Below are 144,179 nucleotides of genomic sequence, written 5' to 3' on the forward strand. Positions count from 1 at the left end.
TAAATTGAAAAAAAAATAAAAAAAAAGAATGAGTCTCAAATATTGTATGGGACACACTTAAACTATAATTTGCTCATCTGGAGATTTGACAGGATATCTTTATATTTTATCTGATAATCCTATGAATATGCATAATGATACACATCCAAATAGAAGTACACTCATGTGTGACAGAGATATACCACACAGGTATATCTTTAGGAAATAACCTGTTTTCCAGCTCGGAGTGCAAGGTGTGTAGACAGCCTATACTTACTAGATCATCAGGTCCTTTCTGAGCTTCAGAAAGCTCCTCGTCTAATCAGGCCCTTTCTGGGGCAGCTGATCTCATTGACTGAGGAGAGTGTGTGTAAAGTCTCCACCATCTCAGCCCAAAGCTAGACAGGTTTGAGAAGCAATATTTATTCTAGAACTCCTGCAGCTTGTTCACGGCTTTTGGAAACTGCATCATAGTTTGGAGGCAAATACTAAGAAAAAGAGAACCCAACCTGTGACACCTTATGCACTGCCTTACCACATCTTAGGCAAGAAGAATCTCCTTTGCCCTACAAAAAAACTTAACAGAAAAATAACTTTTATTGTAGCCCTTTTGCTGAAACTAAGACAATATACCTTATACCAGAGTTCCAACAGAAGAAAGATGTACATTCAAAATATCAAGAGTTTAGGGACACTGTTTACAGAGATGTGAACAAAGGTTAAGGAACCAAGAAGAATGTTAATAATAGGAACTTGCTACCAAAAGCGAAAAGTTAACACAAAGACGATAAAAATCCAGGAATGCAGAAAGGCCTCACTTCCTCAGGAAGGCCTGAAGCCATAAGGGATGGTTACTAGAGCAGCTAGCAAACTCTGTAGCTGGACTAGAGACGCTCCCTCACAGACACTGGAAAAGTGCAGCCATGGACCAAGGGGAGCCTGGCATGTCAGGCGAGAGGGACTCAAACCCCTAATTCTCATATCTGGCATCCAGGTATTGCTGGTGCCTTCCCCTGGCTGAAGCCCAACCAGAGAGAGAGGACAGTCTCCATATGCAGGACAGGGCAGGAGCAGAATAAAGAATCTGGCCAGAAAGTTTAAAATCAAAAGTACTAAAGTTATCGCAGGATCTGGCCAGAAAATGGAGACTATCCCAAAATACTAGAGTTCAAGGTCAGGAATGACATGCTCATTCTTGAAATAGACACTGGATGGAGACTGTATCAGAAATCCAAAGGCCTGAGTTCTAGTACGATAAACATCCTGCACCAGCTTTGATATTTCAAGCAAATTTACTGTCTCTAGGCCTCTTTTATCTTCCGTTAAGAGTTCCGTGAACTCAAGGGTTTCTTCAAGCTTTAACAATACATAATTATACGTTATCTATCTCCTATACAAAGTATACGAAGAAAATGACTTTGGGAAATGAGATTCAGACTGATTTAAGAAAGTAGGGTAATTATCAGGTAGCAGTGACCCGCTTAAAGAAAATTAAAGCAGCAGGAAAGGTCATCTTTAGGGTTGACGAGTAACAGTGGATTATTAATAGGACCAAATGTTGGCACAAGAGGCGGCATGAAAATAAAGCAATTAAACAGAGCACAAAGGAAATCCAGATGAATTAATGATTCTTCAGATAAGTCCAGTTTAATATGAACTAATTAAAATCCTACTAACTATAAAGAACATAAAATATTTAGGTATGTGACAATTTCCTTTTTCATTGAAAATAATAGCAGTACAGATTATCAAGAGCAGGTAAATTGAGGATCCAAGTTCATGAGTTCAAATTTTCAGAGTACTTTGGAGGAATAAATGAGATACTTATTTAAAGGTGCTTTGAAAGCTTTAAATTGCCAGACTGTTGACCTTGTGGTGGGGATCAATCTACTGGAATCTTAATGGATATTTTTCTAAACAGAAAAGTACTTGGATTTTTCTTTTTATTTTTTTTGTTTTTAAATTCCAATTAATATACAACATATTAGTTTCATGTGCAATGTAGATTGAGCACTTCTGTACAACATCCAGTGCTTATCACAACAAGCGCATTCCACAATCCCCATCACCTATGATCCCCATCAACCCACCCACCTCCCCTCTGGTAACCATCAATTTGTTCTGTAGAGGTAAGAATTTATTTATTTGCCTTTCTCTTTCTCTCCCATTATAACCATTTGTTTCATTTCTTAAATTCCACAGGAGTGAAAACACCTGGTATTTGTTTTTCTCTAACATATTTTGCTGAGCATCGTACTCTAACTCTGTCCATGTCATTGCAAATAGCAAAATTTAATTCTTTTTATGGCTGAGTAATCTTCCATTCTTTATATACCATTTCTTTATCCATTCATCAGTTGATGGACACTTGGGCACATTTCTGTAGTTTGGCTGTTGTAGATAAAGCTACTAAAAACATCAGGGTGCATGTGCCTCTTTGAATCAGTATTTTTGCATTCTTTGGGTAAATATCTAATAGTGCAGTTACTGGGTCATAGGGTAGCTCTATTTTTAACTTTTTGAGGAACCTCCATACTGTTTTCCAGAGTGGCTGCACCAGCTTGCATTCCCACCAACAGTGGAAGAGGGTTTCCCTTTCTCTACATCTTCACCAACACCTGTTTCTTCTGCTTTTGATGTTAGCCATTCTGGAAGATGTAAGGTGATATCTCCCTGCAGTTTTGATTTACATTGTCCCGATGATGAGTGCTGCTGAGCATCTTTTCATGTGTCTGTTACCACGTGTATGTCTTCTTTGGAAAAATGTTTATCCCGTGTCTTCTGCCCATTTTTTTTTAACTGGATTTTTCATTTTGGGGGTTTTGAGTTAAGTCCTTTATACATTTTGGATACAAACCCTTTAACAGATATCTCCTTCACAAATATCTTCGCCCATTCCACAGGTTGTCTCTTTAGTTTCATTGACTGTTTCCTTTGCTGTGTAGAAGCTTTTTATTTTGATGAAGCCCTGATAGTTTATTTTTGTTTTATTTCCTTTGCCACAGGAGACATCCTAGAAAGAAGTTGCTATAGCCAATGTCAGGTGACTGACTGTGTTCTCCCTTAGAATTTTTATGGCTTCAGGTTCACATTTAGGTTTTTAATCTATTTTGGATGTATTTTTTGTGTTTGGTGTAGGAAAATGGTCCAGGTTCATTCTTTGCATGTTGCTGTCCAATTTTACCAACACTGTTTGTTGAAGAGAATGTCTTCTTTTCCTTTTGGATATTCTTTTCTGCTTTGTCAAAGCTTGACCAAATATAACTGTACATCCCTCTGTGTTTTCCATTGATCTATGTGTCTATTGTTGTGTCGATACCATACTGTTTTGATCCCTGTAGCTTTGTAATAGAGCTTGAAGTCCAGAATTGTGATACCTTTGGCTTTGCTTCTGTTTTTAAAAGTTCCTTTAGTTATTCAGGGTATTTTGTGATTTCATACAAGCTTTAGAGTAGTTTGTTCTAGCTCTGTGAAAAATGATATTTTGATAGGGATTCCATTAAATGTAGAGATTGCTTTGGGTAGTATAGACATTTTAACAATATTCTTCCAGTCTAGGAGCATGGAATGTCTTTCCATGCCCTTGTGTCATCTTCCATTTCTTTCATCTGTGTTTTGTAGTTTTTAGCTTGTTTCTAGGACTTTATGTAGTTGAGGTTGTTCAGTTCGCCAGAATATAGTTTTCCATAGCATTCTTTATGATTGTATTTTTGTGGTTTTGGTTGTTATTTCTCCTCTCTCATCTGTTATTTTATTTATTTGGGTCCTTTCTTTTTGAGAATTCTGGCTAGAGGTTTATCATTTATATGTTTTCAGAGAACTATCTTCTGGTTTCATTGACCTGTTCTATTGTTTTTCAGTTTCTAGATCATTTATTTCTGTCCTAATCTTTATTATTTTGTTCCTTCTGCTGGCTTTTTGTTATTTTTCCCAGCTCCTTTACTAAGGCGGATATTTCTAAGCACGCATTTTAAAACAAGAATGAAGAGTCATGGCAAAATATGACATGGATAAAATGGAGTTTATTAGTATGGTAGATGATGTCACTTTTTTACCAAATAGTGCAATTTCTGTCCCTGCAATGCCTCCTTATGTAAGAGGACAATACTCTGTTGAAACTCATAGTAACCTCAAGACTTGCTTTAACTAATGAGCTATTGGTAGAAGGGATATGTTACTTTGGGACAGACATTCAACAGTTGGCATGATTCTTTACCTTCGGTCACAATAATTAGGAATGTACTGGGTAGAGGCTGCTCTATCAATCTAGGTCCTGAAGTGACTATGACCTGAAACAAAGCCACAGCCCATCCAAGACAGACATAGTGTTAAAAAGAAATAAATCTTTGTTGAGGTGCCTGGGTGGCATGAGTTAGATAAGTATCCAAATCTTGATTTTTGGGTCAGGTCATGATTTCAGGGTTGTGAGGTAGAGCTCAGCTTTTGGCTCTGCACTGGGAGTGGAGTTGGCTTAGGATTCTTTCTCCTTTTCCCTCTGGCCCTCCATCCTCTGCATAGGTGTATGCTTACTCTCCTTCTCTCAAAAATAAAAAAAATAAAATAAAGGAAAATCTTTGTTTTAAATGATTGAGATTTTGCATCAGTTGTTGCTATAGTCAACAGCTGAGGTAACTATGGGTGGGCTCCTCCTGGGTTTCTGAATAAGAACTGTCCACCAGAAAGGCCAAACCATGATTAAAAGCTTGGGTTTTTTTTGGCTTTGTCATCACCCCTGTTCTCTTTAGAAGGGGAAGGGGGCTAAAAATTGTGTTAATGATAAATCATGTCCTTGTGATGAGGCCTCCATTAAAAATTCCCAATAGAATGGAGAATGTCCAGGTCCATGAACATGGTCACATACCAGGAAGGTGACACACCTTCATTTCCACAGGGAGAGAAGTCCTATGCTTGGAACCTCTCACAACCTCACCTGATGTATCTTCATCTAGCTATTCATCTGTATCACTTACCTTTAAAAAATTGCTAAATAGAAACGAACTTTTTACCTGAGTTCTGTGAGCTCCTCTAGCAAATTAATTGAATCTAGGTGGGGAGGATGTCATGGGAACCTCAGATTTGTAGCCAAGTCAGAGAGACATTGTGGGTATCCTGGGGACCTACTACTTGTAACGACATTTAAAGTCAGGGAGACTGTCTCATAGGACCACACTCTCAACCTGCATCATTTATCTCCTGTACATAGTGTCTAAATTGAGTTAAATTTTTGGACACCAAGCTGATGTCAAGAATGGCTTGATGAGGAAAAATTCCCATACATTTCATGTCAGGAGTGAAGTGTTTTGCATAAAAGTAAAGGAGACACATGGGAGGAAACTTTTTTTTTTCCCCTAGTACAAAGCCTGTTAATTCCGAGTGTTATTCTGTAGTACTCTAATCCTGTAAACTGTCATTGCCAAGATTATACCTTAACTGTGATTTTTTTTTAAGATTTTATTCATTTGAGACAGAGATAGCATGAATGGGGGAGAAAGGCAGACACAGAGGGAGAGGGAGAAGCAGACACCCTGCTGTGCCAAGAGTGGACATGAGGCCCAGTCCTAGGACCTGGTGACCATGACCTGAGCCAAAGGCAGATGCTTAACCATCTGAACCACTCAGGCACCTCTAGCTGTGACTTTAAAGAGAATTTCAACAATCTACCCGGATAGCACTCCTGGATTATAGAGTATATGTTAGCAGTAGTGGACACTATGATAATATGTCCATGGTCACACCTCTTTTCTTGTGAAGTGGATGCTTTTCCATTGAACCCCATCAGGATAAATCACTCTAATGCCTATGAAAGTGAGCCTGGTTGGAATGCTGTAAAAATGAATCATTGTCTCCCTCCGATGGAAGGATTCAACGAAATCAACTGCAATACGTGGTTGGATGATTTTCTAGAGGGATGGTATCATCCCTCATATCTAGAGTTTAGCATAGATCTTTGTTACTGAAGGGTCAAGCATTCAGTGGTATTAACCAGATGGGTCTTGATGAGAATGAATCCATGTTGTTGGGTTTATGTATAGCCTTCATCCCTGCAACCATGGCTATGACACCCACTGTGTGGCCAAGCATAAAGATTGGCTGAAGAATATCCTCCCTACCTTCTCAGTGTTCTTTGGTGGGTACTAATGTGGAAAAAAAAAAAAAAGACCCTCCCACTTCATTGCTACTCCTACACATAAATCCTCCAATAACTGCATTCCTGGTCATTTAAGTTTGTTCTTTCCAGGGCCTCAACCAATGAGCAGATCACTTCTCATTGCTCAGGAAAACACACATATTTTTACTTGAGGTAACATTTTAGCTACCATCAACATTTCAAGCCTACGCATCATGAGCCAGGCCATGTATTTATTTATTTTTTATTTTTTATTTTTTTAAATTTTATTTATTTATGATAGGCACACAGTGAGAGAGAGGCAGAGACACAGGCAGAGGGAGAAGCAGGCTCCATGCACCGGGCGCCCGATGTGGGATTCGATCCCGGGTCTCCAGGATCACACCCTGGGCCAAAGGCAGGCGCTAAACCGCTGCGCCACCCAGGGATCCCGAGGCCATGTATTTATATAAATTACATGTGCCCTACAACCTCACATAGAACATTCTCCTAAATGTATTTTTGCCATGATATGATGGATATTTGCTAGTGGTCTGACAATACCCAGCTCATGTGGGAAGTTCTGAACATGAGTTTGATTCCTATAGTTAAGCAGTCCTAGGGCCTAGGAGTATGCTAAAAGCAAGCTCTTCAAGTTCTGAACAGTTCCCTGATGCAGACCACAGACTTTTGTTCCAAAATCTTTAGGACAACTTTCTTATTGAAGCTTCCTAAATATTCTACATGATAATCTTATTTACCCCAAATGTTCTAGCAACATAGGATCACTTGGGTCCTATCACACAAACAGCTGGGCTGCTTAATTTCTGCTGAGGCAGCCTTTCTGATTCTGGTACTTCATCAAAATTGGCAGTTTTTTCAATCGACTGATAAACAAGCTGCAACACTATCCCCAGTTGATGTGCAGCCTCCTTTACATGAAAGGGCCTATAAAGCATTTGATTTTTCTTAGTGGTGAGTTCTGAGGCATAATATATGCCCTTTACTTTGGAGAGGTAACTCCAAATACTCCATTGTAATTAATCTTTTAAAAATTCACTGATTAGCAGGCACCTGGAGCTTTTAAGATTTTATTTTCCATTCTTTGATGCATACGTGTCTTAGTAGGGTATCTAGCATATGATCTGCTTCTTAGTCCCCATGTTCAATTAACAGGATATTATCAATACAGTGGGGCAGTTTAGTATTTCTTAAAATGTCCCAATAATCAAAATCCTTTGTGACAAAGTATGCAAGCATTATATAACCCAGAGGCAGGACGTGAAGATATCTTACACTTTGTCCCACAAATGTATCCTACTGTCTCTTCCATGTAAGTTACTTTAGATTCTTCTCCATAATAGAAATTGAAATGGTCACATTTGCCAGATCAATAGCTTCTAGTGCTTGTTATTAAGCTCTTGATCTGATGGGTGGTTTCTCATCAATTTCTGCCATAAATTGGTATTGTCTATTATCTATTTTATAGATCTGTTATTGTACAGTAGAGACAACCAGAAAAGCAGCCACAGTTGAAGCTGCCAGTTAAGTCTTCGGTAGTCTCCCATGAAAGACCCAATTTTCAAAAAGGCCAAATTGGTGAATTCAACAGGGATGTAAACTTTAAACCACCAGCTCTTCATTCTTTACATTTTTAAAAGTAACACTAATTTCTCCATTATGGCTTCTAAATTATACCCAGGGCTGTGGGGTCATGGTTTCAGGGACTTCCCCTTGGCTTTTCTTACATTGTGGAGCTTATTTCACAGGTGAAATTCTTATTTTGGTAAAATTTTTGATAACAATGATGCTGTAATAGGCCAGGAATACTTACTACCTGTCTTCATAGTTCTAGAGGCAGAGAAGTCCAAGACAAAGGTACCAGCAGAGCTGGTGTTTGGTAAGAGCTAGCTTCTTGGCTTGAAGACCTCCACCTTCTTCCTGTATCCTTAGTAATATGGAGAGATTACCAAGAGAGAGATTACCACTAATCCCAGGCTTCACCCTCATGACCTAATTATTTACCAAAGGGTCTACCTCCAAATACTACTTCACTGGGATTAGGGTTTCAAAATAAGAATTTGCATAGACAAACATAGAGTCCATTGTACCACTTCACTTACTATACAGTCTTTATTCCCACTTATTTGTTTAGTGATCCTGTTCAAGAAACTTCTTTAGGAATTATTTTCTAAAAGCACTTTTGGTTCTGAGGTTGGATTCCTTGAGATGCAGACTCTGAGAAAAAGATTCAGTTTAAGTAGTTGATTTTAAGTGGTTAATTTTGGAGCTGCAGGAAGTATGAATAAGGGAATAGAAATATGCAAAGAAGAGATGTCACTAAACTAGCTACCTCTGGTGACAGAAGCTTAATCACCCTGGGAAACAGTGTAAAATATGTTTTTTGGGTTATAATTGTGTGTTTGTTTATTAATTTCTATCAATCATTGTTTGAGAGCTGCTATCAAGGGGGACTATATCTTACTTCTTGTAGACTCTTGTGTCTGTAGGGTAAAGTGGTCTTCAGTGTTAAAAACAAAACAAACAAATCTTTCAGGGATAGAGATGCACAGTTTCACAGCTGGAAGTTGGTAGTCATCTGGCATATAAGAAAATGTTGAAGTAGAAGCTCTGCTGTGGGTTCACTATTAATAATTCCTCTGAGACAAAAGGCCTGTGCTAGGACTCTCCTGGAAAACTGGAATGTACAGCAACTTTATCTTATGCCAAGTAAGTTGTCTCCCACTGACATTTTCTATACTAAATCTAGTGATCATGTCAAAATATAAATCCAACACTTTGGACTTATATATCAAACACTGGATTTATATTTCAAACACTTTGGTGTTTTATTATTGTAGTTTTTGAATATGGGTGAGATCTGGTTGGGTCCAGAGCTGAGGGTCAAGGAAGAATTCTTGAGATGTCTTTGATGCAAAACGGTGGCTTTATTAAAGCATGGGGACAGGACCCGTGGGCAGAAAGAGCTGCTGCTGCTGCCTGGGATTATGAGGAGAAACTGACTATATACTTTGAGTTTGGGGAAAGTAAAGATCAGGGAAGTTCCAAAAGGATTTTCATATGCTAAAGAAGGCTTACCAGTTACAGGAGGCCTTGTTATTGTCCAACTAGGGTTGCTTTTCCATCTAGCAAGATATTAACATTAAGATAGGAGCTTCCGGGAGGAACATTATACTCTGCCTGCCTCAAGTATTTGTCAATGAGTTGCCGGTTATAAGGACATTTAATTTCATCTACATTTCCTTCTGCCTTTGTGTCCCACATCACTATGACTAGAAGAATGAGGTAAAAATCTCCGTAACATGGTCTATACCTTCTCCGTGATCTGCTCCCACTTGTCATAGGAACATGCTGCTCCCTCTAATTAGAATATATTTAACTCTTTCATATTTCAGTTCACGAAACACTTATTTAGAGGAATACCTGTTGGTGTTTTTGCTTTGGTTAAAACAATCTGATTTATTATGAAGTATTATGGAGCATTTGATAAATTTTGTAGATAACAAAAGGAATGAAGTATATTTAAGGTGTCTGAATAATTATAATACAGAATCTCAAGGTTCAGGGCTAGAAAAAAGGGACTTTCTATCCTAGAAAGAATTCCTAGTTATACCCTTTTTCTATGCAATCTTGATTTTCCCTGATTTCCTTCATCTTGTATTGAATTCTAGCTGAGAAGAACTACAACTCAAAGATTCCACATACCTAAACTAATTGTCACACACTGTGGTAGTGAGACAAACTTGTCTGGATTGCAGCTTGGTGCAGCTATATATATATCTTCAATATCATATATTTGCAGTTTGAATGAGGGCATCTAGAGCTTGGTAAAAATTGTAAAATAATGATGTCATATTTATGTGGCAATGTAGGAAGCCGTCTCCTATGCCACGTTAGGGTTCTGAGGTTCTCACTTCCTCCTTGGTGGCAGTGGGACATTAGAATGCAATTCTGATGTAAACTACCTAGAGTTAGCACAGCCTTCACAAGTTCATGGCAAAGTCCTCCATAAAACTCTCCTCACTTTGGACTTCAGCCTCAGGTTCTAAGCATTCCAAGACCACTCATGTTTTTCATCAACTGACTATAATCTGGGGGTTCCCAGTACCCTTTCAGGTTAGATATTTTACTGGAATAGCTCGTAGTAATGAGAAAAGCACTATACTTACAATTACAGTTTTGTGAAAGACAAAAATCCATGACCAATTGAATAAAGGGAAGCATAGGTGTGGCTGGGTCCCAAATGGAAAGCATCCCCATCTTCAGGACACATCAATGTGTATCACCAACCAGGAAGATCAATCAAATTTAGATGTCCAGAATTCTTAGCAGGCTTTTTTTGCATACATATTACATGATTGATTGAGTTGATTCAGGTATCCAATGATTCAATCTCCAGTCCCTGGAGGTCAGACTGATGTAAGTAGAACAAAGCCGCCCCCCCCCCCCGCCCCAACACACACACATGGTTTAAGCACATGGTTAGTCTTCCTAGTATAGCCATCCCCCATTATTAAATTACCAAGGGACCCACTCTGAGACACTTCATTAGCATAAACTCAGGAATGGGCCCAGGGGTCCATCATGAATAACAAAGACACTTCTATCACTTGGGAAATTCCAAGGGTTTAGAAATTGTCTAAGGAACCTGGCATCAAGACTAGACAAATTCTTTTTTATACAATGAATATTCATACTTGTCTATATCACAGGAGTCAAACGCAGTCTCACAGCTGGAAGTTGGTAGTCATCTGGCATATAAGAAACTGGAAACTGGACCCGGGATCCCTGGGTGGCTCAGTGGTTTAGTGCCTGCCTTCAGCCCAGGGCCTGATCCTGGAGTCCTGGGATTGAGTCTCCTATCCGACTCCCTGCACGGAGCCTGCTTCTCACCTCTGCCTGTGTCTCTGCCTCTCTCTCTCTCTCTGTGTCTCTTATGAATAAATAAATCTTAAAAAAAAAAAAAAAACTGGACCCTCAACAAAGTCTAGTTGAATAAATTTGCTGAAGTCCATGTAAAACCCAAAGATTCCTAAATAATTTCTGAAATAATTGATTATGCAAATATTTCAACTACAAAGAGCAGAAGGATATAAAACTGACTTATTTATCATGCTGAAGATATTTCTCATCTACTGTTCTTTCAATTAATGGGTCATATATACAGATTAATATTTACAGATTATTTTTTTACCTGATAAATTAACTATAAAACAAGTAGGTTTAATCAGAAATAATTTAAGAATATTTTTTTCTACATGGTATGGACCTTGAAAAAAATGTAAAGCATATTTTATATTAAGTGCCACAAATAGGTTGAAAATAAAAGTCCTGCATTTTCTTCCCAGGATAAAATATAGCTCATTGCTTTAAAACAAACAAAAAAACACCCCACATTATTTCTTTAGAGTCATGATAATTTGCTTAACAATATTACCTAACTTGTTAAAATAATCTAGTCCAGTTTCTGATTCTTTGGTAACAAAATTTCCAAAGATCAATCGCACTGAAGGCAGGACACAACCTTAGTCTGAATTCGAGTTTTTTGACTGAAGATGACCTCTGCTATATGGAAAATGAAGTCATGGTAATGCAGGCTGCCTGGATCCAAGGACTCAGAGGAGCTTCACAGGACAACCCAAGCCATCTTTGGCTTCCCATAGGAAATCAGATGCAAAACGAGAGAAAGTGGGAGCAGGATTTATCGAAGACATGGAGAGTGTGGACAGAGCATCTGGGGGACTCAGAAAGGAAAGGGAAGTGAGTTTCATCTTTGCTTGGGGCCTGGGGTTTTTACTGAGGATGGTGGTCTGGTGCTTGTGTCTTCTCAGTAAACCAGTGTGTAGGTATCCTCCATAAATAAATCATTTATGCCCTGGAGCTAGGGGTTTTGATGAGCCAAGGGTCTTGGAAAAGTTCATGATGAGCCCACCCAGTCACTCCTTAGATGTTATCTATTGTGCTGAAAGACTCCAAAGAAGTAATTAAATTCTTGACCTTTACAAAGAGGACATACATTATCGATCTATAGGGTGTATGCAAAGCAGGGGTATAGGTTCAAGCAAGAATGGAAACATTCTTTATTTCCTTTAATAGGTGCTATGAGATCTTAAATTATTAGCATACCGGTTCCCCCATATACTGTCAGTCATGTCACTTAAGTTTTAGAGCTATGGCTTTCGTATTTTACTTAATCATTGAATTTGCATGGACATCAGAATTGCCTGATTTAAGCCTGATTTCTTTGTGTTTTGAAACCTCCCAAATTGCCCAGGGGTAAGGGAGGAAGAGAGATAAAATAAGCTAAAGAGAGGCTGATAACAGCAGGAATAAAACATTGGATCTGTTTTGTTAGAAATATAATTGTATAAGCCTCCACTCATCTACTGAAAGAATGTGGGCCCATTACATTCCCAATGTTATCCTGTTAAATTATTCTCCTCATTTGATATTCTTCACCACACCAAATTATGCTACATAAAATGAGTCTTAACTTTTAAAGTATTAACATGGGATATTCTGAGACTAAATGTTTCCATCAAGTGCATGTGAATCTTTGCTGGCACTCAAGACTCCTACTTCAAGAAATGGATTTGCTCATACAATTAAACATAAGCAATTGCGAGTTAAGCAGATTTCTATTGCCTCTTAGCAGCCAAACTCCAGTGGGGGTAATGTAGGCAGAGCCTTAACCTTTAAAATTGTGGCTTTCTGCCATGACCATATTAAAACATCTATGGTGCGGGGGCTGGGCATGTGCGATAATGAGAATTTCAAATTCCAAACTAAATATACTGAAGGAAATGGTTGTGGAACCTAATTAGCCATATGCAGCCTAAACCACTCAGCTTCTAGGAACAGTGTGAGCACGCACAGTTACTTCAAAGAGAGAGATGGCAGCCTAGAGTGTGAATGTTGCGAAGCTTAAGTGGAATGACTCCATTACCACCCCCACCCCCACCCCCACAGCCATTACCACTCTGGGTTAAACCTTTATCCTCCCTGGGCTATTGTGTTTCAAATAGTGTTAAAGGTTTGACCTGCCTCTGATAATCTGCCAGTTTCTCTAGTCTCTTTCCCTCTCATTTTTCAGATGGCTTCCTATGTGGATGCATTTTCTAAAATTTAGGTTCCATGTATTTAAAAAAAAAAATCTTCACATACACCCCAATGTGTAGCATCCACATAATCCACCCTAAGAAACTACACTTTATGGGCAGACCCTTAACTTACCTGTCCATTTTGATGTTAGACTATGGTGTGGTTGCCTGTGTCCCTGTTTTAGGAAAACCCAAGTGCGGAATCGTACCTCCGTGCATCATTGGGATAAACAAGATGCTTTATCAGGACTCCTATCCCGTATGGAGAGTTTAGTCTTCTTTATTGCCCCTCTGCTTTTGTTATAAGAAGTTGGGTAAGGAGAAGAAGTAATTGAAATATCTCCCACCAGATTGTTCCATCAAGAGTAAGCTCTTCATTTGGTTTTTCTGAGTGTCTTACTGTTCAAAAAATGCTTGTTTAACAAAAACTATAGTAACATTAATCTTTAAAGCTTTTTTTGTGGTCACACTTGCTGACAAGATAAGGTTCTTATGTATGCATTTTTTTTAAATACTTTTTTAGTTTTAGCTTTCACGTTTAGGTCAAAGATCTGTCTTCCTTATTTGAATTTGATGTTCTAATTTTCTCTCAGTTTAATAATCTAGCCACATTAATTAAGAAATTATGGAATTTTGGAGGTGAAAGTGGACTTCAAGATAATCTAGGTGTTGAAGTTTTGAGCTCTTCTGGGTTCAGGATTCTCTATCTCATGTAGTTAAAGGTGGATATTTGGCAGGAATAATGTTTTTAGATGGAGCTCTGGTGGGAGTAGAGTGGGAAATAATATTAGACCAGAAATGATAAAATTTCCAAATCCCTTTCAATTCCATAATCCTAGCCTCATACTCCCTCTTTATAAATATCAGAACATGTAACTGAAGCTCTATGAATTTAAATACTCCAGGTCACATAACCGTGCTGACACAATCTTATTTTTTTAACTCGTGATTTTTTTTTTTTTTTGCTTTTTTACTTTTAATTTTTTTGTCAGAATGATTTATTTTTTGAATTTTTTTTATTCTTTAAATTCAATTTGCCAACATATAGTATAATACCCAGTGCTCACATCACGTGGCCTCCTTAATGCCCGCCACCCATCCCTCCACACCCCTCCTGCAACCCTTTGCTTATTTCCCAGAGTCAGGAGCTCTCATGGTTTGTCTTCCTCTCTAATTTCTCCCCACTTAGTTTTCCTCCCTTCTTTTATGGTCCCTTTCCCTATTTCTTATATTTTACCTATGAGTGAAACCGTATGATGATTGCCTTTCCCCGATTAAATTATTTCACTCAGCATAATACCCTCCAGTTCCATCCACGTCAAAGCAAATGGTGAATATTCATCCTTTCTGATGGCTGAGTAATATTCCATTTTTTATAGACCACATCTTTATCCATTCATCTGTCAAAGGACATTGTGGCTCCTTCCACAGTTTGGCTGTTGTGGACATTGCTGCTATAACCATTGGGGTGCAGGTGTCCCATCGTTTCACTACATCTGTATCTTTAGGGTAAATACCCAGCAGTGCACGCAATCTTATTTTTTACGGCAAATGTCATTTTCTTCATATTCTATGTCTCTCCTAAAAAGAAAAAAAAAAACTGTACCCATTTTGTCTACTGTTCTTTGTTCATTCAGACTTCAATTAAAACCTAGTAGGTGCAAGGTTTTAAGTTATTAAAAATATAAAATATAAACCATATATTTAATTTAAAAAATAATAAGTATTATAATTAAAAAGAGTAAAACAATAATAGTTAACATTGAGTAATTGGGAAAGGGGTGAGTACTAAAGTAGATGCCACAAGGCAGAATGAGAAAATGAAGTGAATCAGTGTTGGCTTCAGTTGAAATAGTGATGCATACAGACGCACGCGCGCGCGCGCACGTGTGTGTGTGTGTGTGTGTGTGTGTGTGTGTGTGTTTTGGTGGGGGAAGAGTGTGAAGTTATTTAATAAGAAAAAAGGATGTTGACGCTCCTAGAGTGGTAGAGTCTAGTGCTCTGATAGAAAGTGCCTTATAAACTTAACTCATATACTACCATTTTTAAACTGTTTTTGTAAAACATTAGCCTATCCTGGATGGTAAAAACTCTAGAAGTAAATAATTTTGAGAAACTTTTAATATCTTATCTTACTTTTTGGAAATTCAAAGCTACATTATATTAAAAGTATTCGTAGCAATGCATCAAAGATATTTAGATGTTATTGATCTTCAAGGTTTGTGCAGAAGCTATTTAATATAAGAACAAGAATTTCTATTTCAAGGACACTAGGTTTTTGTTTTTTAGTCAGTTTTTTCTTTTTAACATTTTTTTTAAAGATTTTATTTATTCGTGAGAGAGAGAGAGAGAGAAAGAGACACAGGCAGAGGGAGGAGTAGGCTCCATGCAGGGAGCCTGATGGGAGACTCCACCTCTGGACCCCAGGGTCATGACCTAAGCTGAAGGCAGATGTTCAACCACTGAGCCACCAGGTGCCTGTTTTTTTTTGTTTGTTTGTTTGTTTGATTGTTTGTTTGTTTGTTTAATAACTCCATTTGAAGAATGATGCTTCAAATAGTAAAGTATCTTATTCTGACCCTCTGATTTCCCTAGCCTTGTTTACTATTTGCTAAATCATTTTATTCTGTCCATTTAAATCTAATTTGTCCAGATAATTCATTCCATTAGAATCACCTAGTTAACTGATGGACTAGGAATATTGAATGGTGTTATTTCCACCAGCCGGGACTCTTAGTCTAGTGGGAAAAAAAGATACAAAAACAGTAAAGTAATTTTCGAGAGAGCATATTTTAAATAACCACACTGAAAGAAAAGAAAAAGGAACTTTAAAAAGATTCTATTCTAATGGCAGAAATTATTTTGAAACTTCCTCTGTAAATAATTTTTTTCCTGAGTCTCAGAATATTTCTAAATAACTTGAAAGCTGAATATAAATTGAAAAGTTCATTTTTTGTGCAGAACTAAATATTCACTGGCTACAATTTTATTTTTTAATAGTTAAACTTTGTAGGTTAGGAGTTTTTAACTTTTCTAGTTTCCTAGGGCTACTGTATGCAACAGTATTTTGCAAGAGCACCAAACTTGAAGTCATTGTAGAACTAGTCCTTATATTAGAACAATGACCTGGTTGTCTTAATTGTCCTATGAATGCATCATAACTTAATATCTAATATGGATGGGTTAAGTATTTTGCTACTATCCCTTACTAGTAGGCAAGATTTAGCAGTTCTATAGTAGGGAGTATGTTGGAAAATTACTTGTATAATTAATCAGAAGCTAGCCCAGGCTTGAAGATTCCTCTGCTGATGGCTAACCCATCTTCTAATTATATCCTCTTTAATTATAGTAAGTTCAAGTTTCTCCTTTTGTTGCTTTTTGAGGGTCATTTTTGAATGTCTTAACACAGAGTTATTAAATGTAGTATTTTAATATGGTTATATCATGGCATAGGTAACACTAATAGGGTATATAATTTATCAAAAGTTAGGTAGAACTGAAATAATTTTGAAGAGCTACAGTTTATTGTACCGTGTTGTAGGGCAATGGACAATCATGATCAGGCCTCCATTTTAATGAACATACAAGTATTTGAACTCTCAAAAATAATAAAATGTAGTTCAGGAAGCTCATGAAGCAAAATCTTATCTAATTTGTTACCTAATAAGAGTTTTGTGAGGTAGGTATTTATATCTTATTGGTCATGTTACCTAAAATCTAAGTTTTAGTTTACTCAGTATAACATGACTGCAAAAAGAAAGCTAAAACTAGAATCTATATCAATATCCAAAAAAATCATTTATAAGGCAACATTTTATAATAATGTCTTCAGTCTTTGAGTCTCATCCGTATGCTATTACCATAGAACAAGTAGGGGCTATTAATGTTATCCTTCCTAGTGGCTCTGTGATGATTAATTTTATGTATCAACTTGACTGGGACAAGGAGGACCAAACATTTGGTTAAATGTTATTCTGTGTGCATTTGTGAGGGTGATTGTGGATGAGATTAATACTTGAACTGGTAGGCTGGGAAAATAGATCACCCTCCCCATATGTGGAGGGATCTCATCCAATCAGTTGGAGGCCTGAATAGAATGAAAAGTGAGTAAGAGAGAGAATTTGCTCTCTCTGCCTGGCCACGTTTAAGTTGGGGCTTTGGTCTCCTGCACTTGAACCAGAATTTACGCCACCCGTTTTCCTGGTTCTGAGGCCTTCGGATTTAGACTGGAACTACATTACAGGTTCTCCTGGGTCTCCAACTGGTAGACAGAGGATTGTGGGACTGCTCAACCTCCATAATCCCATGAGCCAATTTTTTAAATAAATCTTTCATATTATAAATCTTTATATATAAAGGTGTAAGCATATATGTATGTGTGTATACATATACACAAAACCCATCCATATTAGATATTAAGTTATGATACATTCATAAGACAATTAAGACTACCAGACCATTGTTATAATGTAAAAACTAGTTCCACAATGACTTCAAGTTTGGTGCTTTTGCAAAATGCTGTAGCATACAGTGGTCGTAGGAAACTAGAAAAGATAAGAACTCCTAATCTACAGTCAAATTTTAACTATTTAAAAAAAATGTAGTCAGTTAAGTAAGTGAGTTTTCTATTTTAAAAATGATCTCAAAAGATGAAGAGAATTGTGTTTTTCTAAAGGAAAAATTAGAGCCAAAAAAACAACCAATGAAGGTAATAATGCAATTACATGGTCATTCAAGGCTGATATGTTCTGAGTTTTGGAAAAAGAGACTAATAGGGCAAAGTTTCTGGCATGCTTGACTTATTTAGTCCTCCTTATGAGCTATTATTAGTACACTGCAACTTATATTGTGGGAAAGAATAGTAAGGCATTTCTCTATAACTGAAGAAAATAGTATTAATGCAAATTAGTTATGAAAATGGTTAGCAATGCAATTAAAAAGGTGAAATATAGTGCTCAGAATTGACAGAATGATTTTATTGTGATTTTGTAGTGAGACCAGAACTTGTAAAGAGTATGACTTGGACATCCATGGAACATCTGTCCTTGATAAAACTTTTGTATATTGGCAAAAATAGGCACTTCTCTAGAAATGAAGGCTATAACAATAAAATTTATGGAATTAAGTAAGAGAAGGGACTATTTTTATAGGAAATATTTTTGGTCTTTTTATTTGAGTCTAAGTGATACACAATGTAATATCAGCTTCAAGTGCATGACGTAGTAACTCAACGTCCGTGTTATGCTGTGCTCACCACAAGTGTAGCTGCTGTTACCCTACAACATTATTGTAATATAATAATTATTACAATTATAATATCATTGGCGATACTCCCTATGCTGTGTCTTTTATTCCTGTAACTTATTCATTCTATAACAGGTGGCCTAGAATTCTATTCCTTTTCACCCATTTTGTCCAACCTCCACCCCCTCTGGTTCCTTTTGGCAACCATCAGTTCTCTATATAACTAATAAAATGCTTTTATTGATAATAAAATCTTGTGTTAGATCGTAAAGATTTATAACAGATGTTTCACACAGGGAAAGTTCAAAGTGAATTCAGAACAATTAATATGTAATTTTTCATAACAAATAAGAGTTCCTGGATCTTATACAGTATGTACAGAAAGTTTCCTCTTACGGGGAATATTACAGGCTCAGTTAGAATGTCAGCTAGGTTAAGAGTGCAAAGAATTATTATGTCTCAGGGATGCATAGCTTTTGTGTTAGACACTGTTTAGAATGCTTCAATATTTTTGAAGGCAATATGGGAAAATTATTTTGAGAATGACACTTTTGAAATTCACTGGGGAAAAAAAAACTGGGATAATAACTATGGCACAAAGAAGTAAAATTAAAACTGCCAAAATTCAATGCATTTCATAGTTGAAAAAGTACTCCTTTAAAAGCCTATTACTTAATTTTGAAGCAATTGGGATTTCTTAAGGAAGTGAAATAAAAAAAGATCACTTATCCTGGCATTGCAAATTCACTCAAAATTTTGAAGTAGAGTTAAGTAGACAGCAACATTCTAGCTGTTCTTTTATATATTCTGAGTGGCATGCCAGTCATTCTGGTAGAGCTGCTCATCACAAAATATGACCCTGCAAATTCTCAGTAATGGTAAGGTATGTCCTGTTATGACAATATTGACCACCCTAGGAAGAAGGAATGGCACATTTTTATGTGTTGAAATATGGTTGTAAGTGACAAATTTTTTCCATGTTAGATTGCTAATATATTCTACGAAACACTGATGGTTGCTAAAACTGTTTTTCTATCTTCTCTTTGTACTTTAATATTGGATAGTTCCTATCACTATGTACTCAAGTTCAGTGATCTTCATTCCTTAAGTGAAAAACCTGTTGTTAATCCTATATAAAGTATTTTTCATTTCAGATCAAATAGTATTCATTTCCAGAAGTTTGGTCTGAATTTTTTTTTTCTGTCTTCCATTTCTTTCCATCTCATACTCTTGTTTTTCTTTTGGAACATTTTTGAACATTTGAACATGTATATGTTCCCTGGTTATGTGTTATACTTCTTTGCCTCTTTACGTGTTAGTTTAGTTTTTTTTTTTTTTTAATTAGATGCAGTAAATTGTAAAGTTTACATTGAGTGGTACTGGATTTTCTTTGAATATTTTTGGGCTTTATCATGGGATGTAGTTTTATGTTCTTGGAATTAGTTTGTTCATTTGGGGCTTACTTTTCAAGCTTTGAGCCACCCTGGTAGTTGGCCTACTAGTCCCATGACTAAAACAATATCCTTCCAAGGACTCTAATTCCCTGTAAATTAGGAAGTCTTTCTCTCCTGGCTGGTAAGAACATGAAATATTTCTTTGTCTTTAAAAAGTTCCACCTATTTCTTTCTTAAGTTGCCTCATGTTTTCCTCATCACACAAACTGATAAATTCTAAAACAAAGACTTGAAGAAATGCATATATACCTCTGCAGAGCTTTCTTTTTATTTAGCTTCTCTATTTATGATGCTCTATCCCCCCAAATCTAGTCATTCTCTTTTCAGAACTTTGGTGTGTCTCCTCACCTCAGTGGGACTTCTGATTTCTGTTGGGATTGTTCTTCCTCCATTTATCCTAGGAATGCTCACCAGACAGTAAGTGGGACAATCATCTATTTACTTATTTCACTTCTCCTAGATGTCCCTGTCCAGAACTGCCTTCTGCCCAGTGTCTGAAAAGTGTTTTATATATTTTGTCTGATTTTTATAGGTGTTTAAGGGAGGAAGATAAATTCCATGCTTGCCATTTCACCATAGCCAGAAATGAAATTACTGAGTCCTTACTTTGTTTTTTTTTCATTCATTTTGACATTTTATGACCTATGGATATTCCATTACTCCTGGACTATTTGTTGAAAAGACCATCATTTCCAAATTATGTTTAACCCTCTGCTTAAAAAATAAATTAACTGTATATGTGTATTTTACTCTATTCTGTTTCATTGGCCTATGTGAATATTAATATGCCAATATCCTACAAGATTTTGATGATGTGTAGTTAAATTTCCATCAATACCTTGCAGAGTGTTGGCATTAATAGGCAGATGAAGCAACATAGTCTAGACCTGGGGCTAAGGGTACTCTAAACAAGCTGGAAATATGAATTAAATTTTCATGGTCTGGTTAGAATAGGATGTCTGGCGAGGCTGGGGTATCAGATAAATATGGATAGAACATAAAGTAAAAACAAACATGTGAAACCCAGGGAATCATATCTATTACTTGAGGACCTCTATATTTAGAGTTTAACTTAGTCCATTATTGACTCTGGGTCTAAGCAGTCTATTTGGATTTTCTAAATAAATATATTTATGTAGATCCACCTGGAGGTTACTTTAAGCTTATATTCTCTTAGGAAATCATAAAATTTCAAATGTGTATTTCGTTCTTTCCTGAAGACATCAACTACCTCAAGCTAAAATGATGTTATTTTTTTTTTTTTTAGGAAAATTAATAATGATTGAGAAAGGAAAGGAGATTCCAGCACTTCTCTTTGGGTTCAAAATTGTTACTCCATATTATATAAATTACATTTATATTGATTAGGTGAAGAAATTGCCTCAATAAAATAAAGACTGTATATGAAAAGACCTCAGCTAACATTCTACTCAGTGGTGAAAAAATGAGTTTTTCCTCTAAGATTAGAAAATAAGGCAAGCAGCCCTATTCCAACTGCTTCTGTTCAACTCAGAACCAGAAGTCCTAGCTATAACACTTATGCATGAAAAAGAAACAGAAGCATTCTAATCAGAAAAGTATAATTAATGTTTACAGAATATATGACCTTACATGGAAAAACCCAAAAGAGTCCACAAAAACTATTACAGATAATTAATTCAGCAAACTGGGTAGGATACAAAATCAACATACAAAAATCACTCATGTTTCTATATTCTAAGAATGAACCACGCAAAAAGAAAATTCCATTTACTGTGGCATGAAAAAGAATAAAATACTTTATAATAAACATAACCAAGGAGGAGTAACACTTGCACATTGAAACTATAAACAATGCTAAAATAAAGACAACAAAAATAAGATGGAAAGATATCCTGTATTAATGAGTTAGAAGAAATGAATATCGTTAAAATGTCCATACTCCCCAAACTGATCTATAGATTTACTGGAATCCCTGTAAAAATCCTACTGGCATTTTATTTTCACAGAAATAGAATGAAAGTGATGTCTGGGTGGCTCAGTGGTTGAGCGTCTGCCTTTGGTTCAGGTCATGATATTGGGGTCCTGGGACTGTGTCCCACATCAGGCTCCCTGCTGATGCAGGGAGCCTGCTTCTCCCTCTGCCTGTGTCTCTGCCTCTCTCTCTCTCTGTGTGTGTCTCTCATGAATAAATTTTAAAAAAATTAAAATGATGAAGGATCTTAAAATTCCTGTGGAACTATAGAAGATACTCCCTCACCAAAGTAATCTTGAGCAAAATGTACAAAGCTAAAGGCCTCACACTTCCTGACTTCAAACATATTATAAAGCTGCAGTAATCAAACTAGTACAGCCCTGACTTAAAAACAGACCTAACAGACCAATGGAATAGAATAGAGAGGCCAGAAATAAATCATATATGGTCAAATGATCTTCAACAAGACTGCCAAGAATATACACTGGGAAAAGATAATCTTCAACCAGTGGTATTGGGAAAACGTGTTAGGCACATGCAAAATAATGACGAGTAGGACTCTTATCTTTAACCACACCCAAATATCAAAATTGGGTAAAGACTTACATGTAAGACCTTAAGCTATAAGACTTATGGAAAAAAAATATAGGAGCAAAGCTCCCTGACATTCATCTTGGCAATGACATCTGGGATTTGACACGAAAAGCATAAGCAACAAACACAAAAAATAGATAAATAAGACTGTATCAAATTTGAAGGCTTTGGGGCAGCAAAAAAAAAAAAAAAATCCAACAGTATAAAAAAGGAATCTACAAAATGAGAGAAAAATACCTCATACCATACATGTGGTAAGAGGTTGATATCAAAAATATATAAAAAAACTCCTATATTCCAATAATAACAAAAAGTAATAGCACAATTTTAAAATGAGCAAAGAACTTGGATAGACATTTCTTTCATAAAGGCCTATATAGGGCCAACAGCTAGATGAAAAGATGCTCACTACTAATTATCAGGGAAATGCAAACCAAAGCCACATGAGATATTACTTCACATTTGTTAGAATGAATGTTATTTAAAAAACTAAAATTACAAATACTGGTTAGGATGTGCAAAATTTGGAATCTTGGTGCGTTGTTCCTGGGATTCTGAAATGGTCAACTAGTATGCAAAACAGCAGAATGTTTCCTTAGCATATTAAAAATAGAACTACCGTATGATCTAGCAGTCCCACTTCTATGTGCCCAAAAAAACTGAAAATAGGATCTTGAAGTGATATCTGCACTCTCATGTTCACTGCAGCATTAGGCACAATAGCTAAGAGGTTGAAACAAACTAAATATCCATGGAGGGATAAATAATGAAAATGTGATTATATATACAATGTGATATTATTCAGCCTTTTAAAAAGAAGGAAATCCTTCCACATATTACAACGTGAGTAAAACTTGAGAACGTTTTGCTAAGTGAAATAAGCCAATTACAGAAGGAGAAACACTGCATGCCGTAGCTAAGGTAGTCAAACTCAGAGGCGGAGTGTAAAATAGTGGTTGCCAAGGACTGAGGGAAATGGGAATTTTCTGTTCAATGAGCATAGAATTTGAGTCACACAAGATGAAAAAGGTCCTTCTGTACAAGAATGTGCATGCAATTAACAATACCATAATGTATGCTTAAAAGTCTAAGAAGTTTTAAGGTTTCTGTTAGTGGTTTATTATAATAATAATGTTAATGATATTGGAGCAATACAGTAAAAGAGAATGGATGGTCAATAGAGTAATAAGAGTGTGGTATTCAAGAAGTAGATATTAATGAATAATATATTACCTGAGATAAGGACTCCTCGGCTTTAGCAACATGTGAGTCATTGGTGAACTCAAAAGAGCATTTCTACAGAGGATGAGGGCAAAGCCAATAAGGAGAAGATTCAAAAAGAAGAGGAAACTGGGGGGGTAGACGGTAGGGAGAAGAGAGTAAGAAATTGGTTACCATGAGAGTCAAAATAGTAGTGACTCTTAGTATGGAAGAAAGGGTTTGTGATTGAGAGGGTACTCTGGTGCGTTACCAGGTTGGGCAAATGTCTGTCCCCTGACATGTATAAATAGCTGTACGATAGTTTGTACTAAAATGGTTCTTTATACCTTTTTAAAAAAATATGTTTGTGTTGTATTTAAAAATATATAAAATTTAAAATTTTACAAAATAAGAATGGATAGAGAAGGACAGGTTTCATATATATATATATACACATATATTTGAAAAATGTAGTTAAAAATGGGGCAATAACTAGAGAAAATTATAGGGTTAAGAAAGCCTTTTAATATAAATAAAAGATATATATTCTGATAGGATTCATTCAGTTAAAAACAAAATTGATGCAAAAGAAGTGGGAAAATTGCCATAGGTATGTTCTTTTTTTTTCTTTATTTTTATTTATTTTTTTTATTTATGATAGTCACACAGAGAGAGAGAGAGAGGCAGAGACATAGGCAGAGGGAGAAGCAGACTCCATGCACCGGGAGCCCGATGTGGGATTCGATCCCGGGTCTCCAGGATCGCGCCGTGGGCCAAAGGCAGGCGCCAAACCGCTGCGCCACCCAGGGATCCCCCATAGGTATGTTCTTAAAAAGGCATTAAGAGTCTAGTACACATGTGGAGGGGTTGGCTTTCAATAGGAGCAATGACAGTTTATCTCTAATGAGGAATATGGTTGAAGGGTGACCATAAATATAAGTAGGAGGGTAAATATAGATATGAATTTATGGACAATTTATTCTCACTTCTCTTTTGCAACCTAGATAGGCACAAAGTCATCAAATGATTTTGAGGTTTGAGGAAGAGGAGCTGCAGGTTTGATGAAACTGGAGAACTTAAAAAATTGAAGTCTAAAGGGGTGGGAGAAAGATTGAAATAGGAAAATGCAACATGATTGCTTGCATCATTAAAGATCCACTTGAGGTTTGTGGTTATGATTTCAAAGTGAGAACAGTCAGCATAATTATGTTTTTTTTTTTTTTTAGGGTTATGGTTTTGACAGGTGAATAAGAAGTAGCAAAAAAGGGCCAAGGGAACTGAGGTTTTCTAAAAGGAAGTAATTATAATAATTAATCTTGCTTCAAGCTGGGAAGAAGAGAAGTAAAAAGATGAGAGGGTTGGGAGGCAGTTAATAAGGATGTGTGGTGTGAAAGAAATGTGGGAGTTAGCAGTACTTGGGAGAGTAAGCTATTAAGAAGTTATGGCCTGAAATCAGGGGATTTAAAACTGAGATGACCACAAGGGTGAGACTGAGATAACCTCATGGTATGAACAACGGAATGAATTGCTAAAATAGGGAAGTAGACAGGATTGCTGAAGGCCCAAAGATCGAGGTACTCAAAATGTAAAAGTATTGGAAATATAATCTGTGTGAAAATCGGAATTACTGAAGATTAAGTTAAGGGTTAGTGAGAGTGGCTGTGAGCCATCATTCTGAATCTTCAAGGAATCTTTAGAGAATTGCAAAGTAGAACAGGGTGGTTTAGTTTGATGAAAATAATTCAGAATTTTAGGAAGATTGAGGGAGAAAGTTCTGGAAGTGATAGGGATTAAAAAAAAAAAAGTCACCCGTGTTATCTGAGGCCCCGTGGTATGGAGGTCAGGGTGCAGAAAAAGCCAATGGATTTCTGGTAGAGCAGGAAGCCATTGAAGAAGACATTGAGTTGGAAGCATCAAGATTTTATTGCTGATTCATTAAAAATTGCAGAGTACACTGGAAAGATGTCAGTAGTTGAAGAGTGCGGAAAGATGGGGTCAACACCTTTGGAGCTCAGGCAACTGGGAATATGTAGAGCGATTTGATAATCCTGAGTATCTTGATCGGATTGACATAAAGTGTCATCAAAGGACTTAATATTGGATTGACGGTTTTAGAGGTTTAGTTGAGATTGGGGAGGGGATTTGTGTGTACCTCGTTAGAAGCTTGTAGAACTCTACGACTCCGTTTTGACTCATTCCAGTAGCAACGAGGTAACTAAAAAACTGGAGATCTTACCCAAAGCGCCCACATACCTGAAACTCCTTCCTAGCTCCAGGCACGTAGCCGAGCTCCAGCACCCGATGTGTGGATGCCAAATAAGAAGTGGTCCTACTTATAGCACTGGAATTCTGTGGTGGTTTCTTGACTTCTTCTAGTGGAGGCAATGCAATTCTGTTGAATATAACCTATTTATAAGGAAGGAAATTTGCCCACAGTAAAAATTCTGTAAGACACAGAATCCCATGCTAAATTATAGTAAGGCTCTTTTTTCACTTGTATTTCCAACATACAAGTCTATTGGCTCTTTTTAAAAATCTAGTTTTTGGGGCACCAGAGTTGCTCAGTGGTTGGCATCTGCCTTGGGCTCAGATCATGATTCCAGGTTCTGGGATCGAGTTTTGCATCAGGCTCCCTTCTGCCTTTGTCTGTCTGTCTGTCTGTCTCTCTTTCTGCCTCTCATGTATAAATAAATAAAATCTTAAAAAAGAAAATATATTCCCTACTGACACTATATCCTTAACAGATAAAGTTTGTACATAATAGAGAAAAATGGGATATTTTTCTTTCCTTCCATTGATCTTGTAAAAATTCCAATTGAAGCAATCTTTTGTGCACTAGTTCTCCTGAGCTCCTTTGAAGAATACGTTTCATATGTAGAATATTTAAATTTGAAAGGTCTGAGAAAATGCTATTTGTCAGAGCAGCAGGTCAAGTGATGTCTTTTTGAAAAAGTATTTGTTTTTCTTTCATATGCTCTTAAGTGTTTTACCAGACACTAACGCTGAAAGTAAAGAAAGGGAATTGTCTTTACAGGCAAAAATACTTGAATAAGTATTTTGTGCCAAGAATTGTACTAAATTCCGATGACACAGAACAACAATAAATGTAGACTTTACCCTTTAGTCCTTATATTAATAAGCCATAGAGAGACTGACATGATAACAAATGGCAACAAAACATAGCTGTTTTAACTTAGTGGAGATAAAAAAATCATGGTGGAAAAATGTCTGAGTAAAAATACCCTGTTTACTTAATTTATTTACGAATACTTAAGGTAAATAATTTTAAAGCCCATTACCACTAATAAGGACCGTACTGAACAGTTAGAGGTAAGGTGAGCCTATTGTCAGCTTTCTCATTAGCACTCAAAACATGGAAGGTACTTTGTGTATAAGGGAATTTATGTACATGATCCTCCCAATAATCCTACAAAGTAATTACTCTTAATTCCATTGTACTGACTGAATATTAAAAGTTCAGAGAAATTGTGTCATTTGCTAAAACTAACAAGCTACACAAATAAAGTCCTAGCAAAGCCTTATCAAATGCTATGGCTAATAGGATTTCAGCTATGCCATAGTTTATCTAGCGATATTTGTAGATACGTGAGCTGATATAGTTCTTTTTCTTCTTGCTGTGGATCCTCGGTACTTCCCTTGGATGTTTTAAGAAGTGGAAAATACATTAGTCATTTGTAATTACAGATCTGCTCTCTGGAAAATAAGGTAATGATTTAACTTATGCAAATAAGCTCATAAGTTATTTAATACAGCACATTTTCCATATCACCAAAGTCTATGTGCATTTAAAGCGTAACATTCTATTAGGATGTAAGTGAGAGAAACTTTGCACTGAAAATATTTTCTTGTCCAAACGTGTCAGTAAAGCAATTTTGCGCTCCTGCTGAAAACTGTACAAGGCGGTGGCATCTGCATCCCATTATTAAACATCTTCATGCAAAAATCAGTTTACCAGTGTAACACCATGATAGTGCCCGCTTGTATACATAGGTTGCCAAAGAGACCGCACAGCACATGACTTTTACAGTATTTTGCCATAACCTAAATTGTCAACTTGCCAAGGCCGACTTCCTCGTTGCTGTCAGAGCTGAATGCACAACAAAGCTTTGGTATATGTAAAGCTTCGTATGCCTGCAGCTCTTCAAAAACTAATTTTTGAGGTGTCTAAGTGTTGGTATTTAGGTTTAATGAGCTCCAGGCCTTAATATTTTACATGTGTCTCAAATTATTCATAAATGCAAAAACAAACTGTACATAATTTCTTATTATTGGCCAAGAAATTTATTACAATGGAAAGGCGATGAACCATATTGTAAAATGTTGGGTGTTTCTTTTTTTTTTGTATAAATGCAGATAAAAACAGTAGTAGAGTAAAAATTCCATTTAGAGTTGCCATGCTCCTGAACATTGGATTATAGTGCTAGCCAAATCATGTTTCCATGTAGATTTTAAGGCCTAATATAGTTTTCTCATAACACATGAGCCCATTAATATGTATGGAACTCTTATGAAATAAGTATTGTGTGTGATTCATCATAAATATAGTATAACTAATACAGCATTCTGATCTTTGAAAGTAAAGGTATTACTGAGTCATTTATCACGTTAATTTTATCCTCTGGTTTACAACTCTCTTAAAGGAAAACTGGAATATTTATTTTTCATATGAACCAGGTGGGCTTTTTTTGAATGAAGGACTCATCAATTCTAGTTGGAAAATTCAGACAGAAATAGTAAATCAGTTTTCACATAATTGCCCTTGTTTGCTGATCGTTGATGTGCCACTGAGAAAGTCTTAGGTACTGAGGATCAAGAGTGTTCACAAACTATTATTATCTTTTGTCTTTTTGTCCATTGTTTTCAAAACATAATCACAAAAGCAAGAAATAAGGGGAAATCAATAGATTTCATTTAACCAATACTAATTGAGCACTTAATTGATTCTTAAATTCTGGGCCCAGGGATTAAGGGATAAATAAGCAAGGTTTTTAATCTCTAAACCCTTATCGTCTACCAGAACATAGAGACACACATATATATAATAATTCTTTATAAATTGTGGCATTAAAAATTATGGAAAGAACTGAATCACAAAATTAATTTTTCAAAAATGGACTTATAAATTTCCATTTTCATATTCCATTTTGGCAAAATCATGCTTGGAATCTGATAACTTGAGTGAACATGTTAATGTTTGTTAATGCGTTACCATCCCAGATAAAATCACTCCATTATTCCTTTACTCGATACTTTTCTTTTTTATTGTGTATAGATGTTTAGTACAAAATACACCCAAATTACTTAAGATTAAATATATCCCACATCCCAAACCAATGACTCTTTATCGACAGTCTCTGTTGTTGCATTTTTTTTTTCTTTTGCGGGGGGAGCCTAGGATCCTAAATCATCTTTTTGTATTCTAGATTTCTGACACTGTAAATTGCCAGAGAGTCTTAATTTCTACCAAGTCCTATGTGCTGCCAATGCTGATGGTCTTTATACCACACTTTGAGTTTTAAGAGTATGAAATATTATTTCTGGTGACATGGAAAAGATTGGGTTTAAAAAGACCAATAAAATAGCTTATTTAGAAGGATATGGTAGAAATAAGTCAGCTAAGAGGTTCTTCTGAATTATTGAACTGAATTGAAACTAAGTATATAGAGAGAGTTTATAGGACTTGACAACTTAAATGTGTATGGAGCGTGAGAAGAGTCTTGGGAACAAACATTCTAGTTCTCTGAGTGGAATTCCATGTTTATTTATGGTACTATTATACAGATACTGGTATATTACTATTAGTGCACTACTGAATTTGAATTAAAGGATAAAACTAATTCCTATATCAAGGAGGGGGTATCTCATCTGAAAGGTAAAGGTCTTTACTGCACAATTAACTGGAGAAAGAATTATTTCTTTTAAAACAGGAGCCAAATTGAATAAAGAAATTAACATGTAAAGTATTAATTTATCTACCTTGGTATCCTCATAATGTTTGGCTAAAAATGAGAAATTAAAAAGACCTGAATGAGATAGATAAAGTTATATAGAAAAATTTAGGAATGGGGGGAAATTATAGGAATAGCGAGTGGGTATCCCAGGACCGCTGAGCATGTGAAACAAAATAATTATGGTGGGATCAGATGGCTATAATGTATAGGTCAGGCTACATATGTTCAATAAAATCAGACAATATCAACACAAAAGTAGAGAAAGACAGTAAGCATACAATATAGAAGAGATTGGTAACAGCGAGCTCTTACTGTGTAGTAGTTTCTATATTAGTTAATGATATCTGGAGTTGGGCGAGTGAATTTCTGCAGCTCTGGGATTTGAATTTATGGAGTCCACCTTAGTCTCTCTGTTTCCTGAGGGGCAAGCTATCCCCTTTACATGATCATAGGATGGGGAAAAAATTGTGATACTATAATGATGCTGATTTGTGGTGACTTGCACTTGCATCTGACACAGTATTATGAACCTTCACCCACACTAATTAGACAATAAAGTAACACAGAACTCTTTCTTCCTAGGATTTTTAACTTTTTATCAATATATCACTGTATCTACACAGACCTTGAATTGTATAATTTATTTTTGCTTATAGATTGAACTATAATTGATATAAAATAAAGCACATAGTTAAAATGTACACCTTAACATATTTTGGCATATGAGTACAACTGGGAAATTATCATCAAATCAAGAGAGCAACCCAACACACCCAAGGTTGTCCTTTGTAATCCATCTCTGTCCTCTTCCTCCACAGTCCCTAGGCCACTATTTTTATACATTTAAAAATCTCATTGTTTCTCTAGATATTTCTGCCAGTCAAAAAGAATATTTGCTCAGGGCCCTACATATCTTAGAAGTGGTCTTGGGGGAAAAAAAAAAAGTGGTCTTGGATTTTAATGCTATTATTTTTTTCTGGCATCAAAGCATTTTTTCTAATAAATTAATTTTTATTGGTGTTCAATTTACCAACATACAGAATAACACCCAGTGCTCATCCCGTCAAGTGTACCCCTCAGTGCCCGTCACCCATTCACCCCCACCCCCCGCCCTCCTCCCCCTCCACCACCCCTAGTTCGTTTCCCAGAGTTAGGAGTCTTTATGTTCTGTGTCCCTTTCTGATATTTCCCACACATTTCTTCTCCCATCAAAGCATTTTTAATTGTACTATACTGTCTTATGAACTTTGTACTGTGCCCATTTCATTTGTGTTTACTCTTATTCTCAATAAGTATTTAAAAATTTTAGCTTGTCTTATAAGTGAAACAAAGAATAATATGTTGGCCACGTTTCTGCAAGAGTATTAAATATTTAAATCCAAGGTAATAAGGGGAAGAGCATGATTATGGGGATGATAATAAAAGTAAGAAAAAAACTCAAGACCCAGTATAGGGTACCTGGTAGAGAAATAATTCAAATATAAAAATTTCCTTTGCAATAATCAATTTCAGAGAGTCTGAATTTACTTTATTTAAGGTGGAAACATTTATGCAAATTCCAAATTCAAAGTTATTTTAGTATATGTTAGTGGGCTACTCTCAAAAATCCATGCAAAAAAATAAAATAAAATCCATGCTCTTTTCTTTGGAACCATTTATCATAATAGTAAAGATACTGTAATAGTGTCATCTGAATATTCCCTAATAGGTCTTTGATCTTCAAAACCTGTTCTTAATAGTTCTAAAATATCATGAATGCTTCACAGATCATTCCATTCCTACTTTTCACTTGGTAGTTTATTTCCATACTTGCCCATCTGTTAGTGAGAAAGAGTTCATGGTTTTAAGCAGTTGAAAACAACCCTGAAACAAACCCAGAAAATGAATTGAGAAGACACAGGATATTTCACAGAATTAATGGAAGACTAGACATGGAGTCTCAGCAAAAGTTCAGGGACCAAGGAAAGCTAAATCACAGGTATTATAAGTAAAGTTATGTCACAGACACATCCTAAGATGTCATTGCTAGCTCTACAGCCACAGGTGTCAATGGCTGCTGCCACTGCTGGACCATGCCTGTACAGGCATCAGCCCTAGGAGAACATTTACTTGTACGTTATCCCAGTAGGAACATATGATTATTCAAAACTGGGACCTGTACCCTCACCCTTGATGCCAGAGTGTAGGGAGAGAAAATATTTCTCTGGCTGTTCTTTGAATTACAGTCAAAGAGGTTTGGGTTAATTGGAAGCAAAAGTAAACAAGTTAGTCAATGTCCTCTATAACTAGCTTTTTTCTCAACTCCCATTTACCCTCCACAGGGATCTGCATCATCTTTGTAGCACATCCATTGAATCTTGTCACTTCCTCAAGAGCTTTCAATGGATTCCCACATTCCAACTAACGCCTTTTGAGCTTTAGAATGGAATTTTATACACCCAACTGTTTTGTCAGTATTTCTAGCCCTACCACTCTCCAAAATCTGTAAGCAAATCACGCTAAAACAACTAATTTCCTATATAAATACGTTGTATATTTTTATGAATGTGATTTTGTTCATTTTGATTCCATGTATACCTATTCACTTGTAGAAATCAGTTCAACCATGTCTCATTCTAGGTAATTTCCACATATTACCTCTTCTCTGAGACCTTTCTGTGCTTTCTTCCAACTCTGAATTACCTACTCTATTGTCTGTCTCTAAGCACTCTGTTTTTACCGTTATACAACTGTACACATATCTTAATGTTTTTTTGTCTAGACCATGAACTACTGGAGAGGATGAGCTAGGTCATATTTTATTCTGTGATGAATAAAAATACTTATTAATTACTTATATGTCTTTACTTGGTGTTAGAGATGCAGTAGAGATGTTTAAGCAGTAGAGAAACAGTAGAGATCTCCCACTTAAAACAATAACTGACATATAACAGATTCAGTATATATTGAATAAAGACACGAATGACAAGCACTCAAGGAAATTGCTTTGAGACTATTTTCATAAGTTATGGGGAATGAGGATTTATGTATCAGTTGCTTCTGATTATTTCCCAATGCTGAATTTCTATTTGAGACTTGAAACTGAGAGAGGTTGGAACATTTTTATCCAATTTAGGGTTAAGTTGCTTCATTTTTCCATTTTCAATGTAATTATTGGAATAAATACATTTACATAAAATGATACATTTTTCCAATGATATAATTAGATTGGTCTTGGTGGACAGTAGGGTTTTTTTTTAACTTTTTATTTTTTTTCAGTAGTTACTTTAATGGTTTGCTGTTTTCCCAGAACGTCTGTAGCTTCTGCTTTAAATTTCAAACTGGATATATTAGTTGAGGCTTTAATTCATTCCATGCTGTTAAAGATAAGTACTATAACATTTTTACAATTTCACTGTGAATAATTATTTTTAGTAAAACCATTTTTTTCAAATCACAGTAGAAGTCATTTATTCTTCCCAACAAATCCCCACATTTTAAGTGTTCCTATGAAACTATCATTAAATATTTCTGTCACAGTTTAGGTAACAATACCAATTGTGAAAGCTCTGTGATGTCTTGCTGTCAAGACTGGAAATCCAGTCAAGCTCAAAAAATGAACGGTGTCATGATATAATGATATTTAATAAGTGTAAAAGGATTTAAATTCTTCTACTTGTAATAAACACGAATTTATTTCATGGGAGAAGACTTGAGAGTAAAAGTTATGTGGAAGTAAGTATGAAATCTGGCAAGAAAAAAATGTTTCTTTGGAAAGCTGATGCTTTCTATGATAATGGAGGGAAGTTCTAGCTGTAAGTCTCAAAGTTCTTGTAACCTAAGAAGAGCTGATCTAAGGAAATGGACTTGCTCTGAGTCTTTTCTGGGGGCTCTGTAGTGCTCGTTTATTTTGTTTTGCTTAGTTAATTCTATGCCTTGTGTTGTATAATTAAAACATAATCTACAGACCCATGAAGTGTTCTCCCATCTTCTACTACTTTTCATCGAACCCATTACACTTCATTGTAATTACTTGCTTATTAAGTGCTTCCTCATAATTCAGGTTAGACTGCAGTGAGTAATGAATGAGAAGTCATTTCGCATGATAATGAGATATTGTTATCTTAATATCTGTATGCCCATTCCCTCATCTATACACTTATGTGTTCAAGAGCACCATTCATAAACTTTTCTAGGTTGTTTGATATTCCTTTGCCTTAGAAGATATTTAATGTCTGAGTCTGTTCTGGCTGCTATGACAATAACACAGACTCGTGATTTACAAACAGCAGGAATGTATCACTCATAGTTTGAGGCTCCAAGTCTGAGATCTAGGTGCTAGCATGTTTAGTCCTCTCCTGGATCTCTGATATCTCATTGAATCTTCATATGGTGGAAGGGATGAGAGAGTTCTTTAGGATCTCTTTATGAGACCACTAATCCCATTCGTAAAGGCTACACACTCATGACCTAATCACCAAAGTCCCCGCATCTTAATACATCCCCAAGCTTCCGTTTCTTAATACTTCCTAAAGCCTATACCTACCTATAACCATCACCTTTGAGGGTTAAAATTTTCACATAGGAATTTAGGGAGAACACAAATATTCAGAACATAGCATTTAGTTAGAGATCAAAAGTAGGAGTTGTTGCAAGCTTTTTTTTTTCTGTCATAGCTTTAAAAAAAAACTCAGTGAGGGTGGTGCTGGGGAGCTGGCAGCATGCCTGGGTGGCTCAGTCAGTTAAACATCAGACTATTGATTTTGGCTCAGGTCATGATCTCAGGGTTGTGGGACTGAATCTCCTATCAGGGTCTGTGCAACACCATGGAGTCTGCTTATCTCTTTTCTTCTGGTCCTTTCCCCCATTCTCTCTCTCTTTCTCTCTCTCTCTCTCAAATAAGTAAACAAATATTTATTTAAAAACAAAACAAAACAAAACAAAAAAACAGCTCAGGGCACCTGGATGGCTCAAGGTTAGGCATCCAACTCTTGATTTCAGCTCAGGTCATGGGTTAAGGTCAAGCCCTGGGTTGGGCTCCATGCCAGGCACCTGGAGCATACTTAAGATGGTCTCTCTCCCTCTCCTTCTCCTCCCACCCCAACTTGTGTATGCACACAATCTCTTTGAAAAAAATAAAAATAAAACTTCTTCTGAAAACTCAGCTGATGATAGAAATTGTGCTAAGGTACAGAGTGCAAAGAAGTAGTATTTCTAAAACAGTAAGTTGGGAAGTAAAGAATATATATAAAGAATATTAATCAAGGCTAACAAATTGGGAGTTGAAAAGACCTTACTTGGTACTTAAAGTCAAGGACCAAAGGTATAGCTAGACTTTATAGAAGATAGTTCTATAGTAAGCATAAAGTAGGTAGACTGTAGTTATTGAATGAAATATGCAAACCTAATGAAGTTTTCTATATATTATGTGAGACAAAGAACAGTATTATCATCAGGCCCCAAGGAGTCAATCTTCATTCTATCAGTAAGTCCAGATCAGTTCCAATTTTCAGCCAACATCAAGACTGATTCAATTTCTAGAAGCCTCCGCCATAAAAGCCTACTCATATTCAATTTGCACTGAAAAAATAGGCATGGGTATTTATTGCTCAGTCGAATTTTTAAAATAGGACTCATAATGTTTATACATTGAAATTGGGTTAAATGTCCATTTCTGGAATGCATACTTCCTTTTGGTTGGCAAATAACTTGATAAAATTATCCAGTCATGTCAACTTAATGAATTATAACAGTTCAATGAAACAGAATAGGAACCCCGTTAGGAGGCAGCATAAATACTGCAAGTTTATTATTAACCATGAAGAAAAGACATGAAACAATATCATTTGCCAATGACTTTGGCTCTTTGGTCAGTCTCCCGTGATACTCTGGAGACTCAATTCTCTTGGAAGGAGTAGGATTTTGCTATTAGAGAACAGAAGGCTGATTTCATTTTTGCCCTAATGTACCATTTTTTTACAAAAAAAAGGATATTAAATATTATGAATACAAGCTTATAAATATAAAGGGCCAGGAGAAGAAATCGTATCCCTGTGCCAAGATACAAAATTCAAGTGCAAAATTGAACTCCTTCTGTTATCAATTCTCAGGCACCCCTAAGCTAGCCCGTTGAGACATGCCTTCTGTTTTAGAGGCTTTGTACATTTAAATTGGGAAGCTGAATCTTCAAAGCTAACATCAAAAATTGCAGAAGCTACCCATGGCATGTTCCTAAAGGTTTCTATTAGCAACAGAGAAACTGGACTGCATAGTCCTGAACTTCTTATGTTTCAGATTATCTCTGTTTTGGTTAAATCATGAGACAGAAACTCTTTTCATACAACATAAGCAACTTTTTCCTTCATTAAATGTCTCCTCCTCCTCCATTGAACTTTATTCTCTGTTCTCCACCACAGATTATGAAATTTTTTAAAAAGTTTTTTTATTTTTAATTTTAAAAATCAAACCTGCACAACTGTTATTCCCTGGTGATTTAACTGAATTATTAATTTTAAGGAAAGGGGCCAAGTCCTTTATCTCAACGTGAGCTGACTTTTTATGATACTCTTGGAACAAAAAGTAATCATTTTTTTTCCAATAGGGGGTATTCCTAATTTATTGCTAATTTCCTAATTTATTGCTAATCCAAAGGATAATCTATATTATCAAATTATCAATTAAGCCATAAAAATACACAAATGGAGGTATGAACTGATTTCTATAAGGACTAAAATTGGGGAGGATGGAATTCAAACAATATTAAAAATAAACTGTTGATATTCTAGTATAATATGTATAACAGTAGTGTACTGGAGCTAGCTAATACTACCTCTTGAGAGCCAGTTGTTACATTTTCAAGTCCTTTGTGAGTCCTTTGTGGACATCACATTTGTAGCTTGAAATTAGCCATGGTAAAAATAGTTACACCAGAGTACCCAGCAAATGATATAAATCATGTCTCCCCTTTAGCAGGTTGTCAAATATTTATGAACATACCCCTTCATATAAGGTCAATGTTAACATCTTCATTTTGTAGAATAACCAAAAAATAAAATTTTTGTTATGCATATCTCTTTGAATAAAACTATTAAGATTGTCAAAATAACATAAACTAAGGACTTTTTCACAAGACCCTATAATTGATCTTTATTATTTTGTTTCATTTCCTTTGCCAAATTGACTAAAACACAAGAGAGAAAATTAGTTTTTGTCAAAATACTAGCATACCACTTCTTTTTGCTAAGTATTTACTAATGATAATCATATATTCATTATTTTTTGGATTATTTCTTTATTGACTGCCTTATCTTTTCTGGTATATCTAACGTGCGTCAAGTATTCAATTAGACATATCATCTTATGTAATTCTCACAACAATTGATGCCATTTTCTTCATTTTAAACATAGAGAAAATTAGATACTTTAAGATTAGGACCATACAGCTAGTAAATGGAAGAGAGAATCTTATTTTCAAATTTATATCTCTAATGAAGTACCTTTCTATATATATCAAAATCATAAATTACTTTTCTTTACAATAAAAATCTAGAAAACTCTATTAATACTGCCACATGCTCTAGAGTTCCCAGTCAAGCCTCATCAATAAGCACATGTTACATTACTCTTCACACTTGCTTACTGGATATATCTAATATTCCTTTGTTTGAGGGGGGATAGACATGTGTCCACTCATAAGCATTGTTATTTTTCTCCCTCTTCTCCAGCAAAGTAGGATATTCACCTATGATTTAAGCATGAAAACCTAATCTACAGTAATTTATGGATGTAGCTTGTATAATATGAGGCTATTATATTTTACTCAAATGTTCTTTTCATTTTATATATTTACCCATACTGTATGTCTATAATAATACAAATTATGGAATGTAGCTTTTGTGATCTTACCTTGAAAATAAAGTTGTAAACTATATTATTTAACTACAGTTTAAAAGGTTTCTTTTCAGTTTTCTATTGTAAATATGAATTAAGAATAGAATAGGATTGAGGCATTTTGTTGAATTCAGAAACATAAAAATAAGATTTGTTTTGTCAATATCATATCTAGTCTTAAAACACTGATATGAAAATAACCTTAATATGCCATAATACTATGTGATTACTCCAAATACACAATTATTTGACCTTCTTTTAAGATTCCAAGATCATTTTTTAATATTTCAGAATATTTACAAGTTCCTTTTTATTCTTTCTTACCAATATTACTGACTTCCCTCTATATGCAGTCTATTTTATACAGTTTATTTATTTTTTTAAATTTTTATTTATTTATGATAGTCACAGAGAGAGAAAGAGAGAGAGGCAGAGACATAGGCAGAGGGAGAAGCAGGCTCCATGCACCGGGAGCCCGATGTGGGATTCGATCCCGGGTGTCCAGGATCACGCCCAGGGCCAAAGGCAGGTGCCAAACTGCTGCGCCACCCAGGGATCCCTATTTTATACAGTTTAAAACATACCTGATTCTTTTTTGATGTTACCTATTTGTATTTTCTGTGATGCTTGATTGTATCTATATTTTATAGCCCAATAGTGGTTATAACCATGCCTCCATTACTCTTGCACACACACATGCAATCATCAGACTCCTGGTATTTGAACTGGCAAATGGCATCCAGGTAACCTTTGTTTAACAAAGTTTTTGTTTAATTACTTTTTAAACTATATATGTTAAATATACCAAATTTATAGTAGCAAAAATCATCATGATGGTGAGATTTTCTTAGAAAATGATCTACAGGGGCAGGCTGGGTGGGTCAGCAGTTTAGTGCCTGCTTTTGGCCCAGGGCATGAGCCTGGAGTCCTGGGATTGAGTCCCACATTGGGTTCCCTTCAGGGAGCCTGCTTCTCCCTCTGCCTGTGTCTCTGCCCCCCCCCCTTCTCTCTCTCTCTCTCTCATAAATAAATAAAATCTTAAAAAAAAAAAAGGAAATGATCTACAGCCTTGAGGAGAAAGAGGATTTTATGGAATAAATCCCCATGTTGGGATATTCAGAATTATTATAAAAACAGTTTTATTTGAATTAATAGCCATGTTACACAAACTCAGCATTATAGAAAATTCAAGAAATACCGTAAAACTTAGAAGAAATTGAAGAATCAAGAAACCCTTTAAAATTCATAACAGATATAGCAAGATTGAGAGAGTGAGCAAGCTGGAGATTATTAGGCTATTAGGCAGAAAGTTGGCTATTGGATTTCAAGATTTTGAAAGTATGAACATACCATGTGAAAACAAGATTTATGATGTGGCTATGGCTGTGGATTGTCAGAGTATGGAGAGGAACTGAGGAAGCATGAAACCTGGTTATTAGTAAAATCATCTATATGATCATTCAACATTTCCAATGTGCTAGAAGCATGTGATTTAAAGAAAGATTATGATTAATATCTGAAAGGTTCAGCTAAGTTTCCTCAAGTGGCTTAAAACATGCAGTTTAGGGTATAAGTATTGACCTGGAAAAAGGGCTTAGGTTACAAAAACTCTAAGGGTATGTTTTTCCCCTTGGCTGTGATAGACTAGACAAATTACTCAACCAAATACAATAATAAGAGTATGATACAATTTTTTTTTGTAAGTGAATGAAGGCATCCAAAAGCTATCGAGGCTACTGAGATTTTAGGGGCAAAAGTACCAGAGAGAAGCAGACTCAGAGAAGGAAGTCAAACATTGTTTTTCTCCCTCAGGAATTTGCTAACTTGAAAGAAGCAGTAGACTATAAGTGGCAGTTAAGGACAGAGAAGTTAAACAGAATTTCCAACAGTAATAAAGAATTAAGAGTCCAGTGGCAGGTAAGGAAGAGACCCTGGAAAACCCCCAAGCTCTGACTAGGGTCTCCTAAAGAGCTACTCCCTTGGAATAAGTATAAACCAGAAATAGACTTTTTCTCAAAAGCTAGAACTCAGGTTCAATCTAGTCAAACCTGTACTGAATCAGGGTGAATTTATCCTTGTTTTAACAATTTGTCAGAAGCAAAAATAAACCTCTTCTGTAAGACAATATAATTCAGGGTTTTAAAATTGCTTAACATAAAATGTTTAACATTCAATAAAAATTTACCAAATATACCAAAAATAATATATAAACTTTCAAGTAAAGCCATTGACTTACACGTCTGTATAAACTCTAATGGACTATGGTGGCTGAATATTCTTAGTGCAACATTTAGAAAAAACAGAACACTTGCAAATAGTTTTTTAAAAGCATCGAAGAGCTACAGAAGCAATAAAAATTAGTTAAACTAAGGTTTCAGTGAGGAAAAAGCCCTTCCAGTGAGGGAAGTGCTGAAGAGAGCCAGTCATCAGCTTTCTGAAGGGGGTGATGGACAGAGGATTATGCTGACCCCAACCAGTAAGAGTCCACTGAAGGAAAGAGAAACCTATAGAGAATTAGCTGATCCATGGTTTATGACACTAACATGATTGATTGAAAATTAGAAGACCCCAAAATGTCACACCATTTTCATGTGTGAGATTCCTGGTATGGTGTAGGTGGTGGGCAAAAATAAGGACAAAAGATAAAGTAAAATTTTCTGCTTCCTCTTGGTGCTTGAAAACAAAGTCCTGTAGGGAGAGCCCACTACAAATAAACACAGCTGGCCTCAGGACACTAATTACAATGTATACTTGCATAAATTAAGAAGATAAAGAACTAAGCTCTAACCCTCTGAAGCACAGTATTCCAGAGTTGAGGAGTTGGGGACCAGCCGAGGTCTAAATTAAAAATCCAGAAAAGACAGAACCAAACAAGAAATAGACTAGAGATGAAGTGAAGCTACAAGTAAGTCCCAGCTCAACTCAATTCCTGAATGGATTGAGACTATAGAATTCTTGTTATATATTCTGAGAGAGGATATGGGAACCTTCTCTGATGGAAGATAATGCCTGTGGTTTCCATAATCTTTTATATGGGATGCTAAGCATAAAATATAAAATTACCAGATAAGCAAAGAGGAAGGAAGTGTGACAAACAATAGAATCCAACTCGTGTATATTTCAGACATTGAAACCATAAAGCTTTTAAGAGAAAACATGAGACTATGCTCTTACCTTGGAGCTAGGCAAAGGTTTCATAATTAGGAGAAAGCAGTAAAAGAAAAAAATCTGATAAATTAGACTTAAACATTAGTCAAACTTCTCTACGTTAAACACGCTAAGAAAATAAATATTCAAGGCACAAACTGGAAGGAAATATTTGTGAAGTATCAGGCAAAACTATGAACATGTGACCTATAAAGACTCCATTCATACAGCTCAATAATCAATAAAATGGGGAAAAAATGAATTGACAGATAACAAAAGGGTATATATTAATGACCAATAATAGTTCATTAAAAATGTTCAGCATTAAAAAAAAAGTGCTCAACATCATTAGCCCATAAAGGAAATGTGAAAACTAAAACGAGATACTAGCAAATACCCACCACAATGTCTTAAATAAAAAGAATGACATCACCAAATTTTGGTGATGGTTTGAAGCAATGTTGTTGGTAGGGCTGTGAAATTCTACAACTACATTGGAAAAAAGTCTGACAGCTTTTTATATGTTGGCACTGAAACCAGAAGTCTCTCGATTATGTATTATAAAATTAAATGCCCTAAAGCCTGGCACTCTTATGACTAGCTAAGCTTTACCGAGAATGAAACATCTGTCTTAAGAAGAGTAGTGCAAAAATATTTATTACAGTTTGATTGATAATAACCTCAAACTAGAAACACCAGGGATGTCCATCAGCAGCAGAATGAACAAGCTTACATTTATAGAAATACAAATTTAAGAATGAGCAACTAATATGCCAAAAACAGGGATGGGCCTCAGAAACAGCCAAATAAAAGAAGTTTTACACAAAAGGGTACATCCTGCATGATTTTATTTAAAATTCTAGAGCAGGAAAAGTTAAGCTGGGTTTCTAGTTTTTAGTTCTGCATTTAAGAAACTTAGAAGTTGCCACTCCATCCTATTAGCCAGGAAGAAGGTGAACAGACTGAAAAATCAAAAACCCTTTGTGGGTTCATAAGAATGAAGGCACAGGGAAACCTCTGCTCTCAAGATTGGAGACATAGGGAATACAGAGTCATATCTTTCTAGGTTTGAGACTCATGGGCAGAATTGTGATGGGAACCAGGGCTGGGGTAGGAAAACTGAACTGTAATGGACGCATTTTTTGAGAATCAGTGTGGAAAAGTCTGTGGGTTCAAAACTCCAAGGCGATCCAGTGATGAAAGACCATTCCTCAGCAATGTGAAATTTACTTTCAGGAGCTTGACCAGATTCCCACCATAACTGGCCTCCTGCTTCTAGCAGAAGAGGAGAAAGAACCATTTTAAAATATACCAGAGCACTTTGTTCCTTTCAAGACCTCTCCTCAGATGAAACTAACTACTCTCAGTTGACCAGAGCTTAGCCTGCTGGGGTATTATCAGAACCTAACTAACGTGGGGTTGGTTAACGGAGATCCCCAAGTCCAGCCCACTCTAGCCCTGTCCCACATAATGTAGGAAGAGGAGGTAACAAAACTGAGAAATGCTAGTGAAGTTCACAGTCCAGAGGCATAAGTTCATCAAAAGACAGAGACTGAACCATAGGACTGTAGAGTGCTACCCCTCTCCACGCATCACCACCACATTACTAAAGGCATATTTACGAAAGGGCCTTTTACCAAATGCATCATGTTTTACTTTCAAGAAGAAAATTATAAGGCATACCAAAGGAAAAAACACAATTTGAAGAGACCAAGCAAATATCAGAACCAGACATGGCAGGGATGTTGGAATGATCATAATTTAAGTGTGTCTGATTAATAATTTAAAGTGATTTAAATTAAAATTAAAACAATTATGATTAATATGCAAAATATTCTAATAAATAGACAGCATTTTGAGAACAGATGGCCAATGTGGGCAGAGAGATGAAAATGTTAAGAATGAACCAAAAAGAAATGTTAGAGATCAAAAATACTAATATAAGAGAAATAGACTTTGAGGGGCTTATTTGATAGACTGGATATGGTTGAGAAAAAAGTCTGAATTTAAGGATATCTCAATAGAAACTTCCAAAATTGAAAAGTAAGTAAAACAAAGACCAAAACAAAAGAAGAACCAAGGATGGTGGGACACCTACAGAAGGCATGACATATCCATAATGGGATTAATAGAAGAAAGAGAAAATTAACAGAAGGCATAATAGAAAGTAAAATGATCAAGAAAGACCTCTTAGAGCCCACACAAAATTGAAGGGTCAGAACAAGGTTAGAAAATTGTCAGGTAAAATGAAGACTTGTTCTAACAGAGTGCCCAGAAATGGACACAAAAATGTAGTCAACGGATCTTTGAAAAAGGAGCAAAGGCAATGCAGTGGAGTAAAGATGGTCTTTTAAACAAATGTTGCTGGAACAGCCAAACATCCATATGAAAAAAAAAAAATCTAGACAAAGACCTTACACCCTTCCCCAAAAAACTCAAAATGTATCGCAGATCTAAATATAAAACACAAAACTCTAAAACTCCTAGAAGATAGCATTGGAGAATATCTAGTTGATCTTGAGTAAGCTGATGAGTTTTTGAATAGAATTCTAAAGGTGTGATCCACAACAGAAATACCTGAAAAGCTGAACTTCATTAAAATTAAAAACTGCTCCAGGAAAGACAATATCAAAATGAAAAGACAAGCCACAGACCGGGAAAAATGTTTGCAAAAGACACATCTGATAAAGGACTGTTAAACAAAATAAAGAGATCTCTTAAAACTCAACAATAAAGGAAACAGCTCACTTAGAAAATGGGCAAACACCTCACTCAAGAGCATATGCAAAGACAAACATATGAAAAGGTGCTTCCTATCGTATATTTTCAGATTTAATGCAAATTAAAACAATGAAATTCCAGTACATAGGACCGAAATCTAGTACACTGACATTATGCTGATGAGGGTGTGCAGCAATGGGAACTCTCAAGATGGGAATGCAAAGTGTTGCAGCCCCTTTGGAGGACAATTTGGTCACATCTTATGAAATTGGAAATATTACTAGCAACCAGAACCCCTTGGTATTTATACAAAGGAGTTGAGAACTTATGCCCACATAGCTGACCTGCCCATGGATGTTTCTAGCAAGTGTATTGATAGTTGCCAAAACTTGGAAGAAACCAAGATATCTTCCGTTAGGTGAACTGATGAGTAAACTGTGGCACGTCCAAAACAATGGGATATCATTTGGCACTAAAAAGGAAGTGGGCTATGAAGCCATAAGAAGGCATGGGGGAATGTAAATATGTATTATGTGAAAGAAGCCCATCCTAAAAGGCTACATTCTGTATGGTACTGTCTGATACCAAGTATGTAATGTTTCAGAAAAGGCAAAACTATGGAGGCAGTAAAAAGATCAGTTGTCTAAGGATGGGATGGGGACGGAGATGAAGAGAGCACAGGAGATTTGGGGGTAGTGAAGCGACTGTGTATCGTACTATAATGATGGATACATATCATTGTGCCTCTGTCCTCACTTAAACAATGTATGAGTGTGAACAACGTGGATTTTAGGTCATAATGATGTATCTATGAAGGTTCATCAAATCATTATTAGATTTCTAGGAATAACCTTTCTCACCTGCCCTTCATATGTGTATTTTTAAGTGTCAATTTGGTCATAACTATAGGCTTTTAAATAAACTTTCACTAATTCCTTGAACAAATAAACTGAGTGGCGTCTTTGCGATGGACATCTGCTAGATAGTAGAGATACAGTAGTGAAAGGGGAGTCAGTTGTTTTTTTTTAATAAAGGTCAGGGATAAAAATATTAAAATTCCATTTAATTTTAAGTAACCTTATGGTAGAGGATATGTCCCAAACTTACCATAACCTATTGAACACTGTGTTAACTGGTAAATGAATTGCTGTCAAGATGGCTTGAAGTCTACTGGGAGAAAAGAGTTAATTCAGAGGGCTTGGGATCTAGTCCTTTCCTTCAAGTGTTGGAGGAGAGTCACCTGGGTAAATAACCTTTTTTCCTACCTCATTTGATTTGAGAAATCCTCAACTTTAGATACAACAAATTTTTCTAGTACAAAATGGAGATTTCAGCATATAAATTCTCCTACGTGAGTAATCATGTGAACCTCAAAGAGAGGCCATCACTATTCTCAATCAAAGGACTATATGTCATCTACAAAGAACCTGGGAAATTACCCCTTGTCCCCCATGCATTTTTGTGTCCATCTGACCATTCAATTGCCTGAGCCCTTGACAGGATTAAGTTTTTATCCCTTTAAATTACAGTTGACGTGCAATAATAGTTTCAGGTAAACAGCCTAATGATTTCACAATTCCATACATTACTCAATGCTCACCACAATAAGTAGAGTCACCGATACAACGTCATCATGATACTATTGACTATATCCCCTGTGTTGTACTTTTCATCTCTTTGACTTATAACTGGAGGTTTCCTTGTCTTAATCCCCTTTACCTACTTCACCCATCCTAATACCCACCCTCCCCTCTGGCAACTCATTTTCTTTTCTTTTCTTTTCTTTCTTTTCTTTTCTTTTCTTTTCTTTTCTTTTCTTCTTTCTTTTCTTTTCTTTTCTTTCTTTCTTTTCTTTCTTTTCTTTTCTTTCTTTTTTTTTTTAAGATTTTAGTTAGTTATTCATTAGAGACACAGAAAGAGGCAGAGGCAGAGAAGCAGGCTCCCTGGGGAGCTCAATGTGGGACTCGATCCTGGGACTCTGGGATCATGCCGTGAGCCAAAGGCAGACACTCAACCACTGAGCCACTCAGGTGTCCTGAAATCACATTTTCTTATCTATATTTAGGTGTTTATTTTTCTTCAATTTAAAAAAAATTCCACGTATAAGTGAACCATATATTTGTCTGACTTATTTAAACTTATAAGCTCTCTAAGTTAGCCATGTTGTTGAAAATGGTAAGTTGTTATTCCACACAGACATACACACACACACACACACGCATAGATACACACAGTACTTCTTTTTCCATTCATCTGTTGATAGACAGTTGAGCTGTTTCCATATCTTGACCAGTGAAAATGGCGCTACAATAAACTTGGGGGTGCATATGTCTTTTCAGATTGGTGTTTTCATTTTCTTTGAGTATCCAATAGTTGGATTCCTGGGTCCTCCATACTGTTTTCTTCAGCAATTGGTGTTAGCAAATTCTATTCCCAAAAACACTGGCCAAGAGTTCCCTTTTCTCCATATCTTTATCAGTACTTGTTATTTCTTGTCTTTTTGATACTAGGTATCCCAACGGGTGTTTAGTGAAAACTTACCGTGATTTTGATTAGTATTTCCTTGATGAATGAGTAATGATTTTAAATGTCTTTTCATGTGTCTGTTGGTCATCTGCATGTCTTCTTTGGGAAAATGTCTCTTCAGATCATCTGCCAGTTTATTTATTTATTTATTTATTTATTTATTTATTTATTTATATTTTTTAAAAAATTATTTAGAGTGAGAGTGAGTGGGGGTAGAAGCAGAAGGAAAGAATCTTCAAGCAGATTCCCCACTGAGCGTGGACCCTGATGTGGGGCTTGATCTCCTGACACGTAAGATCACGACCTGAGCTAAAGCAGGAGTTAAACACTTAATTGCCTGAGCCACCCAGGGGCTCCAGATCATCTGCTATTTTTTTTTTAATTGAGTTGTTGTTTTCATATTGAGATGTACAACTTTTTATATGTGTTGGTTATTAAACTTTTATCATATGTATGACTTGCAAATATCTTCTCCTATTCAGCAGGTTGTATCTTCATTTTGTTGATGGCTTTCCTTCCTTTTTATATGGTACAGTCCCAAAGTTTATTTTGCTTTTGTTTTTCTTGCCTCAGGGGACATATCCATAAACCTGTTGCTAAGGTCAATATCCAAGAAATGACTGCTTAGGTTTTCTTTTAGTTTTACCATTTCAGGTTACATTTAAGTCTTTATTTTAGGTTTGTTTTTGCATGTGGGGTAAGAAAATAGTCTGTTTCATTCCTTTGCATGTAACTGTTCAGTTTTCCCAACACCATGTATTGAGGAAACTGTCTTTTCCCCATTGTGTATTCTTCCCTCCTTTGTTGTAGACGAATTGACCATATAGGTGTGGGTTTATTCGGGGGCTCTCTATACTATTCCAATTATTTATGTGTCTATTTTTTGGGGGGCCAGTACCACACAGTTTTGATTAGTATAGCTTGTGTAGTATATCTTGGAATCTGGGATTGTGATACCTCCAGGTTTTTTCTTCTTTATCAAGATTGATTTGGCTTAAGTCTTTTGTGGGTCTATATAAAAGTTAGAATTATTTGTTACAGGTCTGTGAAAAATGTAATTGGTATTTGATAGTAATTACATTGAGTCTATAGATTGCTTTGGGTATTAAGGATACTTTAACAATATTCTTCCAATACATGAACATAGTATATTTTTCCATTTGTGTCTTCAGTGTATTTTTTCCATATCTTATATCTTACAAGGTCTAGATCTTTTATTACCTCTTTGGTTAAATTTATTTCTAGGAAAATAAATAAATAAATGAATGAATGAATTAATTAATTTATTTATTTATTTATTCCTAGGGATTTTTGTTTGAGTGAAAGAGTAAATGGCATGATTTTTTTAAATTTCTCTTTTTGCTACTATATTATTAGTGAATATAAATACAACAGATTTCTGTATATTAACTTTGTATATTAGAACTTATTTATTTTTAACTTATTTAAATTTATTTATTATAATGATTTTTTGGTAGAGCCTTTAACATTTTATCTACATAGTATTATGTCATCTACAAATAGTGACAATTTTACTTCTTCCTTACGAATTTGGATTTCTTTCACTTCTTTTCTCTGGCCTGATTGCTACAGCTAGGATGTCTAGTACTATGTTGAATAAAAGTAGTGAGCATGAACATCCTCCCTGTTCCTGATCTTAGAGGAAAAGATACTGATTTTCCACCATTGATTATGATGTTACCTGTGGGTTTTTCCCCCCATATATGGCTTTTATAATATTGAGATGTATTCCTTCTAAACCCAACTTTGTTGACAGTTTTTGTCTTGAACAGATATATTTTTTCATATGCTTTTTCTGCATCTATTGGGATGACCACATGGTTTTATCCTTCCTCTTGTTAATGTGATTTATCACATTAATTGATTCTGGAATATAAAATCTTCCTTGCATCTCTGGAATAAATTCCATTTGATTGTCATGAATGATCTTTTTGCTTTGGTAACTTTTGTTGAGGATTTTTGCATCTATGTTTAGCAGTGTTATTAGCCTGTAGTTTTCTTAGACTGTATTCATCTGGTTTAGTGGTATCAGTAACACTGATCTTGTACACTGAGTTTGGAAGTTGACCCCTTTTATTATTTGGAAAAGTATGAGAAAAGGTATTAACTTTTCTTTAAATAATAGTAGAATTCACATGGGAAGCTATCTGATCCTGGCTTTTTTTTTTTTTTTTTGTTAAGAGGTGTTTTCCCTTTGTTTTGTTTTTTCCTCTGATTCAACTTCATTACTAGTACTTGATCCATTCAAATTTTCTATTTCTGTGTTATTCATCTTTGGAAGATTGGATGTTTCTAGGAATTTATCCATTTCTTCTACATTGTCCAATTTGTTGGCATATAATTTCTCAAACTATTCTCATATTTTTTTTTTTGTTTCTGTAATGTTGATCACTGTTTCTCCTCCTCCTTTTTTATTTTATTTGAGTCCTCTCCTGGTGAGTCTAGCTAAAGGTTTATCAACTTTATCTTTTCAAAGAACCACCTCTTGGTTTAATTGATCTTTTTTTATATTTTTACTTTCTATTTCATTTTCTTTCTCTCTGATCTTTATTATTGTCTTCTTCTACTAACTTAGAGCTTTGTTCTTTGTCTAGTTTTATTAGGTCTGAGGTTAGGCTGTTTGAGATTTTCCTTATTTCTTGAGTTAGGCCTATACCCCTCTAAACTTCCCTTTTTGGACCATCACGTTTCCATTTTCATTTGTCTCCATGTATTTTTTTTTCTTTCCTCGTTGTCTTTTTCACTGACACATTGATTGTTTAATAACATGTTTAGTAGGGTTTTTTTTTCCTATAATGTATTTCTAGTTTCATACTGTTGTTGGAAAAGATGCTTGATATGATTTCAGTTTTCTGAAATTTACTGAGAATTGTTTTATGGGCTAACATGATTTATGCTGGAGAATATTTCATGCACACTTGAAAAGAGTATTCTGTTTTGGATGAAATTTTCTGTATATATCTGTTAAGTCCATCTGGACTATTGTATCATTCATAGCCAATGTTTCTATTTTGATTTTTTTGTCTGGATTATCTATTTATATATAAGTGGGGTGTTGAAATCCCCTACTATTATTGTATTACTGTTAATTTTTCCCTTTATGTCTGTTAATATTTGCTTTATGTGTTTAGATGCTATTGTGTTGGGCACATAAATTTTTATAATTGTTATATCCTCTTGCTGGATTGATCCCTGTATCATTATGTAATGCCCTTCCTTGTCTCTTGCTACAGTGTTTTAAAATCTATTTTGTCTAATATAAGTATTACTAAATTACACCCCCCCCTTTTTGCATGAAATATTTTTCTTCATCCCTCTACATTCAATCTGTGTCTTTAGGTCTTAAGTGAGTCTGTTGTAGTGTTGTAGGCAGCATATAAAAGGCATATAAATTCTTATCTATTTAGTCTCTCTCTCTCTCTCAATTGGAACATTTAGTCCACTTACATTTCAAGTAAATATTTACCATTATGTACTTACTGTCATTTTGTTAATTGCTTTCTGGTTGTTTTTACAGTTCTGTTTCTTCTCTTGCTCTCTTCCTTTGTAGCTTGATGGATTCCTTTTGAGTTTTTCTTAGATTTCTTTCTTAATTTTTTGTATAGCTATGAAAGGTTTTTCATTTGTGGTTACCTTTGGATTTATACCTAATATCCTATATATTATAGTTATCTATATTAAGTTGATGGTTGCTTAGGTTCAAACACACCCTAAAAGCACTATTTTTTAATTCCCCCTCCATAGTTTATGTATGGCATCGTATTTTATATATTTTTGCGTATCCCTTGACTAAGTTTTATAAATATAAATGATTTTACCACTTCTGTGTTTTAATCTCCATACTGGCTTTATATAGATCAATCTACATTACAAGATGTTTGCTTTTATCTGTGAGCTTATTTCCTTTCATAATTTATGGTTCTAATTATGGCCTTTATTTTCCACATAAAGAATTCCCTTTGACATTTTTGGTAAGGCTGGTTTAATAGTGATGAACTCCTCTGGGAAACACATTTTCTCTCCTTCAATTCTGAATGAATACTTTGCTGGGCAGAGTAGTTGTGGTTGAACGTTTTTCTTTTCAATGCTTTGAATACATTGCATCATTCCTTGTGGCCTGGGAAGTTTCCACTGAAATATTTCCTGATAGCCTTTTGGGGTTTCCCTTATATGTAACTGTTTTATCTTATTGATTTTAAGATTCTCTTTTGTATTCCTTTTTTTTTTTTCACTTTAATTATTATGTGTCTTGGTGTAGACCTTCTTGGGTTTATCTTGTTAGGGGCTCTCTTTGCTTCCTGGACCTGGATGCTTATTTCTTTCCCCAGGTTAGGGAAGTTTTCAGCTATTATATCTTCAAATAAATTTTCTTTCTTTTTTTTTTAAGATTTTTTATTTATTCATTCATGAGAGGCAGAAAGAGAGGCAGAGACACAGACAGAGGGAGAAGCAGGCTCCATGCAGGGAGCCCAATGTGGGACTTGATCCCAGGACTCCTGCCTCGGTAGGTTGGATGGGGTGGATCACAGGAGAGCATTGTGGTGGGCTGCTTAGTGCTAAGCAAGGTAGATAAAAAGTTTTAGAACTGGCTCCCATAAGAGTCCCGCTCTCTAGACTGGGGAAGGGGAAGAAAAATGGGTGTTTATCAACATGTTTTTCCCTGGGGATATCTGTACCCTCTGGCACACGTCCGAAGATCAACTGATAAATTTCTTTCATATATACCCCAGGTACCTTTCAAACTGCTGCTTCTGTGCTGTGTCTTTGGCCACATTATTTAGCCTGCTTGAGTTGAGACTCCTGATTTTTAAAGTTTTTGGAGCTGCTGAGATTCAAAGCTGGGTGTTATAGGGACTAGTCTTCCCTTTGCTGGGGGTTCTCAGTGTGTAGTCTCATGCTCTTATTCCTCCATGCTTGTGATGTCCCTTCCCTTCATGGTTAGTCCTGCCAGGGGTTTGGATTCTGGCTGAATCTCTACCACTTTGACCCTCTTTGATGTGGCCTTCTCTCTATGACTAGCTGGGGACATCCTGTTCTTCCACTGTTCAGGTCATTTGCAACGTATGTAGTTGCTTCCTCAATGTCTTCATCAGACCGTGCAAGCTCAGAATCTTCCTGCTTTGCAATCTCCCCACCTTATTTAAGCTTAATGTGGGAGTTCCATTGGACACTCTGATCCTTGGTATACACTCAGCTATATTTACGGGTTAATAGATAAAAAGAAAGTTTAATTTAGATGCCTCTTTGTTCATAAAACAAGGCAATTGTGTGTGTGTGTGTGTGTGTGCGCGTGCACACGCATGTATTTGTTTGATATATGTAGTCACCGCCTTTACTTGTGTCTTTTCATCCCAGTAGTTTGTGTATGCAAGAGTGCTATTAGGATAGGTATTATGTGGAAGGCAAAGTCCAGTAACCTATCTGTAAATGTCTTGAGTATATTTGTTTTAGAGACAAGAAAGAAAATCAGGTATATACGACCTGTACAGAATTCAGAAATCAGAAAATAAAATAACAGTCATCTTGAGAAAAATGTTGGTGTTTTTAAATGAAAAAGAGTAAATGAAGTAGTAGCTATGTATTAAATTGTGTATTTGTTACTTGCCTCTTTTTTGTACTCTAGATACTGACAGTACACCTTGCTAAGGATAATATGGTGGTATGTTACCACATACAGCCAATTTGCACCACAGTTAAGATTTCCTATATTAAAATAAAAGAAGATATAGATAATCTAGAGCTCTTTTCTCTTAATAACTCAAAATATGATAAACCCAGTCTATTCTCTTTAACTTATGATGTTGGGTGATTTTAAGTATATAGCTTCCATTTCCTTGGCATATATTAACCATGAAAGAAAGGATTTTTCTCTTGAATTTTAAATTTGTAAACCAAATACCACTCTAATATTTATATTATACTATTTTCCTTCCTAGAAAACGTAGTTTCTACAAGTATGATGTTTTCTGGGTTTCTTCTATTTTTATGTCATGACCAGTAATAGCTAAGAATGTCAAGATATTAGTATAGGTTTCTAAATATGAACTGTCCCACTTAAGTTATCATGAAAACTATGTAAGGAAAGTGATCTATATTTCTTACCTGTGTATTTTAATCCACTCAATATTTGTAATGCTTGCATAACAACAAACTAGATCCTTGTTAGAATATCTGCAAGAGAACATTTTCTATAAAATGTTCTCTTTGTATTATAAAGTAACTTTTCTTATTAGCTATGGTGAATTAAAGTTATAATTAATTCTTCCTAAAACAATCTTTCTCAATCACTTCAAACTATTTCTCAATTAAAGGTTATAGATTTCCTCCTTTCTGAATTCTCAGCTTGCTTTGCCTTTTGTATGTTGTAAATGGCTGTCGATCTAAGAACTGTCTAATATTATGCCAACTGTTTTAGCACAAAAGGGGTATTTTAAAATGTGAATAGCTTTAGTAAAAATTATATTAAACACACTTATTCATTATTACAATAAATGTACTTTTTCTCAGCATGAATCATTTCAGATACATGAGTAGAATACATCCAATTTTTGTTGGTTGAATTTTTAGTTTCCAGTTTTAAGTCTTACCTGTCTCATATCTCTCCATACCTTGTATTAGAAAAGATTTCATGTCAATGTGAGATCCTATGCAAAGATTGGTTTTATTTGTATGGAAAGGGAAATATAATTTTGCCTTAATTATCTTAAATAGAAGAAACATCTATTGATGTGTTGGTAGTTAATTGATATTCAAAATAATATTCTAATCTTGAAATTAAAATTTTAATTAATATCCAAAGAATATACCATTTTGAGCCTAATTAAAAGGAAAAAAGAGATGTACATACAAAAACTAAGATAATGTTAAAATTAGTAAAAATTACAGCAGAGATTCTGTTATACAAAAAGATTCCTGAAGTTTCATGTATCTGTATAATTGGATGGGGCATGTAAGTTGTCCTTTTATCAGTTTCACTAAACGTTCTCCAGTAAAACTGTTCATTGCAATATTTCTAAATAAAAATTTTATAAAGTATACATGCTACTATAAAAAAGTTTATACTTTATGATCTACCATCAATATACACACACATATAACATATGTGTGTGTGGTTGTGTATTATCTACCAAACCACTCACATTTTTCTTGGCACAAGGGATTAGTCAACAATGGGGTTTTAGATGGATCTTTAAATTATCAATGAATTAATCAACATATAAAATGCAAGGTTGCCATACAAACTTAGCTAGCTAAACATTCTTCAACAGATTTCTTATACTTAAAGTGAGAATGAAAAAAATACAAAAACTAAGAGTATAAGAAAATTAACATGTTAGCCAATATCTGAAGTTATGCCAGCCATAAAATTCTATGATCTCTTTAGTCTAATTACTGTAGACTTAAGGTTGTACAAACTAAACATCAAAGTGTGTACCATATCTTAATAATGGGGGAAAAAACACAAAATCATTAAGGATCCATATGTTCATTTGAAAATTTCTCTAACTTGACACAAATGAAAAATTTAAAAGACGTTAGTTGTAATGTTACTAATCTATTTTAGTGTATTGAATAGCTGAGTGTTTATTAAAAATGAATGTTAGGTCCTGCAAGGGAAAGTGCATTTAGTAAGTAGTTAAGGCAATATCTCTATTGTAAATTTTACTTTCTGTTTTTCAGAACTGAATAGATTTTTTTAAGCAATTGTTTTTCCTTAGTGGTTTGGAATGGGGAGGTGAAAGATGTTATCATTTTCATATTTTTTCATTTACAAAGCCAAGAGTAATTGACTCTGTTTTGTGGAAGATGATGTATTCACAATCTCTTATTTTGTTATCACCATCGTCTGATAGTTTGTTTTGTAAAAAAGGCAAAGTGCAGCTGTCTCCAATGTGAATTACAGTATAGAGGGTCATAGAGACTTCATCTTAGGTAAAAAATGCATTTAATAAAGTTGAATAAGATTTCTTTAGCTTTCCATTTGTGTGCTGATGCCCAGGCAGATAGCATATTTATAATTCTGGATGGTTATTCAATACTTTTTTTCATAGAGTAACTCTGATTCTAACAGTGCAAAAGGTGTATATTGCTTACCTTCGAAGGTGAATAAATTCTTTCAGAATGTCTAAGTTGATTTAATATGATTTTTCTATCACTTTCTCTGTTACTCTTCCTGTTCCCTTAGGGAAGGATAGATATTCTCAAATTTGTTTATTTTCCTATTTATGCTTGCCAGAAAAATAAAATGAAAATGCATTGGGAAAACATAAAAATAACTGAAATAAGAATGGAAATAGCTTATTAACTTCCTGGTTGAGTGACCCTATGAAAGTTAATTAACCACACTGAACTGTAATCTAGGCAATTGAAAATTGATCATTTCTGTTTGTTGCATCTCAATGTATATATTTGTAGATATCTACCTATAGATAAAATTTTATGTGTAGAAATGTAATATAGCCTATTCTTTACACAAATATTTTCATAGATAACATTCTGCAGTGTCGGTAGTCTTGTCACTCATTAATATAGTTTGCAACATCAAAATCAGCATTACTTCATTGGAAGTAACATCCTTAAGGACAAGAACTGCATCATGATAGTGAACATATTTGGAAACAATTGATTCTTACAGATGCTTTCCCTGAACGTAAATTTTCCCTCCTCTGCAACCCAGTGGCCTCTATTCTAGATCTCATCATCTCTCAACTAGACTGATGTCCCACACTTAAACTTTTCCAAAACTTTTTCCACTGATTTTTAAAATGACAGTGAGTTACCATATGATAAACCTAAAAATGTCACTTTCTTGATTACAGACTTTCATTGGCACATAGTCATTTTTAGGATTTAGCTCCAACTCAACAAAGTTGGCAAAGTCTTCCAAATATTTTCCTTTTACTTACATTAACTTTTCAATAAATGTGTTTAATATCTTCCATACCAGGCAATGCGATTATCTTATGCCATTTCCCACATGATAGTAACATAAGCATATGTCACACTATTTCACAATTCCTAGCCTTTTTTTATTGAGATGAAGTTTGTATAACTTTAACATTTTGAAGTACATCATTCGGTGGCTTTTAGTCCATTCAGAATATTGTGCAGTCATAGCATTCTCTACTATCAGAACACTTTCATCACCCCAAAATGAAACTCCATACCCACTAAGTAGTCCCTCTTTATTTACAACTCCCCAGCTCGTGCCAGCTACTCATAGGCTCTCTATCACTATCAATTTGTCCATTCTAGATACTTCATGTGAATGGTACCATGCAATATGTGGCTTTTTGAGGCTGGCTTCTTTCACTAAGCATAATGGGTTCAAGGTTCATCCATGTTGTAGCACATATCAGTACTTTATTTCTTTTATGGTTGAATGATATTTGATTGTAGCTATATGCCACATTTTTGTTTATCCATTAGACGTTGGAGTTGTTTTCACTCTTTCCTTTTCTTAATGCTCAGTTTTCTTCAGGGGGACTTTGCCCAACAATTTTTGGTTAGATAGCTCATACCTTTATAACTATATGGATGTGATTTCCCATGAAATTTGAACTCTACCAATTTTTTTCTCCTGTGTATTATGTTGAGGTTGCATGATTTTCTCTTAAAGTGCATTAGCAACTTGGGAAAATATTTACTTCTATTGTTATTTGCCTAGTATGTGATGCATAGATCTACATTCAAACTGTATATAAACAGAATATAAGTGTATCAATACAATTAACTGTATTGAACTGTACATTCTTGAATGAAACAAAGATACTTGAGTAATTAAGGGACTAAATAGGAAGACATACAAAGAAAAAAAAGAGTTAATGCAAATTTAGAAAATTATATAAACTCAGGTCACAAAATTTATTTAAAATTATTATGATTTCTATAGTAGCCAAAATAGTTGAAGGGGAAGAGTGGGGGGGGGGAATGTGTTCTTACTATGATGTCAAACTCAGTAAATGACGGAGTAATCAAATTTGGATCATTAGAATGCTATAAGTTATCAAAAGAATTTTATATACAAGAAAGCAATAAAATGCAATTTTCTTTTCAGGACAGCAGCAATAAATAGAGATGTCATTTTCCAGGAAGGATCTGAGTAAAAATAAGAGAATGAAGTTGAAACAGCTCATTTCAAGATGCCTTTGCAAATCTAGATAGCCAGTCATTTCAATATGCTGTTAGCAATTAAAAAGGACAGCGAACACTAACTATATATAATTTTAGAAAACATGGAAAAGGCTAAGCATGTGGTTTCTTACTGCAACTTCAGTAGTCATTGCATAAACACATAGCAAATGTAATTACAGCTAAGGAAACATGAGTTAAATAAAATATATAAAGAAATTGATACTGTATAATATTTTAGACTATTCCATAAAATCCTTTTGATCAGTCACCAAACAGTTCCAAAATTGGAGTGTTGCCTTAAACATATTCATAAAGTGCAAAGAATTTGCTTTTAAATGCGTAACATTTGTCTTTCTGGCCATAAATTTATGCTGTTTCCACAGAAATAAGCTCTTTTCTAAAAGTAACTTCTGGTTTACTAACAACAGTCCTAAAACCTGACATACCATATTGCCATCAGTCTGCGGCATATGCAAAACTACTACAAAGGTTAATCGCAAGTATTTGAAGACAAACATACATTATTTATTTCAACTAATATAAGTCCTGTGTTTCCTATAAATAATGTGTTCTACTGTGATAATACTTATTCAGGTAATTCACTGTGTCCTAGGAATTAAATAATACTTAGCCAAATGGAGGAAATTAAACTAATTTCAGATTTTAAAAAGAAAGCAGTAAATTCTGTCAACAAATTTTTACTAAATTGAAGTTTTCTTTCTTAACAGGCTAAGAGTATACACAGAATTTTTCACAAGTTACTTTATTCCCAAAAATAAATTACCAAATGTTGTAATGCATATTATATTGCCATTGAAACAATTTACAAGTGATCATATAGCTCCATTAAAAATAAATGCATCAGTAGCACTACAGCAATTGATATGTGATAATGTAAATTGTCTTTATAAACACCCCGTAAACTCAGAGTGGATCAACAAAGTAAATTCCCAAATGAAACAGGGAAAATGTTAAACTTTAACATTTTAATCTACTTAAGAGAGAATAGGGACTCATGCTATTGGCGATGTAAAATATTGTCACAAAGTATTTGACAAAATTTAAAGTCTATTGAAAGCCAAAACTGGACCTAGAGCCAGATACAAATCCCCTCCATTAAACCAAGATTCATTAAGTACTTGTCACCCATCAGTCAGCTCAGGTGTCCCATAGTCTGTAGGAGCTCTTGTAAGAGTATATGAAGTTAATTCTGGTTCTTTGGAGTATTGCAGAAAGAGGTTTTTTTTTGTTGTTGTTGTTGTTTTGTTTTGCTTGAAATTAATAGCATTTAGTCACTGATTTATTATTCTAGCCCAAGAATTATGAACAAAAACTTAGGTTTTCTTCACTTAATTATCTCTTCAACTTATAGTTAGAAAAATAAGACACCCTAAAAATGTCAGTTAATCAAAGGAAGATTTTCAATTTAGAGATCTTAGTAATATCTTGGTGAATGGATGAACTTTCTTGGAAGGATCCATCTTGATCCAGGTCTAAATCCTGTGATGAATGCAGATAAACCCAGACATCTTTTTTCTGTGTCATAGCAAGTTTCACATCTATGTCCATTAATTTTTGCAAAAATTCTTTTTTTCTTCAATTCTATTACATAATTCATATCTACCTTATATCTTCCCTACCAAGGGAAATGGGGGTTTAGAGATTTTTTAATATCTTGCCTAAAGTTTAGGTTTAAGTAGGCAATTTCAATACATCCCAGTTTACTTGTTTTGGCAAGCTTTATAGCTGCCAGTATAATTATTATATCACACATATTTCAGAAATAAACATATCCAATCTATTTAACAATAGCTATAAGTATTGAGTACATACTATGTAACATATTGTCTACTAAATACTTCTGTATACTTAGACAATATTCTATATACTTGCATAGAATAGCCTTCTAATCTTATATATGTTCTTACATATTTTATATGTATTTATATATTATAGAAGTACATGGATATTATATATAAATTTATATCCTTATAAAAGTCTTATAATTGCTGTGAAATATCAGTTATTAAAATAATGTTTAAGGATTATTAACCTTAGGAATGAAGGGGGATAAATAATTTAAGTTTCTAAGAGGTGGAAAGGAATTCAGGACTATATTAAAATTGTACATATCTAAACTGAATTTAGATTGTTTTATTTTGAGCCATTTTGTTCAATGACGACTACACAATAAGCATTCAAATTAGACCTATTACTCCTCACAGAGTCAAGTAAGTTGCCTAAAACATAAAAAGGGCCCCCAAAGTGGATGAGTTGAATGCTTGCTTCATTCGAAGATCTCAGTTGCAAGATAGTCTGCAGACAGTACACTGAGAGAATTTCTAGCTTGTGATGGGGGCAAACACTTCTTTCAAAAACAGGAATATTTTAATTTTATTTCTAAAAGTAGAAAGGATAATATCCACTTTACCAGATGTCGGATAGTTACCTGACAAAAATGACAGTGATTCTCACACCCACAAAGTGTTGTTAATTTTCAAGATCAAAGGGAGACAATAATTGTACTAAAAAAAAACACAATGTGTTCCACTATATTGCAATATCCATATTGTTATTTTATATGCAGAAGTACAATTGGAAAGATACCTCATTACTTTTATTCTACTCGCCTTAAATTTGGTAAATTTTTTGTATACTATGCTCTATAACCATTCAAATGTTATTAAATATGTCACATTTAATATACACAGCATAAGCTGTGTTAATAATAAAACACATACATATTCTCTTCTGATACTAGATGACTTAGACAATATCCTCCCTAAAAGAAAAAAGAAAATATCCTCCCAATCATTTATCTTAAAGCAGTGGAGCTTTGGTTAGTTAATGCCCTTTTATTCTCTTTCTTCCAGCTTTTTCCTCTCACACAAATACCATAATTTCTTATTAGTGTCTCTCAGTCTCCAAAAGGGAAAGAAAAAAGGCTCCTTCTATCACCTGAAAATTTATATCAGCAGTTAACATGCATAAGATTCAGTCATCTTCATCAGAATGTGCCAAAAAATTAAAAGATTCTTTAGATAATGTTAATAATTCATTCTGTCAAAAAGTTAGTGTTGCCAGGTTCAGAAATGGATGAACCAGGTTAAATTGGCCTAAAATTAGTCTACCTTTCCCGAATCCCAGTATCTGATATTTAATATGTTGATTCCCACTCTGAATGTCCTATACCCTCATCTTTAATGGGATGCAATGCTTGCATAAGACTCTCCGTTGTAATTGGGTGGTCTTGCAGACTGTAAGTAACAATCTGTCCTGCCTCTCCTACTTACTCAATTTTACTCAATTTTCTTCTGAATTTTCCCCATGACAGTTGTCATTTTTCTGGAAATGCATGATTCTCTGGGAATAAAAAAAGATCGTTGCTCCCAGGTTAATACATAACAAGGAAAGATAGATAAAGTTTGGTATAGAAATGATGTGGTGACTTTGTGGTGACAGTGTAACATTGGATTTAAGAGGACCTGCTTAATGCTAGTTTCATATGGTTCTCCCAGAGCATAAAACAGGACCTGGGTCTCCTGGAAACTCAAGAAATATGAAAGTCCAGATATTATTCACAATCTGTAACTGGCTCCGAAACCTTAGGAAAGCAATGTAACCAATGTAATATTACTTATACTCTAATATTAAGACATCAGGCTATATGAGATTCCCAAATGCCATTCATAGGAGAGCTTATTATAACAGAACAACATGGAAGTTTATTATCATAAACCTACTGAATTAAACTCCACACAGTAAAGTCCAAGAATTTCTATTAAAAAATGAACCCCCCCAAAATCTTATGAGCAGCCAGATTTGAGAAATACTGTTTATCTGATGATTTCCTATTTCCTTATTACATTGGTAGAGATCCAACTCTAATGCTATTTATTTTAAACCTCGGATAAGCTGATGGAAATCAGAGCTTAGAGCAGGTGAGCAACTTGGAGTCCCTCCATCCTAGCATATAGGTATTGCATACACCACACGGTGGATAAAGTTGGCTCTGTACAGCAGAAATCTGTGCTCAGGGAGTACCTCCATTCCAGGAAAATGATGCATGAAATAATAAAATGAGTATAAACTTTTGGATCAGGAATGGATTTGAATTCCAGTTTCAGACATGTTTGGAAAGGAGTTCAGATAATAATCCCCTTCTCCTGACCAATCCTCAGATACATAGGATCCAGCCCCCTGCTTTTAAAATGTATAATTTTTCTCAGGCACAAGCAATTAGATACTGATTATATTACTCAAACATTATGACCCTAGCAGTCTTAAGATATATGTTCTAATATCAGTAGGATGGCAGGTCATATATGGAACATCCAGGTAAATTTGAATTCAAGATCAATAAATACAATTCTGCATAAATATGCCAAATTGTGAGTGTATGAGCATCCCCTGAAGTATTAGAGATATGCTAAGAAATTATCAATTTATTCAAACTTAAAATTTAAGTGGATGTCTTGTACTTTTATCTGCTAAATCTGGTAACCCTAACTATGAGGTCTTTTTTTAAAGGAGCCCAACAGTTTCCCGATAGAGATGAAAAATTTCAGACAGATTAAGGAGGTCTGACATTTTAAATGCTTTTTAAAATGGTATATTTTAATACCTATAAAATCAAGAGGTAAAAAACATAAGCTACTGCATAGATCATTTATTCAAATGACCAATTTTTAAACAAATGCTATTCTCTTTGTGTGTTTGTGAGTGTGGGCACATGTATGTTTGTGTGTATGTGTGTGATCTTAACCCACTTTCTGAAAACATCACTATTTACATGGCTAAAAAAGTATTAAGTATTCAGGCTAAAATATTTTTAAACCACAGTTACATCAGAGGATATTAAAAACATCTATATTTTGAGGTTTTTAAATAATAATTCACAGTTTACAATATGGGGAACTATATGTAAATTATATTTCAACAACTGCTTGCAACTTCAACTTTTAAAGCTGTTTTAAAATCTTTTTCCATAAAAAAATATTTTTCCATGAAAACGAATTGTCTATTGATAGCATAATTGCCTTCTGACTGGATATGAAGAAACTTAGACTGAAACAGATGGTTGTCTGCAAAGTAATGCCTACAAAGTACAATTGAAAGTCAGTATTCAAAAATAAAAACTTGGAACTTTTTCTTGATATAATTGTCAAAAGAAATCTGGCTTACAAATGGGGGAAATAAAATTCCCAGTACTTATTTTTCATAAATATTAAATAAACAAAACTATATTTGTTGATATATACTAACACTTTAACATAAACCGTTACAAACTACAATGTCTTAAATGACATATGTGCTATGTCAAATTTATATTTTAACTCTGCCTTTCAATGGTAATCCTCCACGATCTTTATCGGCATTAGAAAACAACAGAATAATCTTTCCATGTAATGTGTTTAATATATTATAATTAGTCAAATGATAAACATTTCTGGAATGGTCTATTATACATATATTTTTATGGGTAGCTTGTGAATTATTTGAAAAAAAATACTTAATAGGTATTATGGATGAGTTTTACTTTGATCCCAAGAGAGAAAGTCTCTACTGAAATTTGAGCAAAAAGTTATTCTATTAGATGTCTGTTTCTTTTATTTTGACCAAGTATTTGAAGGTTAATGGAAAATGAAAAAGCTGTTTATTGTGCAATCTGTGGCATTGGTATTCAATATAACAGCATCTGAAATTCTGATAAATTGGGCCAAATTGACCACTTTCTATCAGGTTATATCTGCTAGGTCTAAGTTCATGTGTTTGTTCTAAAATCCAAATATTTGGATTTTTACTACCACATAGAAAATTCATATTCTCCAAAGAATCCAGAAATAGGGGAAGGCCACACTTCTCTACAAAGTTCAGAATTCCTCTAACAAATTAGTCAGTGCTAAATCACCCAGAAACAGAAGAGGATTTGAGTGAATATCTTTAAGAAATAAAGGCTCATTTTGAAGTTAATTTCATTATTATAATTTTGGCAGCAAATAAGTATCCTCGTGCAGTTGAAATTTAAAAATAGCATTTATCAGTATCTAGTTAATGAAATTCAATTCAACTTGTTTATTAGCAAATTGTTTCTCCTCAAGACGCTCAAGAAAACCAAATTGTAGAATGTTCATATAATAACTTATAACTACAAGTCACTAAGAATTTTGAAGTCATTATTAAAAATTAAAATTACTTTTGCAAATTTTTACTAATTTTTCAGGGTTCTACCAGCATAGCTAATATCACCTGAATTGATTTTTCTTACCTTTCTTTCACCCACTCCCATAGACTTTTCAGCATGGCTATAACATAATGGTAGCAAAACCCAGTTTTTATAGCTGAATTTTGTTTGCAGTTCATCAGTGTGCATTTTCATGTTTTTAATCAGTTCTTAAAGCTAAATATTTCAAGTAAAGGGGGAAAACCTGGCACTATTAACTTCTACCTGAATAATCAAAAGTTAAATGAGAATTCAAAATACATATTTTTAAATGAATACAAAAATGAATGTAAAAATCATCAAAACTTGGGAGATGCACTGAAAGCACTGCTTAGAAATTTATACCATTGGATGCATATATTTTAAAAAATGAGAAAGATCTAAAATCAGTAGTCTAACTCTTTACCATTGAAAACTAGAAAAAGAAGAACAAGCTAAATCCAAAGTAAGCAGAAGAAAATAAATAAGATTTAGAGTAGAAATCCATGAAATCCAAAACAGGAAATCAGTAAGAAAATTGATGGAACCAAATGCAATTTCTTTGAAAAGGTCAATAAAATTGATAAGCCTCTATCCAGGATAAGAAAAAAGAAAAAATGCATTACTAATATCAGAAATGAAAGATAGGATATCACTACAGATCAGATGGGAATTAGAAAAGAATATAGTATGAACAACTGTATGCTCACAGTTGGATAACCTAGATGAATAGATCAGTTCCTTAAAACTTACGATTTGTCAAAATCCACATGAGAAGTAGACAGTATGAATAGGCCTATATCTGTAAAGAAGTTGAATCAATAATTATAATTTTTAAAACAGCAGATGAGTTTACTGATAAATTCTACCAAACATAAGGAAAACATTATCACAATTCTCAGCAATCTCTTTCAGAGGATAGAAGCAAGGGGAATACTTCCTAACTCCTTCTATGGGGTATGCATTACCCTAAAACCAAAGTGAGGCACAGACATTCAAGAAAAAACAAAACTTACAAGTCAGCATCTCTCATAAATAGAGATGTAAATATCCTCAACAAAATATTACCATATTGAATCCAATGATGTATAAAAATAATTATAGTCTACAACCAATGAGATTTATGCCAAGTATACAAAACTGGTTCAACATTTGAAAATCAAATTAGATAATCTGTTGCATCAGTGAGCTAAAGAAGAAAAATTACATGATCATATCAACAAGTGGATACAAACACACACACACACACACACACACACACACACACTTGACAAACACCCAACTATGACAAAACCCATCAGTAAACTAGAAATAATCGGAACCTCCTCAACTAGATAAATAGCTACAAAAACATCACACTTCATGGTGAAAAATTTGAAGACTTTCCCTAAGATTAGGACCCAAGCAAAGATGTCCCCTCTCGCCAACCCTTTTCAACCTTGTCTTAGAAATCTTAGCTAATGAAATACGAAAACGAAACAAAAGGATTGTAGATGGAGAAGGAAGAATTAAAATTTTCTGTTCACATAATCATATGTAGAAAATCTGAAAATAAAAAAAAAGCAAATGAACAAACAAAATCAGAGACAAACTCAGAAATGCATAGAATAAACTGGTGGTTGCTAGAGGGGATGGGGGAATGAGTGAGGTTGGTAAAAAATGATGTAGAGGTATAAACTTGCAGTTATAAAATAAATCAGAGATAAAAGTACAGAATAGGGAATATAGTCAATAATATTGTAATAACATGACACAGTGACAAATGGTGACTATACTCATCCTGCTGAGTGCTGAGCAGTGTGTGGAATTGTCAGATCAGTATGTTGTACATCTGAAGCCAATATAATGCTGTATGCCAACCATGCTTCAACAATAAAATGGAAAATCTATTTTAAAAAAAATCCTCTTAGAACTAATAACTGACTAGAGCGAGTTTGCAGGATACAGTGTTAACATACAGAAGTCAATAACTTTTCTATGTATCAGGAACGAAGAAGGGGAATTTGAAATTAAAAGTACCAAAAAAACCACCCCAATTTGCATTAGTACCCCCCAAAATAAAGTACCTAGATATAAATCTAATGAAATATGTATAAGAAAAACTGCAAAACTCTGATGAACAAAATCAAGGAACTAAATCAACTGAGGGCTATTCATTAGGTGAATGAATAAATAAACTAAGGTACGTATAAACAATATAATATTATTCAGCACCAAATATAAATAAGTTATCAAAATGTGGAAAAAAATGGAAAAAGTCTTAAATGAATGTAAGTTAAAGACCTCAATCTGAGAAGGCTACATACTCCAGGATTCCAGCTACATGATGTTCTGGAAAAGGCAAAACTATGGAGTGAAAAGATCCATGGCTTTAGGAATCAGAGGGGGTGGGGGAGCAAATGAATAGGTGGTGCATAGATGATTCTGAGGACAGTGTGAATCCCGGGTATGATATCTTAATGATAGATATGTGATGCTGTGTATTTGTTCAGACCCATAGGATACAAAGCACCAAGTTTTAATTTTAATGTAGCCGGTGCCCTTTGGGTGGTTTTGATGTGTCGATGTAGGTTCATCAGTTGTAATAAACGCACCACTCTCATGGGTGATACTAATAATAAGGGAAGTTATGAATGTGTAGGGGCAAGAAATCTCTGTACATTTCTCTTAAATTTGCTGTAAATCTAAACTGCTCTAAAGAAATAGTCTTTATTAAAAATTAGCTGGACCAGAATATTCTGTGAACCCTTCACAAATGATTGCTTTTCTTACTATATAGCTCTTAGTCTCAGGTATGTCCAATGAGGGTCATGATTAAAAATGGTGGTTCTGCTAAATGTATGACTTTGACTATATTTTCTAGTCATAAATATAGGTTTCCTCTACTCATTGGGGATAATTTTCCTGACTAGTCATTGATAATTTCCCTGAACGGAAACATAACTTTGAAATGATTAATCCTTAATTGGTACCAGGGAATCAATACATGTATAGTATGTAGTAGTGTGCTTTATGGGATGGGAGTTAGAATTTACGTTTATGATTTTTTTAACTTACAGTGCATTCCCTCTATAAAGTACATTATTCTGGTGACTTTACTTAGTCTTACATTAAATGGTAACTACTACACTCAAGAAATGATTTAAGTATCACAACAACCAGTGTATTTGTAAAATTATGGATTATTGCATAGGAACTAAGATACCTGTTCTTAAATCACAGGCATTGTAAAATATTGATGATTTATAGTAAGACATTAAAAATTAAAACAAAAGCACTTATATTTCAATCAACCACCCATGGTTATCTGATATCTGTATTAACTTTTTGGTGGACATTTTTATGGGCTTAGATATGTTACTGTGTGTGTGTCTGTATCACAAAATACGATGTGCACTATTTATTCTTTTCCTGTAGGATTTTAGGATATAATTGTCAGAGATGATGGTCAAACCAATAACTCAAGGAATTATATTGATTCAATATATTCTGTTTGGCAATGGTGATAGATATATGGGTCTGGAAGTTTGGAAGTTAATTTAAAAATTTTAAATGCATCTTTACTCACATAATGTCCACATTTTAAAGATTTAAAAAACACAACAAAAATTTACTGAAATGATTTGTTAATGAATCATTAATTTGTTAAATATTGAGAACCTGCTGTCAATCCGGCACTGTTCTGAGCACAAGTGTTGCAAGAACACAAGAAGGGAGATAAAAGATCACATTTTTTTGGGAAAGAGATGATCGTAGTAAGGTGTTGACTAGTGATTGGGTTGTGGGCATGTATTTTTTGCTAAAATGCTTAAATATTGCAATAGGATGTATTGTTTTAAAAATTTTACTTATTTATCTGACAGAGCACATGCGCTCGCACAAACAGGGGGGAATGGTAGGGAGAGGGAGAGGCAGGCTCTCCACCCAGCAGGGAGCCTGATGCAGGGGTCTATTCCAGGGCCCTGGGATCATGATCCGAGCTGAAGGTAAACGCTTACCTGACTGAGCCACCCAGGGGCCCCTCAATGAGTCTTTTTCAAATGTGTGCAGTTGTGCAAACAACTCCTTCAAGATATATAACATTTCTATCACCCAGAACCTCCTCTTTTTAATCATTTTCCATGATTACTACTACCACCCATCTCACGGCAATATAAAAAACTGCCATTGTAATTTCTATCATCATCATCAATTAGTACTTTTATACCTAGAAGTCATGTAAATAATAGACTAGGCCCTCTTTTGTATCTGACGGTAGCATCAGTGCATAGTTTTTGACAACCACCCGTATCAGTATGTGTAACGATAGATCGCCTCTTTAACTTCAGAATAGTATCCCATTGTATGAATGCAGTTTACTTTGTTTATTCTCCTCCTGATGAAAAGTTTGGGGCTATTCTGAATCAAACATCTGTGGATTTTGGTGTACAGGTCTTTTATGAGCATATGTTTTCATTTCTCTTGAAGTACAATTGCTAGGTCTTAGTATATACCTATTTCACTGTATAAGAAAGTACCAAATATTTTTTTCACATTCCTTATAAAATGTTTACAATGTATGAGGTCTGTAGTTATTACACATCCTTACCAAAACTTGATATTATCATCAGCCTTTTTATATTTCTCATTCTATTGGTTGTGTATTGGTGTCTATCTCCTTTGGGTTTTATTTGTATTTCCTGAGAGTTCCAATGACGTTGAGCACATGTTCACTTGCTTTCAGAAATTTATAAATATTCTATTGGAATAGTTTAATTCAATCTTTTGTTCATTTTTATTGGATTAATTTTCTCCTTGCTGTTGACTTGTGGAAGTTCACATATTCTGAGTGTAAGTCCTACTCAGATATGTGTTATAAGAATTCTTCCAAGATAATGTTTTACCTTTTTAATAATGTCTTTTGATTAAGTAAAACACATTTTTCAAATTGTTTTAATGCTCACTTTAGGTTTATTTTTTGATAAACCTATTTAAGAATTATTTTATCTTCACACGAAAGTTGTAAAGATAATACAGCAAGTTCCTGAATAACCCTTATCCAGTTAGACACTAATTTTAATGAATTAATGACTGATTGATAATTCCTCATAACCCAGGGATCACAAAAAGTATAGTTCATGCCTTATTCTATAATCATTAATGTTTTAGCTTTTTAATTTAGATCTATGATTTGACCTGAACTCATTTTTGCTTATCATATAAGGTTAATTTTTTCTAAGCACATATCTCATTGTTCCAGCATTACTTTTTTTTTTTTTAAATGACATTCCTTTCTGTATTGAATTGCTTTGGGACCTCTAAGGGATTTTGATAGGGAATTGACTGCATCAATTCAACAATTTAATGAGAATTAACATCTTAGAATTATGGTTTTCCAACCTACAGACATACTAATCTATTTTAACATTTTCTTTATTCTGCAATATTATGCCATTTTCAGTGTTGAGTCTTGCATGTGGTTGGCTAAGTTTATTCCTAAATATTTTATATGTATGGTGCTATTAGAAATGTGTATTGTCTTACTTTTTGAAATACAGTCTATGCACAATAAGCTCTACCTTTTTAAAAGCCTACAGTTCAATGATTTTGATGTATGTCTTAGTCTATTCTGGATGCTTTAAAAAGATACCATAGATTGGGTACAGCAAAGGATACAGTCAACAAAACTAAAAGACAACCTACAGAATGGGGGAAGATATTTGCAAATGACGTATCAGATAAAGGGCTAGTTTCCAAGATCTATAAAGAACTTCTTAAACTCAACACCAAAGAAACAAACAATCCAATCACGAAATGGGCAAAAGACATGAACAGAAATCTCACAGAGGTAGACATAGACATGGCCAACATGCACATGAGAAAATGCTCTGCTTCACTTGCCATCAGGGAAATACAAATCAAAACCACAATGAGATACCACCTCACACCAGTGAGAATGGGGAAAATTAACAAGGCAGGAAACCACAAATGTTGGAGAGGATGTGGAGAAAACGGAACCCTCTTGCACTGTTGGTGGGAATGTGAACTGGTGCAGCCACTCTGGAAAACTGTGTGGAGGTTCCTCAAAGAGTTAAAAATAGACCTGCCCTACGACCCAGCAATTGCACTGCTGGGGATTTACCCCAAAGATTCAGATGCAGTGAAACGCCGGGACACCTGCACCCCGATGTTCCTAGCAGCCATGTCCACAATAGCCAAACTGTGGAAGGAGCCTCGGTGTCCATCGAAAGATGATGGATAGAGAAGATGTGGTTTATGTATACAGTGGAATATTCCTCAGCCATTAGAAACGACAAATACCCACCATTTGCTTCAACGTGGATGGAACTGGAGGGTATTATGCTGAGTGAAACGAGTCAATCGGAGAAGGACAAACGTTATATGGTCTCATTCATTTGGGGAATATAAATAATAGTGAAAGGTAATATGAGGGAAGGGAGAAGAAATGGGTAGGAAATATCAGAAAGGGAGACAGAACATGAAGACTCCTAACTCTGGGAAACGAACTAGGGGTGGTGCAAGGGGAGGAGGGCGGGGGGTGGGGGTGAATGGGTGACGGGCACTGAGGGGGGCTCTTGACGGGATGAGCACTGGGTGTTATTCTGTATGTTGGCAAATTGAACACCAATAAAAAATTAATTTATAAATAAATAAATAAATAAATAAATAAATAAATAAATAAATAATAGCGCTTTATTTCTCACGATTCTGGAGGTTTAGAAATGCTGGTGGATTCAGTGTTTGGTAAAGACATGTTTCCTGGCTTACAGACATCCGTTTTTGTGTTGTAACCTCACATGGGGGGAGGGTCAAGGAAGATGTCTGGGGCCTTCTTCATAAGGTCACAAATTGTATTCATGACTTAATGACCTTTATATGTCCCCACCTCCAAAAAAATCACATTCTGGATTAGGTTTCAAGATATGAAATTTGAGGAGACACAAAATTCAGTGTGCGGTACATGGAAATAGTTCTGTAGTGATCAAAAAGTCAAAATAAGGAACATTTAATAACCCTAACATGTTTCCTGAGCCTCTTCAAGATCAATCTGCTTTCCCCTCTTCCAGGACATAAAAACCACACTGCTTGTTGTCACTAGTTTTATACCTTCTACAGATTCATATAAATACAACAGTAAATTATGTGGTTGTATGTTTGCATACTTTATTATTTTTTATTACTGAGCCATATTCCATTGTCAGTATGCTATAATTTGCTTGTTTGTTGACTAGTTGATGAACATTAGTTTTAAGTATTATGACTAGAGCATATTTGAACACTTATGTTTTTGTGAGACCATATGTTTCTATTATTCTGGGGCAAAATGTAGGAATTGTATTGTTGGATTTTATGGTCAATGTACGCTTTATTAAAAGAATAATAGGATTAATGCTTTCTCAAATCATTGGTATAGTCCATTGCATCATGGTTGATGTTAATTTCATCAGTCATGTTTGAACTTTCCAGAGGTTTGAGCATTTCAGAGCTGTGATTTTACTTACATTTCCGGTATACAATGATGTTGGACATCTTTAAATGTATTGGCTATTCGTATGAAATTTTTGTTTTTTTATGGTGTCAATTCTCTATTTCATTTTTTAAACATTTTTATTGTATTGTGGTTAGAAGACTTAACATGAAACATAACATGTTAGTGATTTTTTAAGTGTACATTATTGTTGCCCCTCATATAGTGTTGTACAGCACACCTCTAGAGATAATTCATCTTTATTTAACTGAAAATGTGTGTCCGTTACAGGAAGTTCCTCATCTCCTTCCCCCTCCAAAGGCCCTGCCAAGCTCTATTCCACTCACTGATTCTATGAATTTGACTATTTTAGATATTTCATATAAGTGGAATCCTGCAGTATTTGTTTCTCTACCACTGGCTTAATTCACTTGGTATAATGTCCTCCGCCTTCATTCATGTTGTTGCATATTGTACAGTTTCCTTTACTTTGAAAGCTAAATATTGTTCTGAATATATCTGATACATGCTGTTAGTATACTCCTGTTCCCAAAGTATGACATAGCCATTGGCCATTTGTCATCTATTTTGTGAAAGACAATTTAGAGGATTAGTAACATACATGTTATATCTCGGTAAGCATATGGAAGAATTTGATAGTGAAGTCATTGGACCTAAAGTATGTTATGTGAAAATATCTTTTCTTTTAAATTGTTAATTTATTTAATAGCTATAAGGACATTCTTAACTGAGGTTGCAACCTCTTGAGGAATATTTCATAAAAATTGTTTAATTTAGTGAAACAGGGGCACCTGGGTGGCTCAGTGGTTGAGCGTCTGCCTTTGGCTCAGAGTGTGAACCCAGGGTCCTGGGATCGAGTCCCTGCATCAGGCTCCCTTTAGCGAGCCTGCTTCTCTCTCTGTCTGTGTCTGTGTCTCTCTCTGTATCTTTCATAAATAAATATCTTTCAAAAAATTTACTGAAACAAAGTTTTGATAATTTTTTATTCTTTCACTGTATTTAAAACTGGTAATTTCCACTCTTTCATTCCTGATTTTTTTATCTTATTTTTTTTTCCTTTTGCTGGCTCTGGGTTTAATTTTGTCTTGTATTTATGAAAGTAGAGTTTATTGATTGGAGACCTTTGTTTACATGTCATATGAGCATCTAATGCTATATTTTTTTCCTCTAGGCACTGTTTTAGTTGTACCCTACAAATTCATACATTGTTTCATCTTCATTTATTTCCAAATATATTCTAAATTCCCTATATTGTTTTATAGTATATTTATAATTGATTTACAGTACATTGGTAGTATATTGACTTCTATAGGATATAATATATTGCATAGTTTATTGATTCATAGTATATTTAGTTGTTAGAGAACATACTTTGTATGATTTCAATATCTTTAAATTTGATGAGACCTGTTACATATCTCAGAGTATAGTCTATCTTGGTAAATGTTACATGTGTACTTGGAAAGAATATGTATCCTACTGTTGTCAAACGAAGTGTTTTAAAAATGTCAATTAGGCCAAGTTTGTTGATAGTGTCATGTAAATCTTTAATATTCAATAATCTTTTGTCTGTAGATTACCGAGAGATGTTGACATCTCCAAATATAATTGTGGCTTTATATATTTCTCCTTTGTCCTTTTCCCTTGAATTGAATACTTTCAATTTATCCATGTTTTTGTGGGTTTCCTTATGGCCAGATGTTAGGCTCTCATTCTTACATCTAATCTGATAAATACTGCCTAGTAATAAAAGGGTTTACTCATTTTTATGGTATTTTGCATGGTTAAGTTTAAGATTACATCTTCTAATTTGTATTTGACTTATCTGTTTTGGGGGTTTTAAACAATATTTATTTTTCTGTCTTACTTTGACTTAATCATCACGAATTGTGTTTAAAAGAACAGTAGAGATTGAGATAAATATTATCTATTTCCCTAAGTAGGTATTCTGCTGCTGCTGCTATTCTGTTAGTATGAGTGTTTACAATTTAGTCAGTAATTAGGCTGAATTTGGATCAGGTTGTTGCTATAGTTACTGTCAATATACCTCTGGCTTCATGTTTCTCCAATCATAGCCTACTGATCCATTCTACTTAGTGTGAGGTCTAGAGTGTCAGCGTTTTTTTGTTTTTTTTTTTTCCATCCTCAGTTTCCTGTGGGCTCTTTACTCCTGCATCATGGGAAAAGGCAATATGGATCTTGTGTCCTGCTTTTTATATCCTAGGGATCTTGGATGTTAGTGAGTTTTTTTCCCCTAGAGAAACATCTTCTGATAGAGGTGGGGAGAGTTAGGGGGAGAGGTAGAGGGAGCAAGAAAGAATCCTAGGCAGACTCCGGCCAAGCGAGGAGCTGATGCGGGGTTACATCTTAGGACTCTGAGGTCAGGACCCCAGCAGAAATCAAGAGTAGGGCGCTTAATGGACTAAGCCACCAAGGTGCCTCTACATTGTTCCAGAGTAGGACCTGGGCATTAAATAGTTTCCTGTCCCTCTACCACCAGCAGATTATATTTTCCTAATTTTGGTGCTGGAGATGGGACATGTTATATAAGGCCTCCAGCAAGGAGAGGAAGCAGACCACTTTTTATTTCAAACCCTTGTGGGGTAGAGGCTGACCTGATCCTTGCCTCGAAGAGGAAGCAGCAAAAGGTTTGTTTTGTTTGTTTGTATTTTTTTCCTATAATTTTGCTGAATTCGTGAATCAGTTCTAGCAATATTTTTGGTGGAATCTTTCAGTTTTTTTTTGTTGTTGTTGTTGTTTGTTTTTTACATAGAGTATCATGTTATCTAGAGTGAAAGTTTAACTTCTTCCTTGCTGATTTGGATGCATTTTCTTTCTTCTGATTTTCTGATTGCTGTGGCTAAGACTTCCAGTACTATTTAAAATAACAGTAGTGAGAGTGGAAATCCCTATCTTGTCACTGACTGTCCCTGACTGTAGGGGAAGTGCTTCAGTTTTTCCCCATTGAGGATGATTTTAGCTGTGGGTCTTTCATATATGGCCTTTATGATGTTGAGGTATGTTCCTTCCATCCCTACTTTCTTGAGGGTTTTTATGAAGAAAGGTGCTGTATTTTGTCAAATGCTTTTTCTGGATCTATTGTGAGAATCATATGGTTTTTATCCTTTCTTTTATTAACATGGTGTATCTCATTGATTGATTTGTGGATGTTGAACTACTCCTGAAGCTCAGGAATAAATCCCACTTGGTTGTGGTGAAGAATCTTTTTAGGGTACTTTTGGATCCTATTGGCTAGTATCTTGATGAGAATTTTTTTTTTGAATTTTCTTATTGGAGTTTGATTTTCCAACTTGAGAATTTTTGCATCCCTGTTCATCAGGCATATTGACCTGTAATTCTCCTTTATAGTGGTGACTGTCTGGTTTGGGGGTCAAGATAATGCTGGCCTCATAGAATGGGTTTTGATGTTTTCTTTCCATTTCTATTTTTTTGGAATAGTTTCAGAAGAATAGGTATTAATTCTTCCTTAAATGTTCAGTAGAATTCCACTGGGAAGCCATGTGGCCCTGGACTCTTGTTTGTTGGGAGAGTTTTGACTGCTGATTCAATTTCTTTGTTCTTATGTTCAAATTTTCTATTTCTTCCTGTTTCAGTTTAAGTCGTTTATATGTCTCTAGGAATTCACCCATTACTTCTAGATTGCCCAATTTCTTGGCATATGATTTCTTATAATAATTCTCTTATAATTTTTTGTACTTCTGTGGTATCGGTTGTGATCTCTCATTTGTGATTTCATTTATTTGGATCCTTTCTCTATTTGATAACTTTGCCTAGAGCTTAATCAATTTTATTAGTTGTTTCAAAGAACCAGTTCCTAGTTTCATTGACCATTCTATTTTTTTAAATTTGTATATCATTTATTACTTATCTAATATTATTTCCCTTCTCTGCTGGTTTTAGGCTTTATTTGCTGATATTTTTCAACCTCCTCTATGTGTAAGGTTAGGTTGTGTATCTGAGACTTTTCTTGCTTCTCGAGGAATGCCTATATTGCTATATGCTTCCCTCTTAGGATCACCTTTGCTGCATTTCAAGGGTTTTAGACTGTTCTGTTTTCATTTGCACTTGCTTCCATGTATTTTTTTTTCATTTCTTCTTCTTCTTCTTCTTCTTCTTCTTCTTCTTCTTCTTCTTCTTCTTCTTCTTCTTCTTCTAAGATTTATTTATTCATGAGAGACACAGAGAGAGAGGCAGAGACATAGGCAGAGGGAGAAGCAGGCTCCATGCTGGAAGTCTGATGTGGGACTAGATGCTGGATCCCAGGATCATACCCTGAGCCTAAGGCAGATGCTCAACCACTGAGCCACACAGGTGTCCCAAAAGTCACCTGTTTTGTGTATTTGTTTTTGTTTTTAATGTTATTTATTTATTCATGAGAGACACAGAGAGAGAGGAAGAGACACAGGCTCATTTCTTCTTTAATTTCCTAGTTAACCCATTCATTCTTTAGTAGGATGTTTTTTAACCTCCATGTATTTGAGATATCTTTCCAATTTTTTTCTTCTGGTTGACTTCAAGTTTCATAGCGTTGTGGTCTGAAAATATTCATGGTAAGATCTCAGTCTTTTTATACCAGTTAATTAAGGCCTTCTTTGTGAACCAATATGTGATGTGTCCTGAAGAATATTCCAGGTGGGCTCAAAAAGAATGTGTATTCTGCTGTTTTAGGATGAAATGCTCTGATTATATCTGTGAAGTCCATCCGGTCCAGTGTGTCATTCAAAGCCTTTGTTCCATTATTACTATTCTGCTTAGATGATCTGTCCATTGCAGGGAGGAGGGTGTTAAAGTCCCCAACTATTACTGTACTATTATCAGTGAGTTCAAGTTTGTTATTAATTAGGGTACCTGGATGGCTCAGTTGATTAGGCACCTGCCTTTAGCTCAGGTCATGATCCCTGGGTCCTGGGATTAAGCTCCACATTGGGCTCCTTGCTCAGTGGGGATCCTACTACTCTTCCCTTCTGCCTACCCCTACTTGTGTTCACTCACTCTTTCTCTCTCAAATAAATAATTTTTTTAAAAGTTTGTTATTAAATGATTTGTATATTTGGCTGTTCCTAAGTTTGGAGTATAATTAGTTTTTAGATATTCTTGTTGGATACACTCCTTTACTATGATATGGTGCCCTTCTTTATTCCTTATTACAGTCTTTGGTTTAAAACCTAGTTTTTCTGACATAAGAATGGCTGCATCGGCTTTCTCTTGATATCCATTAGCATGATAGACAGTTTTCCACCCCTCACTTTCAATTTAGAGGTATCTTTGGGTGTAAAATGAGTCTCTTATAAGCAGAATATTGATGGTTTTTTTGTTTGTTTGTTTTCAGATCCATTCTGTTACTCTGTGTCTTTTGATTAGAGCATTTAGTCCATTTACATTCAGAGTAATTACTGATACATATGAATTTAGTTTCATTGTATTACCTGTAGAGTCACTGTTCCTAAAGACCGTCTCTGTTCCTTTCTAGTCTATGTTGCTTCTGTTTTCTCTTTCCCATTCAAAGGATCCCCTTTAATATTTCTTGTAGAGCTGGCATACTGTTCAGGAACTCCTTTTGTTTTTTTCTTGTCTTGTAAACTCTTTATCACTCCTTGTCTTCTGTATGACATCCTTGCTGGATAAAGTATTCTTGGCAACAATATTTTTCCCATTTAGCATGTTAAATATTTCCTTCCACTCTTTTCTGGCTTGCCGCATCTATGTGGGCCCATCTGCTGCTAATCTCATGTGTCTACCCTTGTAGATTAAGGACCTCTTGTCCCAAGCTGATATCAAAATTTCTCTTTAACTTTGTATATTGCACGCTTCACTGTGATATGTCTTGTTTTTGACCTGTTTTGTTGATTTTGATGGAGTTCTCTGTGCCTCTTGGACTTGAATGCCTGTTTCTTTCCCCAGATTAGGTAAATTTTCAGGCATAATTAGTTCAAAAGACCTTCTACCCCTTTTGTCCTGCTCTTCTTTTGGGACTCCTATGATATGCTTATTGTTGTGCTTTGTGGAATTACTGAGATCCCTAAATCTATATATGTGATCTAGTTTTTTTCCCTCTTCTTTTCAGTTTCATTATTTCCCATAATTTTATCTTCTAAAATGCTTATTCATCCCTTTGAATCTTCTATTCTTGTGGTTATTACATCCAGTCAGTTTTACATCTCAGTTATAGCATTTTTTATTTTGTCCTATTTTTATTTCTTTTATTGCTGCAGGCACGGTTTCTCTGCTATCTTCTCTGCTTCTTTCAAGCCCAGCTAGAATTCTTACGACTGTTGTTCTAAAATTTTGTTCAGATATATTGCTTATTTCTGTTTTTAGAAAATCCCTGGCTGTTATTTCTTCTTGATCTTTCTTTTGGGTAGAATTCCTCTGTCTTGTCATTATGTCTAGGTTTCTGTCTTTCGTTTATTATGAAAGCTTATTATGTTTCCTGTTCCTGAGAGTAATACTATATTGAGAAGCATTCCCAGCACTTCGAGAAATGTTTCTGGTGTATGCTGAGTGCACATTACTGTTGTGATTTGGGTGCTTTTTCCTATAGGTCAGTACACTGCAAAGTTCCTTCTTGCTTGCAGGAGAAGTGTTTGGACCTTTAACTAAGTGCTTTGAATTGTTAAGAAAAACCTGGGAAAGAAAAAAAAAATCCCTATCCCAGAAAAGAGAAAAAGGAAAGGAATAAGAAAACAAACACACAAAGCATAAGCCTGATTCCAAAGAGAAAGAAAGAAGGAAGGAAAAAGAAGAGGAAAAGGAAAAAAGCCTGATCCACAAAATGAGAAAAAGAAACAAATAAGTCAACAAAGAAGCAAAAATTATAAGCCAATTACCAAAGAATATATTTTAATAATTAAAAAATATTAAAAAAGAGAAAAAAAAGAAAAAATAGGGGAAAATTCTGGTCCTATTTCCACCAGAAATGATGCTGATACTTGGAGCACCCTATGATTAGTATCTTTGGTACATGCAGAGGCTCCTGTGATCTTCTGAGGGAGAAGCCCACTATGCTGGCTCAGTCAGACCTGCCCTAATAAATATGTCCCTGCCAGGTGTAAGAGGGGAGGGGTTTGGTGTAAGGGACTCCAGCTTCTGTTAGAGGCACTGTTTTTCTCTCTGAAGTCCAACCATGTTGGTGGGCAAGGAGGTAGAAGATGGCATCACTGCACTCTCGTCCCAGGGAGGAGAACTCATGGCCACCACTGTTCAGGAGGCCCTCAAATAAAAGTGAACAATGTCCTCTTCTGTGTCCCAGGTTTTCTTCAGATCCCTGCCCTCAACCTGTCTGTGTCTAGCAGCTGGCATTTCTGGCAACAAAATTCTCCTGTGTTTTCTCTCTGGTGGGCAGCTGGTTTTCAAAACAACAAATCTTAAAGTACCCAGCAGCATGCAGACCCATTCCTTTCCCCTGGAGGAGAGACTTGAGTTGCTGGGCCCTGGCACTTTTCTGCCCCAGAAATGCGGTTGCATACCTGTGCAAGTGCCTAGCATCTATGTTGAAGCACAGCACGAAGCTGTAACCAGGTTATCTGCTTTCTGTGCATGCCTCTGTCCCCTGTTTTTAAACAGCAGCTCAGCACACCTGGTGGGTCTTTTGTCCTTGGTGATGCAAAGTGTCCTCTTCCAAATGGCTCCAGAATGGGGAATGTTCTCTTCTTTTGTAACCCAGGGGATCCCCAGACCACAGGGGCTTGTGTGAACCCTAGGCATCATTCTCTCCCACTTTCTCCCTGACTTCTTTCCATGAAAAGTGGGGAACCCCTCCTCAGCACCACAGCCTTTTCTCTCCCCCAATTCACGTCTTAGAACCACACATCTGCCATGTTATCTCTCTCCAATTGTGTGGATTGTTCTTAATCCTCAGACTGATGTCCTGGTTGTTAAAAATGATTTGGTGTTGATCAAGCTCTGTTTGAGGGACGAGGCAAGCTAGGGTTCCCCCTACTATTCCAGCATCATAACTCATCCCTGGTCGATCTCTGTATTTAGCCCTTGATGTAAATTTGACCTAAGCTTGAGCTCCTTTTTTTTTTTTTTTAATTTTTATTTGTTGTTATTCATTGATTCATTACAAACAATATCTTGAATAGTATTGCCAGACTCTCTTAAAAAGTCATAAAAATCTTTTTGGGGATATTATCATTAACATTTTATTATTAATGGAATAACTGGAAAACACTGCAATAATTGTTGACTATGTCAGTATTTTTGACAGCGCTCCTAATTTTGTACTCAGGAGAAAAATAATACCTCATGTGTCCCTCTTGCATGATTAATAGACAGAGTCATCCATCATCTTTTGACTGGTAGTGTATGATGAGGTCAAGGAAGTCAATCAATATTCTTATTCTTTAATAATATTTGAACCTGACAACAAGAAGTTCTCGACAAGATGATGAAATTTACCAGTAATGTGAGTGTTTCTTCTATATGGACTACACAATGGTGTTAAGCTCTTGGGATCCAAATTGCTTTTTTGGTATGATGACATTAGGGATATACGTAGACTGAGAGTGATATCCTGAGCATGAATTATTCTGTTCCTTGATCTCCAGTCATCTTGAAATATACTTTAATATTGGCAATCATCAAGACTATTTTTCATAATATCCTTTAGCACATTTCAGTTTCAAAATGCATTTCATTGTGACTGACTGTCCCTGAACTACAAAAGTTTTAGCAAGACAGTTTTGCTTGTCTCCATTGAATTTTAAGACCTGGAGCATCTTCTAACTGTCACTTTCTGTGATTTAGATTTCTTAAAGGTGGGTGGCTACAGCCTGTTTTTATTTTAACTTCTCAACTGAAACTTCATTCAAAAATCTGCTCTTGGCCATAAAGTAACATATTTTTAAGTGACCTGTACTTGAACTATAGTGTCAATATGTATAATAAAAAGAAGATGGACTTGCAGTCTATTCATATCCAACTATAGTCATAGTAACAATGAAGTCTTTAGTACAAATAACTTTCATTTTAGGAAAATAAGAAAAGATATTAGAATCATTAACAATAAAAATGAATTTATTGCGTATTGATTCTTGATATTTCATTCATTATAAAATGATACCTGTTTTTGAAACAATAGTTTCAATAAAAATGGATATCAATTGTTTGTAATGATGACATATACTTAGTTAAGTATGTGTTACAAGAGTATTCATATATTTTTGAGATACCATATGTTTTATCCTCAATGATGCCTTGACATCATTATTGCCTACCTGGAGCTGCCCTTATTTGGTCTAGCATCAGTGTCTCTGGCTCTCTTTCTCTGACCCCCGTTTCCTCCCTGCACCAAAACAAACAAACAAACAAACAAAAAAACCCCAAACCAAACAAAAAACCCACTTCATTGCTATTATTAGCATTGGAGAAACAATACAGTCTGATCTGATGTGTGACATGCCTGTGATTTCAATATTGCGACAGCGGTAAAATAACTAACACAGAACCTTGAAGAAGAAATAAGTTGCATTTTTCTAAAGAGTTCTTAGGCACAATCAGGACATCCAAAGCAGCTTTACATAATGCCCACTTTGTTTTCTTTGCTAAACTACATTTGCTTAGAAATAATTACCATCAATCTGTAGTACTTTCCTTGTTCTCTTACATAGTTTGTATCTGTTACTCTAGTAGGGCTCTCATGATTGCTTTTCCTTTATTATCCCTAGTTAACTAAGGAAAAGATTCCGTGATGAATTTTTATCATTCCTTTGCACACATCATCAACTCCCTTGCCCCTTTTTAGTTTTCTATACTCACCTAGAACTTTTTCTTCATTGACATTTTACTCTGCACTGGCTTCCTTTGATCCATATTTATCACTTCCTCTCTCTCAAAATCCTTTCTTCACTTGGCTCAAAAATAATTTACTCTTAATATGTTCCTTTTGTCTCTCGGGGCCTTTTTCTAAACCCCCTTTTGGTGGTTTTTCAACACTTCCATAATCTCTAAATATTGGAATGCCCTAGGATTAAATGCTTATACCTGCTTGTTTTCTTCCCTTGATGTGTGCTCTTAGCCAACTTTTCATCTGTAAATATCATGTGTACAACTTCTAAATGCATATCCCCAACCCAGTTCTAAAATGGAATCCAACGTCATGCAATGGAAATATAAGCTGAATATTAATGTTCTATACCTATGTTGTCCATTATGGTAGCCATGAGCCCACATCTGATTATTGTGCAATTGAAATGTGGCTATTCAGACTGAAAGCTAAATTTTAATTTATCTAGTTTTAATTAATTAAAAGTCAAATTACCATCTGGCTAGTGGCTATTACACTAGACAGCAAAATTGTAGACTAATAATTTCTAACTATTTAACTAAATTACTTGGGATGCCTACTATGCAACGTGATACAACCATATATCATGGTTGTTTGATACCTGCATCCAATATGTTAAAAATCCTGCCACTTTATTGTAAAAATTGTATATAGAATCTGACTATCAACACTATCTCTACTGGGACCACTCTTGAAAACCATCACTTTACTTCATTTGAAATAGTTGCAGTGACCAGATCATTGATTCCATGCTTCCACCTGTACCATATGTTCAGTTTTTAACAGAGCAGTTTGAGTAGATTTATGAAAAATATTCGGACTACATAACCTCTATACTCAAAGTTTCAGAAGGATACCGATTTGCTCAGTGTAAAACCTGATTTCTTCACAATGACCTACAAAGTCCTATAGTTGTTACTCTCCTTCTCTTGCTTGTCTCATTGAACTCATTGCCTTCTGCTCCTTCCTGCTCTCAATAGTCACACTAATCAACTTGGGGTTGGTTGAACATGTCAGGCTTTGTCCAGCCTCAAATACCTTGCAGAATCTGTCCCCTACAGTCTAGCATTTAGATTTATCTATAAGGCTTCCTAATGCAGTGCTCTCAGGTCTTTAGGCAAATGTCACCTTCTTCATAAAGCTTTTCCTTAGTAACTTCTATAAAATTATAATCTATCCATCATATTCCCTATTTCCTCTTCTATGTTTTATGTTTTTCTTTATAGACATTATAATCTCTAATGTTATATATATATCTTCTATAATTCCATAGTATTTTAACCATTCCTCAAAACAAACCTCTAATCATTAGCAGTTATTCCCCATTTTCCCTTCCCCCAACTTCTTGTCAATCACCAATCTAATTTCTATGTTAATTTATTTTCATATTTTTGATATTTCATATGTCAGATAATAAAACATGGACTTTGGTTTTGTCTTTTCAACTAAAATCATATTTTCAAGTTTCATCCATATTTTAGCATGTATCAGTACTTCTTTCTATAGCTGAGTAATACATTTTATGAATGTATTACATGATGTTTATACATTTGTCCATTGATGGGCATTTGGATTGTTTCCACCTTTTGGCTATTATGAATAGTGCTGCTATGCTATACAAATTCATGTGCAAGTTTTTATTTAAAAACTTGTTAGGGATCCCTGGGTGGCGCAGCGGTTTGGCGCCTGCCTTTGGCTCAGGGCGCGATCCTGGAGACCCGGGATCGAATCCCATATCGGGCTCCCGGTGCATGGAGCCTGCTTCTCCCTCTGCCTGTGTCTCTGCCTCTCTCTCTCTCTCTCTCTCTGTGACTATCATAAATAAATAAATTAAAAAAAAAAATAAAAATAAAAACTTGTTAATTCTTGTTGTAGGGGCACCTGGGTGGATGGCTCAGTGGTTGAGCATCTGCCTTCGGCTCAGGCTGTGATCCCGGGGTCCTGGGATTGAGTCCCACATCGGGCTCCTCAGAGGGAGCCTGCTTCTCCCTCTGCCTGTGTCTCTGCCTCTCTCTGTGTGTTTCTCATGAGTAAATAAATAAAATCTTAAAATAAAAAGGCCTATCTTGGATATATTGTATGTTCAGTTATAAACCATTGCAATAAAGTGAATATTACAATAAAGGAAGTCAAATGACTTTTTGGTTTTCCCAGTGCCTATAAGTTATGTTTATAACATAGTCTATAGGTACATAATGGCCTTGTGTCTTGAAAATGTATGTCCCTTAATTTAAAAATATCTTATTCCTAAAAATGCTAAGGATAATTTGAGCTTTCATTGAGTTATGTGTAATCATCTTGCTGGAACAGGGTCTAGCCCCAATGTCCATGGCTGTTGACTAATCAGGCTGGTGTTCCTGGAGACTGGGGTGGCTGTGGCAATTTCTTAAAATAAGGCAATGAAGTCAGCCACATTAATTTACCCTTCCTTTCACAAATGATTGCCCTGCAGCAAGTGATGTGTTTTCATAGCATTTCATCCACAGTAGAGCTTCTTTCAAAATCGATGTTGTCTCAAATCCTGCTATTGTTTTAACAACTGCTTACGTAATGATCTATGTTGTCATTCAAAAAATTTCACAGCATATTCAAGAGTAGATTCCATCTCAAGAAATCACTCTTTACTCATCTGTAAGCAACAACTCGTCCTCTATTAAAGCTTTATAATGAGATTGCAGTGATTGAATCACATCTTCAGGCTCCATTTCTAATTCTAGTTCTCACGCTCTTTCCACAACATCTGTAATTACTTCTCCTGCTGAAATCTTCAACTGCTAAACTCATCCTGAGGGTTGGAATCTGCTTTTCCTAAACTCTTCTTTTTTTTTTTTTTTTTTTTTTTTTTTTTTTTTTTTAAATTTTTTTTGTTTTTTTTATTTATTTATGATAGGCACACAGTGAGAGAGAGAGAGGCAGAGACATAGGCAGAGGGAGAAGCAGGCTCCATACACCGGGAGCCCGACGTGGGATTCGATCCCGGGTCTCCAGGATCGTGCCCTGGGCCAAAGGCAGGCGCCAAACCGCTGCGCCACCCAGGGATCCCCATTCCTAAACTCTTCTAATGTTGATATTTTGACCTCCTCCCTTGGATTCTGGACGTTCTTAATGTTATCAAGAGTGGTGTATCCTTTCCTGAAGGTTTTCAGTTGATTTTTCCCAGAGCAAACTAGAGACATCACTACCTATGACAGTTACAGCCTTATGAAATGTATTTGTTAAATAATAGTATTTGGAAGTCAAAATGAATCTCTGTTCCACATGCTGGAGAAGAGATGTGTTAGTAGGCATGAAAATAACATGAATCTCATTGTACAAAGTCTCCATTAAAGCCTTTGGGAGGCCAAGGGCACTGTCAAAAAGCAGTTATATATATAATATATATAATATATACAATATATATAATATATATAATATATATAATATTATTTATATATATAAAAATATATACATATATACACATATATATAATTATATATACATATATAAAAGCAGTTATATATATATATATTTTTTTTTTTTCTGAACAGTAGACTTAAAATATTCAGTAAAGTATGTTGTAACCAGCTGTGACATCATCCAGGCTTTGTTTTTTCCCTTTGTAGAGCACAGCAGAGTAGATTTAGCATTATTCTCAAGGACCCTAGGATTTTGTAAAGTTTTATTTTAATTCCTGGTAGTTAACATACAGGGTTATGCTAGTTTCAGGTGTAAATATGGTTTTTCAACACTTTCATACATCAGCCAATGTTCATCCTGACAAGTGCACTTTTTAATCCCCATCTCCTTAGTTCACCCATCTCCATACCCAGTCCCCCTCTGGGAACCATCAGTTTGTTCTTTATAGATAAGAATCTGTTTCTTGGCCTCTTCCCCCCGCCCTTTGCTTGTTTATTTTGTTTCTTAAATTCCAGATATGAGTGAAATCCCGTGGTATTTGTCTTTCTCTGACTTATTTCGCTTAGCATTATATTCTCTCCCAACCTCCATGTTTTTGCAAGTGGCAAAATTTTATTCTTTTGTACGGCTGAATAATATCCCATTTTGTGTGTGTGTGTGTGTGTGTGTGTGTGTGTGTAGACACACACATCTTCTTTATCCAGTTACCAACTGATGGACACTTAGGCTTCCTACATATCTTGGCTACTGTAAATAATGCTGCTATAAACATTGGGATGCATATATCCTTATGAATTAGTGTTTTTTGTATTTTTTGGAGTAAATCCCAAGTGTTGCACTTGCTGAATTATAGGGTAGATCCGTTTTTAACTCTTGAAGAAACTCCATGCTGTTTTCTACAGGGGCCGCACCTGTTGGATTCCCACCAACAGTGCACAAAGGTTCATTTTTCTCCACATCCTCGCCAACACCTGTTGTCTCTTGTGTTGTTGTTTTTAGCCATTCTGACAGGTGTGAGGTGGTATCTCATTGTAGTTTTGATTTGCATTTCCCTGACGATAAATGATAAAAAGCATATTTCCTTTGTTGGCCATTTAGATATCTTCTTTGTAAAAATGTCTGTTTATGTTGACTTTAGTAAGTTCTTTATATATTGTGGATACTAACCCTCTATCAGATATGTCATTTGCAATGTCTTCTCCCATTCAGTAGGTTGCCTTTTAGTTTGTTGATTGTTTCCTGTGCAGTGCAGAGCTTTTTCAATGTCCCAATAGTTTTTCATTTTCTTTCCCTTGCCTCAGGAGATATATCTAGAAAATGTTCCTACAGTAGATGTTAATGAAGTTCTTGCTTGTATTTTCTCCTAGGATTTTTATGATTTCAGGTCTCACATTTAGGTCTTTCATCCCTTTTTAATTTATTTTCGTGTATTTATAAGAAAGTGCTTCAGTTTCATTCTTTTGCATGTAACTGATCAGTTTTCCCAACAGCATTTGTTAAAGAAACAGTCATTCTCCCATTGGATATTCTTTCCTTCTTTGTTGAAGATTAATTGACCAAATAGTTGTGGATTGTCTATTCTGTTATGTGTATGTTTGTGTGCCAGTCCCATACTCTTTTGATTACTGTAGCATTGTGATGTAACTCAAAGTTCAGAATCCTGATGCCTCCAGTTTTTCTTTCCTTTTTTTTTTTTTTTGAGATTGCTTTGGTTATTTGGATTCTTTTGTAGTTGCATACAAATTTAAGGATTCTTTGTTCTAGTTCTGTGAAAAATGCTGTTATTTTGATAGAAATTGCAATATATGTATTGATTGCTTTGGGAAGTATAGATATTTTAATGATAGTTGATATCTGTTCTTCACTGTTTTTCATCAACGTATTATAAATTTCAGAATATAGGTTTTTCACATCTTTAACTTTATTCCTAGGTATTTTATATTTTTGGTGCAATTGTAAGTGGGATTTTTATCTTAATTTCTCTTTCTGCTAGCTACTTCATTATTGGCATAGAGAAATGCAAAGATTACTGTACATTGATTTTGTAACCTGCACCTTTTTACTGAATAAGTTTATCAGTTCTAGCAGTTTTTGGGTGGAGTCTTTTGGGTTTTCGACATACAGTATCATGTCATCTGCAAATAGTGCAAGTTTTACTTCTCCCTTTCTGATTTGGATGTTATTTCTTTTTATTGTCTGATTGCTGTGGCTAGGACTTCAAATACAATGTAAAAGAACATTGTCTTGTTCCCAATGGTAGAGGGAAAGCTCTCAGTTTTCCCCATTGAGGATGATGTTAGATGTGGGTTTTTCATATGTATATATGTTGAGGTAGGTTCCTTTTTAACCTACTTTGCTGAGACTTTATCATGAATGGATGTTGGACTTTGTCAAATGCAGTTTCTTGATCTTTTGAAATAATTATACAGTTCTTTTTTCTCTTATTGATGTATCACATTGATTTTGCAAATATTAAGCCACTCTTGAAACCCACAAATAAATCCCACTTGTTTGTTGTGAATGATTTTTAAAAATTTATTGTTGGATTTGGTTTGCTCATTCCATTAGGTATTTTACAGCTGTGTTCCTCAGGAGTATTGGACAGTAGTTCTATTTTTCAGTGGAGTCTGTTTGGTTTTGGTATTAGGCAATGCTGGCCTCATAGGATGAATTCTGAAGTTTCCTTCTATTTCTATTTTTTTTAATAGTTTGAGAATATTAGGTATTAACTGTTCTTTAAATATTTGGTAGAATTTGCCCGTGAAGCCATCTGGAAGTTTGTTTGTTGGAAGGTTTTTGAATATTGAGTCAAAGAATTTTGTTTGTTGGAGCTTTTTAAATACTGATTCAATATCCTTGCTGGAATTGGTCTGTTCAAGTTTTCTATTTCTCCTTGTTTGAGTTTTGGTACTTTATATGTTTCTAGGACTTATCCATTTCTTCCAGGTTGTCTAATATGTTAGTATATAGTTTTTAATAAAAATCTTATAATTCTTTGTTTTTCTGTGTTGTTGGTTATTTCTCCTAACTTGTGATTTTTAGTCTTTTTTTTCTTTTTTCCTGATAAGTCTTGCTAGAAATTTATCAATTTTATTGATTTTTTTTCCCCCAAAGACCAGCTCCTGGTTTCATTGATCTGTTTTAGTTTCTATATCATTTATTTTTGCTCTGGTCTTTTTTTTTATTTCCTTCTTTCTGCTCATTTCAGATTTTATTATTTCTTTAGTTCTCTAAGGTATAAAGTTATGTTGTTTAGAGACTTTTGTTGATTCCTGAGGTAGGCCTATATTGCTATAAACTTTCCTCTTGTAACCACTGACTGCTGTGTTTTCATCTTCATTTATTTCCATGTAATTCTTGATTTCTTATTTTATTTCTTGGTTGACCCATTCATTATTTAGTACCATGTTATTTGACCTCCATGTATTTGTGGTCTTTCTAGATTTTTTCTTATAGTTGACTTCTAGTTTCATAGTGTTGTTGTCAGAAAAGGTTCATGGTATAACTTTGATTGCTTTGAATTTTTTGAGGCTACTTTTGTGGCCTAATATGTGATCTGCTTTGGAGAATGTTCCGTGTCTACTTGAAAATAATGTGCCTTCTGCTGTTTTTAGTTCGAATGATCTGAATATATCTGTTAAATTCATCTCATCCAGTGTGTCATTTAAAGCCACTGTTTCCTTATTGATTTTTTTGTTTAGGTGATCTGTCCATGATGTAAGTGGGGTGTTAAAGTCTCCTACGATTATTGGATTATTATTGATTAGTTCCTTTATATTTGTTATTATTTTATGTATTTGGGTGTCCCAATATTGGGCACATAATTATTTACAGTTGTTATATCCTATTGGATTGTCCCCTTTATTATTATAGTGTCCTTTGTGTCTTGTTACAGTCTTTTTTTTAAAGTCTAGTTTGTCATATATAAATTTTGCCACTCTGGCTTTCTTCTGACATATATTTTCATGATAGATGTTTCTCTATCCCCTCACTTTGAAACTACAGGTGTCCTTAGTTCTAAAATAAGTTTCTTGTACAAAGTATATAGATGCTTTTCCATTCTGACAACCTGTTTTTAGATTGTTTAGTCCATTTACATTCAATGTAATTATTGATATTTATTACATTTATATTGTTTTGTCATTTTTCTGGAGTTTTTTTCTGATCCTTTTTTGCTTTTGTCACTTTTGATCTTTCATTTGCACAAAGAATTCCCTTTGATATTTCTTGCAGGGCTGGTTTAGTGGTCACAAACTTCTTTAGTTTTTGTCTAGAAAACTCTTTATCATTCCTTCTATTGTGAGTGACAGCCTTGCTGGAGATTATTGGCTGCAGTCCCCCCCCCCCCCATTCAGCACTTTGAGTGTATCATGCCACTCCTTTCTGGCCTGCCAAGTTTCTTTTGAGAAATCTCTAGCTAGCCTTAGGTGTCTTCCTTTGTAAGTTATAGTCTTCTGTTGTTTTGCTGCTTTAACATTTTTTTTTCTTTATCACTATATTTTGCAAATGTAATTACGTCTTGCTATTGACTTTCTTTTGTTGATTTTAATGGGAGTTTTCTGTGCCTCCTGGATTTGAATGTCTATTTTCTTCCTCAGATTAGGGAACATTTCTGCTATTATTTCCTGAAATAGATTTTATGCCCCACTTTCTCTCTGTTCTTCTGGGATGTCTAAAATAACAATGTTATTATGGTTGATGGAGTCACTGAGTTTCCTGAGTCTATTCTTATGTTGCATAATCCTTCTTTCTTCCATTCAACTTTATTAGTATCTGTTATTTTGTCATTTAGGTCACTAATTCATTCCTCTGCTTCTTCCAGCCTACAGTTCATTTTATCAGCTTGTTCCAATCTTGTTTATTGTATTCTTCATGTCTGATGGATTTTTTTAACCCTTTTATCTCTGCGGTAAGGGTCTCACTGATCTTTTTTTTTTTTCCAAACCTAATGAGTATCCTTATGATTGTTGCCTTAAATTCTATATTGCATGTTACTTGTATCTGTTTTGATTAGATCTCTGGCTGTGGCCTTGCTCTTTCATTTGAGATAAATTAATCCATCCTGGCATTTTGTCTAAGTCTGCTTTCTTCTCTGTGTTAGAAAAACCAGGTGTGTTTCCTCCTTCTGAAAGTAATGACTTTATGAAGAAAAGGTATGCAGTGCACAGGGCCTGGTGCTTCAGGGAGTGTCTCTGGTGTGTGCTGCATGCACTCAGCTATTGTGTTTTGGCTGCTCTATCCTGCAGGCTTGTCATCTGCAGAGACTTTCCTTACCTACTTTGGGCTGCATTTGGTTCCTGGCCTGAATGTGGGGAGTTTTAACTAGGTAAGCTCTGGTCTGCTTATAAAATGAGATTTGACACCAACTTCACCAGAACGGAGGCCCTGCAGAGCCCTGGTAGGGAGATGTTGTCTGGGCAGGGGTTTGTGCTTGTCTCCTGGTGAAGAGGGCCACCACACTGACATTGAGGCAGGCTTGATTGTGAAGTGCAGTCATGCCAGGACACAGGGGGACAGGGCTTGGTGTAAGCAAGTCAGGTAGCTAGTTTCCACCCTGAGCTGCTTCCCTTAGGTCGCTCTGTGTTTATGCTGAGGGACAGGGGAGGGAAATGGCTGAGCCAGTTCCTTTGTTCCCAGAGGTATCTCTGTGAATAATCTCCCCTAGTGTGCCCCAGGTGTTTTTTTTTCAGATGCTGTTTCCATACCTTCTGCCCCTCTCCGGGAAGCACTCCTAGAGATGGTTTTAAATTGTGCTTTCCAAATTGAATGCTTCTTATTTAATTTTCAAAACTAATTACCCAAGCGTGAATTTCAAGTACAATCTTAAAATCTGGAGAAGAGGCAAGATGGCGGAAGAGTAGGGTTCCCAAGTCACCTGTCCCCACCAATTTACCTAGATAACTTTCAAATCATCCTGAAAACCTATGAATTTGGTCTGAGATTTAAAGAGAGAATAGCTGGAATGCTACAGTGAGAAGAGTTTGTGCTTCTATCAAGGTAGGAAGACAAAATAAATCTTAAAATCTTATTACTAATTTTATTGGTAAGCATTTAGTTTTTCACCATTAGTATGGTATTAGCCAACAAGCCTTGCCTTTCTTAGAATGAGGAGGTTTGCATCTATTGGTTGTTGAACATTTTCTCTTTTGTTGTTATTGTTGAATGTTTTCATCATGAGTGGATATTGGATTTGTCCAATGTTTTCTCTGTATTGAGATAATCATGTAGTTAGTTGTTTATTCCATTAACAGGGCTGCATTATATTGATTGGTTTTTGTATGTTAAACAAAGTTTACATTACTCAGTTGAATTCTACTTGGTCATGTATAATTTATTTTGCATGTTTTGACCCAGTTGGCTAGTATGTTTTTTGAGAATTTTTATATATATTAATAAAGAATATTAGTCTTTTTTTTTTCTTTTCGTAATGTCTGTCTGTGGTGTTGGTATTAGGATAACACTAGCTTTATAGAGTAAGTTGAGAAATATTCATCTCTCTTCTATTTGGTAGAGTGAGAAATTAATTTTTCTTTAACATTGGTAAAATGAAGCCTAAGTTTTCTTCTATCAGTTTTTTTTGGTTAATAATTCAATTTGTCTAGCTGGTATAAGTATAATCAGATATTTTATTCCTTTTTCAGTTTCTGAATTTTATCTTTCAAGAATTTGTCCATTTCACCTTGATTATTTAATTTTTTGACATATAAACATTCCTTGCATTCCTTATAATCTTTTTCTTTTTTTTTACTATAGGGTCAGTAGTGATATTCTTTTTATTTCTGATTTAGAAATTTGTTTCTTTTCTAAATTTTGAGTTACTTTGGGTTTGTATAGGTTACTAACTTTTTATACTCTATTTAATTCTCTCGTTATGATTTCTTTCTATCTTTCTGTTTTGGGTTTGACAGGCTATCCTTTTTCATTTTTTTTTAAGATGGAAAAGTGGATTATTGATTTGAGTTTTCTTTTAACATAGACATTTCCAGTTATAATTTTTCTCTATATATGCTTTAGTGGCATTCTATAAGTTTGGGTTTTCCACATTTTGATTTTTATTTATCTCAAAATATGTTTTAATAACACTTGTGATTACTTCTTTGACTCATTGATTATTTAGAAGGGGTGTTGTCTAATTTTCACATATTTCTTAAATTTCTGTTGTATTCTAATTTAATTTGATTACGGTTAGAGAAGAAACTGTATTAATTAAATCCTTTAAGATTTACTGAGATTTCTTTTATAGCCTAATATATAATCTATGCCTTTGAATTAGTGTTTTTGTATTTTGGGGATAAATATCTAGTAGTGTGATTACTGAACTGTAGGGTAGTTCTATTTCTAAGTTTTTGAGGAATGTCCATACCATGTTCCAGAGTGGCTGCACCAGTTTGTACGCATACCAACAGTGTAAGAGTGTTCCCTTTTCTCCAAATCTTCATCAACACTTGTCATTTCTTGTGCCTTTGATTTTGGCCATTCAGACTAATCTGAGGTGTTATCTCATTGTAGTTTTGCTTTGTGTTTCCCTGATGATGAGTGATATTGAGCATCTAGATGTTTCCTTTGGAGAAATGTCTGTTACTTTTTCTGCCCATTTTTAAATTGGATTATTTGGGGAGTACTTATTTGTATAAGTTCTTTATATATTTTGGACACTAACCCTTTATTAGATATGTCACTGGCAGATGTCTTCTCCTATTCAGTATGTTGCCCTTAATTTTTATTGATTGTTTCCTTCACTGTGCTGAAACTTTGTATTTTAATGTAGTCCCAATAGTTTATTTTTGTTTTGGTTTCCCTTGCCTCATGGAGATGTATCTGGAAACATGTAAGAATGATGTCAGAGACATTATTGCCTGAGCTCTCTTCTAGGATTTTTGTTTTTGGGTCTTATACTTAGGTCTTTAATCCATTTTGAATTTATTTTTGTGTGTGATATAGAAAAGTGGTCCAGTTTCTTTCTTTTGCATGCGTGGTCCAGTTTTCCTAACACCATTTGTTCAAGAGATTATCTTTTTCTCATTGCATATTCTTTCCTGCTTTGCTAAAGATTAATTGACCTTATAGTTGTGGTGTATTTCTGGATTTTCTGTTCTGTTCTATTGATCTATGTTTCTATTTTTGTGCTAGTACCATATTATTTTGAGTACTATAGCTTTGTGATATAACTTGAAGTCTGGAGTTATAATACCTCCTGCTTTGTTTTTCCTTTCCAAAATTGCTTTGACTTTTCAGGATCTTGTGTGGTTCCACATAAATCTTAGGATTTTTTTGTTCTTGTTTTGTGAAAAAAAAAAAAAAGAAAAAAAAAACTTTTGTTATTTTGATAGGGATTGCATTGCATGCGTAGATCACTTTGGGTATTAAAGACATTTTAACAATATTTATTTTTCCAATCCATGAGAATGGAAGGTCTTACCATTTCTTTGTGTTGTCTTCTGTCTCTTTCATCATTGTTTTATAGTTTTTTTGATTATAGGTCCTTTGTCTCTTTGGAACTATTCCTAGATATATTTTTGGCACAATTATAAATGGGAAGTTTTTTCTTAATTTCTTTCTGGTGCTTCATTATTAGTGTTTAAAAATGCAACCGATTTTGGTATATTGCCGTTGGATCCTATAATTGAATCCATTTATTAGTTCTAGGACTTCTTTGATGCAGTTTTTTGCTTTTTCTTTATATAGTATAATGTTAACTGCAAAAAGTGAAAGTTTTACTACTTATTACCATTTTGGATGTTATTTCTTTATGTTGTCTCACTGCTGTGTCTAGGACTTGTGGTAGTATGTTGAATAAAAGTGGTAAGAATAGATATTCTTTCTTTGCTTTTGACCTTAGGTGGAAAGCTCTGTTTCTCCCCATATGACATTCACTACAGTGTTTTCTTGTGTGGCCTTTATTACATAGAGGGAACATACCTCAAAGCCTACTTTGTTGAAGGCTTTCATCATAAATAATATTTTTCTTTCAGTACTTTAGATATGCAGTTTCACAGCTTTCTAGTTTCCATGGTTTCTGATAAGAAATTAGATATTAATATTATGATTCCTTCATATATGTTAAAACTTCTTCTTTTGTGATTTATTTCTGTCATATTTCTAAAGTTTAAATATGATATGTCTAGGTATATAAATCTCTTTGAGTTTATCCTACTTAGAGTTTTGTAAGCTTCTTGAAGGTACTAATTAAATTATAATATGTTTTCAAAAGTCAAAGACAAATACCATATGATTTCACACATATATAGAATTTAAGGAACAACAATCAAGCAAAGGGAAGAAAAAACAGAGAAGGAAGCAAACCGAGAAACAGATTCTTAATTATAGAGAACTGATGGTTACCAGAGGGGAGGAGAATGGGGAAAGGGTTAAATAAGTGATGGAGATTAAGAGGTACAATTGTTGTGATGAGTACCTTGTACTGTGTGGAAGTTTGGAATCCCTATATTGCACACCTGAAACTAAAATTACACTATATGTTAAGTAACTTGAATTTAAATATTTTAAAAAAATAAAGATAAAATATTTTTAAATGTTACAACATATTTGGAAAGTTTTCAGCCACAACTTTCATTTGTAAATTGGTATTCTTGATGATATACTGCAGGTCTCTAAGGCCCTTTTAGTTTTCTTCATTTATCTTACTTTTTGTTCCTTGCACTGAATAATCTGATTTGACATGTCTTCAGATTTGCTATTTCTTCTCCTGAGGGGCTCTACTGAATTTTCTATTTCCATTATTTTACTTTGCAATTCCAGAATTTCTATTTTTTTTAAATATTTATATTTACCTATTCATACTCTCTACTGCTTGAGACATCTTTTCACACCTAAATTATTTTGTCTGGTTGTTTTTGCTCTTTGAACATATTTACAATAGCTGGTTTAAAGTCTTTGATTAATTTCTTCAATCTGAGGTTTCCTAAGCGACAGTTCTATCAACTACATCTTTCTTTCTTTCTTCTTTCTTTCTTTCTTTCTTTCTTTCTTTCTTTCTTTCTTCTTTCTTTCTTTCTTTCTTTCTTTCTTTCTTCTTTCTTTCTTTCTTCTTTCTTTCTTTTCCTTTTTTTGTGCACAGAGCAAACTTTTCTATATTTTTGGTATAAATTCTTGTTTAACTTTGTTATTTAAGATAATGGAGTAATTCTGTAAATCAAATTGCCTCCCCTTCCTTATAGTGTTTCTTCTTAGCGTTGGTTGTTGTGCTTTGTTTTTGTTTCTGTTACATAAACTTTTTAAAATATTTTATTTATTTATTTATTTATTTATTTATTTATTCATTCATTCATTCATTAGACACACACACATGGAGGGAGGGAGGGAGGAGAGAGAGAGAGAGAGAGAAGCAGAGGGAGAAGCAGGCTCCCTGTGGGGAGCCCAGTGTGGAACCTGATCCCAGGACCCTGGGATCACGACCTGAGCTAAAGGCAGATGCTTAACACCTGAGCCACCCTGGTGCCCTACATTAATTTTTTTTTTTTTTTTTTGGCTAATTTGTAAAGTATTCTTTGTCATGTGTAGTCACTGAAGTCTATGCTTGGTTAGCCTAGTGATCATAAAATGTTTGGAAAATATTATTTATTAATACTTTTAATCATTAAATCTCCTTCCTAGTTTTCTCAGGTGACTTTGAATTTATGTCAGGACAAGTCTTCATTCTCTGAAAGGTAGTTTACAATTCTGCCTCATTCTTTATTCTTACTCATGCCATATCTCAGGGTTTAGAGATTGAAGTCTTCTTGGGTCTTTCTTATTCTATGTACAGCACTGCATATATGCATGTCTTTCTAGATTCCAGGGGATACTTTAGAGTTTTTAAAAATCTATGTATGTTCCATTGTCAAGTTTTTTGTTATGGTTTTTAATTAATTAATTGATTAATTTTTTTGGTCAGCATCTTAGCCTAACTGATAAAAACACCTCATATATGTGCATTGTTAAAAACTTAATGATTATTTTTTCCAATTTCATGGTGATAGGGATAGGCCAGTTGCATAGAGTGAGCTCAAAGGTCAAAGAATGACAAGTCCTGAGACTGGAGCTTTTCTGCAAGATGCCAGGTCAAACAGAGATAATTCTGAAAATGGAGCTTTTGGGAAACTCCAAATCTATCTGTCCTATCCAGGATGCTGATTTTCACAACTACCATATTTGTGACTCTTGACTTTCTAGAGTGTTAGAGAGGAGAAGGGAATAGGATTAGGGCAAGTTAATGAAAATAAAAAACTTACTGTTCTTACTAGTATTCAGCCATTTTTTTTTAAATCCATGCTTTTTGGATTATCATAAGTCTTTAGCTAATAGAGTTCTGAAAAAGTTGATTTTAATTTTTTCAGTGTTATTTATGGTTTTATTAAAGAGCTGCCTTTCAGAGATGTTTATTCCACCATAGTAGTGATGGAATAGTTCCATATTATACTAGTAAAATCTAATAAACAGTGACTATTAGCTGTAATTGGAGAAGAAAACCCCGCTTAGACTAATAATGAAATATCTTAGGATGACTTTTAAAAGTTAGCTATATTAAATATATAATGATTTGTTGCATATTTGGACTCCCATTTTTGCAGTTAAAGAAAATGGAAAGCAGACTTAATCCATGGATTATATTTGGATAATAGTTTCCTTTACTGGATTGCTTACTAGTTGCTGATTGACAGATAGTAGAGTTTTTTTTTTCCTCCATAAATTAACGTGTTTAGTGTTTATAACTATATGATGAAATTGAAGTAGAAAGTCAAATGAGAGACACAGAAAACACAGGTAAGTTGATCAAAGTTTATATCTGCTAAGTGAGTGAGCCAGGGCTTCAAATTAGGTAGTTTTATTCTAGAACCCATGGATATAGCCATCATACTTACTTCATGTTCCTAATATAGAAAAGTAACAAAACCCTAGAAATTTACAGCGCACAGAGAAAGAGGCATTTATAGGTCTCAAGCCATCTGCAAGAATCCCACCAAAAGGATACCACAGGGCTTTTTATAAAGAGCTAATTGGACACAGTCCTTGCCTGTTTCACAATTCTGTCATTAATTAAATCTGATACACACTACAGTTTACATTTCTAGAATTTTAAATGTGTACCAATTTAAGATTTAGGCATAAGGGATTAAGACCATGCATTAATAAAAAAAAAAAAAAAAAAAAAAAAAAAAAAACCTTTAAACCAAGTTAGCGATACGTCCAGACTTGAATAGATTAAATACTTACTACAATAAGGCAGATGCCTCCCTGGCATCTTACCACTTCTTCACATTAACTCCTTGTAATTTCTCTTTAAACAAAATTCCTTGACACCTACTCTGGTACATAAAAGAAAGTAAATAAAAAAAATATTTATTGCATGAATGACTGCAACTGAATTTCACTGTGTTATAAAATGGTAATTGCATGATAAGAATTCTAGCTTCTAGTTTAACCCTGGGACTTTCTTGAAAACTTTTTTTTCACCATTACAAGTCTCAAATTTCTTAATGGAAAATGAGGCTTGGGAAAACCTCCTCTACTATTTGGTCCAGTAGATACAATATGTTGGTCAAATGCAAAGCAATTTTAACATAAATTGCTTCTAAGCAAAAAATAGACTTTTTTCTCTTCCTTCCTTATATATATATGAATACTAACTATTCCAAAATATAAAAGACGGATCCTCCCTTCAAAGATAGATAACAAAATTATAAGATCGAAATATTCATATCTGAACAGATCAAGAATAGTTAGGTGCAGTCTGAAATTTTATCATTAGCTATGTAGAAAGTTCTCACAGTTGATGAAAATGCAGCTGAAGTGGTGTTTAATTGGAAATTTCTTGATTAGCCACTGCAACTTTAATGAATGCAAATTTTAGCACTTTCAAAATTATATCCTACTGTGTGAATCTTTTTTATGCAATCAACAACAAAACGAAGTACTGATTTACTAAAACAATCTTAAAAGTTATTATTTCATTGTTAATTTAATCAAATTTCACTTTCTATCTTTCTAAAAACAAATTTTTCATATGCTCTTGCTTACACGGCATAGTGGGATCCTTTTGGAATCTCAGCTCTAAGCTGGTAAATAAAAAATAAAACAATTAAATATATTCACAATAATTTCTTTCAAGGGAACAAGTTATCAAGAAACAATCTAACTACGCAGGTATCCCTTTTAATTAAGCGGTATCTATCAAGTACAATGCTGAGTAACTTTGATTTAGTTAAGACTCAGCCCCTGTCTTTACACAGGCTCACAATGATAATACCATAATGTGCATAATATCATAATGTATGTCAAGTAAGACTTCTAACCATTTGCAAAAACGGAGGATGATACTTACGTTGTAAGCATCCCTTCCTGGGCGTGGAATAAGAGAGTTGTAATGGGATTTGAATTTTCTTAACTTTTTATTTCACGAGAGAAAATAATACCTCACCTGCCCTGCACAACACATCCTCTTGCAATTCATAATCTGTGTATTTGGTACACAGTCTGGAAGATAAACCAGGTCCTTGATTATCTGTTGAGTGTTTTTTGCTAACTACATTATCTCGTGAATAGTCCATTGATTTTGCCTTGACACAGGATAAACAAAATCTTGCAAAGAGACAAGATATATAGGGGTTCTTCAATGTTAATCAGAACTTTCACTCACTAGTTCACACAGTAACTTGTGCTTCTTTATCAAGCACATTTAAATTCACTGTCCTGAGCTAGGTTACTTAGGGAATACACCATAATCATTGTGTAATAATTGTGAAAATAATAATATTGAAGAAGACTATTGCACATCAATGTGATATTGATTGAAAGTTATGATTCAAGATAATTTACCTGGAAAAATTTTGATTGGCTTTTTTTTTTTTGGAAGATTTTATTTATTCATGCGAGACACAGAGAGAGGCAGAGACATTGGCAGAGTGAGAAGCAGGTTCTATGTGGGGAGCCTGGTATGGGACTTGATTCCAGGACCCCAGAATCACACCCTGAGTCGAAGGCAGATGCTTAACCGCTGAGCCACCCAGGGGTCCTTTGATTGACTCTTAATACAATTTTGAAAGCTGCAGTAGTTGATTTGGATTTTATGGGCATCCATATATTTTCACTTCATCCACTTGTTGAAACTTTCAGGATTTCTACAAAATGTAGACTCTACGTTGATTTCTATCTCTGAGTTTATCTGCAGCCAGACTAGATGATGTTCAGGCTTACAACTTCCCACTGCTTCTCTGCCTAAGGCATTTTTCTGGAAATATTGCACATTGCAAAAAAAAAAAAGGAAAAAAATCAGAGAATTAATACTTGAGATTCCCCTTAACTCGTAAAGGACAAAAGGTGAATATCTCAGATTCTGTACATTATGGTGGGATAATTCTGATGCAATAAAAGACAAAATATCTCACTTATTAATGCATATTATGTTGACTTTTTACCCTTGTGTCTCTTACTTTTCCCACTGTCTCACTTGTACTTCCTGGTGTCATCTTCCAATAACTTTCTTAGGGTTTGTTTTTATAAGAACTCAATAAGACATTGGAAAAGCAAAGTTCTCCATTTTTAAGTATTTAAATTATAAAACCTTTTACATTTCTCATGCTTATAATCATAGAACTTCTACTTTTTTGGCAGAGTGATGAATGTGAATTATACAAAATGTATAAGTAAACTGCTTAAGTACCTATTTTCACTTTATAGAATTTTAAAATGTACGGAACACCTTGGAATATGTAGTGGAACAGCTCAGGCCATTGCCCGTCCCTTCTTCCTTAAGAAACATGAGACTAATTAGAAAGTTGTTGAGGACAAGAGGTGCAGACTGATGAAGGGGGCCTAAATAGATGGCTCGAGATTCTTCACAGATGAGTATTTGTATATCTCAAGGTGATATCCTTTCTATTAAAAGGTTTAAGTGTTTATCTCCGTGTTTTCCTTATTGAAGAAACTCTATATGAGAAATTGTCAGTGGTTTGGGGTCTTGTTATATTAGTTAAACAATAGACTTCCTATGTAAAAATGTAAGGCATTCTATTCTAACAGAATAGATTAGGGAACACACACACACACACACACACACACACTGTATATACATTCACAGACACTCATGCGAATTAAGTTAAAAAGTTAAAATATTAAATACCTTTATGAGGGATATAATTTTCAAGTTGAAGTATGGTCCCTTCAAAAATTAGTTGGGAACTGTTTCCTTTCTTGTATCATGTATAGCTTGTTATGTAAAATTTGTGGACATTTAAAAATTGTTTTTAACATGATACTGAGCTATATGTGTACATATAGTATGTGTATGTATACACGCACCTGTGTGTATATATTTCATACATAATAGTACATTTAGTAGAAAAAAACTTGATTTTATCTGCCAAAAGCTAAAAATGACATTATAATATTATTTACAAAAATCTTCTTTTAAAGATTTTTATTTATTCATGAGAGACACACACAGAGAGAGGCAGAGACACAGACAGAGGGAGAAGCAGCACCATGCAAGGAGCCCAATGTGGGACTCGATCCTGGGACTCCGGGATCACACCCTGAGCCAAAGGAAGATGCTCAACTGCTGAGTCACCCAGGCATCCCACAAAATCTTTAATTAATAAAAGATAGCATGCCCCATATAATGAGAACTATTTGTACATAGGTATTTACAAAGTTAATTTAAGCATACTTGGAAACTCTTAAACACGTGAATGTGTTTTATGTGTCTATATATGAAAATATTTAAAATCTACTTGTTTATACTAATGAAAGCTCTTGCTAGGGAAATGTTTTATTCCAACTATATTTTTCTCTCTCAGATTGTGCCAGTCTTTTGCGTCTTCAATATTCATGCTCTACATCGTTCTGACCTGGAAGCCACTCTCTAATTTTAGGGACCTTACAAGGTAGTAAATAAGACATTATTATGCTTTCTTCTCCACTTCCTATATTTGTAGGCTTTATCAATTTCTTTTTACAGCACACTGCAAAACTGGCTGTATATAGTACACTAGCTTCTTCCTCTTAATTCCCTTAGGGAAGTCTTCTTTCTGTTTGCTTAGTGTTAAAACAATCAACGAATCGCTTGCTTTTCCTTAAGCTATATTTTTTTTCTGTGTCTTTTTCCCTCTAAAGGTAGAATCAGATAGTACCTGGAATACAGTAGTTGCATAATACTTGTTAAAGTAAAGGAGACCAACATTCTGAAGTGATACAAAAAGAAGAGTCTTAATTGAAGCTGAGCTAAAAGCAGCTTTCCCTTTGGGAAAACATAACATCTCCTGGGTTAAACTTGATTAATTGATTGATTGACCAATGTATAATTGATATACAATCTTATATTAGTTTCAGGTGTATAACATTCATTCAACAATTCTACACATTACTCAGTGTTCATCATGATAAGTGTAGTCACCATCTGTTACCATACAACCTTATTACAGTTTCACTGACTATATTCCCTATGCTGTACTTTTCATCTCTGTGACTTAATTATGTTATAAATGGAAGTTTGCACATCTTAATTGCCTTTATTTACTTTGCCTATCCTCTATTCCCCTCCCCTCTGGGTACCACCAGGTCTTTATATTTAAGAGTCTGGATTTCTTTATTCATCCATTTTGGTTTTTTAGATTTGACATCCTTCCATTGCTAGGACAGCAACATGTTTTGCTATTTAACCTCTTAAATTTTGCAGCAAAGTTTCACTATAACTTAAAAAAATAGGGGCTCTCCTAGGTATACCTGAAAGCATCTTTGGTTCAGTGAGACTGTTTTTTCTAATAATGGAATGTTGCTAGATGTTAGATGAGTTTGATAGTTTGATACTGTGGTACTTATTTATAGTAATTATTTTTTTATTCAGCAAACATTTATTTTATATGTACTTGATGTTTTATAATCATTATTTCATTTATTTCCAGCTGCAACCCATGACTATTTAATAGATATCTATTAATTGCCAAATGTGCTAGTTTTTCAGAATAATATACTTTGTATCATTTATATTTGCTTAGGAGTCTTGTAATAGAGGCAGCTTGGGATGGGGCAATTGCAATATTGTATAATAGTATAATGTAAGGCTCAAATTATAGTTTGAGAGTAAATACAGAAATTTTTACCTGCCCTATGCTCAATGAGACAGGAATAGCTTTATCAAAGAGTATTTCATGACCCATCATGTTAAATATACTCAATATTTAGTTAGTTAGCCGGACGACTGATGTAAACACAGGATTGAAGTTAGAAGGGACAAAGAACATCCTAGTGTCAAATAAACAACTTGGACAAAAATTGAAGTGAGGATGGATTTTAACTGGTAGTCTATTCCGGCCGTGAGAAGAGTCCAGTGTGAACTAAAATCAACTTCTATTGTACAGAGGTGGCTGGGCATTTTATAGGGAGAATGAAAACATAGGTGAGTAAGTGGGGGCTCAGTAGAGTCAGGGAAGTAAAAACTGTGCGGGGGAGTAGGTCCATCTGGCTTTGTTAATTGTGCATTTGGAACTTAGACTCTTAAGCTCTTATGCAGGCTGGGAGACACCTATCTTTGGGTGTGGGGTAAAACAGTAAAATCTTTTAGTCAGCTTTGAGTTTTCTCAGAAAGACACTTTAAGGGGAAGTGGGGTCATCCTGGTGACACAGCCTCACACTATGAGAAGCGGTGTATAGTTTTGATCAAGTCTTTGTGGGCCATGGTTGAGGACTAATCAAGAAGAGTGCTCAGAGGAGTCTGGCTAGAGTTTGGTCAGTAAGAGACTGTGTCAAGGATAATGCATATACAATAACACAAAGATAGAAAAAGTAGCTTATTGTAGGTATTAAAAGTGGTTTTATTACTCATAATATACTAGGTTTGTTGCAGAAGCAAAGTATGAAATCTGAATGATTTAACACATCAGTTTTTTTTTTTCTCTCATATATGCCAAGTCAGCTGTGTATCCCACTGCTCTTAATAGCAACTTACTTTTAAGTGGTGACTCAGAGATATGGCTGTGCCTTATCAATAACGGCTTCCAGGTTGCCACAGCTGGGAAAAGAGGACAGGGAAACCATGCAGGGCATGTTCATTGCCTAAACTTTAGAAATCATCCTCATCAGTTATGCTTGTAGTTTTTCAGCCAGAACTAACCACATTGTAAATCAGAAAAATCCAATTTGAACCAGAGTGCACAGATAATGGGCATCAGATAGAAGGAAACTAGCATATCTTTCCAAAAGTGAAATGAAAATTAAACATACATGATTTAGAGAAGGAAGAAATGAGAAATGTATCTGAATCTGTCCATGGCTAAAATCTACAGAACTTCCCTTTATGGCATAAGCATCAATATGACTCGTTTCTTTAGACGTTTCAATGTCCCTTGTCTCAAATTTCACATTCCCAAGAGAAGAAATCTAATTGTTTCTTCTCAGGTCAGTTGTTTACTTATGGGCCAACTATCCATGGCCAGAGAGGCATTATCAGCATAGCCAAATATTGCTACATGACTCACCTCCTTTGTATGGAGAACATTCCGAGGAAGAGGAAATTGCATCAGTTACTGGCTACTACAAAACAATATATTAAAAGAAGTAATAGGAACATTCTTGGTGAAGATAAGACATGAGTAGCAGAAAACTCTATAAAGTAATAATTTATATGAAATTAATAAACTAAAGCATCAACTTGTAAGTTTCATACTGAGGTACAGGACGGACCTCTTTCAGCCACGTGATAGTTACCCTTCTCTTCAGAAATGAAGAACAGACAAGGGACCATCAAAGTTACCAAGTTTGTAACTATTGATTATGATATATAAAGTTTCAGGTATGGCAGAAAGAGGAAATACAGTAACACCACAGCACATTCTACCTCTTTCCCATCACCAAATGGAAAAGTAATTAGACCTAAAAAAATAAGAGAAAGTAGGAAATCAGTTTAGATATAACTTTCTATCATAAATCCTCTAGCCAAGGACAGTGCTGAGTGTCAGCTGAGAGGGGACACGTGGCAGGCACTTTCTAAGGCGAATTAAGAAAATTGGGGGATCCCTGGGTGGCGCAGCGGTTTGGCGCCTGCCTTTGGCCCAGGGCGCGATCCTGGAGACCCGGGATCGAATCCCACGTCGGGCTCCCGGTGCATGGAGCCTGCTTCTCCCTCTGCCTGTGTCTCTGCCTCTCTCCCTCTCTCTCTGTGACTATCATAAATAAAAAATAAACATTAAAAAAAAAAAAAAGAAAATTGGGAATAAACAGGTCTGTACCTTATTCCCTGCCTGAGTCTCAGAGAGAAGGTAGCCACACAAATGCTCTCAGTGTAAATGGAAAAATCCGTGGAAGTGGCCTTGAGATATACTTCAGAAGTAGAAGGCCAAAGAGATGGCAAGAGGGGTTTTAAAGTTGAAAAGAAAACACTCCTAAAAATTGGAGAGGTAATTTGAGGGGATAAGGTCCCCAGGTGTCTCAGCAGGAGAGGAAATGTGGTTCAGAGTAAGCCCTGCCAGTCTCCTAAGGTGGAACAGAGAGGCATGGACGTTTCCCAAGGACAAAGTAAAGTCACCCTAGATAGGTTGATATGTGGGGGATCACAGGCAGGTATGAAATAGGAGATGCAACAGGACATCAGGAGATTGGCTCCAGCAAGAAAATTGAATCAACAGGAGAAAACTGCAAAGCCTTGCTGGAGCAATCACCTCAGATTTTCTGTGCCGAAAAAAATAGATATTTTTATCTGCATAAGCACAGACCAGTTATATCCCTATGCAGTGGTATAAGGTAGACTTCTCCTGAATCTAGACGTAATCCCAATATATAGTGAGCCAAGTGGACCAGCTTCTTGAACTGACTAAATGTTAAATCAAAGTGACTGATAAATCATAGGATTGAGCTAATTCGACTGAATCATCCAGAATTAATGTTTTAGCTTCACACAGACCAGAGCTCAGAGTCAGATGTTTAAATCTGTGCTGGAAATAAATAACTTTATGGAGACTTGTAATATTATCCTATATACAGATATAGGAGATATATATATATATATATATATATATATATATATATATATATCTCCTATATTTCCAATTTGTACTAAAAAACATAATTGGTACTTAATATGTTAAATTTTAAAAGGCATAGTACAAAGACATATTGAGAAGTAAGATTAATAGTTTGTTAGAAAAAGGGAGGTAAAGAGGAGTTGCTCAGTCTCCAGGGCTGAGACTGTAAAATCAACTTTGCTGGGTATAGAATATAGTTTTGTATATGGAACATGGATGTGGATGATAGTTAGCAAAATGCTTAAAATTCCATGTGACCAGAAATGAACATATCAACAGATTATACCAACAGTGAACATGTGATGTAGAATAAGAAAGATGAGTCCATACTCTATGCTAATTAATTAAGCCTAAAGTATTTTATACAGCCAGTGACCGACATTTAACAATTCACAGGGTAGAGGATTTAGAGACAAGTTGGGATTTACTAATTTCTCATCCTGATAACTTGTTCTGAAGGCAAATCTGTAGATTGGAGGAATGATTGAATAAGCGGGGCTTTAAGCTCTTTTCTAGTCTCAAAATCTTTTGATTTTTTTTAAAAAGTTCTTGTCTTTTAGGAATAGACCTTTACTCTTGATTATTGAACTGAAACATTAAATTAATCTCATAATTGTCCAACATATCCAACCACGTGAATAAAGACTTAGGCAGCACTGACTCTGCATTTAAGAGTTAGAAACTTAGAAAAGTGGCTTCCTTGTTTGGCTGTCCTTTACCAGTTCCCCAGTATGCCTATGTTCAGTGTATGACGAGAACAGAGATGTGCAATCGTCTTTATTTTTCATTTAGCTAAAATACAAATTTTGATTTTGCTAAAGTGATTTTCATTAATTATAAACTCCTCAATGACTTTAGGAATATTTAGCATTTAGTTTATCACAATGTTATTTTAGGAACATATCAATGTACCTGAAACTTTTAAATATTTAATTTGCACACTAAATACCAGCTCCACATTTGTGCCAAAAATATAATTCAAAGTATTAACTACTTAGTGAGAAACTTTATACCTTCTTATATGAGCTTTATTTATTTTTTATTAAACAGATTTAATAATATTATACCCACTAGTTGATGGGATAGTAAAATTTACTGAATCTTACAGTATTTTCATTACATATTGAGTATTATTAAATCTCAGTGCTGTGGACAAGTTAAAATGGTGTAATAAGTAAAATATATCAATTTATTCAACAATAAAATAATCCAATCAAATAATTCAGGAATGAAATATAGTGGGCATTTAACCTAATGCCAACCATTTGTTGGAATCTGGATATACCAAAATCATAATGACTGTTGTCAAGGAGTTCCACTGTCTAAAAGGAAAACAATATCATAAACAAGAATTTATACAATGATATTATATTTTGCATACATAAATAAATGGTCAGGGAATTGTTTGGGAAATGATAGGGAGGACAAGAAAAATATGACCAGGGAACAAATATAACATTTCAAATGGATCTAAAACATTTATTTGAATTTTGTCAAGCATATTTTTGGGAGAACACAGTAAGAGAAAACAGTGTGATTAAAAGCATTAAGGTATTGTGGTCTGTACATGTGTATGCAATGTGTACAAATGTTCATGTACTATCTTAATCCATTTGGGCTCTTAGAACAAAATTCCCCTGACTGCGTAACTTAAAAGAAATTTCTCTCAGTTATGGAGGCAGGAAGTCCGAGATCTAGGTACCAGCAAGGCCGAGTGAGGGCCCTCAGTCATATTGCAGGCTTCTCATTGTATCCTCATGTGGGAGAAGAGGCTAGAGAACTCTGTGGGGATTCTTTTATAAGAGCACTTATCCCATTTGAGTCGTCTACCCTCATTACCTAACTACCTCTCAAAGGCCCCACATACTAATACCATTATGTTGAGCATTTGGATTTCAACATAGGAAATTTGGGAGGCTACAAACATTCAAACTACTCTGTGTACTAAAGTGTTGTAAGGAAGAAGTCATCTATTTGAAATGAAACAACTGTAAGAATCATGCTCTGTACAAGAGAAGTTTACTTTTATTTTTTATTTTTGTTAAAAATGTCATTTATTTATATATTTTCACCTGTCTTAATTTTATTTTTTAATTGGTGTTCACGAGAGAAGTTTATAATATAAAAATATTGAGAAGTTGAAATAAAAATACAGACATACCTCAGAAATATCGCAGGTTCCATTCTAGGCTGCTACAATAAGGTGAACTTTGCATAGAGTGAGTCAAATGAATTTTTTGGCTTCGAGTACATATAAAAGTCATACTTACACTATACTGTAGTGTATTAAGTGTGCAACAGCATTACCTCTAAAAAATGTAAATAATTAAAAGTTTATTGGGGAAAACTGCTAACCATCTGCACTTTCAGGGAGTCATAATCACTGATCACAGATCACCATAACTACCAACAATGAAAAAGTCCAAAATAGTGTAAGAATTACCAAAAGGTGACACAGAGACGTGAAGTGAACAAATGCTGTTAGAAAATGACACTGATAGACTGGCTTGATAAGCAGGGTTGCCATACACCTTCAATTTGTAAAAATTGCATTATCTGTTAAGTGCAATAAAGCAAAGCACAATAAAACAATGTATGCCTATATTTGAAAAGATAAGTCAGGTGTATATTCACCAAAATAAATTAAAATACATAAAAATTATAAACTGAAAGTGTCTTTACAAATAGATATGGGTACTGTAATTATAAAGTTTCAATTATTCAGGTAGATATAACACTTTTTCACTTAAGTTCAGCTAATACTATAGTCTCAAGATGTGTAGGGAGCAAATGGATAAAATTATAAGGGAAAAAATTATATATCACATTAGGACAATTCAGCATATCTGTCTTTATTGACTAATAAAGCAGAAAGGTAATAGCAAAATGTACACAACGTTTGAACTACATGATTAGCATATGATTTAAGGGAGTAGATATACACTGTGCACACAATTCGAAGAAACTTATTATATTTAAATCTCATCTGAAATAATTACAAAATTTAACCAAGCACAAAGTCTTAAAGTAAGTCTCAACAAATTTCAAAGATTCAGTATCATTTATACAATGTTCTCTGACTATAGTAGAATTTCCATTTGATTCAAATATAAAAGAAAGGTATAAAATCACCATGTATTTCTAGATAACTCAGAAAACAAAAACATTATCAAAATGGAAATTTAAATAAACTTAGAATTGAATGATAACAGTGAATATCAGAGTTAGGAGAAATGATGAAATTTATAGTGTTGATTCTTACATTAGAAAATAAGAAATCCTGAGGGACGCCTGGGTGGCTCAGCCGTTGAGCATCTGCCTTCAGCTCAGGGCGTGATCCAGGGGTCTGGGATTGACTCCTGCCTCGGGCTCCCTGCAGGGAACCTGCTTCTCTCTCTGCCTCTCTCTCGGCGTCTCTCATGAGTAAATAAATAAAACCTAAGGAAAAAAACATAAGGAATCTTGAAAAGTAGAGAGATATCTAACTTAAGGGGAAATAAGAATACAGTCAAGTAAATTATGATAAAATATAAATAAGATTGAAGAAAATGTGACAAAAGCGAATTTAGCAGAGGGACTACATTAATCCTATTTTTTTCCAGATTGGACTAGAGTTCGAACCATCTTTTAATTATCTATTTGTTCATCAGTGAGGGAGGGATTCCTGACCTAAGGCTATGGGGAGAGCTACACAAACACCTGACTCTGTGCGGGTGACACTGACAGAAGTCTGTGGGTCACATGTGTGCATAATCTGGGGGAGGAGGACAATGCACAGGGCGCAGTGCTCCGGGGTGTTGCCTTTAGGAACAGAGTGAATAGTGAGGGAGGTAGGAGGCAGGCATTTTAGTATCAAGAGGATGAGGTGCTCTCCTGTTATTAGGAGAGGATCAAATTGTGTTGTTTGAACAATTCCACAGGTTAGCAGGGAATTGAAACCCACTTTTCAGGGATAAAAGCAAGACAGGGCTAATGGACCTCATCCAGAGTGAGAAGGGGAACTTGGTAGTTAGATCATTGGAAATCCTCTCAGTTTTACCATTTGTCAAACCAGCTCATAATATGGAATATTAATTGTACAACTTACACCACAAACCAGTGCAAGAAAGACCACAAGTAAATAAATGCATAAACAATAAATTATACAAAATGTTTTTTTTAAATGCCATTATCTATAGGTGAAATATTATCTATGTAAATTTTTAAGTATAAATTATAACATGGGCAGCCCAGGTGGCTCAGCAGTTAAGTGCCTGCCTTCAGCCCAGGGCCTGATCCTGGAGACCCAGGATCGAGTCCCAGGTCGGACTCCCTGTGTGGAGCCTGCTTCTCCCTCTGCCTGTGTCTCTGCCTCTCTCTCTCTGTCTGTCTCTCTCATGAATAAATAAATAAAATCTTTAAGAAAAATTACAACACCACAGTATGCAGTTTTCTGGATTTTAAGATCATTGTAAAAATGAATTACTTAGGAGATATTATTTAAATTGTATTTGGGATCCCTGGGTGGCGCAGCAGTTTAGCACCTGCCTTTGGCCCAGGGCGCGATCCTGGAGACCCAGGATTGAATCCCACGTCGGGCTCCCGATGCATGGAGCCTGCTTCTCCATCTGCCTGTGTCTCTGCCTCTCTCTGTCTCTCTGTGACTATCGTAAATAAATAAAAATTAAAAAAAAAAATAAATTGTATTTAATTTTACAATAGAAACAAAAACAGTCAAAAATCAGGAGGAAATCTCAGAAAAGGTGATCAAGACATTTGTAGAGATCATTACAATAATTTTTGGCACTGTGACAGGTAAATGAAGTCAACCACCATTCTTTAAACGTCTAAGCATGCGTTAATATATTACATCAATTTAAAAAAGCTGAAAACCACATTTCTAACATTCCTGTATAGTGTAGGTCCCAGAAGAGACTTAAGTTCTGCCAATCAACTGTACCCAACTGAACTTGGACTTGAATTTGGAACCAAGCTACACTGGGGATTTGGCAACGTGTGAAACATTTATTTTTGCTTTTGCATTTCTATTAGACTCAGTGTAGCTCTGGAGCCAATCCTTTTAGAAACAGCTTTCTGATCCCTGAATGGCAGCGAAGCTGGTGTTCTCCGGAAGCCAACATTTGTGGTAACACCTTCCTGATCCAGGCAAAAAGGCTAATGTTGGGTGATCATAAAAGCCAGTGGCTGGGACTGTTGACTTCCTTTGTGCCAAGTTTCTGATTATGGCAAGGGTTGAACTTCACTGGCAGAGTAGTTATATGATTTTGTCCAAGGAGTCATTCCTGGATATCTAGCCTAAATGCCACTCCTGCAAGTCTTCCTACCATTTGTGAGCAATTGAATCATGTTCTTAAAATGGTTTGCAGATTTTCTGTCATTTGCAAATTTTCTGTAACAAAACAAAGACATAATAAAGATTTAAATAGTGACTTTTATAGAAAAGTTTCAATATTATATTCTTATAATATGTTATTATACTATTCAATATTATAAGGATATAGGGAGTTTGTAAATAAATTGATAAAGTCTCAGAGCTTCCCCTGGGATTTTATTCTGATACTAATATTTACGTAGAAGAGTTATCTTACAAAATAACAAGATAATATACAACTATTTAAGTAAAAAAAAAAAGTGTTGACATAGAGAAAAATGAATAAACTGAAGCAACAAGTAAAAAACCCAGGAGCTCAGAAATGGGTCCTTGTTTATAGCCATTAGATCAACAAATATTTATTATTTAATGTAAGTTGGGAATTGTTTTTTAAGCTGTGGATATATTAGAAAACAAAAGGGAAAAGTGGTATGCCCTTATTTATGTTGTATTCTGGTGTAGGGAATAACAGAGTACACTTTCTAAATAATGAGGTAATAAATTTGAGAAAAGTGAAATTGGATTTCTACCTTGTACTATACACAGAATAATTAATACCATTTAAATGTTTAAAAAGGTGACCTAAAAACCACCACTTAAGAAATGATTTAGCATTTCAATTCTGACCTGTAAAGAGCTGGGAAGTCATTGCTCTCACCCTTCCAATAAGAAAAAGGTGGAGAAGCCAAAAATCAATGAATTTTGCTGGACTCATGAGAGAAACACAGCTGTAGGAAAAAAAAAAAAAAATCTCTGACCCCAAATCTGAAAAACATGCCCATCCAGAGAGAACCAAAATCTGCTAACCTGGAACAAAAGCTGCTGGAGCTATAAATTGGTAGAAACAGGTACATGGTAAATTGCCTTGAACCAAGAATGGGAGAATGGGCTAGGGTGAAAATGATACCCCCGGGGCTGCAGTCCTTGGGGTGCTCTGCTCCTTTCATGTGCACATTGTAAGGCTCTGAGAAAGACCCCTTCCTAGCTCTGGCAAGGAAAGGGGAAGAACAGTCATTCTAAAATTTATCCAGGCCTTTCAGCATCACAAAGGACTACTCTCTAGGGAGAAATCTTGCCTATAAACCACTCTGCCACGCAATCCCAGCCCCTATCTGCTTTTGCCTCTGTCATAAGGGAAAAACAAAAATATAGTCAATGGGGGTTTGGACTTCGAGGAAGTGGTTTGGAACTATGCTGCAAGGAAATTAGAAGATGGGAAGACTAGAGCTAACCATTGGAGAGACACTTTTGTGGTCACCAGAGACAGAGGCCCCTGAAAGTCATCTGTGATTGGAAGACTGTTTTTCTTCCCCTTCCCCCACCTCTCATGAAAAAATTTCTAGTATAATAATGATGTATGAAAGCTGAAACAATAGGAAGACACATACTCAGGGTACATAGGAAAGCTTTAAAAGTCAAGAGGGGAGACAAAAGCAAGGGTGCTAGAAGGAATTTGAATTTGAAGCCTCTGGTACTTAGCTAAAGCAAACAAGAACCAGAGCCCAAATCCTAACCTGAGAAGCATGTATACTCAAATGCATTGTTACTTCGGTTCCTTTTATCTGATAACATCATCTCCAGCTTTCCAAAAATTATAAGGCATCTTAAAAAGTTAAAAAAAAAAAAAAAACCTAATGAAACAAAGCAATCATCAGAACTAGGCTAAATAAAATATGCCAACAATGGAATTATCAGGTGGGGGTATTAAAATAACTATGATTACTTATATTAAGGGGTGTAATGGAAAAACACACGCGATAGCATGCAAAAATGGAAACTAAGAATCAAAAGGAAATGCTAGCAATAGAATCACAGTAATGAACTTGCTTTTGATGAGTCTTATCAGTGGACATGAAACCGCCAAAGGTGGAAGCCCATAACTTAGAGATAGATCCACAGAAAATATTGATAAATTATGCTCTGCGTAGGGTTGTTGATATAGAGAGGTATTCATAATCTATTCCTAATTTTAAACAAAGTCAACAAATATACAATACAATTTTTACTTGAAATATACAAATATTTTTATGCAAGTCTTTCACCTTGTCCACAGCCTGCCTCAGTCAAAACCCTTCTTTCTTGCAACTGCTATCACCTGAGCTGGCCGATTTAAAACATAGATACTCGATATTCGAGAGTGAGGGCTCCTTAGCTTGGGTTCTGTTTAATGAGTTTGACTCTCAGATCAGCATTTATTAGTTTCATGCAAATTTATTCAACGGTATGGTTTTGCACTAAGAAATGTGGCTCGTTCCAGCAACATGGGACTCATTTTAAATATTATTACTGTTGTCTGAGTAATTATCTGAAAAGCCATTAATATTATTAGATTATTGGAATGGATTTTTAGAGCTACAGAAAGAATTTCTGCGACAGTCTCCTGGGAGGGCATGTTCTAGTTCTATTTTTATTAGTAGACCCTGTAGACTAAACTCTTATAAGATGAAAAAAAGTCTGATAACTGTCACATGATGTGGAAGATATTTTATAAAGTAGACTTGTATATGAGATTACTTACATTTGTGCTCAGCAAAAAAAGATTTAAGATGCTCTGACAAGTCAAACTGACTTATAAATCCAATTTATAAAATAAAAATGGCTTTTTTTTTTTTCTGAGGCTACCAACTGAACGGGTCACCAAAAGCTGTCCTGTGCCATAATGTTTGATTCAGTGATTATGCATAATAAACTCCGAAGTGTCAAAATGAGTATTGAGATTATAAAAAGAAAACTAGTAAAATAAAAAATAAGATTAAAAACCACCATTTCATCTTTCCTGGGATACATCTTTTCAATTTGGTATTTAATGAATAGATGAATACTATGCATCATTGTTTAGTTCAACCAGAAAAACACACAAGCATCACGAAATCCATACAAAAGATCACAAGATGTTTATGTTAAATGTTAAGTTATAATTGAACTTTCTATTACTTTGCCTTTAAGGTTTTCATCTAACATAAATTTTGTGGTAATAATTTTAAACTTGCAGAGTACATTTAGTGCGTTATACTCTTTTGTGTGTGTATATATATATATTTTTATATAAAATATATAAAAATAAAATTTTTATTTTATTTTATATATAAAATTTATATTTTATATAAATATATATATTTTTCTTTTATGATGATTATGTATTCAGAAAAAGCAAAAAAAAAAGACTATGACATTAAACTGAATAATACTGGGTTTGAAAGTTGTGTGGTGAAGCAAACAACAAAAGGCACTATTTCCCAAATGCTTGGCATCTTTTTGTTTTTTACTGGAAAGCATCAGCCTCAACAGAAAATTCTTTATCGATTTATCTTTATTGGAACACACAAAAACAGTACCTGTAATAAAAGAGAAAAGAAATATTTTCCATCAAATTAAAGAGGACTGGATTTAACTCTTTACATTGATTGTAGACTTCAGTGATTTTTATTCCAGTAAAAGTATTGATTGCTAGGCAATTTGAAAACTGTTTCAGTATTTCACATGCTATTTCTACCGCTAGCTTTAAAAAAAAAAAAATGGAGATTAAGTGGAAATGGGGAAAATGACAATCGCCATTTCTAACACCAAAAAAGCATTTGGATTTGATTATAGATTAACCTGTGTTGTGATTAATTTCACAGATCTAGGGTCAGGCCAACATTGGATCAGACTTGCCAACTCTTAAAACGTTTTTGATCCAAGACAAATTTTTAAACTTCAGTTTCTCCGCTGACAATCTGACAGTAGAGAGAAATATTGAGTCACACTTCAATGGGTTTTGTTTCTGTCTTTGATTTTGTTTGTTTTTAATTGAATGCTTTATAGAAAATAATGTGTATAACGTGCTTAGCATGGTGCGTAGCGGTTAGTAAGCATGTTGGAAACGTGAGCTATTATGTTTCAGGGTTTCTTTAGGCAAAGCACAGTGAGGAGGGTATTATTTTCCTGGGGCTGCTGTAATAAAATGCTATCAACGAGGTAGCTAAAAACAATACGATTTTATTGTCTCTGGGGACTAGAAATTCAAAATCAAAGCATTGGCAGGGCGAGGATCCCTCTGAAATCTGTAGCAGAGAATCCTTTCTTGCCTCTTCCTAGGTCTGGTTGGTGGTTTGCCAGAAATCCTTGGCATTCCTTGGCTTCCAACTGCAGCACGTCAATCTTTGCCTCCTCGGTGGTGTGGTATCCTCGTGCATCTGTGTCTCTGTACCTTTTTTCCTTTTCTTATGAGAACATGAGTTATATTAAATGAAGGGCTCATCCTACTACAGTATGATCTAATATCAACTAATTATATTGGCAGTAACCCTATTTCCAAATAGATCACATTCTGGGGTATTGGGTTTAGGATTTCAACCTATATTTTATGGGGGCAGGGGAAGGATTTTGATGAAATTAGGACAAAGTAATATCAAATCCCAAAGGTAAATTGTAATTTGAAGGGTTTTCTGATTGTAAGCTAAGAACTGGGCTTTCTGGATTCTTGTCCAAGTGCTTTTGTGATGCATCTCCCCTGGCTTCCATCAGTGCTGATAAATGGAATAGACAGATAAACTTCATCCCCCTCCAAGTTTCGTGGATGTCCTTCCCCGCCCCCCATCATTGAAGTGATTCATAGTGTTTCTCAGGCTAATGCACTTGTAGTAGATATTTTGAATTCAACTAGGCTTTTGAATTTCAAAGGCCTTTAAAAATGATCATTATGGTTTAGAATACACCTCTAAAGTAAAAACAAAACAAAACAAAAAATACAGAAAATGAATCTTACCTGTAAAATAAAGAGAATGGTCCTATAGGACTATTTCATAGACTTAGGGAGAATTCAGTAAGATTATACAGAAGAAAATTCAGTTAATTTTAAGAATGTTTAAAGAAAGGAATAAATTGGGTATTTAAAACATATAATGATATGTTTATAGAACTTACATTTGTTTATATCTTTTAAACTATATAGGTTTAGGTTTTTAGGTTTTTATTTAGGTTAGGTTTTTATTTAGATTCCAGTTAATGTATAGTGTAATATTAATTCCAGGTATACAACATACAGATTCAGCACTTCCATACAATGCCAGGGGTTCAGCACAAGCGCACTCCTTATTGCCCATCACCTATTTCACCCCATGCCCCTACCCACCTCCCTTCTGGTAACCATCAGACTCTACAGTTAGGAGTCTTTTTCTTGGTTTGCCTCTCTCTTTTTTTTCCCCTTTGCTCATTTGTTTTCTTTCTTAAATTCTACGTACGAGTGAAATCATACAGTATTTGTCTTTTTTGCACTTATTTCACTTAGCCTAATACTCTAGCTCCATCCATGTTGTTACAAGTGGTAAGATTTCATTCTTTATTATGGCTGAGCAATATTCCATCATACACATCCCACATCATCTTCTTTCCCCCTCCCCCCACATCTTCTTTATCCAGTCAGTCATTCATTGAGGGACACTTGGGCTGCTTGCATTATGTGGCTATTGTAGATAATGCTCCTATAAACATTGGGGGGCATATATCTCTTTGAAATAGTATTTTTGTGTTCTTTGGGTCAATATCTAGTAGTATAATTGCTGGATTTGTAGGGTCGTTCTATTATTAACTTTCTGAGGAAACTCCATACTGTTTTCCCGAGCAGTTTGCAAGAAGCAAACTTTCCCCTTTCTCCACATCCTTGCCAACACTTACTGTTTCTTGTATTATTGATCTAGCCGTTCTGACAGGTGTGAGGTGATATCTCACTGTAGTTTTGATTTGTATTTCCCTGACGGTACAGTGATGAGCATCATGTCTTCTGCCATTTCTAACTTGGATTATTTGTTTTATGGCATTGAATTGTTTAATTTCTTTGTATATTTTAGACTCTAACCCTTTATCGGATATGTCATTTACAAATATCTCCTCTCATTCAGTAGGTTGCCTTTTAGTTCATTGTTTCCTTTGCTGTGCAGAAGCTTTTTATTTTGATGTAGTCCCAATAGTTTATTTTGCTTTTGTTTTCTTTGCCACAGGAGACATATCTAGAAAATGCTATAGCTCATGTCAAAGAGGTTACTGCCTATACTCCCCTCTAGGATTTTTATGGTTTCAGGTCTCACATTTAGATCTTTCATCTATTTTGAATTTATTTTTGTGTCTGGTGTAAGAAAGAGGTCCAGTTTCATCCTTCTGCATGTAGCTTTCCATTCTCCCAACATCATTTGTTGAAGAGACTGTCTGTTTCCCATTGGATACTCTTTCTTGCTTTGTCAAAGATTAATTCAGCATATAGTTGTGGGTGTATTTCTGGGTTTTCTATTCTGTTCAACTGATTTTTAGTTTTGTGCCAGTCCCATACTGTTTTGATCTCTGTAGCTTTGTACTATGACTTGAAGTCCAGAATTGTGATACCTCCAACTTTGCTTTTCTTTTTCAAGGTTGCTTTGGCCATTTGAGGTCTTTTGTGGCTGCATACAAATTTCAGGATTGTTTGTTCTGGCTCTGTGAAAAAAAAATGCTGTTGGTATTTTGACAGAGATTGCATTGCATGTGTAGATTGCTTTGGGTGGTATATTTTAACAGTATTTGTTCTTCCAATCCATGGAACAGAATAGCATGGAAAATCTATGTTTTATATTTACATATAATCCTATATGTGTCTACCCTTTGTTTTTTACACAATAACTTTATTGAAACATAATTCACAAAGTACACAACTCTAACTAATGTGTAAAATTTAATGGTTTTTAGTGCATTCACAGAGTTGTGCAATACCACCACAGTTTTAGAACACTTAAATTACTCCACAAAGAAACCTGGTATCCAGTACCAGTCCCTCACCATTTCTCCCCAACCTCCTCAGCCCTAGGTAACAACTAATTACTTTATGTCTCTATGGATTTGCCTATTCTGGATATTTCATATAAATGGAGTCATACGATATGTGGTATTCTGTGACTGTCGTCTTTTACTTATGCTGTTCTCAAGGTCTATCTATATTGTAGCATGTATATTATTCCATTTTATGACTGAATAATATCCATTGTATAAATATACAACATTTTATTTTTATTTTTTAAGGTTTTATTTATTTCTTAGAGAGACAGGGAGCAAGAGTGCAGGAGAACACAAGAGAACACAAGCAGTGAAGAGAGAGAAGCAGGCTGCCCATCGAACAGGGAGCCTGATGTGGGGCTTGATCCCAGGACCCTAGGAAAATGACCTGAGCTAAAGGCAGCTACTTAACTGACTTGATGGCCACTTGGGGTTGCTTCTGTATTTTGGCAATTATAAATAATGCTGCAATGAATACAGGAGTACATATATCTCTTCAGATTGATGTCTTTGTTTTCTTTGGATAAATACCAGGAAGTGGAATTGCTAGATCATATGGTAGTTCTATTTTTAATGTTTTGAGGACTTCCATACTGTTTTTCATGGTGACTATACCAAAGAAACCAATTTACATTCCCACCAAAGGTGTATGGGGGTTCCATTTTCTCCATACTCTTGCCAATCACTTTTTTTTTGTCTTTTTGATAATAGCCAATTCTACAGGTGTGAAGTGATATCTCATTGAGGTTTTGGTTTGCATTTTCCCGATGATTAATGATGAGCATCTTTTCATTTGCCTGTGGGCTATCTATATGACTTCTTTGGGAAAATGTCTATTCAAGTCCTCTGCCCATTTTTAAATCAAGTTGTTTTTGATATTAAATTGTTAAAGAGTGGGGATCCCTGGGTGGCACAGCGGTTTGGCGCCTGCCTTTGGCCCAGGGCGCGATCCTGAAGACCCAGGATCGAATCCCACATCGGGCTCCCGGTGCATGGAGCCTGCTTCTCCCTCTGCCTATGTCTCTGCCTCTCTCTCTCTCTCTCTCTGACTATCATAAATAAATAAAAATTAAAAAAAATTAAAAAAATAAATTGTTAAAGAGTGAATATCCAAAATATATGAAAAACTTAATCAGATGTATGCTTTGCACATACCTTCTCCCACTCACTAGGTTGCCTTTTCATTTGATGGTGATTTCCTTCACTGTGCAAAAGCTCTTTAGTTTAATGTGCTCTCATTTGTTTATTTTAGCTCTTGTTGTCCTTGCCCAAGGAGACTGGTCCAAAAAAATTATTTCTACAACTAATGTCATAGAGTTTATGGAGTTTTAGCTTTAGGAGTTTTACAGTGTCCGGTCTTACATTCAAGTCTTCAATCCATTTTTAGTTTATTTTGTCTCTGGTGTAAGAAAATAATCCAGTTTTATTCTTTTGTATGTAGCTAGCTAGTTTTCCTAACATCATTTATTAAAAGACTTATCTTGTCACCATTGTATATTTGGGCCTTCTTTGTCACAGAGTAATTGACTATATATGCATGACTTTATTTCTGCACTTTTGATTATATTCCATTCATCTGTGTGTCTTTTGATGTGCGAGTACCATACTGCTTTGATTACTACAGCTTTATAGTAACTTGAAATCAGGAAGCATGATACCTTCAGCTTTTTCTTTCTCAAGATTGCTTTGGCTATTCAGGGTCTTTTGTGGGTCCATAAAAATTTATGATTATTTATTGAGGCTTTGTGAAAAATGTCATTGGTATTCTGATGAAGATTGCATTGAATCTGTAGATTGCTTGTTGTAGCAAATATTAATTCTTCTAGTCTATGAGCACAGTATATTTTATCAGCTGTGTTGTCTTTGATTTCTTTCTTACAGTTTCCAAAATACAGGTTTTTTTTTTTTTTTACCTCTTTAGTTAAATCTATACTAGGTATTTCATTCTTTTTGATGCAGTTATAAGTAGGTTTTTTTTCTTAAATTGTTTTATAGCTCATTATTTTTTTAAAAGATTTTATTTATTTATTCATTAGAGACAGAGAGAGAGAGAGAAGCAGGCTCCATGCAGGGAGCCTGATGTGGGATTCAATCTCGGGACTCCAGGATCATGCCCTGGGCGGAAAGCAGGGCACTAAACTGCCGAGCCATCCAGGGATCCCCATATAGCTCATTATTAATGTATAAAAATGCAACAGATTTCTTTATGTTCATCTGGTTACTGTAACTTTACTGATTTAATTTTTAAAGTTTGTTTTTTTTTGATGGAGTCTTTAGGGTTTTCTCTATATGATATTACGGTATCTGCAAATAGTGACAATATTACTTCTAACCAACTTAGATGCCCTTTCTTTTTCTTGCCTTGTCCATTTTAAGTTGGCTTGTCTTATTATTGATTTGTACTCATTCTTTATATATTCAAGGTATAAGTTTCTTTTTTTTTTAAGGTATAAGTTTCTTATGAGATCTATGATTTGTAAATATCTTCGCTTTTGGTGTTGTCCTACCATTTTCTTCATGATACTCTTTGAAACACAAATGCTTTAGTGTTGATGAGTTATAATTTATCAATATTTTCTTTAGTCATTTGTGCTTTTGGTGTCCTATCTAGGTAGGCCTTCCCTAACCTAAGTTTACACTAATTTACTTCTCTATTTTCTCTGTTTTATGGTTTCAGTTTTTACATATGATTCTGTGATCAATTTTAATTCATTTTGTGTATGGAATTAAAAGGAGATTTGTAGTAGATTATATTGTGTCCTCCAGAAAGCTATGTTGAAGTCCTAACATCCATATTTCAGAATGTGATGTTATTCAGAATTAGGGTTATTTCAGGTGCACTTAGCTAATAGGAGGTCAAAGTGAACTAGAGTGGGTTCTTAATTCATTATGACTGGAATCCTTATAAAAAGAGGAAACCTCATTTGAAGACAGAAACACTCAGGGAGAACACCACATGATGACAAAGACAGACTGGAATAATGCAACTTCAAGCCAAGGAACATCAAGGATTTTTTGCTAGGAAAGAATTCTACCCGGAGTCTCAGAATACCAACAACCAGCCAATACCTCAATTTCAGATTTTGTGCCTCCAGAACTGTGAGAGAACACGTCTGTTGTTTTAAACGAACCAGTTTGCAGTACTTTATTAGAGAATCCCTAGAAAACTATAATAGATTTTGTTACCAGGAATTGAGGTGCTACCAACACCTGAAAATGTGAAGGTGGCTTCAGAATTGGGTAACAAATAGACTAGAACAACTCTGAGGCATTTGGTAGTGAAGTTCTAGATTTCTAGATTGTCTTAAAGTGGTTGTTGAGAGAAATATGGATGTTAAAAGTAATCCTGGTGATGGATCAGACAGAAGGAAAGATGTAGAGAAAGATGCTATCATCTTAGGGGCACTAGAAACAAATTGTTGCTAGAAATCTGAATGTCAAAGGTGCTTCTGTAGAAGACTCAGGTAGAAATACAGAACATAGTATTTAAAAACTGGAAGAAGGACTATCCTTGTAAAGTGATATAGACTTTGGCTAAATTGCATTTTATTGTTCAGTGGTAGAAAGAATTTAAGTTAGATTAAATATGTGCAGAGGAGATCCCAAGCAAAGTCTGGAAGGCATAGCTTGGTTTCTCTTTGGTGCTTACAGGAAAGTGTGAAAGGAAGGAAATAAATTTAGTAAGGAACTATTAAGGGAAAAAGAAACCCTGATCATTTTTTTAGTCTTCAATTTCTTTTTTTAAAAGATATTTATTCATGAGAGAAAGAGAGAAACAGGCTCCATGCAGGGAGCCTGATGTGGGACTCGATCCTGCGTCTCCAGGATCAGGCCCTGGGCTGAAGGCGGCGCTAAACCGCTGAGTCACCCGGGCTGCCCAGTCTTCAATTTCCTTTAAATGTATTTTATAGGTTTCTATTTACAAGTCTTATTCTTCTTTTAAATGTATTACTATTATTTTTGATGCTATGGTAATAGAATTCTCTTAATTTTGCTTTGTGACCATTCTTTGTGTAGAATTAGAATTTATTTTCTGAATGTTGAGTCTGTACCCTAAAACCTTACTCAAGTAATTTATTCTATACCTTGTTTAAAACAGATTAAGATTTTTATCTATAAATTTATGTTCTCTGCAAATGAAGATTAAGCTTTTTTTTTTTTTTTTTTAATTTTCATGCCTCATTACCAAGGCTAGAACCTCTATTAGGATGTTGAACAGAAATTGTAAGGGCAGCCATTCTTGTTAATGATTTTTAGAAGAAAATTATTCAGTTTTTTTTTCCTGTATAATGTTGGCTCTAGGCTATGCTAGAATGCCTTTTAGCACATTGAGGAAGTTTCTACTCTTTGTTTGTTGAGTGTTTTTATTATGAAAGGGTATTGGACTTTGTTTAATGTTTTTTCTACAACTCTTAGGCATTTGATTTGTGTATTTTACTGATATATTATTACACAATTTTATTTTTAGATGTTAAAACAATCTTGCATGATAGAGTTCATTTTTATAACTTTTTAAAAATTATTTGAGAGAGAGTAAGAGCATGAGTGGACAGGGATAGAAAAAAATCTGCTCCCCACTAAGTAGGGAAGACACGGGGCTCAATCCCTAGATCCTGGGATCATGATCTGGGCTGAAGGCAGACACTTAACGGACTGAGCCACCGGTACCTCCATTTGTATAATTCTTATTATATGTTGCACATTAAGCAGTAGGGGATTTTCATTTCAATAATCATAAAAGATACTGTTTTGTAATATTTTAAACTTGTGATATCTTTAACTGATTTTGGAATAAAGATAATAGTGGCTTATAGAGTGAGTTGGTCCTTGCACTTTCATTTGTTGGAAGAGTTTACAAAGGGTTGGTGTTAATTCTTTAAATATTCAGTAGAATTCACAGTAAAGCTATGTGGTCATAGCTTTTAACTCTGGGATCTTTTACAAATTTCTAGTGGAATCTTTGTTATAGATCCATTCCGATTTTCTGTTACCTCTTAGAGAGTCAGTTTCCATAATTTACATCTTTCTAGAAATGTGCCTGTTTCACTTACACGTGAGATGTATGTAATTTGTTAACATACATTTCATATTACCTTATGATTCCCTTCACCTATGGAAAGTTAGCAATGATATACCTACCCTTTTTCATTCCTGATTTTATTAACTTTTAGACTTCTCTATTTTCTTGTTCTTTCTAGCTAAAGGGCTATCAATTTTGTTGACCCTCCAAATCACTTTTTAAAATTTTTCTCTATTTTTTATTGATTTCATGAATTTCTCTCAAATTATTATTTTTTTTTTTTGCTAACTTTAATTTTTGTTCCCCTCATATTTTAAAATGGAAGATTAGATTACAGACCTGAGATCTTTATCTTTTCTAATACAGGGGTTTATTATCTTTTCTAATACAGGGGTTTATAGCTTTAAATTTACTTCTAAGCAGTGCTTGGTCATATCCTCTAGCTTTTTGGTGTTATATTTTTAATTCTTTTCAAAATATTTTCTAATGCCCCTTGTAATCTATTAATTCTATAGTTAACAACCAGTGTTATATTAGCTTACAGGTGTACAATGTAGTGATTCAACAATTCTACATATTATTCAGTGCTCATCATGATAAGTGTACTCTAAATCCCCTTCACCTATTTCACCCATTCCCACCTCCCTCACTCTGGTAACCATCAGTTTATTCTCAACAGTTAAGAGTCTGCTTTTTTGGGTTGTCTTTCTTTTGTTTGTTCATTTTATTTCCTAAATTCCATATATGAATGAAGTCATATTCTTGTGATTTATTGACATGTTGAACATTTAGAGGTGTGCTTTTTAATTTCCACTATTTGTAATTTTCCCCATTTTTAAATTGATTTCTCATTAAATTCCATTATAGGAAAATTAATTAGGTATGATTTCAATTCTTGTATTACTGAGACTAGTTTTATGGCCTAACTTGTTTCATGGTATATCTTGCAGAATGTTGCATGTATACTTGAGAAAACAAGAGTATTCCACTATCCTTAAGTGAATTGTCTATAGGTATCTACTAGGAACCAGCTGGTTTATAGAGTTGTTCAAGTCTTCCATGCTCTTCTTGATCTTTTGCCTAAGTCTTCTCTCCATTATTGAAAGTGTGGTATGAAAGTCTCCAACTATTATTTTTTAGTTACCAATTTCCCCTTTTGTCAGTTTTTGTTTCATTTATTTTGGGGCTCTGTTGATAGGTGTATATGTACTTATAATCGACATACCATTTTGTAGATGGGAACTATTGTTATAAAATGTCCCTTTTTGTCTCTAGTAACATTTGTTTTAATGCCTAGTCTGATATTTGTGTAGCCTTCCTGTTTCCTTATTCTTGCAGTTTCTATGATACATTATTTTTCTGTCATTTTTGTTCAACTTATTTTTATTTCCTTATAAAATGTTTCCTCTTAACAGCATACCTGAGAATTTTTAAAATCTAGAATGACAGGGGTCCATGGGTGGCATAGCTGGTTTAGCATCAAATTCTTGGTTTTGGCTCAGGTTGTGATCTCCTGGTCATGAGATTGAACCTGATGTCAGACTCTGTTTGAGTTTCCCTCCCTTTATCTCTCCTGATTGTGCTTTCTCTCTTTCTCTCTCTCTCTCAATTTAATCAATTAATTAAAATATAAAGTGACAACTTCTACCTTTTGAAGGATTGTTAAATCTAATATTATTGCTATAATATTTCCTCTGTCTCTTTTCTTCCTTTATTCCTCCTTCACTATTTCTTGCATTAAGTGAATATTTTCTAGTATAAGATAAATTTTTTTTTAAAAAGTTTTTAGTGTTTATGCTTTTTCCAAATTATGGCTTTAGAGTTTACCTTATACCCCATTACTTATCAAAATCTACTTCAGATTTATTTTAAATAAGATATATAAATATTATTTCTATGTAACTGTTCTTTATTCTTTCATTTTGTTATTTATTTAGAAACCCAACAAAATTTTTATAATTACTTCATATAATTTTGTAATTTAAAACAGCTGAAATAAGAAAGTCAAACAAGAATATATAGAAGGTTTATTACTTTAACCCTCATAGTTCTGGTTCTCTTCATTTGTTCCAGTGGATTATAGTTACTATGTAGTGTTACTTCTTCACTCCAATACAGCTTTGCTCTATATTCACCTCCTTTGCACAATTGTCAATTATATTAAAGTTCCATATGCTAGGGTCTCAACAGCACAATTATATAATGTATTGTTTTATACAATTATTTTTAAAATCAGTTGAGAAGAAATATCCATACCCAAAACTACATAATTGCCTTTATTAATGTGTTTTACATCTTCAAAATTTCACTCTGAAAGACATTATTTATTATTTGTATAAGATGGGCCAAGAAATATATTTTTATATTTGTCTTTATGTTGCCGTAATTTGTCCTCGTACCTTTATTTCCATAAACAATGCTCCTTTAGTTCCTTGTAAATATTTACAAAATCTACTTTGAAGTATATGTTAATTCTACCATCTGGGCTCTCTCACAGGCATTTTTCTTTTGCTTTACTTTTTTCCCTCATTCCTCTTCATGGCTCAAAATTTATAGTAGAAAACTGGACATTTACATAATATACCAATTTTTTATACTCTTCTTTGAGTTTTACTGCAGTTGTTTATTTAATGACTTGGCTGTAGTATTTTAGTGAAGTGTATTTTCTCCACAATAGGAATCCTATGATGTTGCTCCTCACAGTATATAGTCTTGGCTTATGCGCAGTTACACTCAGATGACAGTGATTTCTCCTTGAATCTTTTTTCCCCCGATCTCTCTCCATTTAGCTATCTATCTCTGTTGGTGTCCTATCCATTTGTTAAGCTCCATAAATTTCTATATAATTGCTCTATTGTTTTTGACAGTTCCTTGGGAGCATAAATTGTTCCACAGTCTGATCCAATTAAATTTGATACTCTTTGCATAGGTAGCTTTTGAGGCCTGTGAGATTTGTTTTGACCCTAGGACATCTCTTCTTAGCTGTGTTTCTCCCTGGTACTTTCTGGTAAACTAACTGGTTTATTGTCTAGTTATTCTCATGGAGTTTCCCGTCCTTTATCTCTTAACAAAATATTCGTTGTTCTCAAGAATGATGCTGGGCTTGAGTATCTCCACTCTCTGTTCCAAACAAAGTCAATTTCTTAGGCTTTTTCTGTTACTGTTCCCATGGCTTGCTTCTCACTATGGAGCAAATCTCTGAGCCCCTGATTTGGGACTGGGGCACAGACAGTGACACATGTCTCTTGGGTGACAACTCCGGTTTACAAATGGGACACTGAACAAAGTGGTAGTCTCTGGTCTTCTCCATGTGCCTCTCCTAGAGTGAATCCTCGAACCAATGACTGAGTTGAAGCAAGGGAAATTAGGATCCTAATTTTCTCAGCTTCCCAGTGCTGAAAGAGAGCCCCTGCCATATGTTTTGAGATTAAGGAGGGATGGGAGCTTCTGACTTCTTCATTGTGTTTGTCTGGAATTAACTACTCTCAAACACAGATCTGAAAGAGATGAGAAATTTTGGTTGGCCTACCCCTCCCACAGCTGATTTCTAGCCCTGTACTGAAAGCCCCATTCTTAGAAGCTCCACTCCAGCCAAGTGTGTGACCAACGCATTAAAGTAGGGGGGAGGGATGGATCCTTTGGGAGTCATAGATTGTCTTTGAGCAAAGACTTTACTGAATGTTATTTTCATCTGTTGAATGGCCTTAGAATAATTTCCAGGGATTTTAAATGGCCGTCTTTTAAATAATTTTTACCAATTATGGCTATTGCAGTAGGGAGCAGGTCCATGGAGTTTCATTTCCACTATTTTAGAGGTAGAATCATCATCAACCAATTTTTAATGTCTATACTAAATATAGAACTCTATCCAACATATTTTAAAATTATTTTTTTTCCAAAAGAAAAGTAGGGAAATTGAATTAGATTTAAGGTTAGTCTTAACATTATTTTGTTGTCTCTTCTGGTGTCTCTCTACCTGGTGCCTAGACTTCTTCAGTACTGTAACTCCTCTCTACTCAAGGAGATTCATATATGTTGTCTACCTTGGATTTAGCTACTTTAACCTTTCGACAAATGTTGACTCATGTGTAAGGACATGTCTATGCCCCTATTCAGCAGGGAGAAGTTACAGGAGATAAGACTTTCTACTCTTAGCAACCTTGAAGATTATAGGGTCAGGACTGTTCAGGGGGGGAAATGAGGAGAACAAAGGCAAGAGGATTGTAAATTAAATTTCCTTACAACTTGCAGCCCATTGATAAATACCTGAGACATGCATAGTGTTACATTTCTTAAGGAACACATGGCTGGCTTAATATCGATGTTTTGCTAGGGACTAAGAGCAACCTTCACTTGACAATAGCCAGATCTCCAGGATCCTGTAAGTCTTCTTTAATATAGAGAAATCCCTTTAGAGACTTCCATTATCTCTACCTCTCCCAACTTAAAAGTATATAATCATTTGCTCCTTAAAATTGCAGTGCAGCTTTTGTCATCATGCTTTCATAAAAATACCTTTTTGCAACAACAAAAAAAATTGAAACAGATTTAAAATTTAAAACCAGGATTATTCTGATTTTTTCAAAATAATAAAATCTTTTTTAAAAGAAAACCTACCAAAAAAAAAAAAACCCCTACATAACTTTTAGAATCTATCTGTTTAAAGGCATTAGCTATCTGCTGAAGCAACAATGACCACTGTAGCTAAATTTTAAGAGATGAAAATAAATTTGAAAAGTGAGCCAGAATCTGTAAACACTACAGATTGATGAATTCTAAGGTTCTCATCAAAAATTCTATGCTTGGACAAGGTACACGTTCTCAAAGTATTTGATGGTCTTGTCTCACTAGAGGTACAAAAAATAGTTACTCAAAGGGACAATCTCAGGAGATATATGTCAGACTCAGTTCTAAGTCTGCATTTGTATAAAGAAAGCAGATTTTCAACAAGTTAAAAAGATCACAAAGGAGAGGGAAAAGAGTTTGACAAATACCATGAATCAATGTGATATCCACATTTATCTATCTACCTAAACTTTGATACATATATCATACTTTATAAAACATTAATGCAATATGCCTCCTATACATAAAAGTAAAATGAAAGAATATAAATTTTCTTTAAAAAAATGGGAGAAAAATGTATGTGGCCTGTGGTTAGGCAAAAATATTTTAGATACTATGCTAAGAGCATTTATCTACCAAAGTGCAAATGGAAAGTTATACTTCTACAAAATCAAAAACTGCTTTTTGAAAGACACCATTAACAAAATGTAAAGATGAAAAGCTGCACACTGGAACAAAGTATTTGTAAAACACATATCTTATAAAGAGCTTATTTTCAAATTTAAAAAGTAACTCAAAACTATAAAAAGAAAACAAAATTTTAAAAGCAAAATATTCTAACAAACACTTCATCATAAAGATATTCAACATCATTAGTCATTATTGAAACACATATTTATACCAAAATGAGATACTATGGGACATGTAATAGAATAGCTAAAATTGAAAAGACTGATAATATTAAGTGTGATGAGGCTGTGAATAAATTGGAAACTCTCGTGCACTGCATGTGGAAACTAAAATGATAAATCCACTTTAGAAAACCAGCTTATGTTTGCTACAGAAAGTGATAATAATAAAAGAAAAAACCCAGATTGTACTATGATTTCTATTATTGATTCACTGTCAACTATTTTAAATATAAAAAGTATAACTATTCACCTAAAGATAAATTTTAAGAGAATAAAAAAGGAAACTCACATAATAGAAGATATCTGTAATGCATGTTTCCAATAAAAGGGTTGTACTAAAAATATGTAAAGAACTCCTATAAATTAGGGAAAAAATGTGCAAATGACTTAAATTGAAATTTTATAACAAGGATATTGAAAACACCAGAAAAAAACAGAAAGATGCACTACTTAATTAGTCACCATAGAAATTCACAACACAATACTGATATATATCCACTAATAGTAAAAATGAAAAAAAAAAGTTAATACAAGTTGTAAAATGTTTTGGTGACAATGTTGAGCAGCTGGAGCTCACATAAGTTGTTTATTGAGATGTAAATTTTTTATAATCTTCAGGAAAATTTCTTATGTATTATATTGTATATATATATATATATATATATATATATATATGTATATATATATATATATATATATATATTTCTTATATATGTTCACCGAAAGATACAAATGTGGTCATAATGGTACAAAACTAGAAGCAACCCAAATATCCAAGAGCAGTAGAATGGATAAATATTTTTTTATATATTCATGCAATGGAAATGAGAATCCACTCAAATGAAAATGAATAAATCATTGCTATCTAAAATTGCATAGAAGAATCTAATAAAAACATTAATAAAAGAAACCAGACACAAAAGAGTTAACATATCACATGATTCATTGATTCAAAGTTCAAAATAGGAAGACCTAATCTATAAGGAATGTGATAAATTTAAGATGGCCTTTGAGGTTCACTCCCCCTGGTATGTGTGTCCTGTGTAATCCCTTTTTTTTGTGTGTGTAGAACCTGTGAAAATGACTTGGGTTCTCTCATAATTAGATTGCATTAAATGACAATGTTAAAGAAATTTTGCAGACATAATTAAGGTCCCTAAGCAATTGAGTTTGAATTAAAAGACTGTACTGAGTGAGCTTGCCCTTAACAGGTGAGTCCTTTAAAATAGATCCTAGGATCTCACTGTGGATTGGAAGGTGGAGAGAAAGAAGGAAGCAAATATTTTGTGAACCGCGTATGGAGGTGATCATTGTGCAAAGATATGAGAGGCCTGTAGGAAGTGAGAATTATCCCCAGCTGACAGCCAGAAAACAGTGACTTTAGGTCTGCAACTGCATGAGGGAGGACTCAGCCCCAGATGAGACTGCAGCCAAGACTAACACCTTTACTGTAGCAATCGATGCTTTAAAGCAGTGGATCGGGTCACTTAGGCCCACATGGCTGACTCAGAGATACTGTGAGTTGACAAATTCGTGTTGACACCAGTAACGTTTCAGTAACTAACCCTGCAGAAATAAGAAACTTCTACAAAAAGCCAGGCAATGATTTCCCTTGGTTAGTAGAAGCTGATGACTGTGAAGATAATCTAGTGGAGCTTCTAGAATGCTAGTAATATTCTATTTTTTGGTTTAGCTACAGTATAAATGGATGGTGACTTTGTAAAAAATCAGTCAAGCTAGCACTTATGACACATGCAATCTATAGTGTATGTTCTATTTCAATTCAGTTTAAAGTTAAAGGATAGGGCCATTATATTTTATAAGCAAAATAACTTAGTGTCTGTATGGATCAAACTACATACACAACTATTTCTTAATCTTTCCCTGAGTCTTTTCAGTCCTGTCATAATTTTTCTCTTTCTTTAGTTCTGTCTTAATTTGTATTCTTACCCCCATCCCCCAGTATGACGGAGGAAAGGAAAAGAACTACAATTAAATGTTGGAATGGAATATTATCACTCCTATGTTTTAAAATACACTGTGTATTTTTTATGTAAGCACAAATTAACACTAATGTGTTTCCATGTCAACTTTGCCAGCTATATTGATGTTGCTCAGAAATAACTCAAGAAAGCTTTATGTGATAAAGAGATGCTTTATATTCTTGACTGTGAATAAATTTGCCCAACCCCCTTTTAAATGCTTCATTAACAATACATAGATTCTCCATTTTCCACATCTCACTGGATAGCCTCATATTTTTGCTACTTGAGTATACTAAAATCTGTTTTTTTATATGATACATTCAGTCCTACTGTTAATTTTCTAATATTCAGTATTTTTCCCTTCTGCTTTCATGTATTTCAAAGAAATGTCCTACATTCTGGGAGATAGTTCTTTACTGTCTTACAGTCCAGAATGATCACATATCTGAAATTTGAATAGATATATTTTTGTGTGTATGAGTAGAGATCTTTTAATACTTAGACTTTTAAGATGATAAAGCATGCTGGTAATCAGTTGTCTATTTGGGTCACTTGGTCTATACCACAACTGAGGTCAAACCAATCAAAGAAACTTCCTAAAAAATATCTCTGCATGTACAAATGTGAATATTTCATTAGTTTTTACTAACAGATTTGACATGGAGGTCGAAGATGATTTTAAAAGAAAGGTCAAGTTGCAGACTTTAGTTCATCAGATTCCCAGTGATATCTTGAATTTTGAGAATACTAGAAGATTGGAAATAGAGGATCCAGAATCTCTGTGTTCAAATGTAGAAATAATTTATACAAATATTTAAACATATTAACAAAAAATGAAAATGAGCTTTAAATCAAGAAAAAGAAAAAAAAAAGTAACAGGGAAGTTGTAGTCCTGGGTAAGAGTTAAAGCATGATGGCTGCCCAGTGAACCAGGAGCCTAAGACATATTTAGGCACTGTCACTTAATTGTGTCCACAGGAAAGGGGTTAAGGCAAAAGATCCCTTGTATAGCAGGGAGACCAAATGTTTTCATTTTAAGATTCAAATACTACTTTCATTAGTGAACCAAATAAAAATGGATAGATGATCTGAATTGTCACTCGAAAATTTTATTAATGTTGTTTTGCAAAAATTATGAAATGGGAAGCTGGGCAAAGGCTCTACACCTGTCCCTCCCTCTTTATTACCTTACAAGTTGGAGAGGTTGATATAGAGTCATGCAAAGGAGAATCGCATCACTTTCTTTCCCCAACCATCTCTTCTTCCTACAAATTTTCATCAATCAGAAAGGTTTTCCTTAACTGTCTAAAGACTCTGTTTATGTTATCTCTTTTGTGAGTTGTTGTTCCATCTCAGATCAGGAAAACACAAGGATGTCTACTTTCACCACTTTTATCCAAATAGTATTGGAAGTTCTAGCTGCAGAAATCAAACAAGAAAAAGAAATAAAAGGTATCCAAATTGGTAAGGAAGAAGTAAATAAAAGGTATCTACATTTAGTGTAGATGACATGATACTGTATATAGAAAGCTCTAAAGACTCTACCAAAGAACTAGTTCAATAACTGAATTCAGTAAAGTTGCAGGATATAAAATTAATCTATAGAAATATGTTGTGTTTCTGATCCTTCATTATTATTGTATGTCTAGAAAGAGAAGTTAAGAGCAATAAATTTAACCAGGGAGGTGAAAGACATACACTATGAAAACAGTAAGCTATTGATGTAATAAATTGAAGATAACACAAGGAAATGGAAGATATGCCATTCTCATAGATTGAAAGAGTTAATATTATTAATATCCCTACTACCCAAAGAAATCTACAGATAGATAGATATAGTGTAATCCCTATCAAAATACCAACATTTTCCACAGAACTAGAATACCAAACCTTGTGTGGAACAACACAAGTCCTTGAATAGCCAAAGCAATCTTGAGAAAGAAGAACAAAGCTGGAGATATGACAAGCGTAGACTCAAAGAGATACTATAAAGTTATAATAACCAAAACCCTATGGTACTGGCACAAAAATGGGTGGATGAACAGTACAGTATAGAGACCACAGAAATAAACCGCTCCTATATTGTCAATTAATATAGGACAAAGGCAAGAATATACAATGGAAAAAAGACTGTCTTTTCAATAATGCTGTTTGGAAAACTCAACTACTTTCCTATACTAAAAAATATATGCAAAATTGACTAAAGACCTTAATATCTAGAGACCTGAAACCATAAAACCCTGAAAGAAAACATAGTAATTTCATGGACAATGATTGAGCAAGATAATTATGGATATGAGAAACAAAAGCAAACAATTGGGACTAGCCAAAATAAAAAATTTCTGCACAGTGAAGAAAACTTTATCAACAAAACAAATTGCAACCTACCGAATGTGAAAAGATATTTACAATCATAAATACAATAAGAGGTAATAATATCCAAAATATCCAAAATATATAAAGGCCTTACACAACTTAATATCGAAAACAAAAACAACCAACCCACACAACCTGATTGAATAATGGACAAAGATTTAAAATAGACATTTTTTCCAAAGGGGATCAACAGATGGCCAGCCGTCACATGTGAAGGAATCCAAAATCAGTAATCATCAAGAAAATGTAAATCAAAACCACAATGAGCTATCCCCTCACACTTAGTAGACTGGTTATTATCAAAAAGTCAAGAAATAACGTGTTGGTGAGGATATGGGAAAAAGGGACGGCTCATGCAATGTTTGTGCAGATGTACATTGGTGCAACCACTATGGGAAACAGTGTGGAGGTTCCTCAAAAAGTTAAAAATAGAAATGCTACATGATCCAGCAATTCTCCTTCTGGGTATTTACCCAACACAGATGAAAACACTAATTCAAAGTGATACACACCCCTTTATTGCAGCATTATTTCAAATAGCCAAGAGACGGAGGCAGCCCAAGTGTCCATTTATATATAAATGGCTAAAGAAGATATGACATATAAATATAGAATGAATACTCACCCATAGAAAAAGAATAAAAAAAAAAGAATCAAATTTTGCCATTTTTCCAAACATGGATGGACCTATACAGTTTTGTGCTGGGTGAAGTTAATCAGACTCAGAAAGCCAAATTCCATTCAATTTCACTTATTAGTGGAATCTAGCAAAACAAAAGACTTTAAGGCAGAGAACAAACCTACCGGTAGTTTCCGGGGTGGGGGTGGGGGTAGGGGGCGGTCCATTATGGTGGAATGGGAGATAGGAGAACAGTAGAAGGGGATTAATGGTCTGAACTTTTAGTTATAAAATAAATAGTTTATGGAGATAAAATGTAGAACATAGGGAATATAGTCAATAATACTGTAATGATATTGCATGACAGATGGTGACTATACTTATCAATGTATAGATAGAATGATAGAGTAATGGATATTACTGTGAAATCACAACGTTGTACACCTGAAACTAATATCGTTTGTATCAAATTGATACCAATAGAGACCAACTCAACAAGATACATTCATTTCATCAAATGTGACTTATAATTACAACAAATTTGCATGTGTTCCAATAGTATATTTTAAAAGTACCCATTATATGGGACCAGGTGCAAGATAAGTACAGACACCGGTTATAGCCTCAAAAATTCCTTAGTGAGATGGTCAAAGGAGATGAAATATTAAGAAAAATCACAAGTTGCTACCAGGATTCAAGGAAATTATCTATTAGAATCCAGAGACTTTATGGGAGGCTTGACAGAGAAGGTTGAATTTGATACTGAAGAATGACTACTTCTTAGATAAGGTGGATTTGATAGCAATTGCTTTTCCTCTTTTCAAAGAAAGGGCTATCTAGACACTACTTATTCACAGCATAGTTTTGAAATAATTATCACTACCATAAAAATACTTCTCGCATGGCACCAAAGTGTATTCTGCAAAACAAAAATTTCAATTGAGATATTTTTGAAAAACACTTCTCTTTGATTCCAAGCTGTGTTACTTACCAGGCATGAAACACTGCATTTGCTATGCAATCTCTATGTATATCAGTTTCCTCATATGCAACATGGGGTTGTATTGAGTGTTAAATAATGATGTAAAATATTTAGTGTAGCTCCTGGCACATGGTAACGATTCACAAATCTAGGTTCAAACCATTTTATCAGGAGAAATAAAACCCTATCTTTTCTTATTTGTACACTGATGTTTGCACTCTTAATTATTTGAGTATTAATATTCTATGCTAAATGAGTATAGTGGGCAGAAAATCATATAAATAGAAATTTAAGGACAGTCCCCAAACCTCCATAAAATAGTTGATTAAGTTTGATACCTATACACACATATAAAAAGATAAGCTATCAATACCTAAGAGAACTGAATGACACCAGTTGGAGTTTGTTCTTCAAAAAATTGGGATCCCTGGGTGGCGCAGCGGTCTGGCGCCTGCCTTTGGCCCAGGGCACGATCCTGGAGACCCGGGATCGAATCCCACGTCAGGCTCCCGGTGCATGGAGCCTGCTTCTCCCTCTGCCTGTGTCTCTGCCTCTCTCTCTCTCTCTGTATGACTATCGTAAATAAATAAAAAAAAATTTAAAAAAAGAAATAATTATAGGGGTCATTCTGATGGAAATCAGTATCCTTGTATAAAACCAAAAGACCTTGGTTATTCTTGTGTATTATGATTAGATGGAAAAACTAAAGAATGGAATGAAATATTGGTTGTTCTTTTAAAAAGAATATTTTAGTGAGGATATACAATTACATTTGGCCCACTGAAATAAATGAAAGTCACACTACAAGTGAATGCCATTCTAGACCTTAGAATGTGTTTATAATTATTTTCAGAGGATCTAACTTGATTAAGGCAAGATATCATTGTTTTTGTCGAATTTAGTATTCTCTTCGGTACCTATTCAGTGTGCAATGAATACTTATGAAAGAAGGCAGATTCAAAGGAAATGGTACTTTGAAAGTACTGAATATGGGTTTTCATCTCTCCAGTACAAAATCATATTTTTGGCAGCTATTCTCACATAATGGCCCTAGGAAGATATAAGAGGGCAAACAACAACTCACAAAAGAGATAACATAAACAGAGTCTTTAGACAGTTAAGGAAAACCTTTCTGATTGATGAAAATTTGTAGGAAGAAGAGACGGTTGGGGAAAGAAAGTGATGCAATTCTCCTTTGCGTGGCTCTATATCAACCTCTCCAACTTGTAAGGTAATAAAGAGGGAGGGACAGGTGTAGAGCCTTTGCCTAGCTTCCCATGTCATAATTTTTGCAAAACAACATTAATAAAATTTTAGATTTTGTGTTTTCTAAATTCAGAATTACTGGAACCTAACATACTAGATCAGAAGTTCTTATTAATATTCTGTAGTTTGTTCTATTTTGCTATCTTTGGGAGCAAAATGTTCAATTAGAATAGATTTGATGTAAAAAGCTTACTTACTGATTACCAATGATTCAAAGAGTGTCAGTCAAGTGCATTATGGATATGAATATAAGGAGCCGTCATATTTCTAAATGTATTCCCATTGTTCTAAAAAAATAAGGACTCAAATATTCAACTTTTAAAATAATAAATGCAAAGACTGACAATTAAAACTTTATAATAGTCACCTCTAAATGTGATCTATTTATGAGGTGTGAGATATATATTCCAGAGTCTAAATATCAGTCTTAGTTAAGGCTGCTATACTTAGATATCCTAGACTGAGTGGCTCAAGCAGCAAACATGTATTTCCCACAATTCTGGAGGCTAGAAGTCTGAGATCAGGGTCCTGGCATGGTCAAATTCTCTGTTGGAACCCACTTTCTAGCTTATTGATAGCTGCCTTCTTGCTATATCGTCATGTGGCCAACAGAGATTATCCCTCTTGTGTCTCATTGTAAGAGCATTAATACCATTTATGAGGGCTGCACTCACATGATCCAATTACCTCCCAAAGGCTCTACCTGCAAACACCATCACATTGGGAACTAGGATTCAACATGATTCTTTTTTGGGGGGGACACAATCCAATATCAGAGAACCTTAAAAAAAAACGATTTTATATATTTATTCATGAAAGACACAGAGAGAGGAAGTCATAGGTAGAGGAAGAAACAGGCTCCCTGCAGGGAGTCCGATGCAGGACTGGATCCCAGGACCCTGGCCTGAGCCAAAGGCAGATACTCAACCACTGAGGCACCCAGTGTTCCACCAGAGAACCATTGATGTTAGAATTATTATTTCAAAGATAAATTTATCTTTGAACTATTACTGTTGCAAATGAGCATATCACATGCTATATGATTTCCTTTAGTTAACAAAAGAATGGAGAGGCATTTCTTTAGTTTCCAGGGAGGAAATTATGATCACTATATTTAATTCACATGTGATCCTGTCATCTCAAACTATGTCTATTACTAAGAAGCTAAGATTTTAAAGCATACACAAAAAAAAATTGCCGAGCAGGATTTTCAAATTCCCAAATTTTAAGAAGCACCGGTACAAATGAAAGCTAGAAATCTGAGTTCTAATTTCAGCTCTGCCACTAACTGTGCAACCTGAAATAACTTACTTTTCTTGTAATTTTTTTTTATTTATAAGTAAGCTTACTTATAAGTACCCAGTAGTCCCATAATCTTGTATATAAAACTTACTGACGTTTATTGAGTAAATTATTGTGTATGTTGAAGAAAATATTGACTAATAAACGATTGTAAAGCTTTTAGTAAATGGAAATCACTATGTAAACACATATTAAAGTCATTATAGAGAAGGAAGAAAATGAGCATGTAAATATTACATGACAAGAAAAGGCAAGTAAAATTCTGCATTGCTCTCATATTTCATAATTAAAGGAAAAATATGTAATGGGAACTTTATTTAATGCTTACCTAAGTGGAACATTAAACAACTTTTTTTTAGAGTCATTCACTTAACATAGCTCTAGAATAAAGCATATTTGGCCTTCTAATGGATAATAATAATGCTAACAGTAATCCTATGCTGCATTTACATAACATATTTCTTTTGCTGTGCTGGGAGTACTTTCACAACATTGATTTCATTTTTCTTTTGATGACATTCTTATGAGGCAAGCAGTACATGTAGCTCAGTAATAGATACAAAGTATAGACTAGAGAACAGCACAATCATTATAGAAGAAAAAAAACGTGCTGTTACGTATAGAAACACATGAAGAAGTGCATAGAAAGTATTTTATAAATTTAAGATGGCAAGTATTTATTTTTCCTAACACTGATTTGACTGTGTTTTTCATTCATGTATAATTTGACCTATTATATATTTTTCCATGAATAAATTGCTTTTAGGCTTATCATTTTATATTCCAGATTCATATATATTCCACACTACATTGCTATTTGAAATTCTTGTCTTTATAAATTGATCGGTTAATTTTATTTAAATGAACATCCTAAGTTTAAACTGTGAATATCCCTCTGATCTATAAGCATATAGCAAAGATGGCTACTAAGTCGTGTGCATTAAAAAATAAAGATTTTGGGGGGCCATTACGGAATACAAAAATGTAGCAGTGGGTGGGGGCTGCACCACAAGTTTTATAAACTCGAGAAATATCTGCTGCATGGCTTCATATCCCTCGAGAAACAACTTGAACCAGATCCATTGCTTGACACCAGAAAGCATATGAAGTTCCACCATCCATAAAAATGATTTGATAAAAATCGTGGAGAAACACTCTCCAGAGATATGTTTTAATAAAGCTTCATACTCAAAGAAGCTGGATCACTATTCCTCAAACAGCAAGCTGCAACCCATTATAAATGTGAAATCACTTTAGCATGGTATAATATTTTTTAAAGTAAAATAGTATATAGTAACCTGTAAGTATATCCCATAAGCCTGGTGAAGTTTATTTTCCTGACATATACATATATATCCACATATACAATTGTGTACAAGGTAAGAATGTAAACTGATTTTAAAAAATTTGAGGAAAAAATTGTAACAAATATGGAAAGCCCAACTTCCTGCTTAGTAGAGAGATCTATGATATCAACATTATCATTATAGGATAAAACTAAGTCCTCGTTGTTTTCATGTACCTGGTTTTTGAGAGCCAGGAGACTCTAGACAGAGAATTCACTATGAGAGTAGGATGGGAGATTACAGAAAGAGGGAACAAGAGGGAACACATAAAAACATGACAAGCTTCTATGCACAACCTATAGACTATAATTCAAAATGCAAAGAAAAAAGCAAAACTAAGAAAGATAACAACAAATCAATAATTAAGATGTTAATTTATCCCAACCCAACAAAAATAGAAGAAAAATATATGACCTTAATATAAGAATATTGTAGAAAAAATGATGCTCTGGGAAAATGACAATCCAAACACAGGTTTCATTCTTCTCATTTCAACTCCAAGAGAACAGTCTCTATGAACCAAGTCACATCTGAGACCATGGCCATCCAAATTTAAGAGAGGTGCTGGCTCCTGGTGGGTTTCCAGTACAGGTATTAATCAAAATTTGTTTTTCCGGGTCTTTCCCTTTTCCACTGCAGGTGGGGACTAGAAGCCTAAGAAATGACCAGAAAGTATCGTATATGCTATATGATAGGACTTGGCACTGAGAGGTGTTTGGAGCACTGAAATAATATGTGAATGAGATGTATTTCCTTATAGTCTAGTCTAAGAAGGATCTAGAGGAACAAGATTGAGTCTCCCCTGCTGCTGAAGTTGAAAAAATATAAAAGTTCGATCAGGGATGCTTATTTCAGGTGCACTATGCCCCAACCTATGATGGCAGATACTACTTGCTTGTGATAATTTACTGTATTTTAACAATAAATCTTGATCCAAAAAGAAAAAAAGTGTTTAGCAATCTGAGAGAAGAGGGGAAAAAAAAAGGGAAATTAAGAGATGGTGAAATAAAGCTGCAGAGAAAGAGAAATATCTTGAATCAATTTCTGGTTTTCAGATTTTTTTCAAAAAAATAATAGAAGGATTTAAAGAAGAAAAGAGTCACTGCTGAAGTTCAACATTATAGCCTAAATAATAAGTGGTAATTGAAATACATAGGAACATTAAGATAGGAAAATATGAATAATAAGTATTCTGAGGACAAAGAAACAGAAGAAAAAGGGGTTAATACTTAAACAAATCAAAAATATTTTCTTGGGTTGGAGAAAGATCAAAGCATGCAAAAGGACAACCAAGTTACCCACTTGTCGTACAAGATAAAACTCTTTCACAAAGTAGTGAATTCTTCAGCTCTTTGGATAAACAAAAGTCTCTTACATATTCCCAGGGGAAAAAGAGCAAGTTTTCTTTTAGATTATAATCAAATTGGAACTGGACTTTTCATCTGTGCCACTGGAAACTAGAAGATGGTGGAGTGTCACTTGTGGAACATTAAAAGAAATGAACTGCAATGCAAGAAGCCTTCCCCTAGTCAAGAAATCATCCTTTTACTAAAGTGGAAGAAAGATACTTGGAGATACATAAGATTCAGAGGATAGATATCAGTTATTTCTCACTAAGAAAATCACTGAGGTGGCTACACAAACGTCATTCACCACCCCATTCTCATTATCCTCCATGAAGCATAGAGGCTCTAAAACTGAACTCATCGATTCCCCTTGTAGATAATATTGTGCATACTGCCAATGATTACTTCACAGAAATCTGCTAGTGTCAACTGCTCATTTTTCTCTTATTTCATGCTTACAATACCAACTGAAAGCCCTGGAAGTGAAGTGGGCATCTTGGTACCAAGACTTTTTATTCTAAGAATGAAAAAGATAAATGATAAAAAGATCCTGGTTTTCTGAAGGCATGGGTGAGTCTTGGACTTCCCACCACTATATATTTTATTACATTAGATAAATAAAACTATTACATTAGATAAATAAAACTATTCATTTAAGATTTTTATTATTTGTGGCCAGACTTTTTTATTAACTGATACAATATGTAGCATATAGAAGTGGAATTCTGCTGAACCCAAAATGTGAAATTGGCTAAGTGTAAGAGGTAGGATATATTTGGAAGTGAGGACTCTGGCATTACAGTGTGGAAAAATGATGATCCTTGTTTTGCAGTGATCATACATTTATCCCTTTTGACACATTCTGTATTTTAGGGTGCAAATCCCATAAAGAGTGGGATAATTTCAGAATGCTTATGTGTCTGGTTACTCCAGGGAATGGTCATCTTAGGACAGTAGTTACATTTAACTGTAAGAGGCAAAGGCATAGAATAATGGAGGGCCATAGAAGTGGTATAAGTAAATTGCTAAAGATTTAGTTTCTGTATCAGTGGTACTTTAACATGTTAAATAACAACCTCATTGAGAAAATATGAAGGATTCTTGTATGAATATTTTATCTAGTACCAGACTTTACTAATGACTTGGTGCCTAATGCATTATTATCAAAACGCCTTAAAAGAAACCACATACTCCAGCTGGTGAATAGATAAACAAAACTATGGTATATTTATACAGTAAAACGCTACTCAGCAAAAAAAGAAAGGACATAGTACTGATACATGGGGGGGAAAAAAAAGAAGAATGTCCAAACCATAACCGGAAAGTGACTTAAAGGTTTACATGCTACATAATTCCATTTAAAGGTCAAAATGCCATTAAAAGATAAATATCGGAGAGGGGGCAAGATGGTGGAAGAGTAGGGTCCCCAAGTCACCCGTCCCACCAAATTACCTAGATAACTTTCAAATCATCCTGAAAACCTATGAATTCAGTCTGAGATTTAAAGAGAGAACAGCTGGAATGCTACAGTGAGAAGAGTTCGTGCTTCTATCAAGGAAATGTTATTGAAGCACCAAAGATGGCAGTCCACTGACGAGGATTAGATTGGCTAAAAAAAAAAAAAAAAATACATGAAAACATACTTTGAATATGGAATTTGTGAGCATGTCAAACATTTGAATTCTGTGTTTGTCATCCCTGTCACCAGCTAGCAACTGTTTGATCAATATCTCTTTGGTATATATTTCTGGATTACACAGCTAGTAAATGATCATTTATCTAAAGGGTCTGTGATTTGGGGTTGATTAATTCAATGTTGCTCCTAATGTTGAATAACAATAAAATACAACCACATTAAAAAAAAAGAAATATCTTTCTGGAAAAAACAACAACAACAACAAAAAAAAAACATAAGGAAAGAAGAGAGATCAGTGGCTACAAAGAGTATAGGTTACACTGAGGCAGTACAAGGGAACTTTTGGATTGAGTGGATACTGTGGATTATACTGTGTTCCAGACAAAATTCCTATGTTGAGGTCCTAGCTGTCAGTGCTTCAGAATGTGACCTTATTTAGAAACAGGGAATGACTGGGATACCTCAGTTAAGATAAGGTGACTAGGGTGGGCCCTAATCCAAAATGACTACCTAACAAAAATTGCAATTCGGACACAGATAGGCAGAGAAGACAATGTGAAGGGACATGGGGGAGATTGATTAGCCATCTGGAAGCCAAGGAGAGAGGCCTGGAACAGATTCTGATCACATAGCCCTGAAGGAACCCACCTTGCCTACGCCTTCATTTTAGACTTGGAACCTCAAGAACCATGAGATGATACATTTCTGCTATTTAAGCCACCCAGTTTGTGGTACCTTGTTACAGTAGTCTTGGCAAACTAAGGTGGAACTGTACTGTAACTGGGGTTGTAGTGGTAGTTGCAGGACACCTAATTTGTACACTAATAAATTTCAATACACGTAGGTAAAAAAGAATAAAACACAGCTTAGCAAAAAATGCATTTTGTTATCTCAAAAATATAACATTGTAAAAAATAAAAACAGGAGACTAAGCAAACACTTCACGAAGGGTTTATGCACACAGTCAATAATAAGCACATGAAAAGATGTTCAAAATCATTAGTCATTAATGAAACTTTGAGACCACAAGAAGCCGTCACTGTATACCCATAATGATGGCTAAGATTAAAAAAGGTATTTGCAATATCAAGGTATTCAAGAGAGGTGGAATAACTGAACTGTTAGCTATTGCTCATGGGTGTGTAAACTGGCACAACCAATTTGCCAAAGAGGTTTGTTTTATTTTTTTAACCAAGCCCTGACAGTTTGCTCTTATTATTTTTTAAATCTGAGTATAGTTGACACACAATGTGCATCAGGTCCAGGTATACGACTTAGTGACTTGACAAGCTTATACACTATGCCATCGCCTATCTTGTTACATCACTATTATAATATCACTGTATTCTTTATGCTATGGCTTGTATTCCCAAGGCTTATTCATTATATAACTGGAAGCCTCTCTCTCGCCCTCCCCCCTTCACTAGTCTTGTCCAAGTCCCTAACCCCACCCTTCTGTCAAGCATCAAATGATGCCTGTGTTCTGTGTATAGGCCTGCTTCTGTTTTTGTTTTGAGATTCCACTTACGATTGGAATCAAATGGCATCTGCTTTTCTCAGTCTAACATGTCCCTTAGTATAATACTTTCTAGGTGCATCCATCTTGTCTCTAATGACATGATCTCATCCTTTTTATGTATACACACAATGGAATATTACACAGCTACATCTTCCTTAGCTGTCTGCTGATGGACACTTAGGTTACTTCCATATCATGGCTATTGTAAATAATGCTGCAATAAACATAGGGGGACATATATCTTTTCAACTTAGCATTTTTGTTTTCTTGGGTAAATACCAGTAATAAAAATATTTCATAAATAAAATCTTTAAAAAATAGAAATAAATTATTTATTCATGAGACACACACACACACACACAGAGGCAGAGACACAGGCAGAGGGAGAAGCAGGCTCCATGCAGGGAGCCTGATGTGGGACTCGATCCCGGGTCTCCAGGATCAGGCCCTGGGCTGAAGGAGGCGCTAAACTGCTGAGCCACCTGGGCTGCCCTATTTCTATTTTTAACTGAGGAACCTTCATACCTTTTCCCCACAATGGCTGCACTAATTTAGATTCCTACCAACAGTGCACAAGAGTTCCTTTTTCTCTATATCCTAGCCAACACTCATTATTTTTTGTCATTTTGATTTTAACCATTCAAACCGGTATAGTAAGATATCTCATTGTGGTTTGATTTGCATTTCCCTGATGATTGATGATGCTGAGCATTTTTCATGTGTCATGGCCATCTGTATATGTTCTTTGAAAAATATCTATTCAGATTCTCTGCCCACTTTTTTAATTTTTTTTTTTTTTTTTTTTAAGAGAGAAATGGAATAGGTAAAGATCCAGAGGCATGCAGAAGGTACTAAGTGTATTCATGAGAGGAGCTTCCACTTCTGGGGAAAAAAAAAAAAAAAACTACTGGGCAAAAATTGTAGATACAATTCTCAGACCTCACACAGGACCAGTGTGAGTCATGGAACAGTACTCAGTTGTATTTTGCCTCGGTAATAAGAAAAAGTCATACGTTAGTGACTGCTCCAGACTCTCCTGAGAAAACACAGAAGCCAGAACTAAAAGTATCAAATTGTTTCTACTTAACTAATTCTCCAAAAAATACTTAAATATATTCCTAGGAATATCCCAGCCTCAGTAACCAGACAATAAAAGGAAATAAAAGTCATCCAAATAGATAAGAAGTAAAACTTCCACTATTTACATATCACATGATACTACATATAAAATACCTAGGTGTGCCTGGGTGGCTCTATCCCTTAAGTATCTGCCTTTGGCTCAGGTCATGATCCCAGGATCATGGGATGGAGCCCCACTTCAGGCTCTTTGCTGAGCAGGGAGCCAGCTTCCTGCTCTCCCTCTGCCCACCGCTCCCCCTGCTTATGCTCTCTCTCTGTCCCTCTATCAAATAAGTAAATCTTAAAAAAAAGAAAAAAACTGAAAGACTTCATCAAAATCTACTAGAATAAATGAGTTCAGTAAAGTTACAGGATTCAAAAATCAATGTACAGAAATCTGTTGTATTTCTATAGACTAATAATGAAGTAGTAGAAAGAGAAATTAAGAAAAAAATAATAAAGTAATAATAAAGAGAAAGAAAAAAGTAATCTCATTTATAATCTCACCACAAATAATAAGACATCTAGGAATAAACCTAACCAAAGAGATGGAAAGAACTGTACTCTGAAAACTTTAAGACTTGTACTCTGAAAACTGTAAAGCATTGATGAAAGAATTGAAGATGATACAAAGAAATGAGATGATTTCTATGTTCATGGATTAAGAGAAAAAATATTGTTTACATATCTACACTACCCAAAGCAATCTACACATAAAATACAAATCCCTATTAAAATACCAACAGTATTTTTCACAGAACTAAAACAAATTATCCTAAAATTTGTACCCATCTATCAAAAACTGTAAATAGCTAAAGTAATCTTGAAAAAGAAAAATGAAGCTAGAGGAATCACAATTCCAGACTTCAAGTTATGTTACAAAGTTGTAGTGATTAAAACAGTACAGTACTGGCACAAAAATAGACCCATAGATCAATGGAAGAGAAAACTCAGAAATAAACCCACAATTACATCGTCAATTAGTCTTCAACAAAGCAGAAAAGAACATCCAACAGGGAAAAAGACAGTCTCTTCAACAAATGGTGTTAGGAAAACTGGTCAACACAAAAATAAACTCAGAATGATTTAAAAACCTAAATGGGAGACCTGAAACCATCAAACTCTTAGAAGAGAGCACAGACAGTAATGTCTCTAATATTAAACCTATTAGACAAATGGTAGCAACATTTTTCTAGATAGGTCTCCTAAAGCAAGGGAAAAGAAGCAAAAATAAACTACTGGGACTTCATCAAAATAAAAAGCAATTGCATGGTGAGGGAAACAATCAACAAAACTAAAAGACAACTTACCGAATGGGAGAAGATATTTGCAAATGACATATCGAATAAAGGGTTAGTGTCCAAAATACATAAAGAACTTACATAACTCAACACCTCAAATACAAATGGTCCAATTAAAAAATGGACAGAGGACATTTCTCCAAAGGATACATCCAAATGGTCAACAGAAACATAAAAGATGTTCAATATCATTTGTCATCAGGAAAATGCATATCAAAAGTATAATGAGATATCATGTCACACCAGTCAGAATGGCTAAAATCAAAAACAAAGAAAACCAACTTTTAAATGTGGAGGAAAAAAAAGAAAAACTGTTGATAGGAATGGAAACTGGTGCGACCACGCTGGAAAACAGTATGGAGGTTCCTCAAGAAGTTAAAAATAGAACCACACTACTATCAAGTAACCAGTCTACTAGGTATTTACCCAAAGGATACTAAAATATTGATTTGAAGGGACACATGCACTCCTATATTCATACCAGCATTATTTACAATAGCCAAATCCTAGAAACAGCCCCGCTGTACATCAAAAATGAATGGATGAAAAAGATGAATCATGTACATAAACTGGAATATTACTCAGCCTTAAAAAAGAATGAGCTCTTGCCATTTGCAACAACATGGACAGAGGTGGAGAGAGAGTACAAAACTAAGCGAAATGAGTCAGTCAGACAAAGACCAATACCATAGAATTTCACTCACATGTAGAATTTAAGAAACAAATGAGCAAGATGGAAAAGGACAAACCAAGAAATAGACTCTTAACTATTGGTTATCAGAGGGGAGGTGGGTAGAGGGATCATTAAAATAGGACATGGGGGGCAACCCGAGTGGCTCAGCGGCTTAGGCTGCCTTCAGCCCAGGGCCTGATCCTGGAGACCCGGGATCGAGTCCCACGTTGGGCTCCCTGCATGGAGCCTGCTTCTCCCTCTGCCTGTGTCTCTGCCTCTCTGTTTGTGTGTGTCTCTCATGAATAAATAAATAAAATATTTTAAAAAATAAAATAAAATAGGACATGGGATTAAAAAGCATACTTGTTGGGGCACCTGGGTGTCTCAGTTCTTGGGTGATCAACTCTTGGTTTTTGGCTTGAGTCCTGATCTCATGGGTTATGGGATGGAGTCCTGTGTTGGGCTCTGTACTCACCAGGATTGTGCTTGGATATTTTCTCCCTCTGCCACTTCCCCTGTTCTCTCAAATAAATAAATAAATACATAAATACATAAATAAATAAATCTAAAAAAAAGTGCATTTGTTGTGATGAGCCCTGCATGATGAATTGAAGTGTACAGTCACTGTACCTGGAATTCATCCTATTGATTTTTTTCCTCTGGAGAACCCTAATCTAGGTACTAAGACAATTTGAAGAAGAAAGAATAAAGTGTTTAATCTATACTTTGTACTATACACTAATATTAACTTTATATATATATGTATAAAATAGGCCTAAATGTGTTTTTTAAAAAGATTGTTTTTATTTCAGACAGAGAGAATGACAGAAGCATGCATGAATGAGGAGGAAAGGCAGAGTGAGCAGCAGACACCCACTGAGCAGGGACTGTGATGTGGGGCTCAATCCTAGGACCTGGAATCATGACCTGAACCAAAGGCAGACACTTAACTGAATGAGCCACCCATGTGCCCTATGGGCCTAAATGTTAAACCTAAAACTATAAAATTTCTGGAGGGGGGGGGGGAGGACAAATTCTTTATAACCTGAGCTAGGCAAAAAATCTCTTTGATATGACACAACAAAACAAATTTAAAAATGATAAGTTAGATT

The sequence above is a fragment of the Nyctereutes procyonoides genome, unplaced genomic scaffold, assembly GCF_905146905.1.
Source record: "Nyctereutes procyonoides isolate TBG_1078 unplaced genomic scaffold, NYPRO_anot_genome, whole genome shotgun sequence".
Lineage (NCBI taxonomy): Eukaryota > Metazoa > Chordata > Mammalia > Carnivora > Canidae > Nyctereutes > Nyctereutes procyonoides.